Source organism: Polypterus senegalus, chromosome 11 (assembly GCF_016835505.1).
Source record: "Polypterus senegalus isolate Bchr_013 chromosome 11, ASM1683550v1, whole genome shotgun sequence".
Lineage (NCBI taxonomy): Eukaryota > Metazoa > Chordata > Cladistia > Polypteriformes > Polypteridae > Polypterus > Polypterus senegalus.
In genome coordinates, this window is record NC_053164.1 from 99,751,462 (window position 1) to 99,895,640 (window position 144,179).

The window sequence follows — 144,179 nt, forward strand, 5'->3', positions numbered from 1 at the left end:
CTTTTTTTATAATACTGCACATTATTTTCAGATATTGCCTCACCAGTGTGAGTGTTGCATTTTGCAGGGATCACAAACTCCCTGAAAAATAGATTCTTTTATCTTGCAGCCTTGACAAACTGCCCAATCCTTCCTCACACACACATATATCATCAATTACACAAGAAAAATGCAAACAATTCACAAACACTGCCACAAGAAAATGTTTACAGCCATTTTAAGCATAAATCGGAATGACATACTAATAATTTGTTACTGCTTACTACAGACATTACATCCCTTGATTTGCACTCTGCTGTATATTCACAGTTTTCTTTTAAGTTGTTTTAGAAACACAGATTAGTTTAAGATACTACTGAGTTCACTAGGACACTCGGATCCTTCTAGCCCAGTCATACAGTATATAAAATAAGCCCCCATTTTGTCCCAACAGATTTAGTACCCTAACTTTTTTTTTTGTAAATGCTCCTTTCAAACTGTTCAGTTTAGTAAGCATTTTACTCTTAACTAAAGCTTTCATTCAAAGTGGATTAATCACTTTCTGAAAGTCTGGGAAGGGAGTGACGGTAATTCCGAGGCAAGTTATAATGAGGTGGTAGCCACGCCAGCAAATTCAGCGTCTGTGTGATTATAGAGCCTGTTCTATTGGAGGTGCACTGGAGTCCCCATCACTTTAAACACGCACTTAGCCCTCAATATGGCATTCCGTTCCATAATTAGACATGTTATTATAAGTCAATAAAACAACCCACTATCTCCTTCCAGTAAAGGAAGCCTACCCTTACACAGTGAGCTATTAAAAAAACGTAACCATATAATTATGTTGAGCATAGCTCTCCAACAGGTATGGGATACACCATTCAAAGTGAAAGCAGCTGACCATTTTCAGACCACTTACCATAGCAGCTCCACAGTGCAGTGCTTAAAGTTCCCGATTCTATTTATGCTTTGAAAAATATAGTGTTCAGAATTTCAAAGCCCTGTCATAATTCTGTATTAGATTATGTTGTTGTGTCTGGAAATGGAGATTCAAGATGCCTCTTTGCTTTAAAAGTACTAACCTCTCCATACCCCAGGGGACCAAGAATCTGCAGCCTTTTGCCAGGGAAAAATAATCAGTTTGAAGTTTAGCTGTCACAGACACTGAGCTCTTTGAAGAAGGGAGAGCAAGGTGTCTAGATTTAGTAAAGAAGGCGTTAGAGGCACAGGTTGGTGGGGCTTGTCTTCTATGTCCTTTATTGAATGTCTTGTCTTTTTTAAATTGTTTTGACAATGTGCTATGATTAAGAAGAACAGCTCTATGCCTATAAATGGTTAGTCAAAGAAGTCTCAAAATAGACATGTTAATCAGGTTAAGGGCTACACCTTCCATGCAAACACTTTATGTGGCATTCTGCTCATTTTTTAGGAAACTGAAGCATGTGGTAGAAGGAAATTGCTTTTGTATCAGAAATAAACTTCTGTTTGTCTCCAATAAAGATAGTTCCTTTTATCGTGTGAGAACTGTTTTACTTCAGGATAACGTGGCCTTCACTCCCAAGATCACACCTATTGAAAGTCTTCCAGCAGCCAATCAAATGGACATTCAACCAGCTTTATGTCTTTATAGTTCATTGTAAATAATTTAATAATTTCTATGATATATGTAATATCTTCATAGGCATGTTTGGTCTCAAATTAATACAAAATTTATTATGAATATTTTAGTACTTTTTAGAAGGTGTAAAATAAATCATCCTCAGACACACAAAAAAGTGTTGGGCAGCCACCCATATATTATCCCTGGATGCAAAAGGTTTTTTAGTGGTCGCACTGATGTACACAGTTCGAGTTCTCAGTATGAACTGATTTCTAAAGACAAAATGTTGCCTTTATAGACTAGGTCCTGGAAGTGATGTCATCTTGGATGCCGGGGTCGGAAGTGATGATTCAAGGTGGCACCAGGGCTGTTCTTAGGCATGGGCAAGCAGGGCAGTCGCCCGGTGCCCCGAGACAAAAGGGGCCCCGCATTTGAGGGATTTTTTTTTTTAAGATCAACGCAAGCTACGTATCTGTACTACGAAGTTTATTGCTAAGCTTACTGCCCTTTCCCGGAGCAGGGACGAATTGGAAATGAATCCACAAGAAATTAGCTTTCCTGCACCAGAAAGCATGCGCAGAAGAAGAGTGCACAGACAATTTGAATCAAATTTTGACTACAAAGCGCAAGATCAACCAATACATGATCCAAAGGATAAATATCAAATTGAGTTTTTCAATGTATTGCTTGACCAAGCAATATCATCAATGACTGAGCACTTTGACCAAATAAAAGGTCATTATGATTACTTTGGTTTTCTTTATAATTATGAGAGAATAAAATGTTTAAGTGATGCAGATTTGATTAAATCCTGTCAGGATCTCAATACGATATTAACAGAAGAAACAACTGGTTCCAATATTGATGCTCAGGACTCTGAATTGCATATTTTGGCAAATCTGGTGCCTCCTAATGCTTCTGCTCTTGAAACATTGCAGTTTATATGCCAGAACAGCTTGCAAGATTCTGTTCCAAACATTGCAATAGCGCTACGTATCGCATTGACCATACCAGTTACTGTCGCTGCTGTAAAATGCAGCTTTTCTAAGCTAAAGATAATCAAGAATTACCTCAGGACAACCATGTTACAAGAACGATTGAGGGCTTTAGCATTAATGTCCACTGAGCGAGACGTTGTCCAATCGCTTGATTACTTGGCATTAATTAAAGATTTCGAAAGTGTTAAAGCGTGAAAAGTTGATTTCGTTTCTTGAGCTTTATTCTGGAATGTTCTTTAGCCCAAGTTTTAATTTGGTAGAAAAAAATGGAAAACAGTATAAAAAAACACACTTTTTAATTGTGACAAAAAATAAATAAAATGTATAAAAATATGCACCACTGCACTGCACATTTTGCACACGCTGGGCTTAGCTACATACCTCCACGCGGTGCCCAGTGGAAACAGGTCAAACCTGGCTGAACTGTAGCTAATACTACACGCATTAGGGCCCCCACAGTCTAATTATGCCCAGGGCCCCCAACGCCCTAAGGATGGCCCTGGTGGCGCCAGAACTGGAAGTGATGTCTTTGAATAGAAATCAGGCAGGCTTTCTCATATTTGGTCTGCAGAGAAAATAGAGGAAGGTTTAGCGCACCCCGCCACCCTGTGGTACAGCGGATCCACAGCGATCTCAGTAAGGGCCAGTTTTTAAATAAATAATCACCGCACTTGAGGTGGCTTCGTGAGGGGGCGTAGTGGTTGTAGCAAGCCGCGGGGCGATCTGCGGTGAAGGCGTTTCTCAACGAGTGCACAGGTGAGGAACTTCCCAATGGAAATAGGGTGTCCTCTACAGCGCATCTTCAACCTGAGCCTGGAACAGGGGAGAGTCCAGAGGCTTTGGAAAACATCTTGTATCACCCCAGTCCCAAAGGTATCACGTCCTAGTGAGCTGAATGACTTCCAGCCTGTTGCTTTGACATCACATGTGATTAAGACCATGGAGTGGCTGCTGCTTCACCACCTGAGGCCACAGGTCTGCCACGCCCTCGACCCTCTGCAGTTTGCATACTAGGAGAAGGTGGGAGCAGAGGATGCCATCACCTACATGCTACACTGATCCCTCTCCCACTTGGACAGAGACAGTGGTGCTGTAAGAATTATGTTTTTGGACTTCTCTAGTGCCTTCAACACCATCCAACCTCTGCTCCTTAGGGACAAGCTGACAGAAATGGGAGTAGATTCACACCTGGTGGCATGGATCATGGACTATCTTATAGGCAGACGTCAGTATGTGTGTCTTGGGAACTGCAGGTCTGACATTGTGCTCAGCAACACAGGAGTGCTGCAGGGGACTGTACTTTCTCCGGTCCTGTTCAGCCTATATACATCAGACTTCCAATACGACTCGGAGTCCTGCCACATGCAAAAGTTCGCTGATGATACTGCTATTGTGGGCTGCGTCAGGAGTGGGCAGGAGGAGGAGTACAGGAAGCTAATCAAAGACTTTGTTAAATGGTGCGACTCAAACCACTACCACCTGAACACCAGTAAGACCAAGGAACTGGTGGTGGATTTTAGGAGGCCCAGGCCCCTCATGGACCCTGTGACCATCAGAGGAGACTGTATACAGAGGGTACAGACCTATAAATACTTGGGAGTGCAGCTGGATGACAAATTGGACTAGACTGCCAATACTGATGCTCTGTGTAAGAAAGGTCGGAGCCGACTATAATTTCTTAGAAGGTTGGTGTCCTTCAACATCTGCAATAAGATGCTGCAGATGTTCTACCAGACGGTTGTGGTGAGTGCTCTCTTCTATGCAGTGGTGTGTTGGGGAGGCAGCATAAAGATGAAGGACACCTCACGCCTGGACAAACTTGTTAAGAAGGCAGGCTCTATTGTAGGAGTAAAGCTGGACAGTTTAGCATCTGTGGCAGAGCGACGGCGCTAAGCAAGCTCCTGTCAATCATGGACAATTCACTGCATCCACTGAACAGTGTCATTTCCAGGCAGAGGAGTAGCTTCAATGACAGACTTTTGTCACTGTCTTGCTCCACTGACAGACTGAGGAGATCGTTCCTCCCCCACACTATGCGACTCTTCAATTCCACCTGGGGGAGTAAACGCTAACATTACTCAAAGTTACTGTCTGCTTTTACATGCCTTTTTATTACTATTTAATTTAATATTTTTTTTTTGTATCAGTATACTGCTGCTGGATTATGTGAATTTCGCATCGTGAGCCACTCGGAGTACATGCATCGAAGGTTCTCAGCTATGCTTGTGCTATCTCGTGCAATCTTGTGATGTCCACGGCTTTATTTAATGTTATCTCAGACCTGGCACTTAAAAGTTTCTCTCGCACTTTTGCTGAGTTTGTGCCAAACACTATTCTATCCCTGACCATCTCATCTTCATTTGCATAAGCACAGTCCTTCACCAGCAATTTTAACTCTGTTAACAAAGTGATCAAAAGTCTCGTTTATATCCTGCATCTTCTCATTAAACTTGTATCTCGCGAGGCAGCCAACTACGTGGGAGGCGTGGTGATGGGTGATGCAACTCCGCCTCACATGGCGACCGAGCTGCAGGCTGTGGCCGTATAAATGTACGAAAATAGGATTCAGTTATGACACATTTCAGCCTTCTACCTACACGGGAAGTTGGAGAATTAGTGAGGAGTGAGTCAGTCAGTCAGTCAGTGAGTGAGTCAGTGAGGGCTTTGCCTTTTATTAGTATAGATGTACAAAGAAATATTAAATTATGATGCTTATAATACTACACCTCAAAAAATAAAATAGATCAGGTTCAAAGCGCTGGCATATTCAGAAAAAATCATCATCGTCACCTGCATGTAATTCCACATTTCTGTGAAAATATATTAAATGTACCAGGAGTTGATCTGTATTTCATAATTTTTCCCCTTGGGGATTAATACGTTGTATCAAATATCAAAATTATGGTCTAGTTGCTTAGCTATATAAAGAAGTTTAATTATAAATGAAATTAAATATTTGGCTAGTAAATCATAATACTAAAAGAAAACATATTTGGAGTATTAAAGGTTGTTGGCTCATGGATCATGCATTCTAGATTCAAATCTTGTGACTTCTATTATCTGCATTAGGGTTATATCTAGGTATACTGTTTGTCTCCTTCTAAATCTATATGGATGTGCAAACTGGAGATTCTAAATTGGTCCAGTCAAACTGTTGGTATGTGTGTTAAATGGCTATGCTTAACTCACATGTCACACCTCAATTTGATTAATGGTTTATCAATTGCGTACATTTATAATAAAAAACAGTTTTTTAACAATAAACTCTTGCAACAAGTTTCTGGTTTGCTTTGCACTAAAGGCTCATGTCAAAATCACTCTTGTTGCAATCACTACAGGATTTTCTTGGTCTTTGTTTAAAAGTTGTCTATTCCATCCTAAAACTGATCTTGATTCTAATAGTGCTGTGGAAAATTTTGGGATGTTTATTTTTTATCTTTCTTGTGGTTTGGATTCCTTTTCATCTGGCCCTAGGTCTCAATCCTTCACCTCCAAATCAATGTATGCAGATTATATACAGTACAGAGTACTGATTTAAGTGGCATTTAACTTGATACGTTTATTTACTACTCGATTTCTCAGTGAACCTGACATCTATTTTTAATTCACCAAGTTATTCCAATGGAAGTATAGCTTGAAAACAATGTGAAAGAGGGAGAAGAGGAATTATTCAAGAGCGATTTCAATCATGGCTAATATTCAGCTTCTATGAAGTAAATCTGATGAACTTCAAGTATGTACACTTTTAGTCCAGTACAGAGGTGTGTGCACCATAGCACTTGCAGAAACCTGGTTGAGTGAATATGATTCTGTTGGTAAAATGGCTACTGATCAGTTTGTCTCACCAATTTGTACTCACATTATATGACATAAAATATTATATTAAAGCATGAACTTAGATCTTTAGAAACATTCTTGTACTTGCCACATACCAGGTCAGATAGATGAAAATCTCATTAACCATAAACAGATTTTGAGAAGGACCTGTTCATAGTATGTGTGTTTGATCTATTCAGAGAACATCAGAGTAGGACCAGAATAAACTAACTTTTGTATGCAAGTTAAATTGTAAAAATAACCTAGTCAGGGGGCTACAAAGGAGGACTGGGTTGATAGAAGTTTTCATGGACATAAGCCATACCTAAACAGGATTAGCCAAAGAATATGTGGTCTGAACCAGAGGAGTCAACCTAATGCTACAAAGTTTCATTGGTCCAAGAGGTACATCGAGAAAGCGCAAGACCAACAAGAATTTGTGCCGATAGAGGTACTTAGAGTCTCTAACACACCATCCATCCAGAGATCAAAGGCAATGCTGGATAGAGACCGGGAGTTTGCGTCATTCCATTCATTCGGAGGCCATGCTGGATCAGAGATTAATCAATTTATTAAGATGAAAAGCAACCTGGCATTCTAGGCATATTGGATGCCTGGACCAGTAGCAAGACAAACTGCTGCCTATATAGAATATATTGGTATTATTTTCCACACTCAAGTTTCTGTTTTGAGAACATTTAAAAACTTTAAAATAATGAAAAATGTCTGAATAAAAGTGTATACCTTCTCTCCTGCTTGTTTTGGTACTCTGTCTTTGGCCTGGGGTCATAGATATAAAAGACAGGGGACAAGTGTAGCTATAGATTGTAGATGTATTTTTGTGACAGGCTGGTGAATGTAAATATTCAGAGGTAACATTGGGGATCTGTGACACTCTGTTCAGGCTTATGTAATTCAGATTTTAAAAGTGAGTGCAGGGTCACTGTAGGACCCTTCGGCAGTAAAACATGTATGGAAGGAAATTCTGCAGTCAGTAATAAATCACATAGTAATCTTGTCTGCTGTTATATAAATACATGATAGTGTAAATTGGTGATGGTAAGAGAAAGATTGTGCACTAAGTATATAGAATCAATCTGGATTTTGCTGAATCCTGTTTACTCAACAAGGCAGTTTCTGCACATTTTTATTGCAGTTGTGTATGTTCACCTGAGAGAGATGGAAAGGGAAGTAGCTGGCAGCATCTCCAGTGTACTAAAGAAACTTGAAGCTGTCTCTCATGATGGCCCCTATTTTATTTTGAAGAAATCTCTAACAAATTTTTCATCAGGATGTCACTTCACCTACTTGTCACAACAGAGTGCCTGACCAATGTTATCAGCTGCCATGACAGTTAGCAAAATTGCACATCCAAAAACCTCAAACAGCTTCTTACGTTTATGGAACCCTTTGATTATGAAAGCTGGTAAACAGGACACAGGCAGGTGTCATAGTAGTTGGCAAAATTGCACACCCAAAAGCCTCAAATAACTTCTTAAGTTCATGAAACACTTTGATTATGAGTGCTGGTAAACAGAACACAGGTCCATCTGCACACTTACCAGTCTGCATATGGAGAAACGTTGTTGGTGGATCTGCTATATGAGTACCTGTAAGTTCTGTTCTAAACCCATGCTAAATTGCAGTTTATTGATTTTTCATTTGATATTAATACCATTAAGCCCCATATTTTAGTTGAAACACTAATTGATAACTTTTTTTTTTAAAAGAGCATGTAGGAATGGTTATTTATCTTATGAGGGGCGCCTATCTATGAAATCACCTCAGCGCTGCTGTCTGCCTCCTCCAGTGTTTATTCTGCATATGAACAGCTGCCTAAGTCACACAAGTCCCTGCAATGTTTAGTTCTCAATGACAAGGAGTACTGTCTTGGATGTGTTGGTGATTTTGTGAAGTGGTTTAAGTGGCCTAAAAAAATGACTCACTCCCTCGGAAGTTTTAACATTTTATTGTTATACAACACTGAATTACAGTGAATTTAATTTGTCTTTATTGACACATCAACAGAAAAAGATCTCTGCAAATCAATTAAATGAATTAAAAATATAGAGCACAAAATCATTGATCATATAAGTATTCACCTTTAAGTCAGTATTTACTAGCTGCAGCTTTGGCAGCCATAATAGCCTTGAGTCTGTTTACACAGGTCTCCTTCAGCTGTGCACATCTGGAAACTGCATTTTTCTCCATCCTTCTTTGCAAAACTGCTCAAGCTCTGTCAGGTTGCATGAGGATCGTAAGTGTACAGCCTTTGTCAAGTCCAATCACACATTCTTAACTGGATTTAAATCTGAACTCTGTCTCGGCCACTCCAGGACATCAACATTGTTGTTTTTAAGCCATTTCTGTGTAGCTTTGGATTTATGCTTGAGATTTTTGTCTTCCTAAAAAAACAAATCTTCTCCCAAGGTTCAGGTTTTACTCTAGAATTTCTGTGTATTTAACCCTATACCACTGCATGCCTTTCAGGTCCTGCTACATGGAAGCAATTCCACAGCATGATATGACTTTCTCATGGTTATAGAATGTCAGTTGCAGGATTTGAACCCACAACCTCAGAGTTTGAAGTCCAAAACCTTAACCACTACACCACACTTCCAATGTAAAATGGTTTGTGCCTAACAATATTTAAAACTGAACATTGACTCAGAAATTCCACTGAATTGCTTAACATCAATATCCATATTATTTCTCATATAACATGTAAATCTTGAAATACTGGAACCCCTCTAGAAATGTTATCAACTTTAATGAAAAATTGACAAATCATTTTGTGACAAGTCATATCTCCTTTAACCCACATACCACCATGGTGCCTTCTTGGGAGTCATTTGAAATATACAGTAAGTGTTCTTAATCTCTACTAAAATACATTTAAAAGGGAAACAAAAGTAATAATGGAATTTAGAATAAAACCCTTGTAATGATCACCTTAATTGCATAACTGTGAAAGTCATGCACTTTATTTTTCTATTTCTATTCCCAATAAATGAAACTAACTTTAAATTTGACTGTAACACAACACATAATACCACTCATGATATAACTGAACTTTTCCATTTTCAGACCTATATACTGTAGATAATATTTTAATATTAATTATTAGTAGGATGACCTCATTCTAGCATGGAGTCCCTCCAGGTAGCACCTGGCATGGAAAGAAGTATCACTTATGTATTTCTTTACATAACCTAAAACAAGATCTAATGTCCCACATATGGACCCATTTACAGTATATTAGATTAACATGTTATCAGCTATATGTTAATAAGGTATGGGTTAGGTAAGGTCTGGGTTAAGTCTGATGATTGGGTGTTATATTTGTGTACCCAGTCCTTGCAGGTTTACAGGTTTAGGTTTAGAGTAAAGGGAAATTCTTACTTGAATGTGTTACTTACCATGCACCACGCACCTTCAGAACCTTAATTGGCAAGTATAAAACTTTGCCTCAAATCTTTCATCTTCCTAACATCCCTTACATGAGGAAGGGAAGACTACCCAAAAGTTTTCAAAGCCCCATATCTACAGGGTCAATGTTTTAGGGTGTGTTTTTTATCCATCTAAATAGGCGTTTGTATATTCTTACACTGTAAAGCCTTTGAGTAACAAAGGATTGTCAGCACAACTGTGATTATAATGGAGGTGGATGAGATGCTGAGGTGGATTTTTTCCCCATCAGATATTGGCACTACCATACTTCACAGTGGGAATACTGTATTTTTGCTAATGTGCAGTGTACAAACATGTTGTTTAGTCTGAGCAGACTATCGAAATCTCTTCAACCTGACTTTAGTGTCTTCCATGTGGATTCTTAGAAACTCTATCTGAGATGCCATGTGCAGCCCCAGACAGGTGATCTCCATTGAACTAACTACAGTACATGACCTATTGGCTGTACTAAGGATGATTTTGTGGTGTCATATTAAACGAAGTGAATACTTTCATGATCAAATATTTTGTATTTTATATTTGTAAATAATTAAAAGACTACTATGCAGTTCTTTCATATTAAAAAATCTTTTTTTGTTGATCAGTGTCAAAAAAGCTAAATTAAATCCACTGTGATTCAATGATCTATAACAAAAAAATGTGAAACTTCCAAGGAGGTGTACATTTTTTGTAAGCATTGAATCTCTAAAACAAAGGAATTGACTATAGATTTCTAATGATCACCTCTTTGCTTCCTTTATCAAGAGTAAGGGCAGACTATACTTTGCAAACATTTGAGGACAACCATTGACATCAGTCTTTGATCCGAATGCCGAACAGATCAGTAAGGAGAGTGATGTTCTTGCAAAGGAAACAGAATTGTTTTGATGCAGAAAAAGCTATAATGTCAATCTTTTATAATGTCAAGTCTTTTCTTAAATATATTGTTAGATTTGCATTTATACAGTATGTTGGTTTTAGAATCTTTTTATTAACATTCCTCCCTCAACTGTACGTGGTGATCATAATTTACACTATGAGATGCATGTTTCAGTACACTAGTTTAAGGATAAGTTCAAGATTTTTCTTCACAAATATAGTATATGTTCATTTGCCATGTGAAACTGTGTTATAAGGTTAAGCATTTTATATTTTTTTAAATATCTTACCTGCACTGGTGCATTATAATAGAGGTAATATGGCATGAAGCACCACCAGAAAATAAAAGCATAAAAACTTACTGAGTACATCCACTTTTCTAGCCAAGACAGCTGTCAATTATTGACCCGGGTATTGCCATTACGCACTCTTTGTGAATACATACAAGTCATTTTTGAACAAAAAAACAAAACAATATTATGGTATTTGGCCATTTAAAAGCAAGCCAGCTGTATGTACTATCTTACCACTTATCTTCTTCTTTAAAATTTCAACACTACCCGGGAAATGGTTTCCTCTCGAAAGACAAAATCACAGTAAACTGTTCATGCCACATGTTTGGTTTTATTTTGATATACTTCCGCATTTCTGTGAGAAGTCACACATGCAAATAGAAAACTAAACCTTACCGTGAGAAAAATAGTACCAAGAATATGCAATAAAATATGTACTTCCAGATCCCTTTCATTGTCACAAACATGCATGGAAAACATGGAAGACATTTTTGCTTTTATCAAAACTCAAAGAGGCTATCTTTGGTAATTTTGTAGGCTTTCATTTTCCATTGGTGGTTCATGCCCCATTGGCTCCACTGTAAAACACCATTTGACAGCAAGATACTTCTTAAAAATTTATAGAAAACTTAACTTTACAACACAATTTCACATGGCAAGTGCATACGAGGTGTGGCAGAAAAGTAATGAGACTGATTTTTTATTTACCAAAGTTTTTATTTTTTTCAAACATCAATGTTATCCCCTTCAAAGTAGTTCCCTTGGGCAGCTACACACCGATGGAGATGTTGTTCCCACTGTTGGTAGCAGCGCTGGAAGTCTTCAACCGGTATGGTCTTCAGCATGTCCGTTACACTCTTTTGGATGTTTTCTAAAGTCCCGAAATGACGTCCTTTGAGGATATTTTTCAGTTTAGGAAAAAGGCAAAAGTCACATGGACTTAGGTCAGGTGAATAAGGGGGCTGGGGAACCACAGGAATGCCTTTTGAGGTCAAAAATTCTGTTATGGAGAGGGCAGTGTGACATGGGGCGTTGTCATGATGGAGCATCCATTTGTCTGCAATGTCTGGTCTCACACGAATGATCCTTTTTCTGAGCCTTTCAAGGACGTCTTTATAAAAATTCTTCAAGCTTAACACAAAATTTAATGGCACAACGTTGCTCCAAATTCCGCTGTTCCATTTTGCGTGACGCACAACCAAAAACACAACTTCGCTAATAGCAGTCACAAAAATCACATAGTTAACAGAAGGAGTTGAAACTCGCACTGAGCTATGGGAGGGTACTGATACACGTGCTCTATCAAGGGCAACAGCGCAGCGTTGCCAGATCGCTTGCAGTGTTGCCAGTCTCATTACTTTTCTGCCACACCTCGTATATACCTGTTTGTGAAGAAATACATTCGACTTGAAAAATATTTAACTTATCCTTTAAGTAAAGAAGGCCAAAGCCATTTAAAGCTTCATAATTTAGAAAGAGGATTTTTTATTTATTTTAGAAAGATGATTTTTAATTAGTAAGATTAAATTTTATTTATAACATAGGTAACTTGAGAAATAAGAAATCTTGAAATTGTATTCTTACTTGCATGTCCAACATACATGCAATGCATCACCACTCTCCAGTACTAAGAAAAACTTACCTGTATGTTATTTCCCTTTTTTATTATTATAATAAATTTATTTTATTTCACTTACCTCATCTATTTCTTACCCCTGTTTCTATACCACTGGTAGCAAGGGCTTAAATGACCAACCCAAATCTAGTATCTGTATAATATCAGGTCACCCTTTCCAGACCCAACTTTTGTAAATAATACATACCATAAATTGATGATAGAACATCTTATATCTCATTTCCAAAAATCATTCAGATCTAATTCAAAGTAGATTATTAAAAATTTTATTTGCAGTTGATGTAAAATAAATATTACATTTAATTAATAAATCATTATTGAAATGACTGCATCGGTCAAAGTAGCAACTGTTAAACCATATAATATATATATATATATATATATATATATATATATATATATATATATATATATATATATATATATATATATATATATATATATATATATAAATCTGATCAAAATGTTATTTAGAACATTACACCAATTTCCAACTTATCTCTTCTTCCTAAAATATTAGAGAAAAACTGCGACCTCACAGCTTAAATCTTTTTAAAACTATAGTCTTTAAGAGAGCTTTCAGTCTGGCTTTTGTTCTGGTCACATACAAGAAACAGATTTTATTCATGTTGTAAAATATATCCACCAATGCAGAATATGTCACAATTATTTTACTTTTAGTCTGAAGTGCTGCTTACAATACTATTGATCACACAATTCTACTACACAATATTTTTGAATTTAGCTATCTAATGTCAAGAAAACAAGACACCTTGGCCCATTAGCAAATGTCTGGCCTAAAAAACAATTTTGTTCAGAAATGGACTTTAGGCTGAAAAAACAAAGGTTAACATACGATCGTTTGGCAGTTCACTTAGACAGTTTACAAATCGAGCAAGAATGTTGAGCTGAAAGGATAGAGAAAAACCTCTAACGGCTGGTCTGGGCAAAGCATGCAAAACCACAGGGTTAAGTTCCTCTTTTGTGGGCTGTTGTTTAAATGACCTTTTCAACTGAGATGTGTCATGACTGTAGCTATCTGCTGTGAAATTTGTAATTAAATAATAAATATGTATGCATTTCAAAGCAATCATGTAGTAAACGAAACATTTGCACCAAAATCTCTAAAATAATTAAACAAGAGTATGCAATTAAAATAAACAATAATAAAAGGAGGCCTGCAGTGGACTGGCACCCTGTCCAAGTGTTCCTGCCTTGTGCCTTTTGCTAGCAGCACCCCCCACAACCATGGTCTGAGTTAGAAAATGACATGACAATAATGAAAGAAAATGTACATTATATGCTTAATATATACTAAGTTAAGGATCATGAAAATTGAAAGTATGGAAGATGGTTACAGAATTAACTCAGAAAAAATGCCATATAAGGTTAGAGGTAGTTAGAAACCAAAAAAAAAAAAAGTATTTGTTCAAGACTGAATAAGTAAGGTGTTTCATTTTGAAGACAAAAGAGAAGGAGGAAATCTCTGTGTCCATGCCACTTTGTAAGAACTTTCCTTTTTACTACTTATGCAATAATTTTGTTATTTCTATACAACAGATAGGAATTACATTAGGTAGTTTAAACAAATAACATTAATATTATTTTCTTGTACTATAGTTTGGTTTTGTGCTTAAATAAATATTACCCTTTTAATATTAATTTGGTCAATATTCTTAAGTTTTATGGTGTCAGAGGATTAGGTTGAAATGGAGGTAAACTTTAGAGATTTTATTGAGGGGTAAAACAGGGGCTTCCTATTAAAGGTAAACAAACCTATTATGGCCCCATCACCAGGTGGTAGGTCCAGGATCTGAAGTATAAGGCGAATTATCAGGGAAGGAACTTTCATGCAATCAGGAACTTTTGCTTGTCATATTAAGTTCTGTTGTGCCTCTTTTGGTTTTGATCTGTCATATTGTTTATTAGTTTAATGCATCTGATTGTAATTAACCAGTAACAATATAATGGTCCAGGGAATGGTCAAACTATTCTAAATACAATAACTGCTTTAGTGTTGTTACTCTCACTGCACCTTCTTCTTCTTCTTTCAGCTGCTCCAATTAGGGGTTGCCACAGTGGATCCTCTTTTTCCATATTACTCTCACTGCCCCATTCAGAGTATTTATATCACTGAATCTGATCTACAGAAGCTGGGAAAGAGAATTATCAGTATACAGCATCAAGCACACGCTGCCTCAGCCATGCTGTCTGTTAAACTGCTTTCACACGGCAAACATTTCAAAGCCTTTCCTGTACAAACCTCGGACTTCAGAAAGAGTTTCATCCCATGAACTATAAACACACTCAATCGAGTGCTCCTTGTAGGACGCTTTGTACTTATAAGTAGAATTACCTCAATGTAAACTTGCACTACAGTTATAATATTGCACAACCTGAGCCACTTTATAAAGCGCGTATTTACATATGATGACGATATCATTTTTAGGATGAAATGCAGCAAAATATGTTTATTAAATTATACAGATAAAACTCTAACTTCATTTAAATAATCTATATTGTTAATAATTAAACATGTGAGGACACGGTGTTGCTGAGTTCACGGATTGTTCCTGTCTCGCGCTGTGTTCTTGCTGGGGCTGGTGTGACACTGGAAGGATAGATGGATAGAATAATTAAATGCGTACTATGAAGATATTTCAATGTTTCTTAAAAGTTTTGAAGAATCAGCGTTCTAAGCTTACAGATGGCTTAAAGTCTATTACCGAGCTGATTGTGTGGCAATTCGGTATTTGGAGAAAGAAAAGTAAGGACAGGAATTGGAGGTTAGTACGTTTGAAAGAGACAGTACTGCTGCAATAAAGTATTTCATCGAAAGTCGCGTATGGGACAGCAAGCATCTTGCGTGAGACATGAACAATCACTGCGCCACCGTGTTCCCACGTTTAATAACATGATTTAACTCCTATCATCATGAAAATTATATCACGTATACATCTTAGTATTTTAATTATTCAGAGAGCTGTAATATCACGAATGTAATGGATTCTGTGTCCTGTCGGAGGAAGAGAAAGCCGGTTTAAGAAGTATGTAGTGTTTCACACAGATAGAGCACATAGAATATAAAATACATAGCAAAGCATTTAACGTGCTACTTTAGTTACGATGGGATTTGAGAAACTAATAAATTAAACAATTTTATGATGAAGTTTATGATGATCTACTGTACTTTAATGACAATAAACTACGTGATTAAAGTGGAAATTTTGAGATTAAAGTTTACATTTTGTGCTTTTTTTCCCACTGTGTGCCTTTTTTTTTTCTCTGTACCCTAATAAGCTTTCATATGACACTCAGACAGTGGGCTACGACTCACCTTTTCACAGTGACTTTGATATGTGACAACTTTTTTATTTCGGGCACAGTGTGACTTTGTGAACGTGAGCTTTTGAGTTTCTCCGACACTCTGTCACTCGATCAACTTCCTTTTGTTGTTTATACCGCTGTTTAAACCAAAAAATAGAATGTTCTTCCTTGCCTCCACTTGGTATTCCACTTGGTATTCGCTAAAATTCTTATATTTTCCCCCTTGCTTTTCCCATTGTCTTTTCACAGAACGCTGAGCTTAACGGCTATTTATATTGATTTGCATATTCAAAGAGGCGTAATTCTGGGAGGAGTGTTACTTTTCACGCTCACCGGGATTTATGGAGTGGTAGAACGTGGAAGTTTGCGAATGCACAGATTCCTGCATCTGGAATTTTTTGTGTGTAAGCACATTTCGGCTTTTGTGTTTACGTCATGTTATAGTGCGAATTCTACGCACGGTGTTATGCATGAGGCCCCAGGTGATTTTGTGACTTCTCTCATCACACTAAATATCATAGTTTGGTTGTGGCACAGATTTATTCACGTGAATGTGAGAGATAGGCTACTGGCAGAGGAGAGGGGGAAGCAGGATCTCAGGAGTAGGGAGCCGGGCGGGGCCATCCTCACTCATGTGCTAGGCTCCGTTCGAGTCGCTCTAGCTCTCACCACGTGTTGGAGCATACCTTGCCTCCACTTAGCTAGCGATACCTGTTTGTTCAGCAGACATTATCATCTAGAGACTGTTAAAGAGTAACGTTTGATGTTTTTGAAAGTGAAATCACAGCTGAATGTGTTTTAGAGTGCAACTGCTCATTGGCAGAGATGTCACGGCCAAGTGCTCTTCTCCCCACATGATCAGAGCTGAACACGATCAGATACAGTGGCAACATTTGACGTTCGAGCATACCTACCATCCACTTGGCCAGAGACACCTTGCCAACTTTTTACATTTTTGGCAAAGAGATCACAGCTAAATTCTGGCCCATGATAGCAAAAAAAAAAAATTGTATATCAAGAGGTCCTCGGATATGAAATCTATCAATATAAATTTTTCTCAATACAAATTATTACATTTTTAAAAACTTTTTATTGATTTTTAAAGTTTGTCCTGATTCACTACTACGCGGGTATAGCCACGGGGGACAGCTAGTTATATAATAAGGAAATTTGCTCCTTCTCTGTTTATAGGAAGTACACTTCTGTGCATAACACTGGAAATGTTATAGAATACCACTTGTACACTTATTTGAAGGCCTATATGTTTATGCAACCTAGAAAAAGCTGGCTTACTTAAGTACGGAGTACAGAGTTGCAGAATTAAACACTTTCACCATCCACTCACCTTGTTAGCACTGTTAAATTAGATCTTGAATATTCTGGAAAATGAAGATAACACAATAATAAGAATAAAAGAAATATCGTGGCATCATGAGATCAGGTTGAGCACCAATTTCAAAAATATTTATTTTATATACCATGTCAGGATTATCTGAATTTAGACCACAGGACATTAGGAAAAGTCCTTCAAACATATCCAATTGCCAACTCATTGATTCTGGAAACTGGCACAAATTAGCCTGCCTTCATAGGGCATACTTCTTTCCAAAAAAAGACAGTGAACATTTGATCAATATGGTCAATAAAAAGTATATATTTTGAGTGCTATTCTCTTCATTATTAGGACTTGGCTGATATTTTATATCAAGTTAATCCTGGACTACCATAAAATTCTCATAAATATTTTGGAATATTTTGGTGGAAATGCTAATTACTGTATATCTTTTTGGTAGACACCTAGCACATTTTATAATCCAAAGCAAACAACATCAAATATCCATCTCTAGGTGATATTTTATCTTGTGTAAATAACATATATTCATTAACTTCCCAAAGCTTCCTTCTTCAGTAGAGGCTTGCCAGGAACCAAAGCCCTGTGAACTGACTACAGCTTAGTCATTCACTTAACAGTGAAACCAGTGAAACCTTGTAAAATCCACAATGAGGGCACCCAGAGAAATAAATTGCCCAGAGTTCAAATGTTGCAAGGAAACGTGTCACTGCACCTGCTGTGTGAGCACAATTTAACCATAGTACACAAAATTTGTTTAGCAGTTTTGGGAGCTGGGTATTTTATATAATGTGCAATTGTATAATGTTTCAAATTATGAATATACCTTTGTCCAGCACTAATATTCAATGTGGACTTCTGAGATTCAAAGATGGGCATGTTACATTGAGTGCCAGCTATAAATTGGCCCAGTATGAGAGAGCAAATGTGTCCCTGCATTGGCTTTGCACCAGATGCTGCCAAGACAGGCTCTGGTGTACCATAACTGTATAATTGATAAGCAAGTTCAGAAAAACTAAGGAATGTTGTCATGGTAATGCAAGTGGTAGCAAAATGTTATTTTTTTCTGAACGGGGGGGAAAGATATTCATTTAACTGTTTTGTGCTACTGGTTTGAAAAATACCATTATCTAGAGAAAAGAGAAAAAGAGTTTAGCAACTGAAAAGATAATAAACTATCTTAGCCTCTGCTATTTTTATGACTGCTTACATATCTGATTTAGTTTGCTTATGCTTCACAGTTTCATACTCTTCCCTATGGATGTTTCAAGTATTGATTTTCATAAATTGTTGACATTGTCCATTTTTATCATTAGTTTTTACTTTTTGTTTAAGAAATAACAGTGACATCTGCAAAAAAGGGATGAAGAACACCAGATATTATCCACCAAGTCAGCTAACAGCTTCTTCATGCAAATTTTCAAAGCATGTTTAGTCAAGTATGTAATACATTATTGAAAATATCAAGTTTGACATTTCTCTAACAATTATACTCAATGGTGGGCTGGTCTAGACTAAATACTCTTAACCTTTGTTACCTTGTAAGTGTTACAGCATGTTCGGAAAAAATGATTACTAGACTAAAACCAAGTGAATGCTAAATTTTCAAAGAGTAATGCCTTATAATATATGTCATTGCTTCAATCTTCTAGGTCCTCGTCACTTGGTTAAAATTTATTTTCAAAGTTCATTAGTTGTTTAGATACTTACTTTACAAGTATTCTCCCATTAATGACAATTTGCATTTAACTGTTTCTATTTATCAACAGATGGTGTCACTTCCACTTCCTCAAATTCCCCTTCCTGCCATTTCAATATAAAAGTTCCACCTTAACTGTATTGAGTCGTCAAATGTATTTTTTACAAAAAGACCATAATCATCATATTTTTTGATTCAACACCCCAACGTTATACAGGGTAGGCCTCCCCAAGTCTTTATATTTGTTTTGTCATTTTTTTTTCTTGACAGATTGGCATAGTTGGCAGGCTTTCACTCAAAATGTCTGAAGAGCAAAACCTTAATATAGTGTTGGCGAAGATAATGACCAAACTACAGACAGTAAAGTTCCAACTGGGGGAAATGAGGACCCAACTGGCCGAAGCAGTAGATTGGAGGCTGCTCTCCCACCACCTCCAATGTTAGTACCCCCCTCTGAGGGGGATGATTTCGAAACCTACTTTTTAATTTTTGAGCGTACTGCCACTAGGAATCTTTGAGCATGGCTGGACTGGGCCAATATACTCAGTATCTATACTAATAAAAGGCAAAGCCCTCACTGGCTCACTCACTCACTGACTGACTCACTTACTAATCACTAATTCTCCAACTTCCCGTGTAGGTAGAAGGCTGAAATTTGGCAGGCTCATTCCTTACAGCTTACTTACAAAAGTTGGGCAGGTTTCATTTCGAAAGTCTACGCGTAATGGTCATAACTGGAACCTATTTTGTCATCCATATACTATAATAGACTTCTGCTCGATGCCCGTGGGAAGCGGAGTTACGCCTCCCACGTAATTTAGTGCCTGCCCATATAAGGCCGTCTGTCAGCGGCAATCCAATAGAAACACTGCCGCTAAATATTCACGGGTGAAGGACTGTGCTTATGCAGAGGAAGATGAGATGGTCAGGGTGGTGTTTGGCACAAACTCAGCGAAACTGTGAGAGAAACGTTTAAGTGCCGGGTCTTAGCTAACATTAAATACACCCGTGGACATGGCACGAGATGGCACCAGCACAGCTGGGAACCTTCGATGCATGTACATCGAGCGGCTCACGTGAACTGACGCAGTGCACAGGCAAAAAGCAACAGTTCCAAAGAGTGCTGAACAAAAACCGAATTACACAATTGAGAAGGCAGCAAAAAAATATGAAGCGTGTGATACATACAAGCATATATTCATAAGTGCAGCTACTGCGGAAACAAAGCACTTGGTGGAAAAAGTCAATGTCCCGCTAAAGGAAGACAGTGTAAAAAAAAACCCGTGCATGCAGTGCGTCACGTCTCAGATAAAGAGGAAGACAAGCTGTTTATTGATGCAGTAAGAAACAAATCGATGAATGAAACCTGTTATCTTTACAATGATTGACAAACACGGAATGTAAGTTGAACACAACACATCCTACAAATACGAACCTGATTGAAAGAAATAATGATAATCAAACCCTTGATGACAGCAACACTGATAACACTCACAAAACAATTACTGTATATTGACAATCATGTTACGTTATTTTTAAAATGTTCCCTTTTCTTTTTCATAACTTCTCTAACACAATACTTCTCCGCTGCGAAGCGTGGGTATATATATATATATGTATATATATATACCCCGATCTACATACTCTCAAATAGACAAACCACACGCCGTGGCACAATGGTAGAGGCTTTGCCTCTAGCGCCGACGTCTGAGGTTCGATTCCCAAAAGGGGGTGCACTGAGTATGTACGCGCGCTTCCTGATTTATTTTACCCTCGCATCCCCTTGGTTTGAGAAGTATGAAAAAATATGTGGTTAACGCAGAAAGACAGATCACCAATTGAAGCTTTATGAATAATGGATATTAATGATTGTTTTGGTAAAGCCATACTCGGTGTATTCATTAGATGAACGGTAAAAAAGTAAGAGCGAGGGGAGGGTGACTTATTGAGGCACGCAGGTGAAACCACAATAGCACGCGGGCTCGATGCGTCGGTGAGCGTTAACTCGATCTGAATTGCGCAATCACATTTGTATAATGAGGACGCGGGACTCGGAGTCGTAACCTTAGAAAGACGTTTATTCAACAAGAAGCAGGAAGTTCCCAACTCTCCAACAACCTGGGCATACCGCAAAGCATCATGGGAATAGTAGTCCTATTACTACACCTCCTTCCTTTAGCTTTAGTCATCTTTTCTTTTTTTTCTTTCTTTCACAACAACACATAACGAACACTTTTTTTTTTCTTTCTTTCACACAGCAAAACATATGCAACCACTTAGATTTAGAACACTTGTACGATGTTATTTTCGCTGATAGTTCACAATTCCATTCTGTCAGGCACTTTCATCATTCGACCAGACCTAGTAATAGTTCCTGTGGGTCGAAGATGGCTTCTATTTCGCCTCAAAGTACCCCTGTTTCTACCACATATGATCTGGGAGTACTGGCAGACCTGACAACTGCACCACTAGTTCCTTCTGTAGTGATCCAAACCTTCTGTCCAGGTGTGAGTTGTGACAGAGGTCTGGACCTGTGTCTCCTGTTGTAATATTTTGCCTGCTGACGCCGTCCCTCTTCATCCTTCTTTCGAAAAGCAAGCAGGTCCGGCCACTGAGGATCCATTTTAGCTGTTGGTTGGGGTAGGGACGTACGCAGGTTTCTCCCCATTAGCAGTTGGGCTGGCGGGAACACATGTTCCAGTGGAGTGGCTCTGTATGCCAGTAGTGCTCTGCTATGATCAGGATCCTTCTTCCACAAGTCCTTTATAGTCCGGACTGCACGTTCAGCCTCCCCGTTGGCTTGGGGATAACGTGGGCTGCTGGTGACATGTGTGAACTGATACTCCTCTGCAAACATTTTGAATAGCTCTGAGGAAAACTGTGGCCCGTTATCAAAAACAACAGTCTCTGCAGTTCCATGTCTTGCAAAGATCTCCTTGATAGCTTTAACGGTGACTTCAGCCGAAGTGCACTTAAGCTCAACTCCCTTAATATATCTTGAGAAAAAGTCTATTAAGAGAAGGTATTGTCTCTTGGACCATTCAAAAAGATCCATACCGACCTTTTGCCATGGGCGGTCTGGTACCTGAGTTGGTATCAGTGGTTCGTGAGACTGTACCCTGTGTTTTTGACATATCTCGCAGCTATCCACCATTTGACCAATCTCTGTGGAGATAGATGCCTGGCCACCACACAGACTCTCGAGCTCTGGCTCTGCACTTGGAAATCCCCTGATGGCCTTCATGCAGATGCTCTAGAATGTTTGCTCTGAGGATATGTGGTATTACCAATCTCTGTCCTTTCATCAGAGATCGTTTGCAAAATGAAAGTCCATTCTATGCTGCCAAAAGGGCTTAATGTCTGGATCTAGCTGGTATTTCTCTGGCCATCCAGTGGAACAGTGCTCAATCACTTTTCTACACACATAATCTTCTTTTTGTGCCTTCTTTACAGTCTCCAGCTTCCTGTCTGAAGCTGGGAGACCGATCACCAGACTGTCAACAAAAACTTCCACCTCTTTTTCAAACTGCAGCTCACCTGCAGAGGGCGGACCAGGAATCGGTGCTCTAGACAGGGCATCAGCTGTGACGAGGTTCTTTCCTAGCACATGAATGATATTAAAGGTAAAGCGTAGCAGTCTTAAACGAAACCTCAAGACCCTCGGAAGAAGATCGTCCAAGCCCCTAGTGCTGAGCAGAGGGACCAGAGGTTTATGGTCTGTCATTAAAGTGAAATGTAGACCCATTAAGTATGATGACAGTCTTCACATGCCCATGTGACAGCTAACGCTTCCTTTTCAATTTGGGCATAGCGCCTCTCAGTGTCTGTTAGTCCTCTTGAAATGTATGTAATGGGTCGCCATGAACCATCTTGCTGTGGCACAAACTTTGCAAGGTAGTTGGCCATGCCCATGAGACGTCGCACATCTGCCAGACATGTGGGTTGCAGCAGCTGTTGTATCGCCTTGACTTTGTTTGGGTCGGGCTCAATGACGTTTGCGGAAACCTTGTGACCCACAAACATGGTTTCAGTCTTGGCAAACTCACATTTTTCATTTAAAGTGAGTCCTTCTTTTTGAAACTTTTGGAGCACACAGTGAAGTCTTTGGTCATGTTCTTGTTTGTCCCTGCCATAGACAAGCACATCATCGGCATGGCAGATGACTCCCTCGAAGCCCTCGAGCATTCCTCTGAAAATGCTCTGGCGCCGATGATATTCCAAATGGGAGGCGGTTGAAATGATATCTCCCAAAAGTGAAAGTTGTGAGGGGCCTTGACTGTGGAGTAAGAGGGATTTGCCAAAATCCAGATCGAGCGTCCAGTTTTGTAAACGCCCTAGGATCTTTCAACATCTCTAGTGTTTGGTCTACTGTTGGAAGGATATGACGTTCTCTTTTTACTACTGCGTTTAAAGGTGTGAGATCTACACATATCCTAGGTGGCTTCCCCCCTAGTTTGGGGATGACTACTATGCCTGAACACCATGCTGTTGGCTCAGTAACCTTAGAAATAACTCCCATTCCTTCCATTCTGTGTAGCTCTGCACGCACTGCATCTCTGAGGGGTAGGGGGACCCTTCTGGGGGCAGACAGAGCCACCGGTGTAGCTCCCTGTTCTAGCTGAATGTGGTAAGACTCTTGTAGCTTGCCTAAACCCTGAAAAACATCTGGATAAGCAGCTCTGAAATCTACATCAGACTTCATAACTGTGTGTACTCTGTACACCAAACCCAAAGCTTCACGTGCTGGTCTGCTTAATAGTGGCCCTGAAACCAGGTAAATATCCTTTGATGTACTGCGGCCTTTTGCTATTATTTGTGCTTTATAGCAGCCCTTCACGTTAAGTGAGTATCCACCAGGCCCCCTCTTTTGGGGTTTCTGCAGTGCTCCATCTCGTTCTGGTATGTACCACTTCTCAGGAATGGACGTAACGTCTGCCCCAGTGTCTAACTTAAACTCAACATTTTCCCCATTCATTAGGACTTTTTCTACCCATGGTTTGGATCTCTCAGTCCCTACTTCTCCCAAAAACACAAAATCTTCGCTGTTATCTTGACATTCTACAACCTCACGTAAGCCTGCAGCTTCACTATTGCGACAAACTACGGCAAAATGTCCCTTTCTATGACACTTACGACATTCAATGTCTCTAGCGGGACAGTCTTTCCATGAGTGTGTATTTTTACGTCCACAGCGGCCACACTCTTTAACACTCAGTTTGTCTGGTCCTTGCCTTTTCTTTGTCTGTTGCCACGTTTTTGGCTTTGCTTTCTTCATGTTTGTCCGTATGGCGTCCATGTTGGAAGTTTTTTTCCTCTTGTACACTGCTGAGCAATATTGTTTGTTGTTTCCTCACAGTTTCGCTCTGTCTGACCTTAAGAATGGCTTTAGAAAGTGTTAAATCTGAGTCCAGTTGTAGCTGTTCTGACAACTTTTTGTCTTTAATGCCAACCACAATTCTATCTCTTATAAGTTCCTCCTTAAGCACTCCAAAACCACAGTTCTCTGACAACTTATGTACAGATGTGATGAAGGACTCTGCACTCTCCCCTTCTTGTTGCCGTCTTGAGTTAAACTGTGCTCTTTCAAAAATAACATTGTGTTTTCCTACATAATGCTGTTCAAATGCTGATTTAACAGAGTCATATTTCTTTTTATCTGCATCAGACAGAGGTAAAACCGTGAAAACATCATCTGCTGCGTCTCCCATGGCATATAAGAGTGAATTCACCTGACATTCCCCCGTTTTTTCATTGAGAGCTGTTGCAATTCTGAACCTTTCGAATCGTCTGATCCACATCGGCCAGTCTGTGGGACAGGAAAAGTCGAACGGCTCTGGGGAAGCTATTTGCACAGTTGTCGCCATCCTGGTTGGTAGATCCCTGTTCCTCTCACGTTCAGGATCCAAACCTTCAGATGCATCCTCCTGCTGCACGTCTCGCTCCGCCTGCATGTACCTCGCAGAGACTCGCACTCATACCAGCTGACTCTTCCTGACACAGCTGTGCACACAGCCTCTCATATGTTCTGCGACGGTAACCAAACTTTTAAAACAGACTGGAGACTTACAGTTCGTAGCTTCTGACACCATGTATAATGAGGACGCGGGACTCGGAGTCATAACCTTAGAAAGACGTTTATTCAACAAGAAGCAGGAAGTTCCCAACTCTCCAACAACCTGGGCATACCGCAAAGCATCATGGGAATAGTAGTCCTATTACTACAACATTCGAAAAAATATATCTTTTCAAGTTCTATTTAGTCAACACAAATATCTTTGGTTGGAATGTAAGGTGAATTTACTCTTTACATTTGTATGGTGAAGAAAAATGTATGCAATGATGCCTACATTTAACTTACATTCCTACCAAAGATATTTCTGTCGACTAAATAAAAATTCCTTCTATTTAAAATTTAAATAGAACTTGAACACATACGATAATTCATAATATCCACGCAGACTTGCACGTAAGAGCGGGAATCATCCGTTTTAACAAACAGCGTATTGCACTGATACTAAATAGCCTGCCCATTTAATTATTTAGGAACGGATAAATAAATTAAGATTTTGTACAAATATGGATTCTTGCACCCCCAGCAACAGTTGCTCGCACTCGAAAGAGTGTATGTATATGTATATATATATATATATATATATATATATATATATATATATATATATATATATATATATATATATATATATATATATATATATATATATATATATATATATATAAATATATATATGTATATATATATACATATATATATTGTAAAAGATGCAACAACAAGCAGCATAAAGGTTTGGGGTTTCCGGCCCCGAATATTGTAGAAAAATCCACAATTCAGTCAAAAAAACCAAGTCAAAAATATAAACACAAACAGGTTCATATGCACGACGCCGAAGATGGCGTCGGTGGCCATTTTATGTAGGAGGAGCCGGAAGTGGAGGAATGCTGGGAAGGAACCGTGAGAGAAGATGGGATTGATGACGTCAGGAACAATGGCGGAGGAAGGGCGAATGAGGCGTATGGTGGCGGAGCGTCTTTTTTTCTGTAAGAAAGCAAAGGAGAAAGGTTAGTACCCGCCACTCCCTGCCGTAACGTCTCTTAAGCGTGTTAAGGTCCTATTCGCGCGTGCGTGACAATATATATATATATATGTATGTGTGTGTGTGTGTATATGTATATATGTAGATATATATGTATATGTATATATGTGGATGTATGTGTATGTATGTATGGATATGTACATATATATGTTTATATTGTGTGTGTATATGATATGTGTGTGGATATGTATATATATATATGACAGCAACACTCATCACTCACAACAGTGACAAAACAATTACATTGACAATCATGTTACGTTATTTTCAAAATGTTTCCTTTTCTATTTCATTACTTCTTTAACACACTACTTCTCCGCTGCAAAGCGCGGGTATTTTGCTAGTAATATAATATAATCAGCTCAGGCTTGATATTATAACAGAAACACCACCCTCAGGGAATTCCTCCCAAGAGATCAGGTTATGGTTCTCATACCTATCTCACATTCCAAATTGTTGGCTCAATGACAAGGCCCGTAGGAAAGAAAAGGACTCATCGATTACTTGGTGAAACAACCCAAACGTCGAACAAGTGAACAGGTATCATATTAATTTCTTAAAACCATGGAAGGAAAGGGAGGCAGACCTTCCCTCTGGTCAACCCCATTCCCTTTTAATTCAAAAATCTGTACTTAATCTCGGGCCCAATCAAACTCCTTAGCAAAGACAGGAGCTGGAAACAGGAGGTAGTGAGCTACCAACCTGGACGAACTTTGTTGATTGAGCATGGCATTGTTATGGATCTGGGGGGATCATCCGGAAACGCCCCTATTACCTTCCCTAGGCAAACAGAATAGAAGCAGAGTTGGAAATCATGTTGGAACTGGGTGTGCTTGAAGAAAACCACAGCCTATGGTCCAGCCCTATTACCCAGCCCTAAACCTGCCGGGAGTTGGAGGTTTTGTATTGACTTCCGATGTCTCAATCAGATCTCTAACTTTGAAGTGTATCTAATGCCCTGCATAGCTGAAATCCTTGAGTGGCTAGGGAACGCACAATTCTTAAGTACTTTAGACATGACCAAAGGGTACTGACAAATTCCCTTAATGGACTCCACTAAACAGAAAACTGCTTTTAGCACCCCTAATGGACACTGGCAGTATAGGGTTCTCTCAATTTGGACTGCATGGGGCTCTCGCAACCTTTTAATGTCTGGTGGATAGAATGCTAAAACCCCACAGTACATATATTGCCACCTATCTGGATGGCATGGTTATCTGTTCCAGCACAAGGGAAGAACACTTATAGCAGGTCAAAGTTGTTCTGCTAACACTAGCAAAAGCAGGCTTGTGTATCAATGCAAAGAAATGTTTCTTTGAATTGAACAAAGCCAAATATTTAGGCTACCTAGTGGGTGGGGGGACAGTAATACCACTGTATTCAAAAGTTGATGCCATCTTAAAATGGCCCCCGATAAACAAGCAATGGGTCCAAGCTTTTCTAGGATTAGCCAGTTAGTACCACCAGTTCATACTTCACTTGACTGACTTGACATAGAAAAGGTCTCTGTATGAGGTGGTATGCTATGAGGTGGTATGGGGTGAAAAAACTGAAGCGGCATTTTGTGATTTGAATCAGGCTCTTACGTCAGCACCTTTATTAAAAATTCCTGACTTCTCTGGTCCCTTTATTCTTAAGATCAACGCTTCGGACACAGGAGTTGGAGCTGTGCTGAGCCAAAGTGTTGATGGTGCTGACCAACCCGTGAAGTACCTAAGCCGGAAACTGCTAGACCTGGAAACCAGGTATGTGGCAATGGAGAGGCCCTGGTGATTAAATGGGCCGTGATTCAACTGAGGTACTACCTGTTGGGTTGTGAGTTTACCTTGGTTATGGATCATGCTGCAATACAATGGATGGCTGTCCACAAGGAATCTAACCCACAGGTCACCAAGTGGTTTTTAGGGCTTCAGTCCTATCGTTTTAAGGTAATTTATCACCAAGGTACTCTTCAAGCCAATGCCGATGCCCTTACAACCTCTTGGTTTTAGCAGCCCATCTGGCTGAGGGCAGGGTCATGTCACAAACTTGCACTTGGGAGGCAGCGAAATGGTCCAAATGGGAATGAAAGTACAGTACAAGAGATTGTCGGTTGAAACAAGTACTAACGCCTTTTTCCCTCTTTCTACAGAACAACGGAATAATAACTTTTCCACTTCTGTCCAAACCAGAAGACATCACTTCCAGCTCCACTAAGATGACATCACTTTCCTGCCCCAATTAATGATGTCACTTCCGGCAGCCTTCAAATTCCCCTTCCTGCCGTTTCAATAAAAAAGCTCCACCCTAACTGCATTGAGTTGTGGAATGTAATTTTTATAAAAAGACCATAATCATCATATTTTTTGATTGAACCCTCCAATATAATATGGGGAAGGCCTCCCAAAATCTTATATTTGTTTTGTCTATTTCTTTTCTTGACAACGTATAGATTTATTGCTATTTCAAGTTAATGATTTTCTTTCCATATGACATTCTAAAGGCTATCGTTATCCATTTTTTAGTTTCTATTGTCTGTATCATCTAATTTGAGAAGAAAATCTACAAAAATGAGTCAAAAGATTAACCATATGACCATAACATTTATATTTTCTTCTCTGTTTTGCCTAATGTCCTCTCTTTCTTCATTTACTGTTATTTTAAAATAAATTGACTTTTTAAATTAAAATGCATTTGTTGTGTTGAGTGTATGCTGCATCCTCTTATCATTCAGATTCAGTGTTTATTTAAAAGACTATCCTGACTGAAAAGAGTCACAACTTCATTTAGTTCAGAAACTTATTTACATCCACTCAGCTTGTAGCAGCTCACATCTAACCTCATAACAGTTTGATAGTTCATTATCAAATCATGTCCAAAATGATGACCACTGCCTCTTTGAGGCAGGTAATTTTCCTGAGTACATTAATTGCCAATTTTAAAAATTTTAAACAGGAATTGTGGCATGTTTAAAAAATGTCATGATTTAGATTTTGTCTTTATTATTTTCTTTACTTTTAAGGGTCTTTGAATTGTATTCTTGTTTTTAAATTTGTAATGGATCAGTTATTATAAAAATAGTATTTTGTTTAAAAGAGAATGGGTTTTCAAAACTGAAAGAGGCGTTATTTAAAGTAAGAACCCTATGCAAAGGGATTATCTTCAAACAGAGTTTTGAATTATTGAGAGAGGCTGTATTTAAACAGAAAGGACTACACTATTTAGAGAGGAACACTATATTTAGGAGATAGTGTAAAACAAATCATGTCATAAAATATTCTTCCATCTTCCAAAAATACTATCCTATTTAAACATTACAATATAAATGTGACTCTCCATACTAAATGAACAGGTTTTTTACTCAACAGGCTGTCTTTATGAGCAGTTTACTCTTCAAGAGGGTAGAGGAATATACCCCTGTTTGTTCCAGTGTCTACTGGGGCAATGCAGAATACCATCTCCACAGGAGATTGAAAGTTTTGGATATTTGGAGAGGGTATTCTGTAAAATCTGATAGTTACATTTTCAGAATACACATTTTATTTTTCATTTGTGCAGCTTAACAATTGAAGTATATCTCAAAAATTGGCATTATTTTATTTATTTAGTTGTTTTTGCTTTTTAAAAGTTTGATCAAACTTCTGTCCTGGGTATGGCGTTAAACTGTATCCGGCTCTGCAATTTGCCTTCCAACTTGAGCAGGGAAATCATGGGGGTTGATGGCAGGATTGGTACTCCAGCCTCCATGAAAAAAACTTAATGCAGCCCTGAGACAACAGGAAGGACTCCATGGGAGCCCATAGGGTGGCTGCTTGCATTATGAAGCAGATGGGGCAAAGCACTAGGGAGCCTCATCCCTGGAAGATTCAAAACCATTGGAGAGTCAGTGGGGTCAGGTCTGTTGTGGGTCAGAACTGGTGTGGTGCCAAGGCGTTGCCCACTGCACGGCAGCACTTGGGTCCCAATTTGAGGTGGCCCATCTGGGTAGGTGCATGGAAATACTTATCTCTCTGGCATGATGATCATTTCCTCTGCTGTCAGAGGAGCTTCTTAAGTCCACATTTCAGTGGTGGCAATCTCTGAGGTGCACTGACCTGGGATCTGATAATCTCTATATGTGGGTACACCTTTAATTGCTCTGGTCGCTCTGAAGAGTGTCATACTCAGGGAGTAACTATTGCTGTGTGGCTCCTTCCAATGGTATCCAATGTCACTCCTTTCATCAACCTTATTATTAGACTCAGATTAAGGCACTTTCTTGGTGCCTTGTCTGTTGTCTCAGTGTATACTCTGACCACTTCTCTCAGTGGTTGATGCGTGTCCATGAGGTCACACTCCTCTGAACTTGTGTGACTTCAATACAGCCACTGGCACTGATAGGGCTGGCTATTAAGATTGTGTCGGTCCCCCTGGCTCTGGCGACCATGATGAAAGTGGCTCTATGTTCCTTGACTTTGCAAAACGTCAGGGGCTGCAGATCACTGGATCCTGGTTCCAGTGCCCTGAACAATACTGGCGATGTAGTGAAGGAGATTGATCACATCCTTGTAGGCAGATGCTGGAGGCTCTTACAGAACTGCAGGGTCAACAGAAGTGCCCAGTTCGTGAATTCTGACCACAGACTTATTGTTGCTACTCTGAATATATCCAGCTTAGGCCCAGTAGTAGGCTAACACCTACTAGGAGAATGAGATTGGACCTGGCCAGACTCCAAGATCAGACTATTTTTAACAAGATTGCACACAGTTTGGGTGAGGAACTAACAGACTTCGTTGTGACTGCTGCGACCTTCTATGACAAAATCCTGATGGTTGCTGAGGGCTGTGTTGGTGTTACCACTGTTCCCAGAAGGAGGTATTTCATCTCGCAGGGCACCCTGGATATCATCGAGAGGAGTCACAATGCACAGCTTGATGGCAACTCCGGTCTGTACCAGGTACTGAGAAGGATGGCTGTGAGGGTGCTCAGGATAGATAATGAGGCGTTTGTTAGAGGAATCTATGAGCAAGTGACACACAATCTATGGTCTAGTGACCCACATCCTGTTTACAGAGCAATCAAAGCATTACCCACATCTGAATCTGTTCCTGAGAGTTGCAGTCAAGGTGGCTGTTGGAATGGTCTTTATGGATGACACTGCAGTTGTGTCCCACAGGGCTGGCTACTTTAAGCAACTGTTAAAAGCTGATCCTCTGGTAGGACAATGGATATCTCTGGTCGATGGTTCTGAAGGTTGATCCTCCAATTAGCTGTGAACCACCCAATCTCACTGGGATTGCACAGGCTGTGAACCAGCTGAAGATAGGAAAGGCTGCAGAAATCTGTAGTATCCAATGTGAACTTCTCCAGGCTAGTGGTAAGGCTGGCCTCCTGGCATTGCAAGCAATCTTTACTTCCATTTGGGAGACAGGTGTGGTTCCAACTTAATAGAAAACAGAACTTGTTGTCTCTATCTAGAAAGGAAATGATGATAGCCTGGATTGCGGCAACTACAGGGGGATAACACTTCTCTCTATGCCAGGGTCATCCTCAATAGGATGTCTTCACTTGCTCACCTACCAGGAACCGAAGCAGTCTGGTTTTACACCTAAAAAGTCTACCATCAACCGCATCCTGGCACAGAGGGTTCTAATGGAGCACAAACATGAATCTCAGCAGAGTTTCTTTGCAGCCTTTGTCAATTTCGTAAAGCATTTGACTCTGTTGATCGAACCGCTCTGTGGGACATCCTGGGACTTCACGGAATCCCCTTAAAGTTGCTGGATATCATGGCTGGCCTGTATACTGGGGCTGTGAGTGCTGTGCAGAGTGCAGATAGAACCTCTGTGTTTTTCTCAGTTGATCCTGGGGTTCATCAGGGGTGTGTTCTTGCTCTAACTCTGTTCAATGTTTGCATGGACTGGGACTTGGGCAGGGTTGTGGGGTCCACCGGCTATAGGGCATCTGTTGGTGAAGAGAGATTCACTGATCTTGACCTTGCCAGCGATGCTGTGATGTTCATGGAGTCAATGGAGGCTCTGATCGGGGCTTGAAAGTCTGAGCGAGGAGTCTGAGTGTCAGAGCTTGCATGTGTCTTGGATAAAAACCAAGATCCAGACCTTTAATTACCTGTTGGGCACAGCCATAAGTAGTATGTCTGTCTGCGGAGAGAGTGTTGACCATGTCAAGGTTTACTTACCTTGGCAGCAACATTCATGTCTCTGGTAACTCCTACGAAGTCAGTAGACGCATTGTGAGAGCATGAAAGGTTATGAGGTCTCTGGAAAGGGGTGTGTGGCACTCTCAATATCTTTGTGTCGAATGAGTGGTTGCTTACGTGTCAGTTACGGCACTATTGCCAAGTGGCACGATTCCTCGAGGGTGATTCGGCTCACAGGATCCTCACTGTTGAGGACCCAAGCGGCTGGACCAGGCCAAGAGGATGCCCACGTAACACCTTACTGCGGCAGGTAGACGGTCATTTCTGGAGGGTGGAACTGGGGGATTACCAAGCAGGATCCTGATCTATTTTGTTGTGTGGTGGGTGTGGCAATGTGCTATACCAGTGTATGCTGCCGAACCTGACCTGACCTGATCAAACTTGGATTATGAACAGTTGTTCAGCTCACTTGCTGTTTCTATCAAAATTGCTTTTAGCATTTCAGCAGCATTGTAACCTATTATGACAGTACTCACTGAAGTGACGGAATGATTTTAAATTCCCACAGACATATTCATATTCTCCAACCCACCTAATTTAATTCAAGGTTGAATGTGATCAGAGCCTAACCAGATATTTTTCAAAGGTCACCACAAACCAAGACTCAGGACTGCTATGTACACATATACGGTGCCCTCCATAATGTTTGGGACAAAAACACATTTTTCTTTGATTTACCCCTCTGCTCCAAGTTTAAATTTACTGGCACACTTATCTTCATTTATCATGTAACTTCTAATGGATGTTGTACAAGGAATTCTGAGACATATGGATACATCTTATCTTCTCAAGCTCCAGTAAATATCTCCAAACCCAATGGACGGCACTTTATCCGACAACAAGAAAATGCATCTCAATCATACTGCTAAGGCAACACAGTAGTTTTTCAAACCTAAGAAATGGAAAATTGATAATTGTTAAATGGCTAAGTCAGTCATCTGATTTCAATCCAAATGAGCATGCCTTCCATATGCTGAAGAGAAAACTTAAAAGGACAAACCCCTGAAACAAGCAGGAGCTTGTGGTGATATCTATAAATCTCAGACTTCAAGCAGTAATTGCATGCAAGGGATATGCAGCAAAGTACTAAATATGACTGCTTCAATATACCTACCATTACTATGTCCCAAACATTATGGTGCTTGAAATTAGGGGGAACCTTATATAAAAAAAGTTGTGATTTCTACATGTCCTAACTGAAATTTATACAAATACCCTTAAATTAAAGTCTGCAATGTGCCACTTTAATCACGTTTATGTATTGTCTGATTTGTAATTTTAAACTATGGAGCAGAGGGGTATATCAAAGGAGAATGTGTATTTGTCCCAAACATTAAAGAGAGCACTGTAAATACATTATGTACATTACATCAGTTTTTGCATTTCATGGTTATGAGCCTGGTGCATATTCTGGTAGGAGTAGGGTCCCAGTCCATCGCTAGGCTCATTCATGAACACACCCATCAGGCCAATTAAGAATGGCCCATCATCCTAACAAACATGGCCCTAAGGAATGTAAGAGGAAAACCCAAACAAACACAGGAAAAGCATACACACTCTACACAGACAACAACCAGGTGCTAAATTTACAGCCAGGATGCTGAATCCACGATGAAACAGAGCTAACCACAGTACCATGGAGTTGCCCACTTCAATGCTGTCGTATTTTTAAGAATGTTGCATTTTATTTTGAGCCAATGAAAGGCTTTAATACAATGCCTTGAAAAAAATAGCTTAATTGTCAATTTCCTCTATCATTGTAAATATTGGACGCTGACCATATTCTGCCCTTCAACTAAAATCAATATTATATAAAGGGCATCTGAGTGGAAAACATAACTTTTTTTAACTTGTATCATTTATTTAAAGAACAAACAGACAGGAAGAGCGAAAATATTTTTTAACTACAATTTGCATCATTTCTTGTTTTTTGCATTAGACATCTAATTATAGTTAGCATTTACTGCACACTTACTAAAACCATCAATTCATTTCTAATACCTCCTTCTCTTTAACAAGGGATAAAGACATCCAGTTTTTATTCTGGCAGCAATACAGACAAGGCAGGGACCATAAATGGCCAGATATAGATAAACAATTGATGTATGTTTACGAAATAATACAAGAGAATTCAGTGGTATTCCTAATATCCAAACATTTGTGAAAAGTATTGGAATTAATGCATTGTTTGTTCACTAAAGGAGACCAAACAAAAACTTTTATGACAACCATTGAAAAATGCAAAGCAATCCTCCCTGTCATTAAGATTATAGCAAGAACACACATACACAAAGAGAGCAAACATTACACCAATTCAAGCCATTCTTAGCGACAGCTTACGTTGTGAGGTTTTGGGGTTTTCTCTTTATATATACTTTAATGTTATTTGATTCAAAGCCACTGTTGGCAGGCTGATGTGTTTAAACTTGTTTGACCTCTTTCTTCTACAGTATCACTATCCAGATTTAGACCACAGTATGGACGGGTGCCACAGAGTAAACTAGTGCGTAACACAGTTGATATTTGTTTCTGGACGCTATAGATATGATGAATGGCGTGACAGAAGTGACATGTTTCTTGAATTTTGACAACTTGGGGAGCTGGTAATTTTTATATATGACTTTCACATATTTCACCTATGACCTTAGTTTCAAAATCACTGTTTATTAAAAGAAGAACATCCTTAACAATTGCTTCATTAATCTCAAAATTAGTAATGCAAACAAAATACCTCAAAGACATACTTTGTACAGTTTGCCCTTATTCAATATAATTTATACAGTATATTTCAAAATATAAATAGGCAGTGGCACATTTTCACACATTTTACTAAATAATTTCTGTTGATAAGGTGGGCAGTCATGGTCCTGTAACACAGAAATAGGTACAAGCTTTTGTGCTGACCACCTTCTTAATTAAATATCAAATCTTTAGTTTTATGGAACATAACATAATTAGGTATTATTTTCCTGGTAAATATTATCTACCATTCTGCTGTTTCAGAAATTCAAGCTTAGATTTTACTTCTCAGGGAAAATCAAAACAGTTACCTGGGAGGATTAGAACAGCCGTTCTCCCTAAAAATTTTTCTTCTAAATATTTTAGTTAAAACTTAAAGATTTATACACACACAGGTAAAAATGGCTGCAGACAAGCTTACAAGATGTTGTGTCCCTTATAATATGCAACATATGATTAAGTAATGTCTATCTATCAAAAAGAATCAATAAGGAGCTTAACATTGTTAATGGAAAATGATTGGAACAAGTCAAGTGGCTTTTTTGTCATACCATCCATACACAGTATTGCAGCATACAGTGGCAAGAAATAATGTTGGCCAGGACTGCTGTGCATCATCTACATTAACACAGCACAAGTGTAAGACAGGTAAAGAACTATACTATAAACAAATAGACAAATAAATACTTAGGTAATTAAATATGATAAGTGAATAAATAGCAATAATTTGAAATAGTTAATAATAAAATAATAAATACTAACAACAACTAATAATAAAAAGCAACAATAGTGTAACAATGTAAAAAAAGTGTAACAATCCATATGCATACAGATAAACTACTAGGAGCAGATCTGAAGGCAGGGATGCAGCAAAGAGTTCAGAGTCAGGACAGCCAAGTGGTAGAACAAAAAGCCTTTAGCCACTGTAGTTTTCCAGGAAAAACATTGCCTAGCCTTTGTGACGAACAGCCAGGGTCCTTTCCTGGCCAGGACACCTCCTTAAGGGTAGGACTGACAGAGCTGACATGCACAGGAAACTACCTCCTCCAGAGTGCTAGATGGCAGCTCCTCAGGGTTGTCACGTTGCCTTGGATTCCCACAGGGCTATAGGGAGTTGGAGTTCTGCACAGCCCTGTTGGGTTCCGTGGGTGCCACCAGAGGCTGCTGCAGGAGCGTCAGATCACTAGTACATTGGGCTTCCACCACAGCTGGAAGTACTTCCGGATACTGCTAATGGGCCACCTGAAGTGCTCCCAGGTGCAGCATAAAAGGGACCACCTCACTTCATTTAGACAGCCACGAGGAGGAGTAGTAGTAGTAGTGGACACCACATCTTATATACAGCATGCCATAACTCCAATTAAATAGGGTAACCCCTACTCAGCTGAAGTATTTCATATGGTTATGCATAGTTTAGTTCCTAAATTACACTACATTTTTCCTTTTTGATAATATATAGTATATTCTACTTTAGGTCCTTACTGTAGATCTAAAGATTATAAGAAAATTGTAGATAGATGCTGTTTACAACATTATTCATAAAAATGTAATATTTCTATTCATAATGTATTTTGGAAGACCCTGAAAGTCCCAGAAATGGAGTCTAAGTATATCGTTTCCATTTACATTTTCACCATTTGGGCTCTAAAAAAATGTAATTATCTGCATTTAAAATATTAATCAAGACAGTTAACCATAAAGTCAGTCTGACCATTTATTGGAACAAATGTAAAATTTCCCGACAACCCTGTTCATAAGTAATGATTTTAGAAGATAAAATACAATATCACAACGGCCTCCTCAAAAAGGAAAATGATAGTACTATGATGTAAAAAAATACTTCAAACAGCAAGTAAAACTTTAAAAGTGCATACATAACTCAACATATCTTGGGGAATGCTCAGGGCTACTGGAGTAATTAAACACGCCTTTTAATTTATGTATGTATGGCAAACATACTGGATGTTCAAAAGTGTTTGATATTTTTGCTATACACGCTTTCTTTTGCTGGCCTGTGCTATACAATAAGCTCTTAAATATAAAACAGAGTATAAAAAGTAAACTTTCTTCAGATTTGCACACATGGCAGTAGCTGATAAATAAACTAGTGTAACTAAGAAATACAAGTTGGCTGCTTTGAAACACAAACATGCAAGCATGCATTTAAAAGTTTACACCTGAACAATATATGGTTCATGGAACAATTCTGTTATTACTATAAGGTTGGGTTGGTATACAACAAGGAAATTGAACTTTGGCTCTTTATTCAACAACTATTCAATAAGAAGTAAGTCCACCACATCAACTTGGCAAAATGAGTCACTAATATTTGTATTTTTCTCAATTTTGTTTTTTTTTTGTCTGGGAGTGCTACAACTATATTCAGTTTTCTAGTTTTCTAAGATGTCTAAGTTACTTACAACCCTAAACAAGTCCTAGGGAAATCAGAGAAATCTTACTACTGGATATTTATTAGTATTTACTGTAGATTTTTTTCCCAGAATGGAAATGCTTCCTTTAGAATGGTGCAAATTTGCAAGTTTCTTTGCTTGAGATTTATTTATATAATTCATTTACATTTCATTAATGAGATGAAATAGCCAAATATGCCAATTTGGGAAGCACTGAAATAGTGACTGGAATCTTTTGTAAAACAAAATACAGTACAAGTTACAGGATTATTATATTATTAATTATATCCCAAACAGGAATATTTGGGCAAATAAAGATTAGAAGAGACTAACTCACGTCACAAACATAGGAGCAGTACACTCCACTGTGTTTCATCTTAATCTTATTTTGTTGTTGAGGACTACAACTGGAACGCATTTTTCAGGGGAAGGATAAAAATCCAATAGCAGCTTTAATCTTTCAGAAAATATTCCTTTGTATAATGGTAAAAATTTATGTCAATGAGTGAATTTTTAGAAACAAAGTACAAATATAAAGATTTAATTTTAAACACTCACAATGCTAAGCTTAAAAGGCCCGTTGAGAAAGACAAATAACACCACATAATAAACACATTATTTTACTAACTATATTACCATTTTACATAATATGAAATAGGAAACATTACAGTTTTTTATATTTACAGTCTGTCTAGTATGGCAATGTAAGAAAATACATTACATTTCATCACAATTCTTACAGTTACATCATATGTTTAGACAAATACAAAACAGAAATTAACTGCATTACTGGCCATTTTCAGGACATGATAATTTTGATCTCAGGTACATGGCATATGTGCACTTGCCCTCATAGCATGCTACAGTCAAGATATCCGACTTAAATATTAAAATTAAGGAAAACTTCAGGAGTAGGCATCTTATCCTATACACCAATTTATTGTTATAGTCCTGAGGAAAACTGTCACTTAAGAAGAGTCAAGCCCAATGTTAATTAACACAACTGTTAATAACTAGATCACTCACCGTGGACTGTTGATCATACTATAAATACTGGGATACATTTTAGACATTCATCTGTCAATTTTTGTCAGTCAGAAGCATTTGTAGTTTCAACTGTTAACAACTGATGTCGTAAAGATGAAAAACAATTTACTCCACCACTAATATCAGGTAACAATAGTATATTTCAAAGCAAACAAAGTTAATTTTGAAATTCTGTCCTTGATTCACCCATTTCTCTCAAAATCTCTTCATTTACATAAAATGTACACTTTTCCTCAGATATGGCCTTGTAATTTCAAACACAACACACCCATACAATAAATAGTAAAATTGGATATTTTACGATCAATCTTAATAGTTGCCAGCACCATTTACCTGATTAATATACACTATAAATCTGCTTAGACATTAAACAAGTCATTTGATTTTTGCTGTTTCTAAAAAGGTTCAACATTTTTTCCCATTTTAACATTCAGCATCCAGTTCCTCTGCTCTCATTATCTATGAAGCTGAATGGCAGTGGATTTCATTTCTGAGTATTTCTCACCCATTTTAAATTAATGAAATGATAAAATCTCATGGGCAATAGCTTCAAGTGATATTATTGATGAATTTCTAACTATGTCTTTTTACTCCTCTGCCTGCATGCTCCTGCAGACACTGTGGCTACTTCTTCCTGTATCTGTAGTTATCTCTGACCATTCATTCCCATCTTCTAGATATCCATCATTACATTAAATGCCTAGACACTATTGCTTGACTGAGGCAAAATATTGGATACATCGAAGCTTAAGTACTTCGCAGCTGTGTCAATAAAGTATTGAGCTAACCACGTAAAACCTTTGCCAGCTACAAAGTTGTAAGAATGAATGTCTTTACACTCAAATATTCCACACATTTTGCTATTAGTTTGTGTCCATTTTAACTAAAAACTTTGCCACATTTGTCACAGGTCAGATGATTCAGCTTTTTTCCATCTGTACTTTAAACCAATCATTTTAATTGCACAATGTTGGCTAGTTTTAATTGCACTTTTTACTTTTTACAGCTCCAGCTCTTGCTTGTTTTCTCTATACATTTTGGATATCTTTTTCTCAGAAATAACATCTACAACTAAAATTGGACATTAGACTACATAAACAAGACAGCATTTTTACAACACAATGGTTTTGTTAGTATTCAAACAAAAAAATTTTAATGGAGTTTTGTTGGAAATTAAGGTCAATTTGTCATGCCATATTTGTCCCACAATCTCAATTCTGAATAATAATTTTCCGCAACAGGGAAAAGGTCCCATACCCACAATTTTACTTGGCCCCATGGGATCAGAGTTCCAATGTACACTTCTGTCATAAACCACACTCACAGCTGTAGTGTCTAGTCTTCCAGATTAAAAAAACATCCCCCCTGCCCAGATTGCTTTAAAATGTTCAAATCTTTCCTTATGTCTATGGTTTATTTAAGTATAGTATACCGTATTTGACTAGAAAGACATCGGCAAGTTACAACTTACCTCAGACACTTTCATATTAGTCACTGAAGCTATAACTGAATGTTTTTAGGTGATAATTTATTGTATACAACATGCAGAATTTTTAGAAGCCACTCTATCAACCCATCCATCTATCCATCCATTCTTTTAAAATTCACTTAATTTGAATTTTCATGACATGGTGAGGGGAGCCCATACTAGCACCACTGGGTGCAAGACAGTAAACTGATCCACACAAACTCACATTCAGGCACACTAGGCCAATTCAGAGATGCCACTCAACCTAAATAAGAATGTCTTTGGGAGGTGAATGGAAAATTGAGAAACTCCAGTTAAATCCCATTTGACTTGTGGAAAATTGTGAAAACTCCACATAAACTATACAAATTCCTTTGAAAATCATGCTACGAATGCATATCATAACATTAAAAAAAAATCATAATTAGAGTCCAGGCAGGCCAAGAGACTCAAACTAGCATGCTGTGAATTATGTTTTTTGCCAGTTTATTAATTAATTTGATTTAATTAAAATCAAACTTCTAACTGAGTAGTTCAAAAGTGATCTAAATAAAACATCTTTATAACATACGTGTTGGGAGATATTTAAAGCTAGTGTTTGTAATTAGATCATTTGTACTATATTTTTTAGTTTATACTTAATACAATATAATATTAACAATTGTTATTATGTAAGTAATTCACAAATTGTCATTAATTCCATCCATCCATCTTTGAACCTTATTAATCCAATATGATTCTGGATTAGAGAGGCATAATCCATATTTAAGGATTCTAAACAGATCAAATATTAAATATTATCTTATATCCAGAATTAAATTAAACTATAATACTAATTTCTTTAGCTGTATGAGTTAAAATTCCTTTTTTTCATTTCACTTTGGTGATAAAGTTTATAAAGTGATATACACTATTTTCTTAAATAAGCTGTTTGATTCAAAATGAAGAAGCCCACACTATTACATCATTTCTGTTCACAATGGTGGGCATACTGAACTCTTTTGATAACTACTACTATACAACAGGTTATAAGGAAAAGAATACTGTTAAAATCATCATATTCTATGTGAACTGTATATATTAATGCAGCATTTCTGAAACTGTGAATGGCAAACATAAATTAGAATTATATATTTTTAAACAAAGATCAATAAATAATTTAATTATAACTAATAATAATTCTCTTCATTTTTGATTTAAGGTTAACTTCAGCCAAAGATTAAAATATGGCAGCGAAAATATGGCTGGATATATTATATACAAGAAGAAGTACTGTACTCTACATGTGCTTGAACAAGTACAACTGAACAACCAATCAAATCTTAGCATCTCCAAAGACAGGTAGGACCAAATGCATTCTGGAAATGTTGCATGTAACTGAAAAAGACATCATCATACACACAAATTGAACTTGCATTTGATAGTGTTCACGAATATGTTCAATGCTTTAGAGAAGATGCGGTCACACTGCCGATTTAAATTGGAGAGCAGAGTTATTGGATAGCCAATGACTGAAAAAGGGGTCGCACTGCTATATTTTTATATACAAAATGTCTACATATATGAACGTATACACACACTTACACACACATTACATCAAGTTATCAAGCCAGTGGACACAAGGCCAAGTCTCAACTATACTTTTTAAACTGTAAAGATATAAAAAAGAAATAAAACAAACAATATTCATACAAAAATTAATAAAAAAAAATTAAAATTAATATAACTTATAAGAAGTAATTTAAACTACCAGTTCAGAGGTCTTAAATCCCCAAACCCATAAGTAAAAAATGAAAAGCAATGTCATAAAATACAAATGACCCACAACCCTCAAAAATAAAAGAATACAAGTGTTGACTTACAAAATGAGATTTTGCTATGAGAGAGAGAGATATGAAGTCCAGTTCATCCCACTAAAATAGTAATGGAAATTAAAACTGCATAGATGTAATAACCTTATTTCATCTTCTGTGTTAATCTGTGCTGTACAGGTGTACTATCGACATTTACAGGATTTAACTACCATATTGGACAGCTGTTCCACTTTAGCTGTCCTCCCAACAAAGTAAATTATGCTCAATGGTTCCAGATCCTGAGGGACACAGCAAGGGGCAGCTGAAGCTTCTGGATTCAGTTTATTGTATAATGGCAGCACCTGCAAAATCACAGATAATGGAAACAGTCCACCAACTTTCTCAAATGACAGAATGATAAACAGCATAGTAACCTGAAGTGCTTTCCTATAATGTTCCAGATAAAATTATATTAAATGCTTTTCAGTTTATGTATGGAAAAGCACTGAGCCAGTCAGACACCACATTAGAGGTCTACTGTATAATATACAATTAAAGGGTGAATGTAGATCAAAAAGCACATATTTATCTACCTGATTCACCTTTGAGCAATGAAGAGGCTGACCTTAATTTTCACCCTGTTCTACTGTAGTCATTTTACATATTGTAGGTAAATAGCCTTTAAAAATTAAAGGCTAAGTCCAGGTATCTTTTCACATTTTGACAATGGCTGTTTCACCTTCATTTTCAAATGCTAGAAAAGATATTTTTTTAATTAATAATAAATTACTTCATTTAAGACACAACTTAATATGGCAAATTAATATATACCATGAATTTAAATAATTCATTTTGACTTGGAAAAATATATGCTAAACTAAATACAAACTACATAGTCAGCAGTGTCAGGCCTACTTCCAATTTTTATTAAATTAGCTAAACTTGCGTTCTCAAATTTAAAACATAAAACAATTCTAATACATGTCTTACTGTTTTATACATACAGTACGTGACCTTTTAATGCTTTATACCATGGGTAGGCAATGTCGGTCCTGGATGGCCGCAGTGGCTGCAGGTTTCTGTTCCAACCCAGTTGCTTTATTAGAAAGCAATGTTTGCCAGTCTCAGACTTTATTTAATTTAATGGCAAGTTAGTCTTTAATGTAATGTTCTTATATAGCAGATTTTTTTGCTTTCCAACGAAAACATCCAAATGATTTGAAGCCTAAACCAGATCATTTTCAGTCTGTTACATTTTTCTCTTAAGTGTTTTATTAAACTAAATGATGAATCCACACAGGTGTAAATGGAAACAAGTTAGATGGAGAAGTTCTGGCTTCTTTGCATTTGCATCTTATTGCTAATTAGGAGCCATTAAAAACACTGAATGCTGCTGTTTAAGACTGAAATAAGCAATTAAGGGAGGGGAACCTTAACAAGTGAGACCACTAAAATGAAGTATAAAAATGTCATTTGAGCAATAAGTGCTTCATTAGTAATAATTGACTTCTCATTAAGAAACCAGGTTGGAACATAAATCTGCAGCTACTGCGATTGCCTACCCCTGCTGTATACTGTACAATGACAACAGTAGAAATCTCAGGCTATTGTGAATGAATACTGGCTATTGCTATTTTCAGTATATATGGACTAGATCCTCAAAAATACATTTAAAAGGGAGAATCGAGCGAGATTTAGATTAATTCAGAGCAGTGCATGGTCATTTATATGTCTTCTGAGTTAAATGAATTTGCAGCTAAGGACGAATTAATTATTAGATAATTTTTCAACAATGTACTCCAAAATATTCTTCAAGTGAGCACTCATATCTGTGATTCACTGTAAAATAGTATTTGACAACATTTGTTTTCTTGACATTTCATTTGAAATTTGTAGGTCTGATGAAATTTATAAACATGAGGTTTTGTAATAATTACCATGCTGTACTGTGTATCTGCACTCCACAGATATGGGCATGTTCCAGCACAAAAGTTAGCTCTGTATCCTTTTGGCTCATGTATCCATTTCCAGTTCAAGTCTCTTCGAAAGTCAATGTACAAAGAGCGCAAACAACAACCCTGTTCAATGTTTCTAAAAAAATGGAGGAAAGGAAAAAACAGTGAACGCTAATTTGTGGAAAATGAAAATCAGGATTTTGCATAAACATTTGGGCATCTGCTTTGCTTACTTAACTCTGCAATATTAAAATAAAACAAGAAATTTCTTGGGAAAGCAAATCCAGTAGATGTCTTTTAGCTAAACAACAAAAAACACTTTTAACACAGTAGATGAAATTATACTAAACTATATTCATGCCTGAATGAACAAAGATGTTGTCTGTAAAAAGACAAATGAAGCACGGAAAAGACTGCCTAGATCAGTGGTTCTCAGACTCAGTCATGGAAACGCCTGAAGACGCCTGGCTGAAGGTTTTTGTTCCAAAGTTCTCTTTTTAATTGGACTCCTAGAATAATTAAGCAAGCTGTTAGGTTCCAATTTCAAAATTTTGAGGTAACTGCAGAAATTACAGAACTAAGTTAGGTAAAGTTTTACTAGACATCACCAAACAATTATCTATGTTAACTAGAGATAATTTATTCTTTTTTTTGACTTGATTTTTCAATGATTTTCATCATCATCATGATTTTCATTCTGTTTTTCCAGGTGTTCTGGTTGTTTAATCTATTGTTTGGTAATTGGCACGTTATCAGGTCTGACGCTGAAGAAGATGTAGCCTTTCAGCATTCAGTGTTGTTGTCCTGCTCTTTATTATTTGTCATTATCAAGAGACATTTAAAGGAACAAATTCAACAGAAAATGAATATTAAGCAAAATGGGAAAGTTAAGCATTTCATGCTATAATAAAAATACAAATATTTATAAACTCTAAATAATTTGTAAATGGAGGAAAAATTCACTGCTTTGCTTTTCTGACTTCAGGATAAGCCAAGACAAAAAAGTAGATTGGCTAATTAAATAGTGACCAGTTGCACATAAAAGTATACAGTGATTGTGAAACTGCCTGTAACAAGCATGGAGTATGAGAACCACTGGCTTAGACCTTTCATTAATGTGAAAATCTTGCTATCATTTAAGAAATGAGAGGATTAAACTGCAGGAAAAATGAGCTACTAACCAACAAATGAGCTGGATGAACCATAATAGTCTTCAGTTATTTGTTGGCTGTTTAATATGTTTATGCTATTACAATAGCCATGACTTCTGCAAAAGATCATGCCAGCTGAAGCCCCTATCATGTAGCCAATAAGGCAAAAATAAGCCAGCTCTCACCTCCTCCTCATTTCTGGCAAAAAAGTTGGCAGCACACTGTCTAAAGCTTTCCATAAACCAGACTCACTCCACTAGAATTCAAACACAAAATCTGAAGAAACACTAAAGTTTTACATATTGAAATTATATGTAATATTCAAATATCAGTAATCATACATTTTTGTGAGTTTCCACCGGGTGCTCTGGTTTCCTCCCATAGTCCAAAGACATGTAGGTTAGGTGCACTGGCGATCCTAAATTGTCCCTAGTGTGTGCTTGGTGTGTGGGTGGCCTGCCCGGGGTTTGTTCCTGCCTTGTGCAGACCCCCATGACCTTGTGTTAGGATATAGCAGGTTGATAAATGACTGACTGACTTTCTAATAAAACAGAAAAGCTATCATAATAAATGCCAGTGTTTCTAAGAAGATGGGAATATAAAAAATTTTTTAAAATGTGATTAAAGTGTTTTTATTAGCATGTATAGACAGTTAAATAATGTGGTTTCCTCTTCTGTATTAAAGTGACACATCACATACAATTCTTAAAGGAGGCAAATATTATGGAGATGCATTTTATTTTGACAGTGGAAAAAATGTCATCTTTTTCAGCATTTGGCAAGTATTAAATAGAAAACCTGAAAAACTGCAAGAAAGAAGATGATCTCAGTGATGTCAGACTACAGCTGCCAGCAGCCTGAGCATCTGTGCTGCTTAAATTGCTAAAGAAGCCAATACTTTTGAAATATGATTTCACTTTCAGTAGGCTTTGCTATAGAATTCATAATTTGAAAAGCATGGGCAGCCAGCTTTTACTCTCAGAAAATGTATGCTATAAAGTTGTGAGAACATGTTTGAGATGCATTTGTAATATTCGAATTTCTGGATGAAAGACTCCCTTCATCCATCCATCCATCCATCCCTCCATTTTCTGATGCTATCCAGGTCAAGGTCATATGAGTAGCACTCTAAGCAAAGATGACCAGACATCCCTTTTCCCCCTGCCTCTTGGGGAATACCAAGGCGTTCCCAGACCAGCCAATAGAGGGAACCTCCCAGTGTGTTTTGGATCTGGTGCAAAGTCTCCTCCCAGTTCGACATGCGCAAAGCACAACCCAGGGAGAAATGCAGGAGGTGTCCAATCAGGTTCCTGAATCGCCTAAACTGGCTTCTTTCAATGCAGAGTAGCAGTGCTATACTTTGTCTGGAATGTCTGTACTTCTCACCCTGTCTTTAAGGGCACCTCACAATACACATGTAGTCTGGTTGATCATACTCCCATGAACTCTCAAGAATTCTTCTGAGGGCAAAAAGCTGTGCCCGGGATGGACTCTACATTGTTGGACCCTTCTTCCAAGAACATTGGTATATGCCTTCCCAGGGGACTGAGGAGTGCAATGAATCAGTGAATGACTCCTAAAATAAGACTGAATCCGCCTTAATATTATAACAGTAAAAGCAGACACATCTTTCCTAAAATTTTAAAATATTTTTCTTATATTTGACCTTGACTATTTGCATAATATGTTTAATACACACAAAAATATATAATTATGTGTGTGCTGTTTGCTTAATCAGGCTGTCTTTATGTATTAACGTGATGTTGATAAAGATCAGATTGTAATATAGGAGCCATTTTTATGGGAATTCAGGACTTTCAAAATAGAGCAACTCATCCACAAGCAACAAACATATTTATTAAGAAATACAGTAATTACAGTCAAGAAGTCATTACTTGGAACATGCTGGTGTATCTCCTGCAGTACGCTTTTTTCTGCTTTTCTTTTGAGAAGATTCCATCCTGTATGATGGCAGCAAAGTAAATATCAGATGTGGTGTCTTATTGCTGTAATCCAATTTGCTTCCCTTTCCTGGCTTCTTGAACTGCTTTATCAAGTCATCATCTATACCTTGAAAATGAAAAAGAAGACACAATATGTAATTTTTTTAAAATAATAAACTACTATAATTGTTCTTTTGATTTCAAAGTGGATTTTTTAAACATCAACTGGGTTTTTAGCCTTTACTATGGTTCTTTTTTTAATTTTATTGAATTTATTAAAATCAAATAACACTCCATACAAGCAAGTCAAGTTTTAAAAAACTAGGTTAGAAACAAATCAACCCCCACCCCTGAGAGCCTTTACTAGGGTTCTATCAAGGCAGACCCATATTAATGCTTTAACATTATATATTTCATTTGTCACAGATACTTCAAGATCTCAGCCTTAAACACGTGCTTGGCTACATACTGTATTAGAACAGAAGACAACATTCTAAGGGTCACCATCTTGCATAATAGGTGCCTCACAGCAAAACAGCTTCAAGCACAGCTTAACAGTGGTCAAAAAAAGCAAGTCTCAGTTTGTACTGTGAAGAGGAGCCTTTGTGCTGTAGGTTTGACTGGGCATGTGGCAGTAAGAAAGCAATTACTTAACAGACAAAATAGGGTCTTCCAATACCAGCTGTGGAGTACTGCAAACTGATGAATCAAAATTTGAAATCTTTGGTTTATCAGGCAGTGTGTTTGTATGCCATCGAGTTGGTAAAAGAATGGTTCCTTGGTGTTTTACTGTTAAACAAGGAGGAAGTTTGATGGTCTGGGGTTCTTTTTCTGGAGGCAGAGTTAGTGACTACAGAGTGACTAATATTCTGATTCAAAAGTGTTACCACCGTTTGGCTGTTATATCAGAAAAAGGTGGCTACTTTCAGATTAATCAAAAATTTGAATACAATTTTATACAATTAATAATTCCTTGACTTATTTTGTATTTGTTATTGTTTATTTGTTCTATTTCTTGATTTAATGAAACATTAAGATATTAAACTGCATTAATTTCCATTAAAACAGAAAAACCTGACATGTTCTAAAACTTTTGACCAGTAGTGTATTTTTTATGATAAACGATTTTCCTATATGGGGAACAAAACTGTACATTTTTCTAACATGATTTCGATAAAACCTGATTATAAATTGTCCTCTGTATCTAAATTAATTAATTAATATCCACACAATCTCCAAGATTTTGAGGGGCCCTGGTTAATCCCAGCACTATAAAACTCAAGGAAAAGGCCAACCCTGGAAAGGATACTGTTCCACACAGGGTCCACTTATGCATACACCTACATTCATATTAACAAAACACCATTTGGAATTGCCAATCAGGATGTTTGAGAAAAACAGAAGACCGCAAAAGAAAATCCACACAGACATGGGGATAAATTGCAACTCTACATAGAGTATGACTAGGCACGTGACTGAAACTCAAAATGCTGGATGATTATCTGTGAAGCGGCAGTATTAACCACTGAGCCACCATGACACTCTCAACAATGCATGCCTAATCAATTATTTCTACCTTTGAAAGCTATAGGCATTTGGGAAAACAAAAAAAAGTATTCAGTATGATATACAGCCTTTTTATAACAACAATGGTTTACAGTGGAAGAAAAGAAGCAAAGATGTTTTGTGACTGCCAAATCAGTGCACTGAAAAGGAGAAATAATTTCATCCATAAGCCTTGACTGAAGCTTCAAAATTGAAAAAAAAGACAACACCTTCTTTTGCGCATAAATTACTATACTTTATATATGTTTCAGACAAAGAAATCAAAAATGAAAGAACTGAAATCTCAAATGGACTGGGAGCGCGCAAAAGCAGAAATGTTCAAGGGCAATCAGGTCCAGAGTGATGAAATTCAAAGGTCATTATGTTATTGATCTTGAATCAACTTAAAATGCATGCTGTGCTGTGCAACAGAGAATTGGATTGGATGTTAAAATCTAGTATAAAGTGCAAGTTGTTAGTCTGACATGGGGCCAGCCATAAAGTCACACAATGCAAGTATAATCAGTCGCACAATGACAAAAGTATTTTGTCCTTAAGAATGGTCCAATAAGGTGAATACTCACAAAATAATGTACAACAACAGTTATTCTAAGCAATTTAATGAATGCCAATACTCAGGTAATAAAAGTTAGATATACACTTATTCACATTGGTCATTAATTTTAATACTTTGTTCTCTTGCATCTCTTTGGCCTTTACCAAGGTAAGTAAATTAAACAGCCTTCCTTTTAGTAACAAGTATCTTTTTCTCATTCTGTATTTAATAAATAATTCAGAGAAAGAATGGCATATGGTCAGGTGATCAATAGATTGATGGGAATCAATGATGAGTATGCAGCATCCTTTTTCTATACTTTCAACACCATCCATAAATAAAGACTTTTCTAAGGTGAAATGATGGTAGAAGTACTCGATAAAGTAGCCATTCAGTCTGGAGAACAACCAAATTAGATTTGTTTCTTTTTTACAAAGCTGAATCAAAACCTTAAACATTGCTTACTGCCAAGAATGAAAATGTGGCAAAACATTTAACATCCTATTTACAGCAAACTGAAACCAAAAATTAGACCTCTTCAGAATTTAGTTTTGTATTTCATGTTTAAAGATGAACTAAAAACCACAAGACCAGTAAAATACATTTCAAGCATCTTTAGTCAAAAAAAAACACACACACACAGGCTTTTTACATAGTTGAGTTTGAAATCTCTTTCTTAAAGTAGAATAAATGGGTAAGTAAAAAAATAGTCCACAGCTGAGTCAGCCACTGTCCATTTGCAAAGCAAAGCCCCTAAGGAGCACCTGACCCCGCCAGAGGACATGTAGTAGCAGTGGCCATGTATTTTTCCCTAGATATCATAGTTTTACAACACCCAAAAGATTGTTGTTAATTTAATTAAAACTTCCTGCATATAATTCAAGAATATGACTTCAACCATGCAAGCTAGTAATGTAAAACAGGGAGCACAGTGCCCAACCTATTACTCTTTATTTCAATTTAAAATGTTCTTCACCATTATACGAGTTTGTCCTAGTAGTATCTGGAGCAAAGCAGAAACCAGACTAAAGCCAGCTTACTGTAGTTTCACCAACATGCTTAAAAGAGTAAACCAAAAAGGTAATTTAGAATAAAGGAACACAATAAAAAGATGCAATGAAGTGTACTTGTACTTTTTTGGGTGCAATTCATGACATAATGCAAGACTTGTTTAACAGCAAATTAAGTTTTTTTTTTTTTGCATTTCAGCAATAGTACTTAAGTATATTCTTTATGAGCAATTAAAGACCATCTATGCTTGCTAAAGATGTCCTAAAAATCTGCTTCTTTAACTTTCTACTCACTGGATAGAGTTTCCTATAACTATTCATCAATATAGCATAGCTACAGTAAATGAAAATCAATTGAACAGGTGTAACCATGTATGTACTAAAAAAAGTCACAGTTCAGGAAAACCATTAGCACAGTACTCGTATCATGATCTATTTTTGTTATACCATCGCACTTTTGAAAGCTACAGTAGATGAGAGCTAGCTAGTTCTTCAGTTTTATCATACTGTGTTCTGTTCTTTACTAAATGAAAAAGTATGCAAACTACACAATATCTTGAGTGAGTCACATGGGGATGATATTAAGGGATTCACTCACTCCATCTCTGACTATATTAACTTTTGTGTCAACACTGTGGTATACTCAAAACAGGATATTGCTTTCCAAAGAACAAATTCTAGATTGCTAAGGAGCACCGCACATACCAATTGGTCAAGATTCTTGTGTCAATAAAGCCAATTCAGGGTTAAATATGGCCATTTCGCCAATGTTTAGTATCCACCGGTAAATAATTCTAAAAGAAAACACCTTATGTGAAAAATATAGTGGCAAAATTGGTCAAAAATGCCATTTAGGTGGCATTTCTGTATTTTTAGTTTATATTTTTGTTTTTAGTTTTTGTTTATCGGCATCACGTTTGCTTTTCTACATGCTCCTAGCTCACAATAATCTTGTCAGTCTTTGTCCTTATCAGTAGTATCCTCTGCCACCTCTTTAGTCTGTTCCTAAGACTCCAGAAAGTGCTGCTGGATTGTTGTGCATCCTGCATGGTTCCCGTTTCAAAGAAGACAGGCACCTCTTCACCCAATAAATACAGAACAGTGATACATCTCACAATATGAAGACCTTTGATAGGCTGGTCCTGCAGTATATTAGTCCATTTGTGACATACCACCTGGACCTGCTTCAGTTTGCCAATCAAACAAAGAATAGAGTGGAGGATACAATTATCTACAATGTCTGCCCCAAAAGGTGCATTCTCACCTGGGCAAAGCTAGTAGCATTTTGAGAATTATGCTTTTCAATTTCTCTAGTGCAGATGTGAGCAACACTGGAGCACCACAAGGACCAGTCCTACCTCTTTTTCAGTTTACTCTGTTCACCTTAGATGGCAAATACAACACCAGGTCACGTCACTTGCAGAAATTCGCAAATGATTCTGCACTTATGGGGTATATTGATAATAGATATAAGACAGAGTATAGGAGTGCAGTGGAGAATTGTGTCTCTTGGTGCAGAAAGATTTGTCTTTAACTTAACATGCATCAGCTATCAACTTTCAAAATGAACATAAGCGGACATGGCTTTTAATAAATATCTCAGGAAATGAAATTAGAAAAAAGTACTTTAACAATTTAAAAATACCCACCCATTAGTCATTATTTTTTCAATAGACCTATGCAGATATTTAAAGCAACTGAAAACCCCACCAAGACAGCATTGTACCTATTTTAAAATCCTACTTATTAATGATTAAAACTTTTGTTTCATATTAAAAAAAGTAGGTTTTTTGGGAACTTCTCCCTAAAAAGCTGGATTTTACATTTCAGAACCAATATATTTTATTGTGTACAAACCTGGAATATATTTTCTTTTGTACCCCTATCTGTCAGTTTAGAGAGAAAAAAATATATGCCCACATACAAACATACGCAAATAATGTATATTTAAATATATACAGAGGTTAAAACATGAATGGCAGCATGGCATGGCATGGCACGATACAAATACATTTGATTGATGTCTCCCTGATTATGGGCTGTTTCCTTTATGTGAAATATAAAATAATGGTAATTCACCCATACGCTAACAACTTGATGCCTGAACTGTAAAACTGTATGCTGTGATGCTTCAAAGCTATAGTATAAGCAGCGCTTACGAATCAAGCATACAAGTAACATTGAGCCCTTTAACAAATGTGCCATTTTCAATAGAGTCAAAATTATAACTCAAGGTCTTCATATTTCCAATCACTATCTCATCAAACATATGTTTTCTTTTATTGAACAAGACATTTTCCTAGTGCAAACTTCAAGTCTTATTGCACATCAACCAAACAGTCCGCATGCACTTTCACAGCAGATTGTGTGTAAAGATGCATAGAGATTAGCTGTTACATACACAATTTATTTCTTGCCTTTTATGCACAGCTGTGAAATGTAATATCACATTATTGGAAAGGTCTGAAACTCAACTATTCAATGGTAATGAGTCTTTCACTGTATGCGGCTCAACATAGGGGGGATCTTTGATAAAAACTCATCCAGCTGTGACGCGCTGCTTGCCATGGCATATACATGTGAAAATCACGTATTTTACTAATGAAACAGAGCAGACAACATGCAAATCTATGATTTATTTTCAAAGAAAACCCGGGGTATACAAATTCCATTATTGTTTTTGATTGATATGTGGGGTTATTGAACATATACAAACAACTATGAATTATGGCCATTGTGCATTAAGTGGTTACATTTCTATATTAATAAGAACCTTGAAGTGATTTGTATTTGGCAGTATTTTGCATGATCCACACAGCAGACAAGATAGACTCCTCAAATTAAGAATTCATTTTGTGGTTAAATCATAATTTAAAATGTTATAAAAAAGTCATGCTCATTGACACTGCATGCTTCAGAGAAATCTGGCATTATCAGAGGTTGCACTTCCTCAGAGCAAGCAAAAATTGTGATGCTGATCTACAAAAGAGGGTTGGCAAGATAAAGTATGAAATGTTAAAAGTCACCACTACAAAGAAACCTGGAATTTGAATAAAGTGACATTTTATTCAACATTTCTGCCGATTTTTTACACTATTTAAGGATGTTTAATCTAATCACTATAGTAATACACTGATAAATTGTGTCTGGCAGTTATAGCTGAAGAAGAGCTTTCATTTGTCTCTAATGGCAGACCATGTGTGAATATTGATGTTATCTAATCACATTTAAAATCAGTACCTGCAAATCGGGCTTCAAGTTCCTCACTTTTGTTGGGAATGATATTGTTACTGGAAGGGATGAATGTACAGCAGGGACAGTGAACGCTGATCTTAAATCCCAAGTTCCTGTCTGGAAAAGAAGCAAACAACCATGTCAAACATACTCAAATACTGTTACTGGAATACCAAGAAGAACATGTTTTAAAAGTATTCAACTAACATAATACACGGAGATGCCATTTTTAATCAAATTTAATTCCTAATATTTCCCAATTAGAATCCCTTCATTTTTTCCCTTAAAAGGCACCAGAAATAAATGTGATTTTTAGATTATTCTGTAAAACTAGAATAAAATAGCCTGAGTGGACTATTTGCTGTTCAATAAAAGTCAAAAGACAAGTAACTGCATCAGACGATTTGGGTTGTTTGGCTTGTTGGTTTAAGTAAAATCATCATACTTTAGTCTAATCTTAATTCACAGCCAGCAAAATTTAATATATTAAATCAAAAACATTCAATTGCATACAAATTTGTCTTATATAAATATCCGATTCAGGCATCAATTTTGTAAAATCATTTAGTATTTCCATCACAGGGGCTCACCTATAACAGGCCAATTTAGAGTTACCAAGCAATCAAGCCTATACATCTTTTGGATGTGTGAGAGAAAGGAAATACCTTAAGAAAAAAAACACACATTAATTAAGGAGACATCACAAACAAGGTTCAAACCCTTGACCAGTCTTTTAGTAGTTTTCTACAATGGACAAGATGGTGATTATTTTAACAAATGATGGTAATGTTAAGTCTTGTTTGAAAGTGAATAAAGGATGCTGGTTCTTAAATATAGATTGTGAATGGTTTCTTAATATCCCAGTTCATATCAATGTCCCTTCTTATCTGACCATGATGCAAAAACAGTGTATTTCAGTATAAAATTTGACATAGAGAGTGATCAGGCATACTAGAAAATACTAAACTTATTGGCTGGTGATATGATTCAAAAATAGGCAAGATGGCTCACAGTAAAGAAAATAATTACAGAGGAAAGGAAGTTTGGTTTATACGCAAATAGTGAAATATACTTGGATGACTGCTATTTCCACAACTCTCAAAAGATCTACAAATAAATGAGTAAGGTATGTAAGGCAAAAAAGAGAATAACAGAAATAAATAAATGTAGATCTATAAGATTTGGCAAGACAAAAAAGAGAATAACAAAAATAAGTATGTCTGTTGTTAAGCTTGAATATGACGGAGTAAATGATGGAAAAATCAGGTGAGGTGATATTTGAATGTAAAACAAAATGGCTTAATCTGTCCTCATTTTCTATACAGTCTATTTTAGACCAGTGGCAAAGACAGTAATTGCAAAATGGGGGTACTGGAAATAACTGGGTGGACATGCCATAAGCCATTTTTAAATTTTAAAACCTTTTGTGGATCAAAGGCGAGTTCCTGGTTGGAGGTTTGGGGTCTCTCTTGAAGCTTTGCACAGCTGAATTCATTCACAGTCAATGTAAGATTCAAAGTAGGGGCCCTCTTTAAGTTTACTATGGATCGATTCATTCATGATTGATGTAAGGTTCAAGGTTAATCCTCTTGGAAGTGAGCGGCTCAAATGATTGATGATTAAGATAAATCAAATAGAAGAATATTATGGGCAGATTTATGAACGGGGGCTTAAGTCTCCCCAGACCCATCATAGCTATGTTCTTGCTTTACCCCAAGATTTCATGCACATAATGCCATAAATGCATACCTCCCTTAAAATCGAAAGAATTCTTATTGAGTGTTTGTAACCAAAGACATCTTTTTCAGTAATACTGCTTTTAATTTTATGTAGTAATTCTGCTGTGCTCTTTTTTTCTAGATTTTGGTGCTTAAGGAAATAAAGGAATTCATTGTGGCTAAAATGTTAACCAATGACAGTGATTGGCATATATTGAACATTTGTAAGATTAAGAAAAAAAAACATGAGAGTTCCCTTAAAATCTGGATCATTTTCGGTCTATTATGCATGCATCTCTTGCATTAAAAAATATGGCAATAATCAGATACAAATTATAAAAAAATCTTAATCTTAAAAATTTGTCACTCATTTTCATTTTCATTTCATATGTCTTGTCTTGATAGCTTTGATATACAACAATCCGTCATTTCCCACTCATTCCAGAGCACGCTCTCTTGATCTTGTATATTGCTCTGGCAATGCACCAACTGATTGTAATGTACCTGATTTCTTCATGTCTGAATATAAGTTTGGTTGCCATTATTCAAATTTAAGCAAAAATGCTCTATGTGTTATTGTAACATAAAAAATATAAATATCTCTGCTTTGACTACAGTAATTGATAACCTTACCCTCAATGAAGATTTCCTCACTCTAGATGAATTTGTTTCTTACTACAATGACAGACTCCAAAGCTTTTTCGACATATTTGCTCCTCTAAAAACCCAGACTGTTTTCTTTACACACTCTGCTCCTTGGTTTACTCCTGAGCTTTGGCAGCTTAAAGAGAATGGCCATTGCTTACAATGTCTCTATAAAAAAAACTAGACTCACTCTGCACATAGAAATGTATCGTGAGGACATTTGTGTGTACAAAGGTGCAGAGTCTGTGGCCAAATCTGTTTATCACTCTAAACAAATCATGTCTGATGTAACAAAAGAGCTTTGTTTTCCACTGTTAACAGAATTCTGTTACCTCCTGATATAATCCCTTCTCAAACGACCCGCAATGCTACATGCAATGCATTCTTGGCCTTTTTTAAAACTAAAATTGATAATATCCATCAAGCATCTTCAATATGTACGGCATACAATTTTTATGTAAATATTTCAGCTGAGTCTGCCTGTGTGTCTCTCTCTCTCGTGTGCCTGTGTGTGTGTCTCTCTCTCTCGTGTGTGTGTGTGTGTGTCTCTCTCATGTGGACTGTAGCACAGACTAAAGCGACTGAGGCTGTGTTTGGTGAGTTGTTGTGTGCGGGCACATGAGCAGGTAGTGCACATGCCTCGAGAGCGACGGTGGACGCAGGAGGAGGGTTACAGTTGGCAGGTGGGGCTCTGTCGTGCGTATCCCATGGCGCAGGAGGAGGGTTAGAGTTGCCGGGTAGGGCTCTGTCAAGCATATCCCATGGTCTTAGAGTTGGCGGCGTGGCTCTCTGTCTAGCTTACGCTTGCTGTCTTGCGTGCCCTTAGTGAATTATATATATAGATTTTACAAAATCTGATTACAAATAAAACAGCATTTCCTTAAGCATACTATCTTTAAAGATGTCTAACTCTTCTCTTCATGGATTCCCTTTTTTAGGTTAGGCTTGGCATGAAAATTGCACGTCTGTTTTTCTCATCTTAGCAGTGTTTTAAGGGTTACAACTTTCTGCCATTTTCCTAGAATAATTTAGGGTGTGATCTGGCAAAATACTGCCTTGAGTGACCACACATTCTTCACAATTACTATAATACATGAGAAATGACTGTAGCTATCAATTTTACACTTTCTTTATTTTTTAGGTTGAACACATTTGTGAAGGCAGGGATTTCTTTTATAAGACTACACAATTTTGAATTGGATGATCCTTTTTAAGCCAAAAGCTAGTTATTAAAAGTTATAATCACGCATATTAATATTGCATATTGTATTGAGATATGACTACCTTTAAATTAATTATGACTACTAACATTATACCATATAAATGGAACATATATTTCCTTATCTGTTACATTAGTAGAGTTTGCTTTAAAAATGGATATACACAACTGTTACAAACATTAGCAGAAATTCACACAGGAAACAGAACTGTCTTTAAGAACAGAAAACAGTTTAATATCCATCCATCCATCCATTATCCAACCTGCTATATTCTAACTACTGTCTGCTGGAGCCAATCCCAGCCAACACAGGGCGCAAGGCAGGAAATAAACCCCAGGCAGGGCGCCAGCCCACCGCAGCTGTTTAATATTAGCAGAGCATTTCCTTTCCCTGACTGATTTACACCACCACTCATTAACATAAGAACAAACTTTACCATTGTGTTATTTACCTATAGTTCTATGATCATATAACACAAAATTATATTTCTTTCTCTGTCCACATCTAGAGTAAAATAACATGGAGCAATGTTAAGGAAGATCAATGTCTTTGGCTCAAATTTGACTTTGTTTTGTGTTTGAAATCAATAAAATCTCAAGATGAAACTTTGTTGGGGTGGACTTAACCATTAAGCAAGGGTAGGTAAGTGTCCCAAAGTAGCTAAGGGTCCCATGATAAAATGCATTTATGAACGTTTTTGTTTACTTTTTTTAATTCCAAACATATTAAACATTTGGCTATAGCTGTTATTTTTAACAGCCTTCTGTCAACATGGGGCTCCCCTCTTCAGTCCAGACTATAATAGACTATTCCTTGTTACTTCTACACTACTGCGCAGTTGGAAGGGAAGCCTGAAAGAGTAAACTTACAACATGGCTAAGAAAAGAAGTTTTAATGTGGCAGGGTCAACTATGTACCAGTATGTACTACAAAAAACAAGTTAACGACTTAAAAATTAAACAAAGAGAGACCGCATGGAGAAAAAAAAGAAAACAAGGAACAAAGCAAAAAAAAAAATAAAAAATTTGCAGAGCTTTGAAAGGTAATTTCTCTGTTCTTAAAATAACATGCTGCTTGATACTAGATATTTTTTAAATGGCCTTTTTAAAATGTTGCAACAAATGCAATAGCCAAAGAGAAAATAAACCAATGTTGAGTTGCTACTGTATCAAACTCACTATCACTGCGTCATCCACTTCTGATGGTAATAATGAAAGCACCTCCACATACAACCGGGGGTGAGCAAAGTGTGACCTGTAGTACAGATGCAAACAGCCCGAGAGTTGCTTGTAAAAGTATCTTAATACTCTATACCTCATGAGGTGCTCTTAACAAAATAATGCTGCATTTTGCTGATGTAAGTATAGTAAGTTAGCAAGTGGTATTGTCCTAAGAAACTAAGCTTTTACCATATAAACAGGGATAGTCTGTAGAATGACACATGTTGATATTTTTAGCTTGTTGCTTGCCAATGTCTTGCATGCTCATTTTTATAAAGAATATGAGTTTGCACGTGGTGATTTTATTAACAATGAATTTCATTGGTAGCAGTACCCTGAAAGTGGAATTTCAGGTGTCACTTTGGCTCTGTGCATAAATCAGCACAAACAGTGCTGTATCCAAACATGAAGGAAGCAGGTTAAAAGCAAATCTACAGAAATGGATTACTCCCATACTTGTCAGACATCCAGCTCAGATTGCTATCTATTGTTGTGAATTTGAATTTTAATTTCAGGACAAATTTTTCAATTTTTTTAGCTCCTTTTGCTGAAGCTGCAAGTCATTGAACTCCTTGGCACATCCAAAATAATCTTACTCAAGTTTCTTTTAATGAGTTCTACAGACTGCACTTTGCTTAGGATTTTTATTTCCATAGCTTTTCTAACATTTTGGCATGGCATCATTATGAGGGGCATCAATTTCAATTGTGTGCAGGTCTTTTAACAAATGAAATTACTAATAGTATGTATATAAGCATACTAACAGATACCCATCTTTTCAAAAAATTGTTGCAACATCCAGCATTTCATTTGATAGTAAGCATTTGTGCAGAAGTAAGAAGCTTCATGTTCAGGACCAGAACAATGGCATAAAATTACTGTCTAATGTTTGAGCATTGCCCTTAATATCTTTTAATAAAAACCTTTATAATTCAATACAACTGTTTTTAAAGTTAATGTTCTAGATTAACACATATGCTTGTTAGTCCGGATTCATACATACACCTGGATTTTATACAGCCTATTGCATGAGTCATTATTAGCAATATGTCTTGCTCCCAGAAAAGTTTCCCCATCCCTCCTTTACACTAATAAGTATGGAAAAGTATGATCAATGGGATTTATGAGGGCCATTCCTATTTGTGCTTTAGGACCCAAAATCATTAAATCCACCTCTGAACTTTGTGAATTTATCTAGATTGCCCACTGTTAGCAAACAGAAAAAAACAGACACCCTATTATTTGAACAGCATCTAAATTTGTTTTCCTTCCTATTTCTTCCAGGTCAGTTTTAACCCAACATTGATTTAATTAGATTTTTCAGTGCATTTTGAGTACTATGAATGTTCAATACCAATAAAACATCATAAATATCCTCTCTCCAAAAGTCGTGATCATCCTTATTACAGGCTAACATAGTCAAACAATATACAATGTCCAGTAATATAAAAGATTTGTGTCTTCAGTACAACCTCCATACAGTGAAAACAAAACAAGAACAATTTAAGAGAAGAATCACTCTGCCTGACACAGTAATAATTATTTTCTCTTTAAGCAGTAGAATCTTAAAAAAAATATTGCAAGCAAGTTTTACTGCATCCCATGCTTGACAAAACCTGAATAATTCATTATCAAAATAAAAAAATGTTATTAATTTATCAGCTTTCTAACATATGCAAAATATGCAATAATTCTAAATCATATCTATTTAAGAGTCCGGACAACAATTTAGTAAAAGTTTTTCATTGAACGAGTAAAGAGTTAAAGAAAAATAAACTTAAAATACAGTACACATTTAAAATTATTTGGTTTCTCTGTAATTTCCACAATATAATCACAGCATTGATGCAAACATTTCAAGTTTTAAATGACATTCACTTTGAATCACTAGAGAACAACCCATTATTTTAGTATGGTAACAGAGGAGCAAACTTGCCTGAACAGGTTAGTTTGACTAGATCCCCTCTCTCTACAATGTATTTATTATAACAGATTTAGATTAAACATTCACTTTAACAATGGCAGAGACAAACTAATATCTTTTCAGATTCTGATACAGAAGACTTTATTGCTGGTGTGTGCAACATACCAGTACTGGTTGTAGTACAGTGCCAACAAGGAATGACAACATTATTACAAGACCACTTCTTTGCAATAGAAGGCCTCAAAATTGTTGGAAATGAGTCCCACTACAGTTGTGTAATCTGCAAACTAAGATCTTGACAGATCTATCTGCAGAGATACTGTATAGTCATTTGTGTACAGTATAAAAAAGAAGTGGAGAGAGTAGGCAAATCTGTCTGCAGAGATATAGTCATTTGTTTACAGTTTAAAAAAAGAAATGGAGAGAGTATGCAACCTTGTTGAGATCCTTTATTAACAGACGTTGGGTAAGACAGGTGATGGCACCACCTCTGTTAGACAGGATTCACTGGCCAATGCTAGGAGGAACAGTAGGGCGAGTTTGTTTGCTGAGGAGCAGCCTTGGAAAAATGATGTTGAAGGCCAAACTGAAATCCACAAACAAGATCTTGACAGACATGTTGGGAGAGTCTAGCTATTGAAGAATGTAGTGATGGGACAGATTAACTGCATCATCAACTGAGCGATTTGCCCTATAAGCAGATTGCAAAAGGTTGAGGAGAGGAATCTGAGACAGGCCAGCATCAGATATTCAAAGGGTTTCATAACCATTGAAGTCAGAGCAACTGGTCTGTAATCATTTAGTCCAGTTATTTTGTCTTTTTTGGGAACTGCAATGATTTTAGCCACTTTAAAATAATCTTGAACTCTGCATAATTGAGAGAGCTGATGAAAATCCAAGCGTAGACCAGAGCAATCAGATTTGCACAATGCCTTAGTATTAAAGGTGAGATGCCATCCAGCCCAGCTGATTTCCTGATACTACATTTTCTGAAATGTCTGCATGCATCACCATGGTCTGCAGAGAACCCCTGGAGATTTAGAAAAGAGAACAGGGCTGCTGTTGGGCAGGAAACAAAATGGTGAATTACAGCAATAAACAAGATCAAGTAAGATGTGAATAAGTGCTTTTTCTTCAGCGTCAACTATGTGAGTGGTGGGAAGTGGTGGTCACTGATTGTCAAATCTGCAATAAAACATTTTCAGCTTTTTGGACATATCAATACCTGATTTGAACAGCACAGCAAATGAACATAATTTCCGTTATCATTTTACGATAGTCTTTTATGACATTTTTACAACATCGACAAATATAAAATGCTTTTGTTGTTTATTGAAAGAGTGAATCTAGAAATAAACAAATATTTTTGCTGTTTAAAAAGTAAATATATGATTAAAGACACAACCTGAACAATCAACATGCAGACTAACAGATAGGATGATGTACAAACCAAATTTACTGTATTTTTCGCTCCATAAGACGCACTTTTTTTTCCCCCAAAAGAAGAGTGGAAGTGTCTGGGCGTCTTATGAAGCGAATATTGCATTACAGACCCATGATGTGTATTACCTGACAAAAGTCGACATCCAGGGGTAGAGGGGAACAATCAGCTGTTAATTGTGACAAAACTCACTGTTACATTACAGGCATTCACGCTCTGCTTGGAGGAATGTTAGACTCATTGACTCTGCATCTAATCTTTGAGTATGAGTGAGTTACAAAATGTAAACAAATGTAAACAAAGGCAAGATGGCATCGACATCTCGCGAGGGAGCAAAGCGAGTGCAGAAAACAAAATATTCAACAGATTTGTGTATTATCGCTGAATCGGACACTGATTTTTCCAAATCAGATTTTGTTGAGAGTGATCAGGAGATCAAGCAAGAGAGTGAGGAACTGGCATCAGCTGATCGGACACCAGCGGATGCTGCCCCAGCTGAGCGTATTCACGCAGCCGATGCACCTACGGCAAGGTTCGTATGGGAAGAATACCCAGACATGGATCTGTGGGAGCCAAACTGGCTACCGGACTTCACAAGACAGCATGGCTTGATGTTGGACTCGACAGATTACCAGCTGCTGGACTACTTCAGGCTGTTCTTTCCTGAGGCTGCCTTTCAGCTACTGTCAGAGTAGACAAACAAGTACACAGAGCAATTTTTTGAATTGCAGGCTGCGCTTACACCGCATTCTCATTATTTTAAAGTGGAAACCCACAACAAAGGACGAGATGAAGGGCTTTGTGGCATTACAAATATAGATGAGACCAGACTGGCGATGCAACTTCAGGGAGCATTTTTCCAAACGTACTTTGTCCCCTGGTGGCTTTGGATAGGTTATGCCATGCCATGATAGATAGATAGATAGATAGATAGATAGATAGATAGATAGATAGATAGATAGATAGATAGATAGATAGATAGATAGATAGATAGATAGATAGATAGATAGATAGATAGATACTTTATTAATTCCAAGGGTAAATTCACATACTCCAGCAGCAGCATACTGATAAAAAAACAATATTAAATTAAAGAGTGATAAAAATGCAGGTAAAACAGACAATAACTTTGTATAATGTGAACGTTTAACCCCCCTGGGTGGAATTGAAGAGTCGCATAGTGTGGGGGAGGAACGATGTCCTCAGTTTGTCAGTGGAGCAGGGCAGTGACAGCAGTCTGTCGCTGAAGCTGCTCCTCTGTCTGAAGATGATACTGTTCAGTGGATGCAGTGGATTCTCCATGATTGACAGGAGCCTGCTCAGCGCCCGTCACTCTGCCACGGATGTCAAACTGTCCAGCTCCATGCCTACAATAGAGCTTGCATTCCTCACCAAGTTGGTCCAGGCATGAGGCGTCCTTCTTCTTTATGTTGCCTCCCAAATAGATATGATGATGCGTGATGATAGATACATGCTCCTGCAAAGTGATTGTGAGCAACTGAGCTTCATAAATTCTGACACTAGCGATGAGGAGTTCTTGGGGTTTCCAGAAAACTAGAAAAGTGCTTGAACCTTAAAGTCTCTCCTCATTTGTTAATGACAGTGAAGATGGTTCTTAATGCCGCTGTTGACTTTATATGGTTGAAATATTATTCTGCTATATTTTATTACATATATCAGTACACAATTTGGTTCAGAATATTTTTTTTCTTGTTTTCCTCCTCTAAATCTTAGTGTATCTAATGGTCAGGTGCGCGTCTTAAGGAGTGCAAAATACGGTAGTTCTTTACTGCCACAAAACAAACATTACCTCATGTACAAGAAACTTACAGTATATGAACAGAATTACCATTAAATTATTAAAATAATTCATTTTACACTAACTTAAAAAATGATCTCACTCAAATTTTCATACAAGTGTTATCCAAATCAGGTTTCTGGTCTAAATCAGGTACTGACAGTTCAAAGCAAGGGAGGGGAAGGCTTGGAGCTTCTTTGTTTGTAGTTGGTTAATTCTTACAATGAGGACCAAACAACCATTAGTGTTGGAGAAGTCTTTAACCAGTCATTTCTTATAAACTGCATTAGCATCTTTGATTGCTGAGCTGAATTGTTGCTTTTGTATTCCTGTATTCCTCTCTGTTTACAGATCTGTAGGCACGGTCTTTTGCAGCTCTGAAAACTCTCTATCTCTTTAGTAAACCATGCTTTGTATTACTGCACCTCACTATGATGTTTTTAGGGAAACACACTTTCTCACAGAAGGAGATGTAGGATGTAACAGTGTCAGCATATTCATCTTTTCTGCTATACCAACCTTTCATGGCTTCCTTAGTCTGTGGAGCCTAAGATGTCCTGCAGCACGTCAACAGCCTCAGAAACCCATTACTGGCTGGCCATCTTAATCGGTTTCCACTGCTCAACTTTCCCCTGGGAGAAGGCATGACCATATCATGATCAGAGTTTCCAGTGGGTGCTTGAGGAAAATGGCAGAATGCTCTGTTAATGCATGTGTGCAAAAAGCCTAGAGTTATGTTCTCACGTGTGGGGCAGCTGAATATGTGGAGGTACTTATGCAGGTCATGGTTTAAATTTCTATGATTAAAGTCCCCCATAATGAGAATAACAGTACTTAGGAATTTCTTTTCCAGATCATGAATGTGATCACTCAACCTTTCCAGTGCACACTGAGCATTTGCACTAGAACGAATATAAGTTTCAATCACAATAACTGAGCTAAATTCTCTTTGCTGATAAAAAAAGTTTGCAGTGAATGAAAGAGCCTCAAAGTTAGCAGTCGAAATACAGCAAATATAAGAAACTTTGACACACCACCTGTTGTTTAAAAACATGCACATGCCACAGCCACATGATTTTCCACAATTAGGGTTGCCAGATGTCCATTATATACAGGACATGTCGCATATTTGATAATTTTGTCCCCTGTCCCATACTGACCTTTCAGGGACACCCAAATGTCCCGTATTTAGTTCATTTTCAAATTTCGTAATAAAAACATATTTTTACTACCTTCTTACGGTACTTAGTTGTAACTTTAGAATAGTTGTAACTTTAGAAGTAATTATACTTTCTTTTCTCAGATTCTCTTGATGAAAATAACCGAAATGTAACAAGGAAACTAATGTTTGCTGCCTGTTTGCAACTTGTTCAGTTGCTATGGTTGGCTGAGGACAGCAACACTGTTACCGTTTTGCTCTCCAGCTGCACTACTGTGCAGTTCTGTATCAGCATTGCAACATACAGTGTCAACAAAGTGTGTTTTTACTACTTGCCACGGCCCACTTTTTTTCTAACTGCATGTATTAAATAATAATAATAATAATTCTCTGCTGTCTGTATTAAATAAATATTTATATACACTATATTTTCAAATGATTTTACTTTTACAGAATTTTTTTTAGCTTGTATTAAATCATTTTCAAATTGTTTTACTTTTTTTTCCTCATAACCCATTAAAATTCTTACTTTATATTTTTAATTTATGTCTCTACTTTTATATAATATATTGGTCAGGGTGTGTAGGGGGCATGTATAAATTTATATATATATATAGTAATATAGAGAGAGATTTTAAGAGTGTCCCATATTTCTAATATTCTAATCTGTTAACCCTACCCACAATGTGCATTGTCCCAATCCACATGGAATAGTTGGTATCCAGTCATGTGAACAGATTTTCACAAAGTAGAAAGCCAAGCATAATCCTTATTGGTTCTGATCAGCAGCAATAGTTTGTCCATCTTGTTAGTAAGAGAGTGGACATTAGAGAGGCATATCACAGACAGCACTGAATGGAAGTCTTTCTGTCTCCAGCAGACCAGAGTGCCTACACGCCAGTACTGGGTTTTCTGCCGGGTTACACTCTTATCATGGTCAATGAAAACTTTTCTGGTAAATTGTCACTACTGCACAAAACATGTAACATAAATCCAAAGGACCCTGATGTACCCTGGGTAAAAGTGATTCTGAAATTGACATAAAAAATATATTCATGCACAAAGAGACAAAATGTTATAGAACAATTTTACTGAGAATGCCACTTAAAAAGCTAGAGGGTTATTAAAGTGTAGTCATAGTTGAAGCAAGGGTCTGATACACAGGAATTCAGAGACTGCTAACAAAACCAAAACTATAATGACAAACCAAACAAGAATCCAATTCCTGAAGTATTTCCTGAATTAAATTCTATTTTGTTTGAGTTTGAATTATTAGCAAGTCTTTCTTAAATTACTTAAAATGTGCCTAGCAATCAAGAAGCATCATAGAGACAAAATGCATTAAATAGTGATGCTCACAAAAGAAAAATAATGAAATATTGTTAAAAAAAAAAAAATCAAATTAAAACTACTTTTTAAAAAAAGCCCCCATTTGAATATGCCCATCAGACATTAAATGAAAAAAAAAACAATGGAATTGCTAAAGCAGTTGGGTAGCATGAATATCGAAGAACCAATAAGCTATCTTTAGGACCATAGCCCTCCAATGTACTCAGTAAAAGACATGAGAACAAAGTCATTGAGAGTCCAAAATCCTTTGAATCTTTTATTATAGCTTATCGTATATCATGATATTTGGAGGAGGACCAGCTGATTGAGAAGCAGGGTTAGAATATACCAGTTTCAAGCAACAGACATAAAAAGATTAATTTTAATCAAAAAATGTCATTGATAAAAATATTTGCCAGCTTTTAGAGAATGTAAGATACACAATGTCTCAGCTACACAGCTTTCATCAAGTTTGTGGCTGTAATGGAAAAAGTAGTGAATATATATATTTTAAGAGGTTGCCAGCATTCTTGTCCGGCACCTCCCAAATGGAAGGACAGGGTGAGGTAGCTTATGAAGGGCACTGCCTCCCCCGAACCATTAGTTGCCAGCCCCCTGAGTTGCCATAGCTCCATGGATTTCTGGAGGGCATGCTGGGAGTTGGAGTTTGCTACAGTCCTGTTGGGTTTCATCAGGACTGCCAGGAGATACCACAGGGCTTCCTCCTTACCCTGAAGTATTTACGGGTCACAAGGATGTGACACCAGAAGTACTCATAGGATACAAAACATAAGGAGCAGCCTCACCTCATTTGGGGGCCAGAGTCGGGAGGAAGAGGGATGAACATTGCTCACAACATGTGGAGAAGGAAGCTTCAAGAGTCTAGGAAGAAGAGAGAGGGTTTTGTGTAATCTTATGGCTGTTGGTAACAGTCCTTGGAGACTATTTTGGCTCTGGGTTCCTTCTCTGAATAAAGGGCTTTTGTTGAATAGAACCAGTGTCTTTGCCTGTCTGTGTCAGGCTGGGACGGCAGGGGGAAGGAAAAAAAAAAGCTAACAAAGATTCAAAAATGAAAAATTATAGTAGAAATGAAAAGTAGAAAGCTTCAAGAAGAGAAGATAAAGTGAGAGTAAAAAGTTATTTAAGGAGAAATATGTGACCCAAAACTGAGAGTAACCTTAGCTTCTTCTGTTTACTTTGAAACATGTCTTTGAAACCCTGTGAAAAAATGCAGACATAGATATCTGTGTGGCTATGACCAAGGGCTGTGAAATATACTACAATAGGTTTAATAGGGTTGTTAATCTTAACTGCTTGAAAGTGCTCTCTGAAACAATCTGCCACAGATCTCCCAGTTTCGCCTATTGTATGTAAATTGCTGGAAGCTTCCATTAACTAATAGAATAAATAAGGTTTTCGACCTGGCATTAGGAACTAAAAACAATGATTTCCTTCTAATAGTAATCATTCACTCACAAATTGTTCTTGGAAAAAGATAAGGAAGCCTCATTCTCTGTCTTGGTTTCCAAAAAGGAGTTGAGTTTATTGTCCTTAAATCAAAATTTACAAAGACTGTGGAATCAGAAAGCTTGATTTAACAAGGATGAATTCATGATTTTGCTTAGGTCCCTATAATTAGTAATGAAAGTGGTTAGATGGAAAAAAGCTATAAGTCTATTTTATGGCAATACTATTTACAAAACAGCTGCCTGAAAAGAAATTAACTCTAGTATTGGCAAAATGCAATCCAGTTCATGGCTAGAAATCTTAACATGTTCCTAATTCTGTCTGGAAAAGAGACTATAAATTTTTTGTGTCTCTAAACAACAGTGACTTTACAATTACTCTGTAATATCTAAATTAATACAACACATTGGCCTTCACCCGTATGCTACAAGACTCTTACAGAATTAGTTAGCTTCAGCTTACTCCAATCTCATGTACTTGTCTTAATGTCTTTGTGTTTTTAGCCTTGCCTTCTTTAAACATCTTACAAAAATGAACATTTTAATTTTGCTCCTTTTCTAAAATAATGCTGAAATTAATTATTTTTACTACTTTCCTTAATGTTTCTGTGAAATTTCATATTAGCTTTTCTAGCTTTGTCTCTGCCCTACACACCACGATCTTTAGCTGGATTATGCTCAATTGCTTGTCCTTCTTGACTTTATTAAACAAAGACTGGTTGTCAGCAGTAGTGACATCAAGGCAAGCAAGGTGCTCTATAATGTATGTGGTTAAGTCTTTGGAGAAGCACCAAGATGCTAAATACCCTTTAAATCTGTGCTTGTTGCCTTATCTTTATTAAGATAATTTATTTAAGAATATTTATTTTTTTCACATCCAATGTGGTCTTCACTGTTAAAGTATATGCCAAACCATTCTTTATTCTATAGCATGTTGCAACATGTGGTGTTACTAACACCTGAAGGACTTTCTGGTCATGGCTTAGTATAGTATTTGATATGTGTATTACTTGTGGTGAAAGGGCAAATGCCAAGTTACATTCCATGCAAGAAGTATGCTCTGCAATTATGTAAAAAAGGGAAAGTAAATATTAAAAAAAATGTGTATATACACACTCCCCACACACACACACACGAAAAGCTTTGAATTTTCTCCAGCAACACACACTCTGTAGCACAACACTCAAACATCTTTAAACTACAGATGCTCAAAATATGATCCTTCCTGGTTGTTTTCCCATTTTATAAACCAGGCCATGTTTACCTAACCAATCATATCTAACACTGGCATGGCACAACCAATCGGTAACAATACTTTGACATTCCACCTCATGTAACCTCTCTTCCAGTTGAATGTCTGTGTTTCCCAGCGTATCTATTCACACGTTGAGCGTAAGTGCTTACAATAACACTATGAAGTAAATTCCTAAACTTCTCCAGAACCTAAACTCTCTTTCTGTGTCTTTTTTATTATTGGCTTAGTGATATTTTTTTGTCAGTAACCTTCACCGACAAATGCGCACTTAATCAGATTTTCTTTCTCTGCAGGCATGAAGTAGGTTCAAGTGATTTGACAGATCTTCCTCAAGTTTCATGACTTCATGTCACTTCCTGCTAATGAGATTGAACGCCATTAAAAGATCAATGAAGGCAAGGTATAGTGGTTTCCGCTGTTCCCTGTAAATTTCCTGCAGTTACCTAACTAAGAAGGGCATGTTGATGCGTAGCTGTTCTGCTATGAACCCACACTGAGGTTTGGTGTTTACTCTCTCTGCAAGGAGCTACCGCCTCCTTTAGAGCAACTCTAACAAAATGTTTCCCCACAATGCTGAGGAGGCAGATATTGCAATTAGTTTCCTTAATTTCTCCTGTCACCCTTGTTCTTGTAGATATTGACAATGCTCACTTCCATTCATGTATAGTGATACATGGTCTTCTCTCCAGCACTGGAAATTAATTCTTTACAGCTCAGGAATCAGGGTACCTTTGGCTCACTTAAGCATCTCTGGTGGAATGCTATCTTTTACACGTGCCCTCCCAAAGTAAAGTGTCTCTAGTGCTTTGCCAAGTTCCTCCAAAGTGGGCTTAGTATCAAGTTTGATCATGGTAGGTAAGAGCTCAATGACATTCAGAGCTTTCTTGGCAATGACAGTCTCTCAGGCATACAGTTCCAATTAATGTTCTTCTGTCTGCTTTGTTCAGTCCTTGATGTCCTCTCCAGTTGTTGACTTCCATGGGGAAATTTTGTTCTGTGATGGCTTGCTTGATCTCATCGTACATCCCTCTGATGTTGCCAGCTTCGGCAGCCTGCTGGATTTTGGAAGACAGCTGGAGCCTGTAGTCAATGGCAGACCACCTGGCAGCTTGCTCTGCACAGCCCACAGCATCTCCAAGTACGTTTTGGTGGGAAAAACTTGTGTGCTGCCAATGCTTTTCTCTTCTACTCAATTACGGGTAGAAGACTCCTTGGAGTGGGCCTCAAACCAATCAGCAGACTTGACTGTCTTTTTCCATACAGTGGACATCGCAGGGTTACAGATAGTGTCCTTTAAGTGTTCTCTTTCTGATGTCGATGTTAGGTGGACTAGGCAAAGCTTCCTCTAGCACTTGCACAAACTTGGTTACATTTGCATGGTCTCAAGTCGTTCCGATGCTGATGTGTGGCCTTCTGTCCTTACTGGAATGGTGAAGCTGTATTGGGTGGAGTTTTACCTCTCTACACACGAGGAAGTAGCTGAGTGCCATCTTGACATTATACTGTATAAGATGCTGTATTTTGTCAAAATAAAATCAACTTTGCCCCAGTGCTTTGACCGGAGTAGTCTTTATGACACTTTGTGCTGAGATTTAAGCCTTGTTCACACGGGCGTTAAAATCGAGCGTTTTTTTTTGTGTTCGTAGCGTCCGGTGAGCGCGGATCAAGTGGCGAGTGTTTTCTACACGTAGGAGTCAATGAGAGTGTTCACACGGGCTTTGGTGACGTGCGTTTGTCCGGCAGCGCGTTTATACAGCATCAAAAAAACGTTGCATGCAGCTTTTTCTTGGCGTTCAAAACCCAACGAGCGCAAGGAAACCGCTTCTAGTTCGTTTTCTGCTCGTTTATTTTACGCTTCGGAGGACCGGATATATCCCATATATCGCATTTCTTCATAAAGTACAAAAAAACTTCCTTTAACCCGACGTTGTGCAGTTAGAGGATGAACCCAGTAGCGGCGGCGATTTTTTCTCTCCCTACGTCACCGTATTACGAGTATTTTTAAAACAAGAAGATTAATATCTAACATAGCAAAATGGTCCATATTGAAAGGAGGCACCTCAAATAAAACGACAAGGGCTTTCATATCCAGTTCCCGACACTGCCTCCACAGGTTAACACACAAACTACAATTTGGGCTGCAGGCTGGCATTAGACAGAGACAACGAGCGCGGTGTAGAAGTCAATCGATCGCCACCACAAAATGCAACATAAACGTCTAGGACGTTCAGAGCAAGTTCGTTTATCCAAAAACTTAACGCCCGTGTGAACAAGGCCTAAGTGTTAAAGAAACTGTTGGTGATACAGAGGTCATGCTGACAGCAGAATTCAAGGGGGTGTTGACCATGTTCTTTCATTTTGTTTCCAGAAAGGCCAGCTGTAATTGTCACTGCCAACTCTGGCACTGAAGTCTCCAAAGAAGAATAGTAGTCCTTAAGAGGGGACTTCACTGATGGCTTTGCTAAGTTTGTCATAGAACATGCCCTTTCCTTCCTGGGTAGAGGTTAAAGTAGGCATGTAGGTTTGAAATGGAACTTTGAGCAGGGTTTCAGTTCCATCAGTTGATGGAATGATGCAGCTAACTAAGCTGTTTTTTAAGGCAAAGCTAATGCCATGCTCCCTAGTCAGTGTGCAAAATCCAGATCCACAAAGACCATGAACTGGACACAGCATCAAGTTTAAGGAAGAATAATTTTAAATAATCATGATACAATTCACAAAATCATTTTTTCAAGTTTTATATATTAAAAAAACACATTTCAGAAAGTAAATGTATATGAAACTGAAGGATCAACAGTTTGACCCTAATGCACTTATTCAGTACAAAACCAAAAAATGCAGCACATTTGAAAATTTCTTTCCAAAAAGGAATTATTGTAGGGCAGATATGCTGTAATTGCAATACCTTAAATTCACATTTACAGTATACCATAGCATCTTTCAATTAACTTTGAAAACAATATTTGAAAGTGCTTTGTTATGTTTTTCATGCAAGCGATAAAATCTGACATTTTAGCCAAGCCAAATAAGCCACAGCATATGGGCATTAAATCGAATGGCATAGAATATGATGTTGTCCTGGAGACATCTCGTCACAATTTTGCAGTATAACACCATGACTTTAATTCAAGAACATTTTAATCTTAGTTTAGTAAAAATGTCAAATACACTGATCATTAACATTTAACTCATTTTGTCTATTTTATTGTCAGAGCCTGTAATAAGCATAAGTTTAATATGCCACTGTACTCTGTGCAAATATATCTTATAAATCTGCCTTTTTCTACTCACATGCACAGTTGAGACAGAGCCAGATTTTGCAAGCATTACAATATAAGACAAGACAGATAGACACAACTGTGAAACGGGCAGTCAGACTGAGGACTGTTGTATACTATTTTTGTCTGTCAAAGTGAGCATAAAACTGTATCATCTTTTACCTTGTTTGTAATTGCAAGATTGACCTAAGTAGGGGCCTGCACATGAAGAAAGAGTATAAAGCCTTGGAACATTGCCTGACACACCTTTGAAGCCGACAAACAGATGGGAGATAACATCACCCCACCCTGAAAATCCTTCCACTGCAACAGCGAAAATGGCACTGTACAAATCAGGCACCCACTCCCAAATTGGGTTCTTGCCATTAGCTTCCTTTGTCTGTTATGCAGCGTAAGCCATCATTAAACCAAGCTAAGTTATTTCTCTTGAGTGATCTATTACCGCTGTATCACTAAGGGAGGGGTATCACCTTTTTATATTATATCTATATAGTTTCGGGTTACGTAACATGCTGCAATTACAAAAGAACTCATTCCCAGGGTGATAACGCCCCCAGCTGGATTCAGGGCCATTTAATTAAAAGTCAAAAATATATAATCTCTGACAAATCTCTTTCTGGTTAGCCTAAACATAGATAAAATATCAGTTGAAAAGTAAGGTTTTCAACCATGGAAAATTACTGGAGCCTTACCTCGGTGAGAAAGCCAGTCACTGACTGTTTCAGTGACATCAAATGATAACCATTCTCCCTTGGTACGGGGACGAACATTTCTGCTGTCAATGTATCTCTGGGAGGGTGATGTAGGGTCTCTAGCTTTAAGCAACTAAAAAAAGAAAATATAGAAAATCATCTTAACATTTCAACTCTTATTTTTCATTAAATATGTCAAAGAATATGAGGTATGACTTGCAATTTCTTTAAAGGAAAATCATTTCTAACAAAAATATATTTATTACTTCAGTGTTAATATGTTAATATTTTAAATTTTTCAAATAGAAAAGAAAAACATTTAGTAAATGCATAAACATATCACTACATGGTTAAAAAGTCTGAACATACAATAAACTTAAAACCCTGAAATATGAAGGCATTAAGGTTTTGATTAGAGAATTTACTACTGTCAGATATATATATATACTTTTTGGTATTAGCAGGCACGTTTTAGTTAACACAAACTCCCAAAATACCTTTGATTCTGAATATAAAGAATACTAATCTTAAAGATAAATTCTGTAACTGTAAAATATAATTGGAAAAATGCGATACTAGACTGTAAATAGGTTGATGAACAGGTAAAAAAGTACCAATTAGATTAAAAAACAAAAATAAAGTAATTAAAAATTTTGCCACCAAAAGTGTTGGTGTCAGGAAGGCCATCTGACTGTAAAACAAAACCTGTAATGATAGAATTAGTCCAGTCATCTTCAGAAAATGCTAGATTTACTATATAGACAATATGCAATGGCCTTGTCTGACCCTTGTGGAAAGTGAGCCAGAGCTATTGGGCCAAGGGTGGGTCTGGTTAAAGAAGTAAGCCAAACATTTATTGAAGATCTAATAAAGAATTGTAAGGTCATCAATGGGGAAACTGTGAGAGAGTAGCATAAAGTGGTTGTGATGGATTGGGAGATCAGAGGCAGCAAGAGAATACAACCAGAGCAAACAGTACTAAGGATAAATTGTCAGAGATAGAAAGAGGAAGGGCTTAGGAACAGGTTTACGGAGAAAGTTTTAAATAAAGTGTAGTCATTTGAGAGTGCAGAGAAATGGTGAGAGAAGAATACTGCAGTTGTATTGAGAGTAGGTGAAAAGGTGTTAGGTAGGATGACAGGAATTAGACCACCTGGGACAAAGAGACATGGTGGTGGAACAGAGAGGTGCAGGATATGATAAAGGATAAGACGAAGATGAAGAAACCAGTCAGGAAGGGAGGGAAACAGAAAAATATTCTGGCAGACAAACAAGGAGGCAAAGAAGGCAGTATCAAGAAGCAAGGGACAGGAACTGGAGACATAATACAGAGAGAGAATGATTTTTAAAATACCAAAGACTATGAACAAGGCTGTGAAGAAGTTTAGTCAGATAAAGCTGATGAAAAATGAGCAAGGTGTGGTCTTCAGTGAGTACAACAAATCAAAAATAGTTAAAAGGGGTACTTTGAAAAAACGCTAAATGAAGAAAAGTATACAAAAACTAATTCTCAGAAATGAGCAAAATACAATCATCATCACTACCACTAGTTTAGAGACCATTTCCATATATACTCCACTCTCAGAAGTCATGTTATCTGACACCATCTCCAATCAAATCTTCTTTCGCCTCCCTCTTGACCTCATCCCATCCCTTACTGCACCTTCACCCAGTTATCCTATGCCTTTCAGTCCACATGCTGATATCATCTTTCGCCTCAGCACATCTATGCCTCCACATTATGTCTTTCTCTTAACATGGCAATCATCTTCCTCTTACTATTTTACACACCACTCATTCATCTGATTATTTTCATTTCTGTTCTTTCCAGCTTTTCTTTATATTTCGCTTTCATCAGTCATGTCTCACTTCCATTCAGCATACTGGTTCTCACACAGCTTTCATAAACATTGCTGTTTAATGGTAGTGAGACTCCTTTAGTCAGACTGGGGGACAGCTCTTGGATTTTTTTCAATGCACTTCTCATCCAAACTATCACTTCTGTTCCCACAGCTACATCTGTACCAGAGCTGGCCAACTGCCAAACACTGTGCGCCAAAAAAGAATGCCATACCAGAACTAAGAGCCACATCATGTTATGTATGTGAGTAAGTGCACACCTACAAACACAATGACTTCCAGTAATTTGTAGTGAATCAATACTTTCTCACAGTTAAGAGATTTTTTTCTTCTTACCCTGCAAATTGCTGTGTTTGACTCAGTAGGACTTCTGGCATGCCTTGCTTACAATCCTTTTAAAATCTAACTTGCATTCAGTTGTACCTACTCAAAGAAACTTTTTGACATGTGTGTCAACAAGAACAGATTTGATTTCACAAGGTTTCAGAGCAGAAAAAAATTGATTCACAAACAAAAGTTGAGCCAAATATTGATAACAGCTTCATTACTATGAGTTTGCCATTGAGCTGTTTCCATTGATAAACAAATCGAAAATCCTACAGTGCCTTTCATCATAATAGATTTCAGTCTGCTATCTTTAAAAAGTTCCATTACCTCTATTTGGGGTACACCTTTATTTGTCACTAGAGAACTTCATGCAGTAAAACAGTCATAATCTGTTTTATTTCAGCTGATCATGAAATCTATCCTTGAAATTCCCAAGTAGAGTTTCGAGCATTATAACATACCATGATGTCCTCCCTCTGCATCGAGATGAGTCAGATGAGGTGGCTTTGGCATCTGATTAGGATGCCTCCTGGACGCCTCCCTGGTGAGGTGTTCCGGGCACGTCTAACCGGGAGGAGGCCCTGGGGAAGACCCAGGACACGCTGGAGGGACTACGTCTCCCGGCTGGCCTGGGAACATCTTGGGATTCTCCCGGAAGAGCTAGAAGAAGTGGCCTGGGAGAGGGAAGTCTGGGCCTCTCTGCTTAAGCTGCTGCCCCCGCAACCCGACCCCAGATAAGCGGAAGAGGATGGATGGATGGATGTCCTCCATCTCAGGGCCTTGGCTGCTTTTCCATTTGCATTTAATGCAGAGAGAAACAGTGGTAATCTTGAACAGCTTGAATTTGTTGACAGACACAAATACTCTTTGCACCAACTGAGGCAACATCTTTTGCCTCCCTTGTGAATCCAGGTCCAGTCAGTCTACATGATGCAACACGTCCACTAAAATCATCAAATCTAAAATCCACTGAGGGCCATTTAGATGAGGAAAGTAGTGAAATGATTTACTGCATCTAAAAGTGAAAAAAAAACAAGAACCTCACAGCGCAGTAGAGTGGCAGATTACTAAAAAGGTCTTCATACTTTTTAATAAGCTCAGAAATGAGAACTGTCATGTGTGCAAATACAACTGTCAGTCTCTAATATAGGTATTATGACATGGACAAAAACATCTCAACCTCCAGTCCTAGAGGGCCACAGTGACTGCAGGTTTTCATTCTAACCCTTTTCCTAATTAGTGACCTGTTTTTGCTGCTAATTGACTTTTTTAAATTCATTTTTATTGACTTGCTCTTGAAGACTCAGACCCAATAATTGTCTCTTTTCTTTGCTTTTTTTTCTAATTATCAGTCAAACTATAATGAGATCCAAAATGAGCCAAAACATAATTAGCAAACTTTGACCATTATACAATATCTGAAAATAAAAAGGATGGAGGTTTCAGGAATGTTGAAACCAGTGCTCTTAGAAAAGTAAAGAAACAAAATCAACAATTTTGAAAACATCTGCTATTGCACAATGAGAGCAGCAACAAGCCATGGAATTAAAGAACAGGTTTAATTAATAACAAGAGTTGTCACCTAATTAAACAACTGGTTGGAGTGAAATTGACTGGAGTCTGAGACCTTGACTGAGTTGGTCTTTTGTTGGCTCACTCATTTCACATTTCATTTCTGTTAAAGGAGAAAAATGAAGCAATTCAGAAGAACAATGAAGAAATTCCAGGGAACAAATCTTAAAAAACAAGTCAATTAAAATAAATTCAAAAAAGTTAATTAGCAGCAAAAACAGGTCAATAATTAAGAAAAGGGTTAGAATGAAAACCTGCAGCCACTGCGGCCCTCCAGGACTGGAGTTTGAGATCCCTGGTCTAAAATCAGTTGTTTAGACAGCAGTCAATAGATAAGGCAGAAGTTCAAAATAGGACAGACAAATGATACATGTTGCTTGTGAGCTTCAGGATGGCCTCTGCAGGTCTGTATTACCTAAGCATCATGACTTACTTTCTCTGAAACAACTCCATTGCTAATTTAAGTTTTGACTTATTACATTAGTATTTTCCATCCCTCTCACAAACATTCTACAAACACAGACACTCTACAGACTATTTTTTACACCACAATATATTTTATCAATACATCTTTATGCATTCTCTTCCAACAAGCTGTACATTGAATTGAGATTCTTCCAACAACTAGCTGCACTTTTTTATTCCAACCGTATTTCTTAACTTAAAGCCAATTAGTATTGCTGAATCAATTACAACTCAACCAGCATATTTGTGATTAACTTTAGTTAGCTTACTTGTTTAGATTTGCAATTTGAAATGGATTCTTTTAGTCTTAAACAGCAGCATTCACTCTTTTTAATTGTTTCTTGTTTACTTATCCAGCTACCAATTAAGAAAAAGTCCAAAAGTCTGGATTGTGTTTTCTCTTCTATGGCATGTACTTCAATGTTTCAATTTAATTCCCAAGGTAAAGTCATGGATACGATAAAACATTGTGCATGTGGTGGTGATCTGTGAGTGGATTGAAGTTTTCTGACATGCAAAAACATAAATGAGCTGTTAAAGAAAGTTTTGAAAAAAATGAATGATGATTTTAGCGATGATAGACCAAGTTTCACCTTAAAATGTTCACATGATTTCAAACCGGACATTTCTCCATCATCAGTGAACCAATAGAAGGATGCCCCAGAACATTCAAGACAGAAGATTTGGTTGCAAAACTGAAAGGTGCTGAGAAGCCACAAATCATTGTGAAAAGGCTGGTTGAAATGTTCAATAATACAAAAAAGCACACTTTTTTCACCTGATTATGAAATCTATCCTTAAAAATCCCAGAGTTTCAAGCATTGTAACATTCTTCTGGATGAACTTCAAGGTCTACGTAAAGTAGTGCCTAAAAGAAGTTTTTGTTTCAAACAATCTCTACAGAATTGGCCTCCAACACCCACAGAAAATGCCAAAGTGGTTTGGATTCCACAGCAACAAAGCACCAACACACTGAGCCACCAAGACTGTCCTCTTTATCGATGCCTCTGCAATCAGCCTCACTGAAGCTTAACCTTATTCCCAAGACCTAGCCCTTGTAACTTTTGTTTTTTCCCCAGAGTTAAGGCACGCATGAGGAAGAAAAACATCCAAAACCGAGAAGTCATCGGTTCTATCCAAAATGCTCCGGAAAAGTGGAAAAAGATGATTTTGAGGACGGTTTCAAAAGGTGTGTCCACTGGTTGAAGAAGTGCATCAAAATTAATGGCAATTTTGTTGAGAAATGTTAAAGAAACAAACTTTCAAGTGAAACAAAAATCAAGCCTATTTACACTTTTGGATCTCCCCTCTACAGGAGCCAGCACTTTACCATCTATCTCAGTGATTTTCAATATGTCCTTGAGAACCACTATAACTGCAGGTTTTCATCTCAATCAACTTCTGCTTTTAATTGAATTCCTATGCTAAAGACACAAGCTATTATTTCTCAGTTAGGAGGTTTTGGTGTCAACCTTCGATTTAAAAATTACAAAATTGGGTTTGCAAATTTTTTATTAAGATGTAGCTAACATTTATGTGTGCTATTTGGAGATAATTTAGTGTTTTTTTTTATCTTCACTTGAGATATTCATCATCATCACCATGAATTTTATTTTGCTTTTCAAGATGTTCTAGTTATTTAGCCCATTATTTACTAAACAGCAAACTAGCTGTATGTAATATAAGCCTTTCAGTGGCATTTGCCTGGTGTTTTCTCATTAACTCATTATTATATTACAATTAAAGAAGTAAACCCTAAAAAGGCAAATTAACAGGAAAATGACAAAAAAAAATTTAACCATTGTGGAAGATTGCCGGCTTCTTACTCCGGCCCTCACCCCCAGGCCGCCAGGCGGAGCTCTCCTGACAGCATGATCGTGCCCCGAGTTCCAGCAGGGCCTCATGGACTATATAGTGTTTATACACAGCCCTGCTGGATACCTTGGGGGCCACCAGGAGTCGCTGTAATGGGGCTGGTGGGCTCTTATGTGCCCTATAACCCGGGAGTACGTCACGGTCACGTGACAGGAAGGAACGACATGCTCCCGGGTTGAAGAAAAGGACTGTTTACCCTGACCCGGAAGGAATAAGGAACTGTGGACTGATTGGGCAGGAACACCTCCGGGTCAGGGTGTATAAAAGGACTATGGGAAAGCCCTGAGACTGAGCTGAGCTGGGTGTAAGGGTGACAACGCGTCTGGGAGCTGGAGGATGGTTTATTGTGATTAGTGTTTGTATTTATGAGTATAGTGGTGGAGAGTGTGCTTTGTGCACTGTGGCAATTTAATAAAGTCAACATTTGGACTTTTATCTGGTGTCTGGAGTCGTGGACAGGGGTTCAAGGGAGCGAGAGCTCCCCTATCTGTCACACCATTTAATATTAAAAGCACATATTTCAAAATTTCCCATAAATGTAAATCTTTCTCTGCTTTGCTTTACCTATTGCAGAATAAGAGACAAAAAAAAGACTAGCTAATTAAACAATAAGAGCCATTAGAGATAAAATGATTGTCACAGATTGTGACACAGATTGGAACAAAAACCCGCAGCCAGAGTGAGCCCCTAATCTAACTTGGAAATGATTATGAAATATCCGGTTTAATAAAATATTTGAAATGTAATGGAAGACAAAGTGAAGGACTGACAACTGCTAATCTGCTTTGGATCACAAATCATTTGGATGATATTCTTGTACAAGAGAAACCTATAATATAAAAATGATATGACATTACAGAATGGAATCACTAGCAAGCCTATATAACATATATAATTTTATATATGTTATATAATTTTATATAACAAGTTCTATTTTTAACAAGGACTGGCTTCTTATTAAATTACTGAGTTGGAAGAAAAACCTGAAGCTACAGCAGTATTCCATGAATGTACTTCAGTAACAGCTTTTACTTCAGCATTGTTCCATGTTTCTCTTCTCCTGTTTGTTTCTTGTAATTACCCACATTTCTTCCTCTTGTTCAACATTTTTTAAACCCAGTCCCATTATCAATCACTTCTAGGGATGTGTATAAAAACATTTAAACATTCAGCCAATTTGAAGTTGAAAACTGTTTAGGAAATAAAAACCTATGCACTGGCTGTTAAACCTTTTATCACACAGACAAGGAGACAACAATGAGGTTATAGTCAAGTAGTGAGCAAACAAAGTAGAGGAAAACCATACTTTAATAAGACTTGAGATACTGCAGTGTGTAGCATTGGAACACTAAGAAAAGAAAAACCAAGAAAAAAAGTGACAGACTTTTTATAAAGTCAGGAAATATGTTAAGAACAATAAGAATCATATATCAACACAAGTAATAGATGTCAATATCAGTTAGCCCTTGCTGCTTTAAAGGATCAGCTTTGTGTTTTTCAAGTCAAAGTTACTTCATCATAATCATGGTACAACTGCATGTTACATTTTCCATCATGTGACGCGCGCATGCACAAGAAAAAATATACAGGTACTCAGAAAAAGAAAAGCACAGTGTGTGCAAAAGATCCCCAGCATAAGGAAACAGAATGAAGCCCCACCAACCAATTATTGATTTTTTTTATTGCATGATGAATTGCCCTTTCTGAGGATATGTTAATAAAAGAGCTGAGGAGAATATTTTTGATTACACAAACTCACAGATACTCACTGATATGAAATCAATACATAAATTAAAATTCCATGCAGACCCTGGCACTGTGAGGCAGGAATATCAGCCATGCACTACCACTCTGCCTATGCTAAAATATCTGCACTAAACTTAGCTATTTTAACCTAATTCAAAGTAAATGTATGCCTATAACATCTACTCAGTTCTTGTCACTTGGTTTAATGCTACACCCATGCTCAATCTTTCTGTTGCAGCACATGCTTGCATGTTGAAACTGGGTGCCAGCTGGTAATATCTGGTTAAATAAAGTTCATTCCATCTACCATTCAACTTCCACAATTACTTTATTCCTTTTTCACACTTTGCAATGACACTGAAGGCCTAAAAAAAACTTAATCAGCCACACGTGACATCTAACTTGTTTGCAGCAATCGATAGAGACAGTGCACAAAAAGAGTATGAATAAGAAAAACACAAATTCATCCTAATAACAGAAGAACCCCTCTTCACAAAATTTAGGCATCAAACAGCTACATAACCATACAACATAAAACATGGAATATCTACCAGAACCTCTCTGTCATGCCAGTAGACATCCTTGAGGCACACGGTAGTCCACATGACCTTCTAGTACACAACAGAAACATTCTCATGATTTTGAGCCTCTGACATTAAGTTTATAATTCTATGTATATATTTGCATTTTTTTATACAAAATGTTTCAATACCCATGTGTGCATCATCAGTGTCTACCTGCTGTTATATTTTCTTCAGCAAGAACTAATTCAAATTTTAGTACTTTCACAAAAATACCTTTTGTGAAATAAATGTGGTGATTGTGAGGCAGAATTATGCTAACAAGCGATTCCTTACCACAGGTGGTCTGTTCTGTCTTTGACTTTAGCAAATTGGTCTTCAGCCTGAAAGTTCAAGAACCACTGACTTATAGCAGAAATATTTTCTTTTTACTGGATCAATAAATTGATTATTTTAATATTTTACCAATTTATTCGATATAAACAAATGCAACATAATTTATATACAGTACAGTCAGTTTACAGTTTTGCCTGCTATTGATAAGACTAAACTGTGGTAAAATATTATTTTATAAATTATGAAAAATAGCCCTGTTGTTTATAAAATGCAACTGGATTCTCATCAATGGGGGCAAAAATGTCCTCTAAAAAGGAAAAAAAATATAATACTACTTAGCGTGGAGAGAGACCCATACTTTTCATATAATTCAACCAATCTTTTACAGCATTCCTTATCTGCTCCACCTCCACTTTAGCCATTTGTCATTTGTTTAGAGGTAATTTACAAAATTAAACTGTAAGCTGGTTAATGGGCAGGTGACAAAAAGAATAAAGACAAAAGAATAATGTTTGACATTGAGTGAGGTCATTGGTGGGGTCATAAAAGGGATCTGTACTGCTACTTTGAAATTAATGTATGATTCAGATATGGCAAGTAAGGTTCTGACTTTTACAAATGAAACCAGATTTGAGATAGCAACCAAAAAAAAAAACTGAACAAATTTATAATTACAAATGTAAGTAGAGTTAACAAAGCTTACACTTTCTAAATCGCTAGCATTAATCTATTAGAGTACACTGTCTAATCAGAAATGAACCATTTTCTGTTCAATACCAACTTGGATTTTCTCTCTTATTTAGAATTAACCTAAAACTACAATACAGCAACAACAATCATTATGTCAAACAGATCTATTAGGATAAAATCATATAGTGCCTTGTTTCTTTAGGTCATGCTTCCTTTTCTTTTCCTTGACCTATTAAAGTGCCATAATAAAGTGTCTCTTATAGTACCTGATACAATTCCACCCTCTGCTCCAGAACTTTGGCCTTTGGATGGGGAACACGAAAAATTCTAAGTTCAGCTTTCACTAAGTTGCTGGAATTCCTCTCCATTGATGTAACATCAAAACCAATGACACGGAAATAAGGATTGTACAGATTTGTAGATATAACATCTGTAAAAAAACAAAAAAAAAGCCGATAGTCATCTAAGATAGTTATGATGAATGAACAGCTTTGCAGAAGCAACAGAATTTGGATTCATCTACTAGCCTTTTGTTGTTTACACAGATTCTGCATTTTGTTATTTACATAGATTTGCACAATGCATGTACCAACTAAGTAGTGCTTCATTATAAATAACGTTTTTAATGTACTGGGACTCTGGACAAGAGAACGAGACAAAGAGTGTGCAAATAGGCTGATTTTTATAAATACACTTATGGCTTAATTTTTTCATATTTTTCTATACGTGTATAATTCAACAGCATAGCATTAGTATATAAAATAGGCAGATAGATTGATTTATATCTGAAACAAAGAAGAATTATTGTCTTACATCAGCCAACATATAATAGCAGCAGTCAGATGTACACAAAACTACACACAATACACACAAGTTTAATTAGTAAAATACATATTATAAATAAATACATATCCAAAATACATTTAAGAATAGCATATTAAATTTCATAAATATACTGTAAATTGACTGAATAATCTACTCTCATTGATAAACTTTTTTACTTATGCTTATGCACCACAATGGTCAACACTGTTTAAATTTTGGGAAGGCTTCGACTCTTAATAAAAATTATGAAGGAGTGTCAGAAATAAGTATTTTTTCAGATAAAATGCTGCAATGAAAAAAGACTAAAATACGACAAACACCCATTTATGGGGTTCCACAATACTGAAAGATAACTGGCAGCAAATATTTAAAATTCTCCATGTGAAACAATGTTTAACATTTTTTGTGGAATTAACTCTAATACGGCTTCCAGCTGTGCCTGTGTCCTTGTAAGATGACTTGTTTAAAGTAACATCTGGTGTTTTCTTTATTTTTTCATAATTTCAAATACTTTCATCATGTCTCCTCTTAGTCTGTTTGTTTTATTTCACTATTTCCTTATAACTCATACCTCTCAGTTGTGAAACAAATCTGGTAACTCTTGTCTCAATTTTATCTAACATTTTCTTAAACTTCTTGTAATATGTAGCCCAAAGCTGCATGTGACATTCCAAATATGATATCATGTTAAGTTAATTATTAAGCATTATACCACTCTGAATTCATAAAAAGCACCCTACATCCAACGTGTGTTTTCTGTTTTTATATCAGTTCTTTATGATCCGTATAATGTACCTTGAATAGGCTATATGCGCACTCTTTTCCAGATTCCACATCAGCCAGCTGCTGTACTTCTGAATGAATATCAGAATGACCTAACTATGGCATTTTTCACCCGATCACTTCAAGACATTCCTAGACTTACTGTAAACAAAGTGAGTTGCATTGTTCAAAGATTGTGCCAAACATCAAGAGCTAAAAATGAAGAAAGGTTTCAAACTACTGTATGTTTCAAGATATATCCACAATTACAAAGTAGATCCAGATGTATGAAAAACATGTGTCTACTATGAACTTACATGGGTCAAACATAATTACATTAGGATTCTTTAAAAAACAGAATTTCAATAATTAGTCATTAAACTTTATTCAGGGACAGGTGATTATGTATGTAAGCTCAATACTGCAATGAAGCTGGACAAGGTATATTATATGAGTCACCAAAATAATGAGCTGGCATTACATGATCAATAGCAGGAGCACCATAAAAAAATGGCAATTCTGCACAGTCGCATGCAACTAGTGCGGCAAAAGGCAAGCAGTTCTTTAAAGGACAGCGAGCCACCTCAAAAGGCCATATAAAGAACAGAGAATCCACCCATTGTAGTACTCGGCACCAATGCTACAATACATAACAACATGCTGGATGAGTCTGCTGGAAATTTTACATTGAAAAAAGTGAATGTCTCTGTCTGAGCCAGCAAAACAGTGAATGCCAAACCGCTGCTTCATTGTAAAGGTCTCAACATGTTTCCTCAGCTGGAGGATCTCCTCTCTGTGAGACATGTTTTCATCAACTCTACGTCGACAAGTGCTGCATCCGGAGCCAAAGTGTAAATGTGGTTCTCAAGGATTTTATCATCCTCCTGCTCACCTGGTGTGTATTCCTCCGTCGGTTACTTTCTCCTCTCCCAAACACCCAGTCTTGAAAATGGAACAGAGAAAGTTTTTCCGTTCAAACAACTGAGGAACCACTCCCTTCTTTAACAGTCGCCTCTGTGTCTCAGACCCTGGCTCGCAAGAATCCTCTGTTTTAAAATGCTGGCTATAAACTTAGGTATGGGGACGAACCGTACAGCTCTCTCTCCGGATGGAGATGATCCATTTAGATTGAGTTTCCACGTCGGAGGGAAAGGTATAGAAAATAAGTACCTTGTCGTACCTACTGGAAGCTCAACATAAAACTACAGAACAATGTTCAGCTGTGGATCTATCAATACTCTGAAACTTTAAACTTCTCAGACATTCTCGCCACTAAACAAAAATCTCAACTGCAGTATGGACAATGGAAGTGACTGAGCTGGCTGAGATTCCATCGAAGTACATCAGCACTATCCATCCATCCATCCATTTTCCAACCTGCTGAATCTGAACACAGGGTCACGGGGGTCTGCTGGAGCCAATCCCAGCCAACACAGGGCACAAGGCAGGAAACAATCACGGGCAGGGTGCCAACCCACTGCAGACATCAGCACTACCATGTACATATTGCATATTCCTGTTTTGTGTAGCACACACTCAGCTACAATCAAACATTTTTGCTGCTTCCTCCTAAAATTTCAGTTTATACACATATATAAACTCTCTTATATAAACCCAGACTGTCTGCTTCTTAGGTAAGTAAAGGATAGCTCCTTTTCTTTATTTATAATTTCTAATTATACTTTGTAAAAAATGTAGTTAAAAGAAACTGTAAATTTCAACGTATAATCTCATTTTTTACATAATGCTATAATTTTACCTAGCCTTGAATTTCTAAAAACTTTTCTGGCCAATGAAACATTTTCAGCCAATTTTAATTTTGTAATAAATCTCCAAATGAAAAATTATTTAATAAGACATTACCACTCCCCACACCTATTGTGTAATGATGGAGTCTAGACTTTTTAGTTGAAAAAAATACTACCAGGAGGTGAATAACAAACATAGAGATACTAAGGACATTCTCATAGGACAGGCAGGGGTACAACATGTGGAAAAGCCACCAAAGAACTGTTTGATAAAACTCAATATGCAAAAGAACAAAGCAGAAAACAAAATGATAGCTGAGGATTTTAAAACCTATCAAAAATAAAATATTTGATTTGGAAAAAGGTCTCTTTGGAATTTTTTGTTCAAAACTGGGACTCAAATTTCTGCATGTTTCCATGAGGAACTGACTGATGAGTGTCTAACACTGAGAAGTTGGACCTACTTTCTTTAGAGTATTGTAAGGTCATATACAATATAACGAAGAGAAAATTTTCAAGATGAACTCTCAGGCAGATATCTCAAGTAGCAAGCCACACATTTTGCCCAACTTTAAAACTGAGAGCACTTTTCTTTTTTGGTTAGCCAAAAACTTTAGCAAAGCTTTCTTTCTACAACAAGTTTTCTTGGTGAATCTGCCAGCTATTGCCTAAATTAATGAATTAGTGATGGTACTGATGTATTAATAGATGTAAAAGAGAAAAGATTAGACCTAAAGGTATTCAAGCAGTGACACCCAAGCTGAAGTCACTATTAATGCATTCCTGGAAAATTCTAACAAGGGTATTAGTTTATGCCAATTTGACTGTGCATCATTACACCTTAAATGTCTTTTGTGGTGCTGATTCACTCTTTCTGTTAAACCAATTACTAAGGTTGAGCTGGATACCTAATTTTAAGCAAAAGCATTTCCATTATGAATTTAGGAAATCCATGTAACCTATAAAATTCCTTTATGAAAATATGTGCTCCCTAATAGGCTGTGGACAGTATTATTGGTAGTATAAAATTAGCTGCTAAAAAAAAAAACTAATATGATAAAGTCCATCAAGAGTCCTTCCCATGGTCTTGGGGAGGAGGTATAGGGTGAAGCAGATCAAGAAGACAACCAGGCAAAGTTTTTACTCTGTACATACGTCACACACACACTGTTAGGCCTGTGCCAAAAGACAGTTAAGTGCCTCACAATAGTGACACATCCCTTATTTGTGTAAATCTGTCTCATATGCTTTGTGTCTTTTAAATAGCAAAATCTGAACAATGAATAATAGCTCTCTGCATTGGTAAAATGTAAGCAAGATGCAATAATTAAAATATTAATTTAAAAAATGAGCAGGTAAGAGATGCATTGTGACAAACACTACATCCATAATAGGGCATTCATAGGTTGACAGTAAACCAGCTACACCAAGGAGCTTTTAGTTACAGGGCCCCTAAACTGTGGAATTGTATTCCTGCTTCTATAAGAGATGCCCCTTCAGTCTCAGCCTTTCAATCCCAGCTGAAGACTCACTACTTCAGTTTAGCATATCCTGACTAGAGCTGCTGATTAACTGTACAGACTGCATCTCTGTTGTTAGTTATTAGCACTAAAGCATAAGTAACATGATAGTTAGAATCGAATACTAACCCTCACCTATTCTGTTCTCGGTACCCAAATGTTCCAATTGGTGCCACGGCCCACCTGCCAAGTTGTTTGCCTGCCTATGGTAAAGTCATTCCTGATGGAGGATCACAGGAATCATGGGAAAGAGGGGTCCTTTCATCGGAGCAACGTTTCAGCCGTGGAATGGCCAAATGGGGAGGCAGCTTGATGGATGAGGTCTCCAGAACTCTAAAAATATCCAAATCTTATTATGTGATATCATCTACTGTTAAATTCTGCTCCGTACTTCTAAAATTTTTATTATTATGCTGTATTAAGGATTTGTTCTGTTCTGTCTATTGTATTGACCCCCTTCTTTTGACACCCACTGCACGCCCAACCTACCTGTAAAGGGGTCTCTCTTTGAACTGCCTTTCCCATGGTTTCTTTCATTTTCCCTGCAAGGTTTTTTGGGAGTTTTTCCTTGTCTTCTCAGAGAGTCAAGGCTGGGGGGCTGTCAAGAGGCAGGGCCTGTTAAAGCCCATTGCGGCACTTCCTGTGTAATTTTGGGCTATACAAAAATAAACTGTACTGTATTGTATTGTGTAAAGCAGAATTGATACAAATACAGTAGCAAGCTACAGAAAGCATTTAACAATGCAGTATGTGTAAGTGTAGACACTGCTGTGGTGAATCTGGAGCAAATGTTCACTAATAGATTGTAACAACTTTGCTAAGTTTTGGCAAGGTATTACATACTAGTCCTCAACAATAAATATGTCAGTTATTCTACAAATAAAAACTGCTTGCCTAATTTAGCAGGTTCAGCAACAATACATTGCCATGCTTTATTCCATTTGTCAGGTTTCTAATAGCAAAGGGTGTGTTTGTTTTAAAACAACTATTTCAGCTACATCATTCAAAAATAAATACTGTATATAAAAGTTGGAAACATCCAGCTGATCCCTCCATTGCAGAATGATGGAAAAAGTTTAACTTTTGACAGAAGATTCCGTAGGTGGATGCAATGTGCAGTATTCACCACTGACTGAGGGAGAACTTTCTGTGGCCGGCTCAGTAAAAAAGCATTGAGTTACCAGTTGGCCTCCAAATCATGAGAGTACCGCATAAACAACCCATGGGCATCATTAATGCTACATGAATAGACCAATCAGGACCAAAAGGTTCTGCCTAAGCCTCTGGAAGATTTCTAGCGCTTCGAAAACTGACTTCATTCAATAACATTATTCTGATAAATGACTGGACAGTTTCTGGCCTCACTTACAGTTACAGTATTTTTTTGCACAAAAAAAGACACTTCTTTGTTAGTAACCTTAGCTAAGAATAATGAGTATTATGTCAAACTAAACAAAAATAATGAAGTTTCCCACTGTACTTTGGAAATGAAGAATATCCTAAACTTCAACTGCACTGAGCATAGAACATTGAATTTGTAAAATAATTCTAGCAAGAGACTGGATACAACAGAGAACCTCCTTCTTTGGTAGAAAGGAAACAAAAAATAGATTTTTCAAAAAATTCAAAATAATATAAAAAGTTAGAAAATGAATGCATGGCATAAGAGTTAGATGTGTTCAGAGACTTAGTTAATTATTTGAAAGTTGGAGCATATTACATATTTTAGTTAATTCACCAAAGAGTCAGTTTTCATCCATTTCCATCAATCCATCCATACATCCATTTTCTTTAACCATATTTCCAGAGCAAGCACACAAGGAAGACGCAGGCTATCCCAGCAAGCAACAGAAGCATGGCAGAAGCAGTGGACAGGACATCAGCCCATCACAGGGGATCGATTTAGTATCCCCAATCCACCAAACCTCTTAAGTCTGAAAACTGAAGTAGGAAACTGGAGCACCAGGAGAAAACCCATGTGCACACAGGAAGAACATGCAAACTTCACACATGGAGCACCTAGATGTTGGATTTTGAGGATCTCTGACTAATTGTAGCTCAAATCAATTAAACCTAACATTTCTGAAAGATTTACTCGAAAAGTTAAATCTCTTAAGTCTAAAGGTTGGCTGCATGTTACTGGAGACTCTAAATCAATAGGATATGACTGGTCATTTGTGACTACATAATTGTGTCTTATCATGGACTGCCTCCTGTTCAGGTCTGGCATCTGCCTTACATCCAGTGCTCCAGGCTCCCATCCATGGAAACTAGATTCGGCAGTTTTGATTAATATTAGCACATTTACCTTCAACATTCATTACAAAATCTGCAGTTTTTCTCTATTATCTATTATAAATATTTTTCACATAACACTTTTAACTAGAAGGATAATTAATTATATTTTGGCATCCTGTGATGCCGGAAATTTTACAGCTACAGTATCTTCTAACTCTAAGCAATACATTTAATTCAATCAAATCACCTATAGAGCAATTACTGCAATTAATCCCCATTGAAAATGTGTGTATTTTCACTAGGATCTGAGTAGATTAAAGGTGATTTTAGGTCAAGGTATTGATTGAGATATGTAAAGGATTTAGAATATGCTCCACAATGGCAATGCATCAGAGATTGAGGTGTTCCAACCAGAACTGCTGAAAAAAAGGATGTTATTTATTTTGCCTCACACACGGCATCAGTGTTGCATGAAAAGCTGGGATGGTGGCTTATGACTGGCGGACTAGACTTGTGGTCCCCATTAAAAAAAAAAATGATATGGAATGATTTAAACAATACTTGCAGGAAATCATTCAACAGAAGATTTTACAATGTAATGACAGATTATAATGTACAATAATATTCAGCAAACTACATTAACTTATTATTTATTACTAGCTGTTCCTCGTGGCTTTGCCCACGTATAAGTGAAACAGGACAGCAAGGAGAGCCCTGCCTAGCTCCCTACTCTTGACGTCACGCTTCCCTCTCCCCTTGGCCCACAGCCTCTGACTCAGATTAGCATGAATATATCGCTCATGCAAGCAAACTATGATTCTTAGAGTGATGAGAGAAGTAAAAAAATCAAATGGAATGTTCAAGCAAATTCTAGAAAAAAACCCAATCTAAATCCATTAAGTAGTTCTCTCGTTCGCTAGCTAAGCGGATGTAAGATACGCCCCGAGTGCCCCACCCACCTAGCAAGTGAGTGAGGAGGGCCCCACCCACCTCCCCTCAGTCCGCTGCGTCTCTCTTGGATTGGCACAAATAAATCACTACTGCAAGCAAACTATGATACTTAGCATGATGGGAGAGGTCGCAAAATCAACCAGAACAGAAAAAAACCTGATCTAAATCCGTTAAGTAGTTCTCTTGTGAATGCGGACAGACGTTGGATTTTATACATAGAGAGATGTACGCAAATAAATATAGAGAAATAAACAAGAAATTTAATCAAATTAACAATTTCAATAATATTTTATTTAAAACTAAATATACTGGGCCAAATGAAATAAACAAGCATCACAGATAGACAGATTGGTACAGGGGTGGCTTAATGCCTCTCTATTTGTTGACCTTTACAGATGCATGTATGTGTTTCTGTGTGTTCATGTCTTTAACTTCATCATCTAGCATGTACTCTGATAGGGAAAACAAGCTGTTAGTTATCTTCACATACACATTTCTTTGAGTGTGTGAGTTTGCACACTTACATGTGGCTCTGTGTGTGCGTAAAAGTATAGTTAAATAAATTACATATCTCAAAAACTACTTGTAAAAAACATTTGCAAATCAATTGACCTGATCTTATGATTAAATTGAGCAGACAGTAAAAATCTCAGTTAAATTAAACAATTTATATGGCAAATATAGTTGGACATTGGTCAATCCATTTTTGAAGGATATGGAGAAAAGTACTGGATTAAACTGAACCAAAAACAAGAGGCCAAAATCTTGTAGCAAGATAAACACTGTGCAACTTGCTTAAAAAATAGATGCATTTTTTGGAAGTTATTGTTTTACATACAGTAGATTTCCAGTGACACATACACATACATACACCATGGTAAAATTAACTTTTCAAGACAATTTGAAATTCATAGAATCAAAATCCGAATTTAACTCAATAAGTGAATTTTTAACCTCATTACCAGACTCCCGTTTACATGGAATTCACTTCACTTTCCTTCCCTTTCACTCTGCTTATTATGGAGAGGGTACATGCTGAGCTGGAAAGATCATCACAATAAGCAGAGTGAAAGGGAAGTGAAATCCATTAGATTAGGAAGGTAAAGTTTACTTGGAGGATTTCTGTGAATGTATGCTTTTCAATGCTGCACTGCTTTATCTTATGAATCATGCTTCCTTAATTTTATTCTATATCCAAATGTTTCTAAGAATATTTTTTAAGAAATTATTGCATGTCTGTATTTTAAGTAATCACACAAAGTCTAAGTGATCAGTTTTTCATAAAAGTTTTCACAGCTTGTACAAAGGATATTAAAACAACATTTATTTATATAGCACATTTTCAGACAACAATGTAGCACAGGACATAATGCAATACACAAGGTTTTAGTCTAAAATCTTTCAGTTGTTTCATTTAACATCACAAAAACTCCGCTGTTATGTTTTTTTACATTGCTTTGTTGGAGGATGGCCAACCATGAGATCCTAGCCAGACAAAAATATCTCAAGGAACAGAAAGCTTGCCTATTAGATGAAACTTATTTGGTACCTGGATTTGAATCTTCTACTTCAACTCAACACAATGCTGTTTGCACCTTGGGACAAGTGAGGTTTACCCCTGCACCTGCTCAAGATGATAACGACAACAGAATCTTTGTATTTTGGCAACTCAAGCAGAAACCCAAGCCCAGATCACCTCTGCTTTCTCAAGCAGTCACAACTTATAACCGTTTCAACCCTTTCCACTTCCCCAACATGCCTGTAAATAGTGGTGATACAGTTGTTATTGGAGGCTCAAATACAGTAGAATAGGTTCACCTGAACTTCTTAGAATATTTACTAAACTAAAACCCTCCACTTGTGCCCTTGACCCAGTCCTTCTAAGCTTTGTTTCTGATGTGCTAAATGATAGTGTAATTGACATAGTAAACTATTTATTAGATACTGTGGTCCCAGATTCACAGATTTTCTAAATACTACTGAATAAACCCATGCACAAGAAAAATAATCTTGACTTTTCTGTTTTTCTCAACTTTACCCCCATTTTTAACCACATTTCTAACTACAATTCTAGAAAAAACATACAGGACAGTGACAGCAGTCTGTCGCTGAAGCTGCTCCTCTGTCTGGAGATGATACTGTTCAGTGGATGCAGTGGATTCTCCATGATTGACAGGAGCCTGCTCAGCGCCGGTCACTCTGCCACAGATGTCAAACTGTCCAGCTCTTTGCCTATAATAGAGCCTGCCTTCCTCACCAGTTTGTCCTGGTGTGAGGTGCCCTTCTTCTTTATGCTGCCTCCCCAGCACACTACAGCATAGAAGAGGGAACTCGCCACAACCATCAAATAGAACATCTGCAGCATCTTATTGCAGATGTTGAAGGTCGCCAGCCTTCTAAGGAAGTATAGTCAGCTTTGTCCTTTCTTACACAGAGCATCAGTATTGGCAGTCCAGTCCAATTTATCATCCAGCTGCACCCCCAGGTATTTATAGGTCTGTACTCTCTGCACACAGTCACCTCTGATGATCACGGGGTCCAGGAGAGGCCTGGGCCTCCTAAAATCCACCATCAGCTCCTTGATTTTGCTGGTGTTCAGTTGTAGGTGGTTTGTGTCGCACCATTTAACAAAGTCCTTGATTAGTTTCCTATACTCCTCTTCATGCCCACTCCTGATGTAGCCTACGATAGCAGTGTCATCAGCGAACTTCTGCACGTGGCAGGACTACGATTTATATTGGAAGTCTGATATATACATATATATATAGGCTGAACAGGACCGGAAAAAGTACAGTCCCCTGCTGCGCTCCTGTGTTGCTGACTACAATGTCAGACCTGCAGTTCCTGAGACGCACATTCTGAGGTCTGTCTGTAAGACAATGCTCTATATGATATGCATAGACATATAATATTTTTAATTACTTTCCAATCATTATTAATTTCTGCTTTCTCTTCTGGTTTTCAGTGCTGTGCAACTGACTATGATGCTCAAACGAAAGCGGATAGCCCAACTATCGACGAGATTCACCACATCACATCTTCAAGGATGAAGCATAAAAGCCAATAAGAAACTACTTAAGAACATTTATGTTAGATATAATGCCCAGTGAGGACTAGGTATTCTATCAAACAGAAGCCCTGCAGATTGCCTCCCCAGTCATTTCACCATAATATCAGACTCATCATTAGAAACTTGAAAACAAATCCTTAAATAAGGACTCAGCTTTATCTCTGACTTGTATATTTGTGTAATGTGCATATTGATTTGTTTTTATTTACTAATGTTGGTATTTCATTTATTCATTATATCTCTTATTTATTTTAATTTGTTTTTCTTATGTTTAAACATTTTTCTTTGACATTTTGTAAAGCACTCTGAGCTGCATTCTTTGTATGAAAATGTGCTGTAGAAATAAATGCTGCTGCTGTTATTGTTGTTATTAAGGACAGTTTAAAACAAAATGAGTTAAAAAAAAACAGGATAATCCTTTATTGCTCAATAAAACAAACACCACAGTGTCATGTACTTCAGAATTTATTCTAAATGCAAAGCCTAATTATCTCATCCACAGGTATGAACCAGTATCTTTTTGACTTCATGAAATTATACAGCTGTAACCATTACAAAAAAATGCAATGCAAGAATTAAGCCACTTGTAATAATTGCTTAAATAATTATTTGGTCTGATTTTTTTACTTCTGCGGTGGGTTGGCACCCTGCCCAGGATTGGTTCCTGCCTTGTGCCCTGTGTTGGCTGGGTTTGGCTCCAGCAGACCCCCGTGACCCTGTATTCAGATTCAGCGGGTTAGAGAATGGATGGATGGATTTTTTTACTTTCTTTTTAACAAAGATTACAAAAATGAGCAAATATAGATATTTTCATGAAAATGTGGCTCCAACTTTACAGAGTTCTCCAGGGCCAGACTGGGGTTCCCAAACTTTCTGGTCCAGTCTCCCAAACTATAATTCACAAGAGGGTTACAAACAAAATAGGAGAAGACTATTATAATCATTTTATATATTTCTAGTGCTCAATATACCACTCTAAAGATCATGTCAGACTATAATATTATTATAGTTTTATTAGACTCTGAAGGAATACATTTACAAATACTTTATCAGTAATAAAACTGATCAGTACAATAAACATTGTCCTGTGCCATATCTCTCTACTATAAAAAAAAAATCTTGGGACAAATACTTTTTTTCCTACAACGAGACAAGATCTTTTGCAGAGAGACAGAAACACTTTCAAGTCCCGCGAGACGGTCAAGTCATGTCATACTTACAACCTTTGGAAGCAAGTCCCGTGAGACGGTGACTTTTGCAAGTCATGCCCTACTTACAACAATTTTCAAACAAGACCACAGTCATCTAATGTCTCAGTTACTGAAATGCTTTTGGCAGACACACTTCCTTGTGCTTTCAGCTCTTAAAAATTTTATACGATCTAGATGATGAGTCAAAAGGAGAACCAGAAGTGTTGGAGAGAAAAGAATACAAAAAAGAAAGCAAAAAAGAACAAAAATAATCTATGTACAAATTCTTAAAATAAGGAAAGTAATAATCAGCCTGTCCTGCAAGACTAGACTTTGTTCCAAGAAATTTAACCACGCCCAGGACTAGAAAAAGACAAAGTAGAACAATGTAAAGAATTCAAAAATGTTGGAGCGATACACATACAGAGCAAATTAGAGATAATGGAGGTAGGAAAATTCGAAAGTCTCTAAAAAATGATAGTAAAGATTGCATCAGCACAAACAGATGGAAAATATTACTCTGTGAAATAACAGAACTGCGAAAAGAGATCAAATAGTGTTTGTGGATGTCTGGGGGAGAAGAAAGAAAAGGACAGCTGCTGTACAGGCTTTTAAACGTTCGAAGCACCACACGAAATGCAGATCACACGGCACAGCAGCAGCAGCCAGCAGCTAATCGAGCAAAGAGGAGGTAAAAAAAAACTGTATTTGTTTCCCATTGGATGAGGGGTTTCAGAGGAGCAACTGCATCTCCTTGGGGTGCGTTCAGCCCCTCTTTTCACAACGGCGCATAGCGCTGGCAGGGAAGGGGTTGGTGAATGAAGTGAGCAGGGGGCAAAGCCCCCTAGTCTTTAATACAGCAAGGTATGATATTTAAATAAAGGCAAAATTGTTTGAACATATTAGTTTTATCAGTGAATAATTACACAGCAGCCCCTAAAAGACATTCTTTAACAACTTCAGGCATGGGCAAATTGTTGGTTATGTTGTAGGTATCTCTCATAGCACTTTCCTGTGTACAGTTTCACATACTGTAAGTAGTAGCCCTTCAAAACCACACTTCTTGATAATGTGAGAAGTAATTTCAGAGGTATAGAAGAAAGCATGTGTTCAAAGAATAAAATGTGGGACAAAAATAATCTGACCGTCTAAAAACTGTACTATTTTTTCAGTCTACTAAGTAAAGCTGAATCATTGTTTTTAAGTGGTGTATCACAACACAAAATGTGAAGTGGATGCAGTCAGCGGCACAGGCTCCTCTTACATCAGAAACTATGCTTATATTTGCATAAAACTGTGTGAGACAGTAAAAAAGAGTGTTGGCAATGTTGAAAACACTCATGGGCGGCACAGTGGCGCAGTGGTAGCGCTGCTGCCTCGCAGTTAGGGGACCCGGGTTCGCTTCCCGGGTCCTCCCTGTGTGGAGTTTGCATGTTCTCCCGTGTCTGCGTGGGTTTCCTCCGGGTGCTCCGGTTTCCTCCCACAATCCAAGGACATGCAGGTTAGGTGGATTGGCGATTCTAAATTGGCCCTAGTGTGTGCTTGGTGTGTGGGTGTGTTTGTGTGTGTCCTGCGGTGGGTTGGCACCCTGCCCAGGATTGGTTCCTGCCTTGTGCCCTGTTTTGGCTGGGATTGGCTCCAGCAGACCCCCGTGACCCTGTATTCAGATTCAGCGGGTTAGAAGATGGATGGATGGATGGAAAACACTCATACTATAGATGATTTTAAATTAATTAAAATCATAAAAAGGAAAACCAGACCTATTATACAGTAATCCCTCGCTATATCGCGCTTCGACTTCACTCCATTGCGGATTTTAAATGTAAGCATATCTAAATATATATCACGGATTTTTCACTGGTTCGCGGATTTCTGCGGACAATGGGTCTTTTAATTTAAAGTACATGCTTCCTCAGTTTGTTTGTCCAGTTGATTTCATACAAGGGACGCTATTGGCGAATGGCTTAGAAGCTACCCAATCAGAGCATGTATTACATATTAACTAAAACTCCTCAATGATATACGATGTGCTTCCCCGAGCGGATTGTTTGCTTTTCTCGGTCTTTCTCTGACATTCTCTGTGCCTGACGGAGGGGGTGTGAGCAGAGGGGCTGTTTGCCTACAAGATATGGACGCTACTCTAAGAAATATCGTGGTGGCCCAAAAGCATGTATTGATTTTATGATTGTTTGCTTTAATCTCGCTCTCTCTCTCTGACGTTCTCTGCTCCTGACGGAGGGGGTGTGAGCAGAGGGGCTGTTTGCACACAGGCTGTTTGTTTAGAAGATACGGAGGCTACTCTAAAAAATGCTGAAAGATTACCTTCACATTGCTCCCTTCTTTGCGGCTGCTTTATCGCGGTGCTCATACCTAAAAGCCCAACAGCACGTATTGATTTTTTGATTGTTTGTTTTTCTGTCACGCTCTCTCTATCTCTCGGACATTCTCTGCTCCTGACGGTGCTCGTTTGAAGAGAAGATATGTTTGCATTCTTTTAATTGTGAGAAAGAACTGTCATCTCTGTCTTGTCATGGAGCACAGTTTAAACGTTTGGCTAAAGGGTGTTATTTCATGTCTAGAGGGCTCTAATAATGTTAACAGGGTGGGAGAGTTTATAAGGGCTTAAAATATGTAAAAATAACCATACAAACATATGATTTCTACTTCGCGGATTTTCACCTATCGCGGGGATTACTGTATTGTAGTTACTTCCCTATAGTCATTAATAAAAAAGAAAATCACTTGCAGTTAGCTTGCCAAGACATAAATTTAAAAGTCTTAGAAAACAACAGAAATAAGACAGGCAGACTATGCTATAAGAATTAAGGCCTAAGGCTTCATTGATATTGCATTGAAATGGACAAAGTAAAATAAAATTACAACAAAATGAAGGTGGCAAATTAACTAAAATTTGAACAACCAAACAGGTGTGAATTTTATTCATTAAAATTTCTGGTAAATGTTTCATTGAATTTACATAGCACTTTACTTAGTTGATAAATAGAAGCCTGTAATACAACTGACATCATGTAAGACTTGTGAAATATAAGTTAACTAGCCAACCCGCGGCGTACCATACACCGCATTATCAGGCCGTTTTTTTAATAATTTTTAAGCACAGGGAGAAAATTTAACATTTGCAAAATCGGTAATGTAATAAATCAGCAAGAAAAGCAACATTGTAACAATGCACGGAACGAACCAACACACAATCGTCCGTGCAGCGTAGCGAGGTGGGAGGGGGGTGTATACAAAGTGCAGGAGCATCTAAGAAGATGCATGTTTGTCGCGGATGCGAATTGCTGTATGTAGCGTGTACAACACTTTGCTATGCTGCGCGTGGTCATGCGTCGTAACCGAAAACTCGTTTTTTAAAGACTGCTCACTTCATTGTGTTTTAACCTCAGTTGTAAAGGAATGTTTTAATGATCCCATGGGATACCCCTCGCAAACGGTTTTACACGCTGCATATGGCGATTCACCTCCGCGAGAAACATGCCTCTATTAACAGTCAGCGTGTGGGAGGGGGGTGTGTACAAAGGGTAGGGACGAAAACAGTGGGAGCGTATGATTTTCAGCCCGAATGGGGTTCAACGGCTTACCCACGCCTAGACACACGCTCAATCTCATGCATAATTATTTATTGAATGGTAAACACTTCTGGAAAGACACGGTTGTCTAAAACGGGTTGGTGTGAGAATACAACAGTAAGTGAATGAAAAGATGGAACTCTGGAGAGAGCAAAATACAACACAATAGTGAACCCGCGGCATAACAAACGTCGCATAATTATTTATTGATGGTTGAACACTTCTGGAAAGACACAGGGACACCCCTCGCAAACTGTTCTACACGCCGCATACAGCAAATCACATCCGCGACATGATTTTTCCTAGATGGTCCTGTCGCGTCCACCCTCGCACTCGAAGCATACACACTGCCTGCTCATGTGCCCGGTCGCAAGCCGCGTCCAGCCTCGTTCTTGAAGCATACACACCGCCTGGTCATGTGTCCGCTCACAAGAGAAACTCACGGAGAGCCGCCCACCAGCTGCCTGTGTGTGTGCCTCTGTCTGTCTCTGGCGCGGCTTTCTCTTGCGCTGCCTCTGTGTGAACCGGTGAGGCACAGAGAAGGTCAGCTGCTGACAGAGCGTCTCGACTGTTGCAGGGCCTGCAATGGTGAAGCAGGTGAGATGGTAATGAAACAGAGGCACAGGGCTTATTGGTTTTTAAAGACTGATTCCTTCATTGTGCTTTAAGCTCAGTTTTAAAGGATTGTTTTAAGGATCCCATGGGATACCCCTCGCAAACCACTTCACACGCTGCATATGGCGATTCACCTCCACGAGAAACATGCCTCTATAAACAGTCAACGTAGCTCGGAGGTACATGACATTAACCTGACCTGCACTGCATGTGGCCTCTACGACAGACGGACATAAATGACGCCATTTTTTCTGTGTCGTCGCGTCCGAGTTGGTGGGCATGGCCCTGCGAGTTGTCGTCGTATCCAATGGTCTTGGAGTTGGTGGGCGTGGCTCCTTCCTGTGTGCGCCATAGGTGTCTCACTTGTCAGCGGCTTAGTGAATCCACGCCCCTTCCGGCGTGCTTTTCATGGTTGTCTTGCCTTAGTGAATTATATATATAGATACTTTGCCAAGGGGGACATAATTTTTATGGTAAGGGACAGGACTGAAACTGGTTCTGTGTGGAAACACAGGATGAAACCTTTAGAAAGCAGGAGGGAATGGAATGGAAAGTAAAGAATAAAAAAAGTATTGGGCAGCCCTCTACTTTTTTTGGTTCCATAGCTTAGCTTTTAAATAATATACTGAGCTTCTCACAGGCCTATGGAACAGGACATCTGGTTACTGTACTTTTAGTTCCTTAGCTTTACTCCATTGCTACTCACCTGACGGCTCTAACACACATTATATCACTTACTGCTACCCTCTTTGACGGACATCATTCCTTCTTTCTTAAATAATATGCTGCCTCTGAAAAAAGGTAAATTTACTGTGTCAATTTCCCTTAAACTAGTAGTTTCAGTTTTACATTAGCTCCATCTAATACGCTCAATTTTCTGAATTTAAGACATTTGTCAGCCTGATCACATAAATAATTTGCATAGAACCAGGCCACGAATATTGACCCCCCAGTGAACTTTTCCATTTTGAGAAGGAAAAGGCATTTGGTCATACCAAGAAAAAAAATGGCATAGTGATGCAGTTGTTAGTGCTTTTCTGCCTCACAGATTTAGCCTTCTCACTTCCAGTCTTATATCCTAGTTGTTGTCTCTGAGTGGTTGGTGTAGTACTCTTGTGTCTTTGTATTGTAGGTTTTCCTCCACAGACTCCAGTTTTTCTCGCATATCACTAAAAATACAGAGGTAACTGGCAACTAAAAATTGACCCCAGAGTGAGTGTGGCTGTGAGTATGTCCTGCAATGAAATTGATTAGACAAGTTTTAGCATGTACTGTATGTATGCCACTAATTATTGTTGTTTTATTTCTGTTTTTATTTTGTTTTGTCTTTGTTAATTTATTTTTATGTAGCACTTTGAGATTTACTACAAATGTAAAGTGCCTTATAAATAAAATGAATTATTATTATTATTATTATTATTATTATGCATGTATGTATATGTAAATGACAAAAATTACGACATGCATTATTTTTAAAAGATGCTTTGGATACCAAAAAAAATCCCAATGGGTCATCTTTAGCTTGCAGGCCAAAGTTTGTCCAGCACTGTAAACTACAATTTATTTACTTCTGCTTAAAACAGGCTTATGACAACAACACCAGTACAATTTACAAAGGGACACAGTCTTTGCCCCTGCCTAGAAAACTAGTAGCCTTACTACTGCTAATTTAATTATACCCACCTTTATTGGTGAAACACTTTAAGGGGAAAAAAACAAAAAAAAAAAAAGAATCAGTGCTTCATTTAGGCAAATTTAAATGAGCCACCATTCAAAATATGCATTTAAATTGTTAATTTATGGAGAATATTTTTGTATTTAATATGAATCATGGCAAACTAGACTTACCAGATAAGAGAGTACTATGAAACAGTTAAAGAATAAAACTGTTGCATTAAGGAGTTACACAGCACTGATGTACAAGCTCCACTTCCCTATAGCAGGGGTTCTTTTCAAAATTGTTTTCACATTAGTAAATAATTTTAGTGTTGTAGTTCAGGTGAAATGGATCTGTCAAAAGTCATACACATGGTTTGCTAAATGATTATAAGGAAAAAAATATATATGAGGTTCATTGTAGAATAGCAGTGTTAGACGTGAATGATACTTCATATGCACAACAGTTGGAATCTGAAAAACTACCATATGATTAAAGTATATTGCAAAGAACAAAAATGAAGATGTCATTTGATCTGCTTGGCATTGCTCTTATAAACTCAAGAATGTTGTATTGACAGCATGTACAGTACTGTATGTTGTAACAGATCCATCTTCAGAATTCAAGCCTACAGTCTTACAATGGGAGTGGAAAAATTACGTGGTTGCTGTCAAAGTCCAACCTGCCTCCCTATCTGAACAGATATTTTATGAGAAAAACTAATTATGTTTGTACATGTTATTCCCTCCAGAGGACCACAAGGTATCAGCTAGAATTTCTACATGTCTCACCATTACTGCAACCTGAAGGAACACCATCTACAGCTAAAACAGGCAAAGAAGAGCATACTTGTTATTCCAGCTCATCTGTCTATTCAGCACCCCATCTCTGTTAATCTTGGCTCATTATTGCTAACACCCACCAAGTATGTATACAACTTGGGGGGTGTTAATCAATGAGTGGCTGTCTTTCAGGGGCCATATCTGATAGAGTAGCACAACTCCTGGTCCTGGCTATAATCTTGTCACATATGTACTACTGCTGTTTTCTGCTGAGAGGAGTACCGGCACATATTACCAAGCTGCTACAGATGATTCTAAATGCAGTGGCACTTCTGGTGTTCAAGCAGATGAGGTTTCCTGTAGCAGCATGTATTAAGTACACATTCTTGATGCTTGCCTACAGAACAGTCAATGGGTCAGCACCTTACTTAGGTTTATTACAAAGAGAATTCCCAAAAAGTTATTTTTGTTGCTGATAAATGGCAGCACCTGCCCTGCATTCCAAAATGGCGGGGAGATGGTTATCTGCCGAACAGCGTGTGCAATGTGTTTGCCTTTTCATAATTGCATAATTATATCTGGACCACCCTGTACATCTATCTATCTCTATATACACATAAGAAGATTCCTGTGAGGTCCTGGGCTCCTTCTACACCCCCTCAGGTCTGCTGATGAATGGTGTTGGTGATGCCACCTCCATCAAATCTCACTCCAATTGGTTTTCATGTGTAGCTCCTAGCTGCTGGAATGAGCTACCCACCTCCATTCCAATTTCTATGTCCTTCAGTGTGTTTAACAAGCATTTGAAGACCCTTTTGTTTTAACTGATATTTGATGCTAGGTTACAAAACCTATTCATTGTATCTAGCTCCTACTTCATTACTGATGATCAATCTTATCAAATCAGATCAAAATCTTTATTTTTCATTATAGCAATGCCACATTGTACAACGACCCTTGTCCTGTAACACTTGTTCCCAAACAGTCCCCCACACTGATGTTTACTCGTTTATGTTGAACTATTTTATAGGTCGCTTTGGATAAAAGCATCTGATAAGCAAATAAATGTAAAATGCAAATGCATTTTTCTAGTTATAGCTTGTGGATACATTGGTACCAAAGTATCAGTTATTTAACTCATCCCTGTTATAAATCCATTATAGTACGTAGGAAAAAAGTTGTCAGGTGTGAGTATGTATGCCAAACTTAAAATTGTTTTGTGTTGTATAATCCGATGCACTTCATATTGTATCAGCGGTAATCATCTGAGAACATCATGAGGTTTCTTTTAACTTACTGAATCCAAAGAAACATTTACTAATTAAAAATGATCACAATAAGTTAATTAAAAGCCGTTCAAATATTTCCAGACTTCATGTATGACCTGCTGCTGCTCTAAAAAAAAAGTTTAAATAATATACGCGCTTCAAAACCTCTGTCGTTGTCTACGTACGCTTAACTCGGCAAACACTTAGTGCATAATATTGGTCTGGGAATACTCACTGTCGAACCTGGGAGTCATGTCAATTTTCTGGACCTCCTTGGCGTAGTAATCCTCCTCGCTGCTTTCGCGGTCGCACTCCGAGTCCTCCTTGAGCATCTCTCGCGTGCTGTTATAGAGCAGCATAACCTCCCGGGGCACTTCCTCGTCAATGTCAACCGAGGATTCAGGCGGTTCGGCAATCTTTAGCTTGCTTAAAATTTGTCCCCGCACTGCCTCTATCCTCTTCATCTTAAAGTCCTCCAAGTCGAAGAATTGGCAAGTGGAAATGGCCATGGCCGTGCTGGCCACACTCAGGACTAGAAGTAACTGGACTGATGCCGCCATGGAAGACTGATGCGCGTGCCGGGGCGTGGCCTGGAGCAGGTGAGAGCGCGCCGCCGTCCGGGATGGGCAGGTGAGACAGCGAAGCTCAAGCGTGTCACCGCAAGTTCCGATCAGCGCCACTCCAAACAATGAGTGATGATGGGCTGCGAAGAAAATAAGGGAACATTGCGCTGTCAATTAAAAAAAATACTATGATTCCATTCTATTGAATACAGTATATCGTGGCATGCAGCCTTTTGCTCATATTTCGATTTTAACTGTCATTCTTTTAACTTTTAACTGAAACTCACATATTTCGAAAGTGATGTGGATTTAAAACTCTAACACGCTTTAGTATTTAATTTAACAAGTTACGTATGTAAGTTGCTCCTTCACAAAATAAACGGTGTTTAATAGCCATATTGCTTGAGGGTAGCAGCAGAAATAATCCAATCTATGAAAGTCGCCAATGGTAATCAGGCATAAAAATAATAAAGAAAACTTACAAGGAGGCTGTTGATCAGTTTGTCCCCAGTTTTCACTCTATTTTCAGACCCGCTTGCTCCGGCAGCGCCCTCCACGTGAATGCGTCTCTTTGATGTGACATCAGTTTTGGCTGAGTCGCTGCAGCTGCGATCCGTTTTCTTTTAGCTGAATCGGTCCCTTCTGCGCATTTTCGCTTGGAGGCTTTACTTGCACTGGCCGGTTCATTCATCCAACTGTTTTCCAGCGCTGGATTCCGCTGACGAGTTTGTGGGGCGTGATCGAAGCGAGGCTTTGGTACAGGAGGAGGTGTTGGAAAGGGGTAAACCCTACGCGTGTATTTTTGCAAAAAGTCCAAGTTACAACAAGTCACTTGCATCTGATGTTTACAGCCTTTCTTCTGCCAGCTCAGCCAGCTCCCTTTCCACGTTCCTCTGACACGTTTTTCGCCAGCTCTCTGCTTATTTAATGGCAACTCTTCAGTGATCTGCACTTTTGTCAGTAGTAAATTGGAAGAGGGCAAGTTCTTCAATGATTTTTAAGGCATATACACAACAAACAAGTATTAAAAATTGAGATCCAAAACCTTTGTCAATGCCCCAACAACAAAGAAGATAGATAGATAGATAGATAGATAGATAGATAGATAGATAGATAGATAGATAGATACTAGTTAGGAATGGATCCTGTTTTGGCTTTGAAACTCCTGGGACTGGCCGCAGATGCCAATATATTTAGTTTAGTAAATAGATATTGAATGCACCCCAATATTAACGTAATTCAATATATCAGCGACGTAGCCGAGAGGTTCAACTGCTAGCGGTCCAAAAATAAAACATAAGTGCATAGTTTTCGTTAAAAAATGCAAAATACACAAATTAAAATCGCGACGCATACATGCCGAGAATATGAGTAGCCGGAGTGCTAATTTACCCATGATGGTTCCTTTGGAGCAACCGGTCGTTTTTTTTTTCAAAATGGGGCAAAAAAGCGAGGAAAAAAGAAACGTTTGTCTCCGAAGAGATCAGCTATTGGAAAATCAAGAACACATGTTCGGGATTTCAACTGAACTTTTCGTGTGCAATACATTATTACTATAGTTAGAATGTTATCTCATTGGGCAGCTCTGTTGGGTAGCTAGGAATCGAAGAAAGCATTCTCAAACCCATGTTAGTCCACTCCTGATGTGACTTTGTCAATTGATAAAATTTGATTGCGAGTCCCTCGCGATTCAGAAATAACACTGAGATTCCAGAGTCAGATGTATTAAATGAGATTGCCAGGGACTTATGGAACGCAATTTGTGACAAAAAGGTAATTATGAAATAAATAATCGCATAAAAAATGAACAGTGATATACAGTATAGACAGTAAATGAGTCATTCCGCTTTGAAAAACTGCAACGATTTATATAAAAGATTCACTGACTGATTGCTAGGCGACAAAACCATCTTAAAAGAGACCGATTCAACTAAATAATAAGCTATTTTAAAAATGAAAATAATAAAAAAGGTAACTTTAAAATGAAAAAATAAATTATTGAAACTGAATAAAACATGATTATTAGTATTATCAATTTTTACAGTATCAAATATTGTGTTCTGCTTTACAATTATTTTGCAAGATGTGTTAATTTATAAAGCTCATTTAGAAAAAACAACTGGCTACATTTTGCTTTGAAGTTAACTATAATTTGAGGCAGTTTTAAGTATTAGAATGAACGACAAAGCTATTCTCTGAATAATAAATGTCATTGTTTCAATTAGTCTATTGTGTATCTGTTTATTTGAACCTTTCACAAGAAACTCATAGACCGAGGAAATATATGACATATACTGAAAGTGAACAAAATGATACGCTATTTAAAAAAAAATAAGCTGTCTTTGCCCACGTAAAAATTACATGGAGGAACAAAAGTTAGTGCTGCTGCCACACAGCCCTGTTAGATTGAGCTCAAATTCATGCCAGGTCACTGTCGGTGTGGATTTTGCACATTCTATGTACACTTGTAGGTTTTTGTCCAGTTTCCTCCCATGTACCAAAAGCATGAAAGTCAGGCTAACTTGTTACTCTAAATTGACCATCAATGTGTGTGTGTGGTGTGTTCCCTGTGATGATTAGATACCAAATCCGGGGTTGGTTCCTGTCTTGCAACCAAAGTTTTCTTCTTGTGGCAGAGAAATGGATAAGACAGTTCAGGAATATTAGAGTTATGAACCTACAACTGATACCACACAGGAAAACTGCCAGTGTCAAATTAACAATTAAAGTTACTGCATTTATTCCCTATAAGTGTTATTTTAGCAATATATGTGTGAATTTAATGCTGGTGAGTTTTTTCTGTGCATGTAGCACAGTGGTGAACACTGTTGCCCCACAGTTTTTAGAGACATAAACTTGAGTCCCAGGTCCAGTTGCTGCCTTTCTGTATTCTGAAGGTCCTTTCCATGTGTATGTGTGGTATTCCTTTTTTACTCCTTTATTTCGACTCTAAATTGGTCAGTGTGAGTAACTGTGGGAGTGTGTGTGTGAGTTTGCCCTGTCCAGAATGGGATCCCTCCTATACTAGTGCTTCCAGAATTAGTATCAGCTTTTTGATATTAAACATAATTAGCAGGATAAAATAGAAATTAGTGGATAGATAAATATGTTTGATTAAATATATAGAAATTCTTGTGTATTATGAACAGTCTTGGGGCTAACATATTAAAAATAATGTTCATAACATAGTCATATTGCATTTTAAAGTAATCTAACACAATACTTATTTTATCAAAGTAAGAATACCTGAGCTACTTAAAAAAAAAAAAAACAGATATTCATTTTTATTCTTTATTTTGGAAGCTTATTCCTGTCACTCCAAAAAATACTGCAGAGTTATTTTGCAAAAATAATGCCTTTCTTCACAAAGACATTGCCTGCTTTTGTGGATAACATCATGCAAGTGTGCACTCCAGCCCTTTGGTGACAGCAGTGGAAGAAGTTAGGCATGTGTGTAGCTTACAATCACATGAAAAGTACTGAACAAAACCTACAGGTATACATTTAATCCAGTATTCACTGAGGGGTAAATTTAATAGGCCCAGTCTAGGCTTTAATCTAGGGAACCAATGATTACTGCAGCAAGAGGCAAGTGTGGTGGGCAGTACACTGGTAATTTGCAGTGTTTGGTCACACAGTTATTCAAAAAACCCTAATAGCAGAAACCTGTTAATAAAGTGTCAGTTTCATTTTTTTTCAGATATTTGCTATAGATATGTTGAAACAGCGCCAAACAGCGATCTGGTGGGGCTGCAGCTCAGTGTTTATATATTCAAATTTTCTGGGGCTTACGCTGGGGATGGAAAAAGGGACTGGGTGTTATTAACTTCACAGCACATGAAGGACTAAATGCAGTTATAAAATGAGAAAATTATCAAATTGGTCTATGTTTGTGGTCATTCTCTTGAAGATTCATATAAGGGCTAAGGATATAATAGGAAATGTTGGCCAGTGAAATGTTCAGTTTTTCATATAAAAGAAGAAAAAGCAATGCACTGTTTGAAATTCAATACATTTTATAATAAATAACTATATAACATATTTAATTACTTTTGTAAGTAATGTAAATAAGTTAATTTTAAAAGTAACATTCCCCAGCGCTGATTGTAAAGCATATATTCACCATTAAAGACTATATCCAAATAAGCACTTGGGACATCTAGATCCATCCTCCATTGGTTATACTGTACACGATTCTACTAGCACTACCAAAAATGTATACTGAAATTATAAGATTTCACTTAGAAATGTCCTCCAATTCCCCCCCGCTCTTAATTTCTCTGACTTTTCACCCTCACTTTCTCCTATTTCTTTAATCTTTTATTAAACTGTTCTGTCTTTTGCTTTGTTTTTGTGTTGTTTTCTTAGTACTTGCTCCAGTTGTATCTGCATTGCTCCATTTTAGTCTTTCTCTTATACTCTTTTATGATGCTTCTGGCATTTTTCTGTCTCAAATTCACAATATTGTAAGTATTATCCATCCATCCATTCATTATCCAACCCGCTATATCCTAACTACAGGGTCACGGGGGTCTGCTGGAGCCAATCCCATCCAACACAGGACACAAGGCAGGAAACAAACCCCGAGTAGGGTGCCAGCTCACTGCAGTTGTAAGTATTATTGGGATAAAAATTTGATTTAATTTGACCATGAATTAGATTAAGATTGATTTTATGTTTTGTTATGTTATGTTAAACATAATGATTACTGTATATAATAAATACTGCAGTGAACTGGCAATTCCCAAACTAGATTAAGTTATTTTAATAATGGGTGGATGAATGATTATAAATACTGTAAACACACATTAAATGAAAATGAACAAATAAGTGAATGAGTCTCTTTCAGTAATAATGTAATGCCAAAGTGTTTTTTCACTGTGTTTAATGAAAACCATCTGAACTATTCCTGTCTGTGGCAGGCCCACACATACCAGGGCTACTAGTACAGCTGTCTGATTTTCTTTTTCTCTTTCTCTATCGCTTTCTCTTTCTCTTTCTCTTTCAATAAACTCCAGAATTTGTATCCGAAAAAGCAAAATCAAAGCGTAGTACTTAACAATGGTAAGCATTTGTTGCTAATACTAAACAATGCATTCTGTGATCTTTATTTGGATTAAGAGATTTTGAAAATGGTTGGAAGGAATAAAATATAGTAATATTCAGGACTGGTTCTTGCCAGATGTTATTCTTATTCTCCATGACCCAGAAATAGAAAACAGGTTTTATAAATGAATGAATGAAAAGAAATAAAAACAAGATTAATCAGTCTCTCCTCATTATCATAATAATAATTATAATAAATGCAAGCAAAATTCAGAATTACTGATTTGTTTTGCCAAGGCATTTTTATAGTACTTTAGTGTGTTCTGTTTAGATCATTTTTTACAAAGCTGTCCTGTCTTTGCTATTTCTGCTAGTTGAACACATTTTCTGACAGTAGTATAAAGCCATTCTTGTTTTGCTCAGATTTGTCTTTCCCCATGAGATTATTTTAGGAATGTTTTCCCACTGATAATTTTTCTTTTCCAAGAAAATCGTTATTTAAATTTCAGCTTAGGACAGGCATCAAGAAATACGATTACAGTAGATGTGTAGCCATTATTTTAAGGGAATCCACAGCTAATAATGTGCATATCGATGTAATAAGCTATGGCATACAGTTATAGTGAGCATATTTGATTCTCCACCTCACCATCCCTAATTATTAATTCACTGCCCAGATAATCCTGACTATAGTAGAGCTCAAGTGAAGATCTGTCACAAGCTTCAGTAAAGATGTGGCGAGCACTGATTGTGACATGCTCATGAGTTAGCAGTATTTTATTTTTTTTATTAATGTGATTCATGTTGTTCTTTCCCTATTTTGTTCATTTTTTAAATTTACACGAAGTATCAAATGTTTTAATGTACTGTATATATTCCATTCCCTAATCACTGTAGTTTCAAGCCAATTTTTGCTGGACACGTGCCTGACACAGGCTTTCTGTTTTTGGAGAGGTAGTAATTTATTAAGACAGTTGTAATTATCGTATCATCAGAGCAGAAAGTGGGCATTCTTTGGAAATTCCTCTTCCTGCTTAAAATGCTGGAACTTTTTACAGTTATGAGATAACCTTTGTGAATCTAGAACAGGAACAGCACTCCCATACACATTTAAGTATGTAAGACAGTATTAGGGTGTTATACCATGTTAGCCATTATGAATATAGTTAAAGTCACGCAAAATGGCACCTTTTATTGGCTAACTAAAAAGATGCAAGCTTTCAAGGCAACTCAGGCCCCTTCTTCAATAAAAGGTGTCATTTTGTTGGACTTCTCACTAGTATGTAATGCAGAAAGTACACCAATTAGAACTACTGTAGAGTAAGTAACCCACTTAAATAACATCTGCATTAGCTCATTGCTTGCCATATCCAGCTTTACATGCAGTCGGTGGCCTACTATCATTTCACATTTATTATAGCTCTTTAGGTACCATGAAGATATATAATTTTTGGACATTCTGTTTAGAGTTTGTGCACTGTGTTCCCTCTATTTTCATGTTAGTTTTCTTCCATAGTGTAGACACCAGCATGCATGCTGGATGCATATTTGTGCATCTACAGCTTGTAGTTGTAGTGTGTAATGTGCTGTGTACTTTTGTCATAGAGCCCCAAGTCCCAAAGATAACAAGTGGGTTATTAAATTAAAATTTATGTATCCTTTGGCAATGCTTATTCATCATATCTTGCTAGCACAAGGACATCCTACAGCTGCATTCTCCCTAAAGAAAGTGAATAATGTGATGGCTGTAAAGGAGAAAATGAATTAGCTGACTAAAGTGAGCTGGCAGCTTTTAACAGTGAACACATCTGGCAACTTTTTCTTTTTCTATTCTTGAAATAATTGTATAAACTGCATTGTGGCCTACCATATTTATCAAATGATATAAAGAGAATAATATTTTATGGTTTGCTTATTGATTACATGAAACATATTTCCTTCCTTGCAGACAATTTTTCTTTATTGTGATTTCTGGATATGCGTCACTTGCTTCTCGTATGTAACTCCCACTGACGCAGAATCTTTGCTACATATGTTTTTTTAGGACCAGCATACTTTTTTAACCTTACAGTGTGTTATAGAAAGCTTCTGTATGCCTCTCCAGGATCAGTTTTCCTAACCCCTTATTTTGTAAAGGCAGCAGCCCTAAGCAGTAACAGATCAGCCAGTCATGGGTAAACTCAGGAACAACACATTTGTGGTCAGCAGTAGTCTACTGTACATTGAACTTATATCTAAACATTATAATTTGTTTGCAAAGTTCCCATCTGTTTCTTTCTTTCTTTTTTTGTTTTCTTTGACATGCCAGAGCCAAAAAATGATCTTTCCAGGGTGCTAGGAATCAAGGAGCAGTGCTGTCACCTACTGGACAGATATTTACAACGTACTTTATGAACACAAGTATCCAGATTTACTTTTTATTTTTTCATTGCTTTATTTTGACCTCAGAAAACAACAGGACAACATAATATCTCTGATAATTAATATCAGATGTATTTAAACATACTCTTAGTAACATACTGTACTGTCAGTTCTGCTGAGATTAAGAATAATTAAATGTGTACTAAGTCTTACTTGGAGTCTGAAAATGTAATTTTGAAAATACAGTATCTGTTTGCAGTAAGTTGTTGCAATGTAAAATCCATTGTATGCTTGATTGTACAATTTATTATTAACAGAATATAAGTCATTTACTGAAAAGCTGCTTTTGAAAAATCTATCCCAGTAGTGCTACAAACATAAGACATTAGAACATAACAGAAATAACCCATTGAAGGATAAACTCATTCAACAACAACATATACTCCTATAGCACTTTCTTATAAACAGGTTGTAGTTGTAAGTGCTTTACAAAATATCAAAGAAATAATTAAAATAAAAGAAAGACAAACTTAATTAAGGAAAGAATAATACCAACAAAAAATAAATAAATACAGGCTTACATAAAAGAGATATGTAATTAGTAGAAAAGTAGCATCCTTATATAAAATATTGCATTGTAAGTTTCTACAGATGAGTATGATGATAAAGTCAGATGGCTGGGAGGACAAAAAAAAAGCAAACTGGAAAAAAAAAAATATGAAAGGGTTCCAAGGCCAAACGGAGTGGTGGCTCTGATGCTAGGGATCTGCACTGGCAATCAGAAGGTTGCCGATTCGAATCCCGTAAATGTCAAAAGGGACTCTGCTCTGTTGGGTTCTTGAGCAAGGCCCTTAACCTACAATTGATCCATCCTGGGTATGATGTTAATCTGCATCCATCCAACCTGCAGGGAAAAACTTGGGGGTTGGTGGCAGAATTGGCACTCCAGCCACCACAAAAAAACATCTCCATCTGAACTAGTGTGGTGCTGAGGTGTCACCTGTTGCATTGCTGCACTCGGGTCCTATTCTGGGATCCTGAGTTGGTTTGTCGTGTTGTGGGTGCGGCAATGCACTGTATCAGGTTGTGCTCCTAACCTCTCTCTTTCAAAGGCCAAAAGACCAGCCATCTCCCACTGGGCATTCTACCTCACACAAACATTATTAAGTTATTCTTTATTGATTTTTAATTTTTCTCCCAGAGGATCTGATGCAGTGGGTCTCGTCGATAACCACCCTCACTCATTAACTCTACAGTATTTAGCTGTGAAATCTGGAACAAAAGTGCAGTACCAAAAGAAAATTTACTTGGACAAAAGGAAAGCATGCAACCTCCAAATACACATTAACTGAAGTGGGAATCGAACCCAGAAGGTGTGAGACAGCAATGTTAGCCACTGCACCACTCATTATTAATTTCATTCTCATTTCACTGTTTATTGCTGAAAGCTGAAATGGCATGGTACGTTTTAATCAGTAATTAACTTCAGAACAGTTGTACATTTTTTAATGATCCTTGTTTTTTCTGGTCTTTATATTGGTCTCGTTAGTGGTCATCCACCTGAAAACAGGAAATAGTATCATGCCTTGTCTGTCAGATGCATTGACATCTTCTGATAGTGCAAAAAGTGATTTTCCTCTCACCTGCTCTATGCATCTCTTTTTTTTATTCTAGAGTTGCTTCTAGACTTATCTCTGGTGTGCCTCCTACAGTAAATGGTAGTCATGCAGGCTAAGACTACACTTTTAGGAAAGCCAGGTCTCCAGGACATCTTTTCAATACACTCTAGCTGTGGACCTCCAGAGCTCCAGAGGAGGTTGTCAGTTTATATTATACATCAGTGATAACATATGGTTACACCATGGTTATGATTAGGATTAGGGGAGGGTAACCTTACTGAAGTCAAGTAAACCAAGTGAGAAAAACCTGCAATCCAATGGGCTGTCCGGTGGAGCTACTGAGTCGCACAGCTATGGAGGTCTGCAGCTGGACCCATCTACAACTTCTGGGCAGATCCCTATTATCTTGAGCAGCAGAATGCCACCTGTCTCCTGTGGAATATTTCTGCTGCCATCTACTGGCTGGAGAGTTTTCACTGGTCTCTAACCAGCTCTCTATGGTCCTGTTTAGTTTCTTACAGGGTTAGACATGTGTGATATTTTTTGCAGTATCTGTGATCTATCAGAAGAACTTTACATCTCCAGCATGGGTCTGACTCTTTTTTTTGTTATCTGTCAGGTTTACCCATTTTCTGTGCTATATAAGTGTCTTCCCTGCCGTTGGAGATCTAATATCTTGCAATCAGAGATAGGAACCCAGTGACATGAGATCAGTCGATGGCTTTTACAACAAAATTCTCTGAAATTTGTAAAAAGTCTAGTAACAACAGTTTTTTGATCCAGCTGAAGGCTGCTATTACTTTTTATGGAAATATTTGCCTTAAGGGGTACCATAAGAAAAAGTATTGTAAGATTTTTTTCTACATTTAAATAAACTGTGTGGCATTGGACTTTAAAGATCAAAGGCAAAATTGAGATCAAAAAGAATAAACAGGGAGGGTCATCCAAGTTCAATACTAGCGATAGTAATACAATACCAATAAAAGACAAAATAAGGCAATGAATAAAATACATAGAATGCAGCTTATATGTATAAAATAACATGCATTTTTTACTATGAGTAACAGGTGTGTATTCTTATGACCTGTGGATAAAAACTGTCCCTGAATCTACTGGTATGAATGCTAATGGTCCTATACCATTTGCCAGAAAGGAGCAGATACAAAGGTGACTGTACAGAAAGGCTAAGGAGTTTAATAATACTGTTTGCCTTTCATAGATTTTGTGTGATATACTGTACACTCACTGAAGAAATTACTAACAACACCTGTACATCTGTTTATCCATACAATTATCTAATCAGCCAAATTATGTGACAGCAGTGCAATGCATAAAATGATGCAGATACAAGTCAGGAGCTTCAGGTAATGTTCACATCAAACACTAGAATGGGGAGTAAATGTGATCTTAGTGGTTTTGACCGTAGCATGGTAGTCTGGGCCAGACAGGCTTGTTTGAATATTTCTTAAACTGCTTATCTCATGGGATTTTTACACACAGCACGCTCTACAGTTTGCTCAGAATGGAACAAAAAACTAAAACATCCAATGAGTAGCAGTTCTGCGTATGGAAATGCCTTGTTGATGAACAATGTTACAGGAGACTGACAGAAAGGCAACAGTAACTCAGATAACCACTATGTACAACTGTAGTGAGCAGAAAAGCATTAGAATACCCAATATGTCAAACCATCAAACGGAGGGGCTGCAACAGCAGAAGACCATATCGGGTCTTCTCCTGTCAGCCAAGAACAAAAAACTGAGAGTGTGGTGGGCACAGGCTCACCACAACTGGAACAATTGAAGACTTGAAAAACATTGCTTGGTGTGATAAATCTTGATTTCTGATGAGGCACACAGATGGTCCGATTAGAATGTGGCGCCAACAACATGAATCCATGCATCCAACCTGCTTTGTGTCAACAGACCAATCTGGTGATGGTAGTGTAATGGTGTTAGAAATGTTTTCTTGATACATTTTGTGCTTGTTATTACCAATCAATCATCGTTTGAATGCCACAGTTTATTAGAATATTGTTGCTGACCATATGCCTATTTTCACGGCCACAATTTACCCATCTTCTAATGGCTAGTACCAGCATGATAATGAACCATGTCACAAAGCAAAAGTCTTTACAAACAGGTTTCGTGAACATGACAATGAATCCAGTGTTCTTCAGTGGCCTTCCCAGTCACTGCATCTGAATCCAATAAAACACATTTAGTATGTGATGGAACAGGAGATTTGCAGCATAAATGTGTAGGTGACAAATCTGCAGAAATTGTGTGATACAGTCATGTCAACATGAACCAGAATCTCAAAGGAATGTTTCCAACTTCTTCTGTAATCCACGCCACCACAAAGAGTTGAGGCTGTTGTGAGAGCAATAGGATGCACTGCCCAGTATTTGTATAGTGTTCCTAATAATTTGTAAAAGTGAGTGTGTATGTTATGAGCAGAACATTACAGCTGTGTTCCAGTAATATTCCATTGTGTGCTGCCTTTACCATTCTCTGTTATGCTTTGCAACCCTGAGATGAGTAGGTCCCATGCCAGGATTCTATACATTCAGTATCCATGGACTCTCCTGTGCACATAAGCAACTTCAGAAAACAAAAGAACAATGTTGTACCTCTGATGTGAGATGTATTTTGTTACACTCTGTATTGTCAGTTTAGTTAAAATTAAGAATAAGTGAATGTATGTCTTACTTGAACTCCAATAATGTAATTGGAAAATCATATGAAGTGTTTGTTTGTAGTAAATTATTGCAATGTGAGATCCATTATTTGCTTGATTGAAGCGAACACAGAGGATGACTTTTTGCAGATGTCTAAAGAAGTAAAGTCATTTGTGAGTCTCCATGACTATATCCACGCTGCTTTGTGCTCACTTCAGGTCATTACTGACAGTCACTCTGAGATGGTTAAAGCCATTGACCCTCTCAATAACATCCCCTGCTACATAGATGGGAGTATAATGTGCCTGTGGCTCCTTTATGACCTAACCCCTATTTTTGCTGCCATTAAGAGAAACTGTTATCCTGGCACTACTGTGCCAGAAGACAAATCTTCTCTGTGTAAGCTAGCTATTCATTGTTGTTGATTAGGCCTATTAGCTATGAATAGCTTGTAATTTGATAATGGAGTTGCAGCTATGTTTGATTACACAGTCATACAGTAGGTAAACAAGGAGTACAGCAAGGGGTCAGCACACTACCCTGTGGGGCAACTGTTTTAAGGATCAGGTTGAAGGATGTGATGCTACTAATCCTCACATTTTGGGCTCTGCCAGTTAGGAAATCCAACATTCAGTTGCAATAAATGCCAATGAACTTGGTGATCAGCTTCTGAGGGTACAACAGTGCTAAATTCTTAGTCATGAACAGTACACTAACACAGCAGTTTTTATTATTCAGATGTGCTAGGATGATTTGAAGTGGAGTCCTCAATGGGATGACTGTGACAATATTTGATTATCCAAGTGTTTAATATTCCATTAGATGTATCCCTTTACCAGGGATTTAATCACAGAGATTTCTAAATACATGAGGGATCACATTCACAATCATTTCTAAGTATACTGTCAGTGCTGGATATGGTGAATGGCAAAATAAGGGAGCATTGTGTGGTGATGTCGAAATCAACCCCAAGGCATAAAGAGAAACGTACTGTATCATTATAAACATTTGATGATTTGAGATAGAAACAAAATACATTCAGCGTATATAGAAAAGAGTGAAGCTGGCAGTGGAGCCCCAGTAATTGCAAGCTTAAGAGCAGCTGGAACAAGATAGTGGTACAATACTTGTGGAAAGTATGAGAAGAAGAAGTTGTGAAGTAGTTTAGTTCAGATGCAGTTGAGAAAGGGAGAGAAAGAGTTGAATACTTTCTTAAAAAGCAATGTCCAAGCACTAAATAATAACACATGTCAATGGATCTTTACATACAAATTCTCATACCCAAGCAAGATTCCAAGCTTACAGTTGGGATTTTCAATAAGATATTTTTGAAAAACTATTTAACAATTTGTCATATTCTCCCTGTGTCTGTGTGGGTGTTACTCCAGATGCTCTGGTTTTCCTCCCACATCTTAAAAGAAGTGTAGGTTAGGTTTACTTGTGACTCAAAATTGTCCCCAGTATGGGTGCTAGTATTGGTGTGTGTGTGTGAAAGTCCACCTTTCGATGGACTGGCCCCCCATCTAGAACTAGTTCTTGTCTTGCACCAATTATAGTAGTGACATTCTCCAAGCCCCTCTGATTCTAAGTTGGATTAGGCAGCTCTTCTGTACACAGCTCAGTAGCTAAGTATTCTCCATTTCTCAGCCTTAGTTGTCAGGTTTTCTCCTGCAGGTTCTTAGAAACACTTTGATAATTAGTACTTTTGACATATTAGTTTAATGGGAATTAATGAGGGATATCAGGTGGTATCATCAAGCACTTTTGATGATATACTTGTTTGATTTATTGTATTATGGTATTTTTCCCTGCGCATGGATACAGTAGCTTCCAAAGAAATGTATAAAATGCTTCCCAGGAAAAATCTGTATTCATAATTTGTGTGTATGAGTTAATGGATAATAATTAAGAAATTGTGGTATTAATCCAAGAAAGTATAGAAAGGTGTATAAAACTAAATAATGTATCTTTCATAGCTCTTCTTGGCTTCCTGATTTAGTTTTTAAATAGAAACAGTATGGTGCAAATATAATGATGTGAAGTTGAACTCAATCCAATCATTCAGGAATGCCAGACTGTGGGAAATTATGTCATCCTTTAACTTATGGGAAAAACCCTAAATTAAAAAAAGTTTGCCAGACAAGTATTTACTTTCATTAACCACTAGATGTCCATGTTTATCCATAGACACCACCTTTGACAACTACTGCATGTTGCCCTGCAGCTCTTGCAATCCAAAAACTTCTATTTACTATTTTTTTTTAATAAGGAAGGTGTTATTTACAGTTTAATTTCATCCTCAACCTTGTTAATTTGACTCCTATCCTAATTAAAGTTTTCTCTAAAAATCCCAAAATTACCAATATGGTTATTTTCTGTAATAATTTAACAAATATGACTAAGCTTTTTATTCTTGTTGCTTTTTTCTGCATTTTTAGGCATCTTGGTATATTTAACAAATTGTTTTACTTTATATATAACACAGCTTGAAATGTAACTACCCCTGTTCAGTCTATTTGTATAATGTGGTGATCATCATAAGTCCATATGCTTCTATGTCTGCTCAGTATGTAACAAATCAGTAGTCTTTGCTCTGAGAAACATGAGCTCAGATAGCCTAATTAGTCAAGGATTTCTGTTCTATGAGAGGCTAGACAGAGACGATAACCACTGGCCACTGTGACTCTTCTGGAAAGATGCCTGACACTTCACTGGGGAAGATGCATGTGTCTCTTATTGCCCAGCAGTGTTGGTCACATTTTCTCCCATTCAAGTCTAGTGTAATATTAGAAATAATAAATTCTGTGAATCATTACTTGTACAAAAAGTAGACTTTCCAAGTACAGTCATTCAAAGACGAGCTGAAATCTGACAGCTGAGCTGTTATTTATCTTCTTCCACTCACTCCCTTTAAGTGTCTTTCAGATCTTTGACTGCTAGAAACATTTCATGGGTGTCAAAAATGAATCAGTGTCTTCCTTGAGATTATTTCCTTTTAGAGCAGCTTTTGTCAGCATTTCCCTTTGGAAATTTCTTGTGACATTTGCTTAAAAGATTTTCTGTGTCACTGGTAGATTTCTTTGTCTTCATTGAATGTCCTACCTTGGAAATTGATAGTACCTTTCTTTTTCTGCATTAACAAAAGTCCTCTTTCCTCCTGACTTGTTTTGCTTTTAATTTGTGCAGCTGTATTGATCATTTTTATATTGTTCAAGTGATCCATCTCATCTTTGTATTTCTTTTCTTTTTAAAGGTGATAAATGCATTGAAATGCAAGAAGAGTTGACAGGTTGGCACTGAGCTTGCAGCAGTAAAATTGACTTCTGTTTACACTTGTTATGTTCTTGTAATAACTAATCCTTTTTTAACTTTTGTATTCATTATTTGATTAAGAATTAATTAATTGCTATTGTAATCCTTTTGTTTGTGTTTTTTTTTTAACTGAAATATGTCAATGACATCATCAACCTTTTCTGCCTTTGTTAGAGACAAACTCATTATTGCCAGGCATGCGGGCAGATGCATTGACAGGTTATGTCACGGTTATCTTGATTGGCAATTCTAAATTGGCCCCATGTCAGTATGGGTGTCAGATTGGGTCCTGTGATGATGACCTGATTTCTGGCTTGAGCCAAATGCTGCCAAGATTGATGCCAACTATAATACTGAACCAATGGCTGTGTAACTTTAAATATCCATATATTAGTTTTGAAAATATTTCACTAAGGTTTAATGTTAGGATTGACAACAGAGGAAGATTCTTGTGTTTTGATTTTTATTTTCTACACTCAGTGGATCCTTGTGGATTAGTACCAGTTGCAAGTATCATGAGGGCTATTTGACATTTAATCTTTAAATTCTGATGATTGGGAGTGGCACAGTGACGCAGTGGTAGCGTCCTGGGTGTTCCATGTGTGGAGTTTGCATGTTCTCCCTGTGTCTTTGTGGGTTTCCTCTGGGTGCTCCAGTTAACTCCCACTGTCAAAATACATGCAGGTTAGATACACTGGCAATGCTATATTGGCCTTAGTGTGTGTTTGGTGTGTGTGTGTGTGTATTCATCCTTGTTCCTGCCGTGCACCCTATGCTAGCTGGGATAGTCTCTGCACCCTCGTGACCCTGGTCTTGATTAAGCAAGTTAAAAAATGACATGACATTTTAATGATAGACTGGCTTACTTACTTGACCAAGGAAATGAGAAGCTGTTAATGCCCAGTCCAACATTACTTCAGGGGCATGCTAATATTTCTGAAGTAGCATCCAGCCATTATGTTTATTATGTAACATAACAAAACATTTCTTGCAGGTTTGCATGCTCTTTACAGTTTACAACAGAGCTCCGCCACCTGTCCCAAATGCATTCATTTTGTCATCAACCACCTGTGTGTTGTATTTAAGCTTACATACTGCCAGTGCTCTGTAACATTCTTTTCATTCTGGTACCCTTGGAAACCCTCTGCAACTATAAGCTCTCCGAACCCTTGGGTGCCTGCCCTTACCCACACAGGCACTCAGAAAGCTTTTCTTGTCACCATTGTGGGCCTCACCTTATACAGTATATTGTCAGCTAATCAGGCCCAACACTACCTGGTGTCATAGCCATAAACTTACTGCTCCTGGGAATGTCCTGCCAGCTTTCGATCTGTCATATGATATATAGTCTGTCCCAAAAAAGGATAAGAAATACTGCCAAAAAATGGAGACTATTACATCAACCAGGCTAAAACGTTGTTATATTTTAAATGCATCCATCCATTATCAAACCTGCATATCTGTTTCATGGTTTTGGGGGTCTGTCCATGCAGCACTATACACAAGGGAGGAATAAAATGTTGATGGGGCACCAGATCATTGTGGAGCACACTTATGTATACACCCACCCACTCACATGGGGGTAATTTAGAGTAGCCAATTAACTTAATGGGATTAAAACTGGCCTATCTGTACAAAAATGTAAACTTACATGAGAAAAATACATAAATTACACACAGAATATGTCTGGGATAAGATTTTAATCATTACAGCTTTACTTACCATATATACTCGTGCAGGTAAGTCGGGGCTTGATTTTTACCATATAATTTTCGGTATTTTATAATGTCGGTCATATAAGTCGAATGCGGAAAACACACGCAATTGGTCCAAGAGATTGTGATATGCTAACGCCCACCTGAGAGATTAACCACAGAGCACACAGCCTTTTTTTTCTATGTATTGTGCCTACGTGACCACACGGTAATACCCAAACTATTCCAAAGCGACATTTGCACTGTTTTGTGTTTTTGTATCTCACACCCTCATACACTGTTATCATAAGAGCATCCATTATCTATGATGGAGCATTCGACCAGAAGAAAATATGAAGCTGGTTTTAAATTAAAAGTTGTTGAAGTGGCGAAAGAAATTGGTAACTGCGCTTATAACACAAAATTCGATGTGTCTGAGAAACTGGTGCGAGATTGGAGGAGGAAAGAAGATGTAAAAAAAAACCAAATGTAAGTGTTGCATTTTTGAACAGGCATATAAGTCGGGGTCTGATTTTATGATCGATTTTTCAGATTTCAAAACCCAACTTATACGTGAGTATATATGGTAATTTATTTTTGTATTGAAGTCTTCACTGAGTGTTTGCCCAGAGCACTATAACAAGTTCACAGGTAATATACAGTTACCCACTTTACAAATTGCTAATTATATAATTCAGATACATAAAAATGCAGATTAGTTACCAATATCAAATTGAATGACATGAAGGATCCCTAAAAATATAATTCCAATAATATTATCATTGAGAAATGGACAGTTGACAGAGGAGTAGAGGAAAACAAAAACTCCAGTCTACATCATCCTTAAGAATAAATAAACCTCTGGGACATCCATGATCAATTATAACAGACAAAGACATAAGCCAAAATCAGACATTCACTCTTTCTTGAGTTGTCATTTATAAAAATGTTGCATGGATTTGAGCAAGAAAATCTGCATATGCAAAAAAAAATCTAATTTATAAAACCTGGCATATGCACATTTGTACATAATTTACCTTTATAAATTATAATCATTTTGTAAATGTGTATACAAAAAGAGGGCATTTGAACCCTGCCTGGTTGCCACCATGTATGGCCTTTGCTTATCAACCTTATATATACATACGCAGTCATGATTCTGCAGATCTTTATTGGCTGGTAGAGCAGCCTTCCACAGGATATACTGAGACACTGCCACCTGCGTCTATGGTGGCCAAAGCACAGCATTGAATTGTGGGGTAGGAAAAGGTGTAAGGTGCCAGTGTGTGAGTGGGTATCCACAATCACCTGGCACATGTAATGAGATAATTGCTGTTACAATAGTATAGGCCATATAATAAACTGCTGGTTCAGCCAGTTACCTTACAAACAAGCCAGCCATCCCATATGGCAGCATTTTGAGCAAATCGTCTATCAATGCCACTTTGCCTTAAAAATAAATGAATTGTGGACTTACCTAGGCGACTGAGCCACAACCTTTGTTAGTCTCATCACAGATGACTTGCGTGTTAATGGAAAGTTGTTGCTCGCGGTTAACTAAAGCAGTATCATTCTTGCTAGATATCCTTATTGCAATGAGTATTCTCAGTTGCCCCGGTTATGTTAAGAAATAAATTGGCTCTTGGGAGCCTAAATGGGCTCATAAACCAGCAAAAAAAAAGATGCTCTCTAAAAGCTCATTCCTTTTTCATAGTTTTCAAGCAGTACCAAACAAGCCATATTGTGTCAAACCATTAGATTATGAATACACTATAGAGCAGTGGTTCCCAAACTCGGTCCTGGGGACCCCCTGTGGCTGCAGGTTTTTGTTCTAACCAGATTCACAATCAGTGATAATAATCGATAACAACTGTTCTCATTTAATTAGCTGGTCTTTTTTACTCTTCTCTTATTCTGCATTCAGAATGGTTTTTACAATTATAAGACATTTAGAAATATTTCTATTTTTTTATAAAGCTGTAAATGCTTAACTCTCTGTTGTTGTTTTCCTATTATTTTCCCCTTTTCCTGTGTAGTTTGCCCCCTTCATTTAACCCTAATAGTGACAATTAACAACCAGCATAGCAGACACCCGGGATGATGAAAGCAGCAATGACTTCAGTGTCAGACTCACTAATTAGTAAATAATCAATTAAATAACCAGAACACGTGGAAAAGTAGAATTGAAATTAGGTTGAAAATACTGTTAATGACTTAAAAAAAAACTACACATTCCCCATATAACTGCTTATTACATTTTAATAAAAATCTATCAGACTTAGTTTGTAATTTTTACTTTTACTCTACAACACAGAAACTGGGAAATAATGACTCTCTTAATCAGGCTAAGAGTCCAATGAAAAATGGAAGTTGGTTGGAACAAAAGCCTGCAGCCAAAGTGGGTCCCCAGGATCGAGTTTGGGAATCACTGCTATAGAGCATGATATTTATAGCTTTCTGTACATAGGGAGTGAGTTACAGTTATGTTTTGGATTCTATTCCTGAGAAGTCACAACAGGTAGGCTATATAAAATAACAGAAATAACAAAAAAGGTCTTCAGTGCAAATACACATCATTGTTCCCTTTAAAACACAGTCTCCACGTCATATTCATCACTTTTGAGTTTTAGTATGTTTGTCATGTCAATGCACATTATGATATTGGGTCTGTGATGTAACAATTCATATCGCCAAGCCGATATTGTAATGTGTTTGAGTTGTCATTTAGCTGGTTTGGCTTCATTTTCCAGTTTCTCTGAAATGGTGTGTATGGATAGGTCAGAGTTGCCATAGCTATACCCAAGCTCTTCTGTTAAATTTTCTTTTGTAAATCCTAGCATCTGTGCAGAAAGCTGTGGCTGCACATCTCAAGCCTCTTTTTGTATGTATACAAGTTTTAAAAATCTGACCCCTGGGCATTCTGTAGTATGCACTGCCAACTGCTGTTAAGCTGTTGTCCTGTGAGGTACCTATCACCTTCTGATCCTGTTATGGCTGTTGGTCTGTCAGACCTGTTTCTGTCAGATTTTTATTCCACTTTCCAAGTTGTTGCAGATGGTATAGGAAACTGTACACACTGACACTTTGGCTTTCTTTGCAATTTCTTTATAAAAGACCAACACATTTAATGGTCTGTCTGTCTTCCCTTGTTTATTGATTATTTTCAAACCATTATGATAGCAATATGCTACTTTCTGCAGTTTGGTATTGTCCAAGAAATGCTTCAGAGGGTGTAGCAATACAATTTGTTGCAACACTACTATCCCAACAGAGGGTGTATAAGTAATCAACAAAAGTTGGGACACCTGTGAGAATAGCGTGTATCACCTTACAAGGCTTAATTCATTTCCATTGCTGTAGAAAAGCTGTAAGTTGTTAATTTATTACTTAATCAAGAGAAATCCTCCTTGCAAGTAGGAAGCTTAGTAATGGATAGTTGCTAACCATATGTTGTTTATTCTAGTGCATGAACCTGTTTTATCCAATTACAGGATGTACACTCTTAAAAATAAAAGTGTCAAATTGGTTCTACAAGTATATGTCATAGGGGAAACATGTTTGGTTCCCAAAAGACCCAACTCCATGAAGGTTCCAGGAAGGACCTTTATTTATTTAGATCTGTAACAGGCACCACACAGTAAATAACCAGAAACAGCTGGTAACAGATTTGTGAAATGTCAATAAGTCATGATAATAAAATGGACTCTTTCTGTATATAATAACACAGACTAAGTCCAGGTTTTCTTAATCTGTTAGTGTCCCGCTAGGTAGCCTACCAAATAATAAAGATTTCAGATTTTTTCCTGCACATTAGGAATTTTTTCAAAATACAAAGATCTAACTTCATATGCAAAGAACCCTTTCCAGAATGAAGGTACAATTGTTTTATGAGGAACAATACAACCCAGTAAAGAACCTTAAAATGCTATTAAAGAACCATTATCTTAAGAGTGTAGGATGGACCCAAAGCTATCTTAATAGTATGGAATGCCTTGGGTTGGGCACCACATACACACAATCACACACTGAGTTGACATGGAGTTGGGGGGCACCACACACACACAATCACACACTGAGTTGACATGGAGTTGGGGGGCACCACACACACACAATCACAAACTGAGTTGACATGAAGTTGAGGGAAAACTCTATGAACACCATTGTAAAATATGCAAGGTTCTTGTAGATGGTGGTGGTTGGGAATTGAACCCAGTGTCCTGAGGCTGTGAGTCAACAGAGCTATTCACTGTGCCACTATGATATTCCTAGCTCGTAACCAAACCTATGGTAATTACAATCTTATTCCCTGTTTGTTCAACCGGCTGTAGCCGTATTAACGAGGCCCTCTGTCAAATGATTAATGTCTTTTTAAACTCTTTACTGGTCAGCAGGATGCCTTTGATCCTAAGGCATTCCCTTTTTGTTTTACTGGTTCCTGCAATCACATCATTTTTATATATCAGATGCAACTCAAATAGTAGAGTAGCTATCCTAAGATTGTCCAAGCCAATAAGCAATGCCTGCCTTTTTTAAATTTACTGTATTTAAGCAGTGTTACTGAGTTTTTTTTTTAAATGTTTTAATGCATACTTTAAACAAAGGCCAGTTCATTTTGCTCATTAAATTGGGATGCCAAATAAACGCATTCTCGTTTGAGGCAAGAAGACATCAATTGGCAGGCAATGGCGACACAGAATTAAGACAGAGGTGTAGAGAACACAGGAAATAAAACCAATTTACTATTTTCTTAAGTGCAACTCTCAGGATGTTGTTGCCTGAATTCATTAAGTCTAGTCACGGGTTTAATTACAAGCCTGTCAGGCACTAGATAAATGAGATCGGCCATGTGAAACTTTAGAGGAATGACAGGGGGCTGCACACTAAATGTTTTCTTTCTTTAAATTTGTTGGAGGATGTGGTGTACTTGGGGGAGGGGTGGTGGTGATTGGTTTTAGTTCTCACTATTTTTATTTTTTTGTTCAGCTCTGAACTTTAATTAGGCAACTGTCTGAAAACTACACTTCATTTGGCAGCCTGTCAGCACAGACGAAACAAAAGACAAACATATCTGTCAGTCATAGAATGGCCTATTTTATAAAATGAATCCCTTTTGTCTTTTCGTTTAACATACCCTTCTTCATTAAGATGTTTAAGAGTCAATAGAGGCAAACTGTTTATTGTAAGAAGAGAAATAATCCACATAAAAAAATTTATGCCAACTGAGGTTCATAATAGTTACCTGTGTGTGTGTGTGTGTGTCAATACATTTTGATTGAATGACTATGAAATGACTACTTCAGTTCCCCATTGAACAAGCATGAAATCATGGACACAACAAAGGCTGTCAAAATAATGAAAAACAAGGGCTGGCAAGGGATTTATGTATGCAAAGTTGTCACAAGAATGATACGAGGTACGGTAAGGGATCCCTTGCAAATGGAAATTCTAATTCATATTAATGTGAAGTGAGGGCCACCAGGAGACACTAACAGGGCCGCTGCTGGCCAAATGGGTGCCCTAAGCAGAAATTTACTTTTGTGCCCCCTCCCCCAAATATTACAGAAGTAAAAATAAAATAATAAAAAAACACCTACTATAGGGGCCAAAATAGAACTTTGTTCAAATAAAAGTTAATACATGAGAGCGCGCGCGTCATCACGTGTGCTTAGCCTACTCTGCGTTTACCGTAAAATGCAATATATACGTTTATATTTTTGTTTATTTGTATATGTATATTATTAATATTAATTTATTTTTATAATATATAAAAATGATTTTTTGAGCAGCTGGGATGGTGCCCCCCTGGGAGTTGGTGCCCTACGCAGACTGTGTACTCTGCGTATAGGGAGGGCGGTACTGGACACTAAAGTCTGCAACCTCAGCCAGTAAATAATGACCCTGTTGAATAGCCCACTTGGAGAAAAAATGTGTTGTTATCTTTACGTGTTCTTGTTATGTTTGTAATTATCTTTACTCTATCTGAGATTTGTATGTTTCATGAAATAACGAAAAATAAGTTGTGATTCAGGAAATGCCAGAAAACACCAAGATACAAGAAGTATAAATATACCTGCTTTGATTGATATTCAGTTTGATCTAATATATTGTTATAAGTGCAGAAAATATTGGTTTATTTCATTGAGCATGAAAAAGATACCTTAGTGTGCTATGCGCATAGTGTAACATACTGAGCCCCTGCTGCTTTTGGACTTTTAAATGATCTCACAGGCATGTCTCTGAGGTTTTACAGAAGAATTCTTCAAGACAGATGGCTCTCTGCACTACTGTATTACCGTCACATCATCTTGGGCAGTTGGTGCATGAACTTGATGTCCGTGCTGACCAGCTGCCAACTCTACCACACAGAGTTATAAATGACAGATTCCTGGCATATATTTTTCTCATATGGAGCTCATGAAAATATGCTTGGCCTCCAACAAAAGTGTGCAGTGAGCTAGAGCAATAATCTAGGGTGGTGAGACTATATAGGTTATGGTAAATACATTTAAATTATTTCCCCTTACATATGTGTGGAGGTTTTTAAAGTTGTAATATATAACAAACTCGAAAGGTTCAGATAATGTATTGCTGTTATCTGGTTAGGGGCGCTCTCAAATTGAGAAACCCAGAGCCATGGGTAATGAAAAAGGATGATTTACTTAACAAGTTTTAATGTATGCTGTACAGGTATTACACATGGATTGACAAAAATAACACAATCCAATAAATGAATAGAAAGTTAGAGCCTCTCTGGGGTTAACTAAATTAACAAGGGCCTTGTCTTACTCCATTTCACTGATGCCTTTATCCAAGGTGACTTACAACATTTGAGATATAATTAGTTACATTTCTTTTGCATTTCTATTTGGAGCACAGGCAGGTGAAGTGACTTACTCATGGCCGTACAGTGTCAATAGAGGGATTTGAACTTATGATCCTCAGTGTTTGAAGTCCAAAACCTTAACCACTACATAACCTAAATGCAACTTTATTTGTTGATTGGTCTACTTTCATGCTCAACAACTCCTCTTTACCTCTTCCTTCCTTCCAGACAAGCCCATTTCAACGCTCCACATCCAAATCTGCACTCTTTTGCTCAAGTGGCCCTTTTAAGTCTGATCACATAAACACTTCGGTTCCCTCAGAGTCAATTCCAGGGTGGGCCTAGGCCAGTAAAAAATCTGGGGTTGTCCTACGAAGACTGCCCCTTACGGGCCACAGTCATTCCTGCAATTTCCCATTTCCGCTTAATATAAAGGACCTATAAATCGAGCATGGTCTTGACTACCATAAGTAGTAGAGGACTAGATATAAGACTGTGCCTCATTCTACTGCTACCTATAAGCTTGGGGAACTTGGACGACATTTAGGTTTGTCCTCCAATATCCACTAACAAATTATCCCTGAATCATTATAACTGGGAACCCTTTCATCATTTATCAGGTTAACATCACTGTCAGCATTAATTAAAATTGTTGTCCCATCAAGGATGCTACCTGAAACATAACATTGTCTCCGGCCATAGCAACTTCTACAGTATATACAGTTCTGATCATGTATTCACCTCTAAAATACAGCAAGGATATATACATCCATCCATCTATCTATTTACTAAGGCAGTGAAATCTAATTATAAGGATATAAGGACCTTATGGCTAATCCTAAAAACATCAGGTACAAGACAAGAACTAACCCTGAATGAGATGCCTGAACATTGTAGGACACATTCACACAAAAGAACAACATTTACGTTATTTAAATTTCCATACAATAATGTAGCTCAAACTGCTTTACAAGATAACAAAGAAAAATTGCATGAAAATAAAAAGATTAGACAATAATATTGAAGAATATGACACAAAAAAAAGGTATGGTCTTATGGCCAGGAGACAAAAAAAAAACAAAACAAAACAAAAACTTCAGTTAGGTTAGAGAAAAATCGAAGTCTCCGGGGGTTCCAAGGCCAAAATGACAGTAACAGCAGTCTGTCGCTGAAGCTGCACCTCTGTCTGGAGATGATACATTCATTCCATCAATTCAGGGGGCTGCATGGTGCCTTGATCTGTCTGTGGTGCCTTAGATCACTATCACAGAAGAACCAGAAAAGACAGCAGAAAATAGTAGAGATTAGTACAGACACAGAACCCTGAAGAATATGACAATTCTATACCCATACAGTCTATTAGGAATACAACTAAAATGTAGCTATGAAAAAGCCACAATGAAATAATGGGTTTTAAGCCGTTTTTTTAATGTTCCACAGTATTAGCCTGGCAAATTTCTGTTGGTAAAGTATTCTAAATTTTAGTTGCATAACAGCAAAAGGCTGCATCACCATTTCTTTTAACTTTGGCTCTTGGAATTATTAGAAGACCTCTATTCGAAGATCTAAGGTTATGTCTTGAAGAGCAGGCATTCCGAAATATAAGGCGGATCAAGATTGTTTAAGGCTTTTTAAACCATTATTAGTATTTTAATGTCAATTTTGAATGACACAGGTAACCAAAGTAATAAACCTAAAACTGGTGAGATGTGATCAATTTTTCTTTTTCTAATTAAGATTCTGCCTGCTGCATTCTGCACTAATTGATGTATTTCTTAGGTAGTGTGGCCTTTAACAGTGGATCCAGGGGAACACCCATGGGCTTCACCCTACGTTCCCCGAAACACTTGTTGGCAGCCCTCCTGGGTTGCATCGGGGCCACAATGGTGGAACACTGGAGTTCATCCCTGTTGGGCTCCATGGCCACCTCCCGGAGCTGCATGGCTTAACGAGCCCATGTGGGCTGGACTGCAGCCACACCCGGAAGTGCAGCCTGAAGTAGGTCAATGAGCACCTGGAGCACTTCTGAAGCTGCTATAAAAGGAGCCTGCAGCTCCTACTCGAGGAGCCAGTGTCGGGAGAAGGGAGACAAAGCGTGACAAAGAGGAGTGGTGGGAGAAAAGAAAGAGTGTTGCGTTTTTGTTTGTCGGACTGTGTTGTGCCTGTGTATTTGTTTTATCAATGTGCCTCCTGTGTCTGTCTGTGTCGGGTCAGGCGCCAATATACCGCCTTTCTGTTAACAGTAGTCATGTTAGGAGTGAATTACAATAATATAGTCAGCTAAAAACAAAAGTGTGAATTAATTTTTCAGCATCTTGTACAGCTATAAGAGGTGTAACTTTTGCTATATTCCTTAAGTAAAAAAAAATCAGTTTTAGTAATCTGGTTAATATGTGAATTAAAGTTTAGGTCAGAGTCAATAATTACCCCTACATTCTTTACCTCTGCCTTGTCTTCTAAACCTAAGGGATCAAGTTTATTTCTAATACCCTCGCTATATCCATCTTTGCTAATCACTAAGATTTCTGTTTTCTCCTTGTTTGAGAAAGTTACTACTCATCCAATTGGAAATGCTGCTAAGACACTGGATCAGAAAGCCAAGAGTGTCAGGGTCATCAGGCACTATAGCTAAATAAAGTTGTGTGTCATCTGCATAGCTGTTGTAACTCACCTTGTGCTTTGAGATAATCTGGCCTAATGCAAGCATGCAGATTCAAAAGAGCTGGGTCCCTAATAGATTGTTGTGGTACACCATATACAATACAATATCATGGGTCTCTGAAATGCAGTCACCACAACTAACAAAAAAATGTTCTACTTGTTAAGTAAGACTGAAACTAATTTAAGACCCTACCAGAGAGGTCCACCTGCTGCCTAAGGTGATTTATAAGAAAACTATGGTTTATGGTGTCAAATGCTGCACTCAGGTCTAAGAGAACAAGAACAGATAAATGGCCTCTGTGCTCTCTCTATCCATCCATCCATCCATTATCCAACCTGCTACATCCTAACTACAGGGTCATGGGGGTCTGCTGGAGCCAGTCCCAGCCAACACAGAGAGCAAGGCAGGAAACAAACCCTGAGCAGGGCGCCAGCCCACCGCAAGGCACACACACACACCCACACACCAAGCACACACTAGGGACAATTTAGGATCGCCAATCCACCTAACCTGCATGTCTTTGGACCGTCGGAGGAAACCGGAGCAAATGGAGGAAACCCACACGGACACAGGGAGAACATGCAAAGTCGACGCAGGGAGAACCCAGGAAGCGAACCTGGGTCTCCTAACTGCGAGGCACCGTGCCGCCCGTGCTGTCTCTAACACTCAGCCATTTTTAATTTGCCAATCAACCCATCTTTCATGTCTTTACGTATAGAAATTAGATAAAACAAAAACACGAATTGCCTGATGAGCTAATAAAATCAAACTTTATTTAAATTCTTGCCTTAATTAAACAATTTCTGTTATCTTTCCCCAATTAGTGTGCCAATCTATATGTATATTCTACAAATAGTAATAGATTAATGTTTCCTAATTCTACTTAATTAAGTGCAGTGCAAAGCATTTGTGGATGGATATCTCCCCTTTGGATACTGTACTGTTTTATTTTCATCATACTGCATGTCTATACAAGCAACATCAGTCCTATTCTGCACTAACTTCTAAAATTCCCATACAGTTGTGCTTGAAAGTTTGTGAATCCTTTAGAATTTTCTATATTTCTGCATAAATATGACCTAAAACAGATTTTCACTCAAGTACTAAAAGTACATAAAGAGAAACCAGATAACCAAATGAGACAAAAATATTATACTTGGTCATTTATTTATTAAGGAAAATGATCGAATATTGCATATTTGTGAGTGGCAAAAGTATGTGAACCTTTGCTTTCAGTATCTGGTGTGACCCCCATTTGCAGCAATAACTGCAACTAAACGTTTCAGGTAACTTTTGATCATTCCTGCACACCGGCTTGAAGGAATTTTAGTCCATTCCTCAGTACAGAACAGCTTCAACTCTGGGATGTTGGTGGGTTTCCTCACATTAACTGCTCGCTTCAGGTCCTTCCACATCATTTCAATTGGATTAAGGTCAGGACTTTGACTTGGCCATTCCAAAACATTAACTTTATTCTTCTTTAACCATTCTTTGGCAGAACGACTTGTGTGCTTAGGGTCGTTGTCTTGCTGCATGACCCACCTTCTCTTGAGATTCAGTTCATGGACAGATGTCCTGACATTTTCCTTTAGAATTCTCTGATATTCAGAATTCATTGTTCCATCAATGAAGGCAAGCCATCCTGGCCCAGATGCAGCAAAACAGGCCCAAACCATGATACTGCCACCACCATGTTTCACAGATGGGATAAGGTTCTTATGCTGGAATACAGTGTTTTCCTTTCTCCAAACATAATGCTTTTTATTTCAACCAAAAAGTTCTATTTTGGTCTCATCCATCCACAAAACATTCTTCCAACAGCCTTCTGGTTTGTCCACATGATCTTTAGCAAACTGTAGACGAGCAGCAATGTTTTTTTTGGAGAGCAGTGGCTTTCTTCTTGCAACCCTGCCATGCACACCATTGTTGTTCAGTGTTCTCCTGATGGTGGACTCATGAACATGAACCTTAGCCAATGTGAGAGATGCCTTCAGTTGCTTAGAAGTTACCCTGGGGTCCTTTGTGATCTCGCCGACTATTACACGTCTTGCTCCTGGAGTAATCTTTGTTGGTCGACCACTCCGGGGAAGGGTAACAATGGTCTTGAATATCCTCCATTTGTACACAATCTGTCTGACTGTTGATTGGTGAAGTCCAAACTCTTTAGAGATGGTTTTGTAAACTTTTCCAGCCTGATGAGAATCAGCAACTCTTTTTCTGAGGTCCTCAGAAATCTCCTTTGTTCGTGCCATGATACACTTCCACAAACATGTGTTGTGAAGAGCAGACTTTGATAGAGCCCTGTTCTTTAAATAACACAGGGTGCCCACTCACACCTGATTGTCAACCCATTGATTGAAAACAACCGACTCTAATTTCACCTTCAAACTAACTGTTAATCCTAGAGGTTCACATACTCTTGCCACTCACAAATTTGTAATATTCGACCATTTTCCTCGATAAATAAATGACCAAGTATAATATTTTTGTCTCATTTGTTTAACTGGTTTCTCTTTATATACTTTTAGGACTTGAGTGAAAATCTGATGATGTTTTAGGACATATTTATGCAGAAATATAAAAAATTCTAAAGGGTTTACAAACTTTCAAGCACAACTGTATATGTTATTCCATGTTTGGGGTTTTAATGGAATTAAAAATGTTGATCAAAGAAACACTGCTCACTGTGAGGACCAAAGATTGGTATAGTAGCTTATACTGTACATTATGGCTATCACATGCAGTCCAATGTGTTGTAAAGGGATGCCTACCAGGCCACAAATTACTATAGTCAAGAACACTGTGAAGATATCAACGAGTAGAGTAGAATACCAAATGAGACCTCCAAGAAAGAGAGGGAGGGGATCATAGTGATAAACTGAGAAATGCTTTTACAGTATATGCCAGTGTGGAAAGCAGGTGCATCTAGCGGCAGTAGACACTGACAGTTGTGTCAAGCCCTACAGAACAACATCCCGGACACCGATACAAGGAAGACAAATCCAGATCTGGACAGGATGTGTGATTTTTTTTCTCCAGTATGCAGAAGGAAATAGAAATCATATACCTGCTCTTCTTCTTGGAGAAATTGATAGAGGGATAGGAAGGGACCATAAATGTAAAAGAGGCTGCAAGCCTTCCTGTCTAACAGGTAGCAGCACAAGTACATTAGCTGGAAAAGCTGGAGCCAGGGAAAAGATTAAAGGGCAAAGTAAAGGAGTATTTGCAGTGGGTTGGCTCTTTTCCAGCTAACCGTTAGGTGGCAGCACACTCTGACTGATTTGAATGAGAGAGAACAAGTTGCTCTTCCCAAGGAGAGGGAAGTCGAGCAGATGCCTAAAAAGACCTTACTCTTTAAGTGCTACGGAAGACTGAGGGGTGCTGGCATATCAGAAGTCACTACATGGAGCTCAGGCTTGGTGTGCCCCAGCTAAAAGAGAACCATGTCTAACCTTGAAAAATAATTTCACGTCTTAGCCTGAAGTGACCCAAACAGAAGAGTTTAAGGCAACCTCTTGTTTTTTGCTATTTTTCCTGCTTCCTTTAGTTTACTTTTTGTTACACCTGAGACTGAAGTAGGTAACAAAATTGTATGGAGGCAACCAGTAGAAGAAACTCCATTAAACTTACCAAGATTCAGTCACCTGAGGCTCATTCTGTCTTTCGTCATGTTGGAAACTAAATTGTAGTCCTTAAAGCAAGCCCTGAACAAGACGCAAAGGACACACTAATTCAATGTTTTTGTTATAATCCACAAACTCATGTGACCTAGAAGTGTAATAGCGCCAATCTTTTATCCTGTTGGGCTGGTGACATCACTCTCTGCGCACCTCTGGCTGGTTCTCCATAGCACTATTCTACTAAAAATGGTATTGACTAAGATAGAAAATATTTCTAACCTTCTCAAAATGATTTCCAACCTAAAAGTATGCCATAAATGGATCTGATGGTCCAAGAAATCTATATTTACATGTAGAGATTCAGAAATAAAAGGCTAAAAAACATAAGGAAAAATAAAAACAACACCCATTTATTTATGCAGGTTCGGCACTGCTGATCTTCATAAATGGATGTTTAAATCAGTTTGGCTAAGTCTAATAATGATGATTTTGCCCTTTGTAATAAGTCTTTCCCAGGTGGTTCCGAGTTTAAGTAATGATAGGTTTATTACTTAGAATATGGATAATGCACAAAGTAACGTGGAACAGTGTTTAATTGTATTGCTAAAGCGTTCCTTTCTGTTTGCAGGAACCCACTGATTTTCTTAAACAGTTTGTTTGCTGTGGTGTTTTGTCCTTGGAGAATTTAAGTAGTTCATCTTGCCATGATATTTTGTTCATTCTTCTCTTTCATTTCTCCATTCTAGTTTGGGTAACAATCATACATTTAAATCATTTGTCTTTGGAATTTCCTTTTCTAGTTTAATTTTTGAAAGTTTTGAGAATCTTTTCAAGATTTTTTGGATTATTTATTTTGGGTTTATTTTGTTCTGTCTGTGTCCATTCTCTTTTAGTTAACTATTTAAGGATGTTTAACTAGTATGAGAGACGTTTTCTAACTCTATTCATTAAGAATTTCAAAAAAATTACATCACTTTTCTACATAGTCACCTTCATTTGCAATACAATTTTCCCAGTGACATACCAACTTTTTAATGCCCAATTACAACTGCTCCCACCTTCACCATTTCCAATGAAAATATAATAGTGCGGAAACTTTTTGAACATCCCTCGTATTATTGTAGGTTGAGAAATTAATCTTTTTATATAGTCATTAAGGTAATTATTTTTGTATTTTATTATTTGTGTTATCATCTACTTACTTCTTTAATTTATTAATTAAATAAAGAATAAACAGAGAAATTATGGTGCTTATTGCTATAAAGATAGGCAGAAATTTCCAGGTTTAGGTTGGGGTTTGGCAAAAAGAATCTGTTTTGAGTGTTGCTGGTATCTCACAGACAGAGTCAAGAGGAGAGTTGGGGCAAAGGCTCAGTGAGAGCTGGAATAGTGAGGAGGAGGAGGAGGTTAGGAGCACGCGTTGATACAGCACATTGCCATACCCACCACATGACAAACCAACTCAGGATCCCAAATTAGGACCCAAGTGCAGCCATGACACCTCAGTAGTGTGAGGTTTTTGTATGGTGGCTGGAGTGCCAATTCTGCCACCAACCCCCAGGTTTTTCCCTGCAGGTTAATATTAATTAACATCATACCAAGGATGGAGCAATTGCAGGTTAAGGGCCTTGCTCAAGGGCCGAATGAAGTAGAGTCACTTTTGGAGTTTAAGTGATTCGAACTGGCAACCTTCTGATTGCAAGTGCAAATCCCTAGCCTCAGAGCCACCACTACAGAATAGTAAATGGATGCTAAAAAGCTCTCCATAGTCAGTCTCTTTCTCTAGAAAAACCCGCTGACATCATGCAGTGACTGGATGGTAATATTGTGTTCGTTGCATATGCTGGTGAGGATACAGTAAACAAAAATCATGGATAAATGTTTAAAGATAATCATTATACATAGATTTTACTGAATTTTGTTATTACTAAGATAATTATTTATCTCAGGGACATATATTTAATTTATATGTTGTGAACGATAGGGGGTTCTCTCGCTCCCTTGAACCCCTGTCCACGACTCCAGACACCAGGTAAAAGTCCTCAAATTGACTTTATTTTGTCTCCACAGTGCACAAAGCACACTCTCCACCACAAGTCCTTATTCCTTCCGGGTCAGGGTAAATAGTCCTTTTCTTCAACCCGGAAGTCCGTCGCTCTTCCTGTGACGAACCTCCGGGTCACAGGGCACGAAGAAGCCCTCGGTCCTCCCTGCAGCTCCCTCCTGTGGCCCCCACGGCATCCAGCAGGGCTTTGCATAAAAACTCCAATGTCCATGATGCCCTGCTGGTCTTCTGGGGACCTCCACGCTGCAAGGAGGGCTCCACCTGGCGGCTTGGGGGTATTGGCCGGGATAAATGGCCGGCCATCCTTCACAGTATCCCCCCCCCAGCGAGTGGCCTGCCCCGAGAGGGAAGTCTTCCTCCAAGAGGACGTCCTGGTTGAGCCTTGATTAAAACGAACATCTTGGTCCCTGGAGAACCTAGGGGGAATATTATTCCAAATCGACATCTTGTCCCCCTCTCTCCAAGGACAGTTCCGCCAAATATGGCCCAACCTTCGCACCGTAACACTGCCTCTGTCCTCCTGGTATTCTTCCCTACGGGACTGAAAACAATAAGGAAATGTTAGGTCCGCCCCTTTTTCTGGGAGAGAAACCCCTGCCGGCTCTACCGGTGTTTTTTCTCTTTCTGCTTCTTTTCCTTTCTTGTCAGGAGACCCCCGGTTTATTTTCGGGATCTCCTGCGTGATCTGGGGCTTGTCCACAGTCTGAGTCTCTCTACTAAATGAAGAGAGCCCCTTTACTGTCTGCACCCCTCTTGATTTACAAATTACCGGTGGCAGCGTCTTAAGGGCCGTCTCGCTCCGGGAATCAGCACTGTCTAGCTGCCCCGGATCGATTAGCCCTTCCGCTGACCACTCGGTTATCGTACCGGCCTCTCTTGTAGGGTACGCCGTGTATTGGCACCCGCTACTTATTAAAAGCGGGCCCGGATCACACGCGTCCCTCTATTATGTACGATACGGGTCTCGCTTACCTGTATCGCCGCATCATTTATTACGGGAGGCTCCCCACCAAATCGCCGCGCGTAGGCCCTCACCTTCTCCAATGGCTCTCTGGCTGCCGCTCCCAAATCCCCGACGATCTTTTCAATGGTCGTCAGGACCTGTAAGACACTCGCTACGGGCTCGATTAGTTTTTCGAGCTCCCGTAAGTTTATATAATTATTTATTTCCACCGGCAGAACACTCACTTCCTTGTTCATGTTACCTGCCGCCAAGGAGCCAATGAGCACGCCTGCTTCAGGCACGTGCTCTGACGGGTTTCGCGGAGGCTTCTGGGACTTGGAGTTCTCAGAGGGTCGAGTTGCCTTCTTCGGCAAACTGCGGTCTGTCTTTAATATTTTTGCGACATCCCGATCAGCTACTTCCCGACCCTCCTTACCTTCTTGTGGGTTGAGCGATGCCTCGCTCGCCTCCCCCTTCCCCTTCGGAGAGACCAAGTCCGTTCCTTCGGGCTCGAAGGTGCAAACAGCAGGACGTGGAGCTCCTCCTTCCCAGAATGCACCGGGTTTGCTACCATGTCCCTCGTCGGCTGCCATCATGCGGAAGTCAATTTCTAGGCCCTCTGGCTTCGACAGGAGAAGGCCGTCGTCTTCGGGGCAGTCTCCTTTTCCCCTCGGAGCCTCCAGGTGGTCATCTCCAAGGTACATGCACGGGACAAGGTGAGAAACAATAAAAGGATTTTTAATGTCGTTCCCGGCACGTACCTTAGAGGGATCGTTGCTTCCTGGAGGTTTCTCCGGACTTGTAAGGCCTCTCCTTAACTCCTCCCGAGCATCGGCCATTGCACCTACGGCACTCCCGCTGGCGTTGTCGCTTTGCTTGCCCTTCTTCTTTCCCATTTTGGACTCGTTTTTTTCGGGTTTTGGCGATGTTGTGGTGAGTCCTGATTCCGTAGTCTTCTCGGGGTTCGTTATCCACAAAAATATTTTATTCAGGTCCTCAGCAAATGACGCTAGAGTATCCTGCCGACTACGCCACTGTGAACGATAGGGGGCTCTCTCGCTCCCTTGAACCCCTGTCCACGACTCCAGACACCAGGTAAAAGTCCTCAAATTGACTTTATTTTGTTGCCACAGTGCACAAAGCACACTCTCCACCACAAGTCCTTATTCCTTCCGGGTCAGGGTAAATAGTCCTTTTCTTCAACCCGGAAGTCCGTCGCTGTTCCTGTGACGAACCTCCGGGTCACAGGGCACGAAGAAGCCCTCGGTCCTCCCTGCAGCTCCCTCCAGTGGCCCCCACGGCATCCAGCAGGGCTTTGCATAAAAACTCCAATGTCCATGATGCCCTGCTGGTCTTCTGGGGACCTCCACGCTGCAAGGAGGGCTCCACCTGGCGGCTTGGGGGTATTGGCCGGGATAAATGGCCGGCCATCCTTCACAATGTCTATGGTTTATATGGCTGCAAAATAAGGTTATGATTATGTTTTCACCATCACCATACCTGTTAGGTTGTAAGACAATCAAAGAACTACCTTTTTGAAAATTAATTAATACTGTCACTCAAAGGTATTTTTTCACTCATGTGACACAGATTTGATCTTTCTAGAGAAATTTAAAATGCAAAAAAAGAAAGCATGCTAATACAACCAAATTGCATTGCATGTTTTCTGAAATGTTGTACCTCAAGCACATATTTTTGTCTTGCAGACAGGTATTTCCATAAGTAATTGAAGATTCCCTTCAAGATTCTGAAATTGTCATGCATCAAAACCCTCCACATGTTTTTCCACCCATCTTACCTCCTCTCTGGTATCTACAGGTTTCTACATCCAGATCTGGCAGTGATGACTCGACTCAAAGAATCTTTGAGCACTTGGCAATGTAAGCTGACGAAATTACAAACATTTTGCACTGTAAACAATTTGAAGTCAGCATGTCAGCAGTCATCATGTAGCTTGTATTCATGTTTACTAGGCCACTCCTGACTAATGGCTTAATTTCACATTTTTAGGATAGATATTGATATACCAATATTGGTATATCAGATCTGATTTGCTTACAAAATTAATTTCAACAGTCAAACAAAAAAGATTGATATGAACTGAAAATCAGAATTGAGTCACTTTGGGTTGGAATGTATTCTTAGTATCCTGCAGCAACATATACAGTACACTCAAACACTGCTGATATGGATGTTTCACTTTTACCATCAGATAGTGTTATCTAGACTTTCTGTGTATTTAGATGTTGTGATAAGAACATCCATCCATCCATTATCCAACCCGCTATATCCTAACTACAGGGTCATGGGGTCTTCTGGAGCCAATCCCAGCCAACACAGGGCGCAAGGCAGGAAACAAACCCCGGGCAGGGCGCCAGCCCACCGCAGTGTGATAAGAACAGAAAACCTAAATTATTTGAGTTGATGGAAAAACAGGTGTATCAAGGCTTGATCACAGAAACTGACGAATGCGATGAATGATTTTTCTTTTAGAAAAATCTGGTTATTTGCATTATTTTATGCATTGCCCACGAATAGTATTATTACTACTCACACAAAACTCAAAAACAGGCTTTACTTTCAAAAGTAGCCCTTAAAGCTACAACCAAATAAAAAGTGGGCTTAAATGTTCAATGCCCAAAATATCAATTCAATGTTCCTTAATATAATAATTAAAGAGGCTGTTGATAAAATATTAGAAAATAAAAAAATAAAAAAAATGTCAGAAAAGTTTGCCCATAAGAGACAAGCCAAAAGGGCAATAAAAGAGAAACCCTAAACCTATACCATCAATTAATGGACAAACACATGGTCTTTTGGTTGATTTCTAAACCTTATTATGTCTGCGTCTTTGAATGGACAAAAAGTTCTGGAGAGTTAAGACATGATGAGGAGCTGTCAGGAGTTACTACACATTTAAGGCAAGAACACCTTCACAATGCTAAAATCAGTTATCAGAAACACGAGGGGTCTTCAGAGAATGTAGAAATCAAACTTTAGATCAAGAGCAGTTTCAAGTCTAAACAAAGTTTCATTGTAGAGCTTGCCTTGAAGGGGCCTTAGCTGCCTAAAAGGCTTGCATTTGTAATCTATTCAGTTAGCCGATAAAACATGTCATTTCACCCTACTTTCTCCTGCTTAAATATGGTCTATAAAACAAACATAAAGCAGTACCCACTTATTCTAATCAGCCTAGTTTTGTTCTTATTGTACATTTGGTTAAAACACAAAAAATGACTAGTTTTAAATTAATAGCATTTTGGGGGAAGATATTTGTTTATCTGTCTTATAGGTTTATAGGGTTATTATTGTCACATGTACATATAGTTCAGTGAAATTCTTACTGGCATGTGCCATTCAACATGCAGCATGTCACCACTCTGACGCACCATGATTAGTACAACAACCTTTCCTCAAAACATCTTGACTTCATTATCTGAAATAAAAACCTTGCTTTGACACTTCTGTCTTCTGTACCTGGAAAATCTCAAAATATATTTACATTTACTAGATATAAGCAAATTTATTTGCACATGAATATAAACAAGATTGCAGAATAGTTATTGAATTTATATATATGCACTAAAGGGTAAGAAAATCAGCATTACTAAAAAAAATTTACACAGAAAAAAAAGCTTTTAGTTAGACAATGCATAAAGAATAAGGCCAAATTAATCCATTATATAATCAAATATTATGCATCCCAGTTTGTTGTTCCAAATAATACCTGTTCAGATATGAGTATATAGTGAGAAACTCACTGTGATTTCAAATCCCTGCACTGATATCACACTGAATGATTTTTTTTAATTTGAAGAATCCTAATGCACTCTCAATGGCAAAATGACGCCTTACATTACCTAAACATGGAAAAGTAACATTTTCAGAATTTGGCAATATTTTGTTAATGTCATTTTAAAATAAGTCTTCCAAGCACCCGTCTTTGTTCACTTTTATATCTTCTATAAAACCTTGCTTAGTTTCCATACTAAAATTTTGGTTACGTTTGATAGGCAAAAACGGTGTATGTACAAAAAACAAAAAACCTTACGTACATCACATGCCACAGCAAGTTCCTATATAAATCTGAAATGAACCTAAATCTGTGCACTCGTGCATGCGTCTGTAGCCATTCCTCATCGCTTCCTGTCAGTAGCTTTAATGCCTTGAATATTTATGATCTAATCACCATATCAGTTTGCTTATGCTTGTAAGCAACCTCTTTACTACAACTCATGGAAAAACACAGGAAAAAACTGCAGAAAGTGAAACTTACAGGAATGTGAACATGAAGTATTGCTAGGTGGAGAATCGCAAAAACATTATTTTTGCTAATTTCTCAGCTGAAGTCACAAATAAACGAAGAAAAAATAAGAAATAAGAGTGGGAGCAGCTGAGTGAAAAGAGCAATAGCAATGTGCTATTATTACAGTACACAGCATTAATTGATGTAGATTGTATGTGCAGAAATCTAAGATACCAGTAATGATAACGTGTAGTGAATACACTTCACCTATAGTTTTCATACTCTTTCTCTATATGTTTTGCTGCTTAATGAGCAGCATTTCCTTTCTGCACCCTAGTGATCTGCTTCTTCTCTTTCTTTCGTCAGCATCTTTTTGCGTTAAAACTGAATAAGTCCATTTTTATGTTGCAATTACTTAGTATGTTTTTCTTCAATTTTCACTTAAGCTGGCACTTAAGTGTTCAATCGGCCTGAAGAATGATTTTAGATATGAAAAGGTAGAGGAAGTGACGGCGATGGTGGTAGGGATGAGAACGGCGCCAGTACACATGCGCTGCTGCCCGCTGTTAAGAGTTGATTCTACAATACAATAAAAATAAAAAGAGTAATAAAAATCGTCACCCCGAAAGCGTTCAGTAGGGGTTAACTAGTATATGTGTACCAAATTTCAGGTCAATAGGTCAAACATTTTGAGAGCTACAGACAGACAAACGGACAGCCACAGTAGCGTATTATATAACAAGATAAAGAACAATCTTATTGAATCATTTTGGCAAGTAAATGTCAATGTTACAATACCAGTCTCTTTATGTTCAACGCAGAACAACCAAACGTGTTTGAACTGCCATTGCATTGGTGTCCTGAGGTCATCCATTTTTGTGCGCTATGCTGTGCAGTACCGCACAAGCCATCACAATGCAGCAAACCTTTGAGGGGCAACGTGCTGTCCAGTAAGTCCAAACACTACCATCTTCCATTCACTGAACCCATGGTTTGTTCTATTACCAATCATGGCCAGGGTTGTCTTTCATTATGTCTCCACTAGTGTGGTTTACCTCCTATCATCTGAAAGAAAGATTATACAAGTTGTCTATAATGTTCGGAACTTAACTGTAATCCAATCAGTTTGCTTAACAAGAAGCCAACCATCACACACAGCATGACCCTAAAGTCTGCTGCCCAAATAACTATTTGATAAAATAAAGAAATCATGAGTTGAACAGGGTCATTATAGTAACATTAGTCAGACACATTTGAGCATCAATTATTAGTATGTTAATGGAATAAAACTGCCTCCTGTTTACAAAAGCAAATTCATTCATGTGATGGTGCCTTCATCACAAAAGGTGTGCAGCCAGTTTCACTGATTATATTTGAAAAATCAGCAATTGCTACAAATTGCCTTTTAATCTCGACTTACTTACCCTTATGATAAGGAATCTGAGTGCGTCCTGATAACACCTTAAGTATACCATCCTATACAAATGGCATGACACAACTCAGGGATGTGACTGTGAGGTTAGCCAGTTGATGCTGAAAAGTGTCACTTGCAAAATACCCTATGGTTTTAAAAGTTATAAAAGAACAGGGATTGTGTCATTTCTACATGATGGTCTCTATAATGCAGGCTCCAATTCAGCGCACAACTCTAAGAGGACAGCTCTAGGAAGTATAAATTAGTTTATAAGCCAGTTATCATCATCAGCCCAAAAAAAATTACAATTCCTGAAAACTCGCTCTTTGCATAGCCAGCCATTGGCAATATCCTTCAAATGAGCTAATGCTGCCATTGCCAGATATATAACACAGTAGACAACCTTTTAAATATACAAAATATATAGGCTACACACTAAAAGCAATTAGCATTACATGTTATTACCAACACTGAAGACAGCTGTAGTGAGACACCAAGTCAGTTAAAAGTGATATAATTAGTTCTAGAATGTCAGAATGAGACTGACACATCACTGAAATGTGCAATGAAATTAAAATTTCTCTTCATTTCTATGTTCTGCTGCCTTGAGTCATAACATACCAACAGCAAAAAAAGCTTAAAAGATGGTAAAAAGCAAGCCATAACTTTAAGCCAGTTTCCGCATGAGTCCCTGGGGTTTCAATTTATATCACAAACTTAACTCTTTGACTCATTGTTTGGTGTGCTTCATGATTTGTGTTACTGATTGCTTTGCTTTACCCTTGTTATTGTAATGCATTCTTTAAAAACAAAATAAAAAATAAACTAAAACACAAAAAAAATGTAATGCTAGGACATCCTGTGGCAACTACTGGTCTACACTCTGGTGTCCTTGGTAAAAATGCTGCTTTTTACTGTACATTGGTGGTTTTGTCTCGAAGGGACAGGAATCCAAACAAATGTTTCATTTCGATACCCTATGCACCAGCCCAAAAGGAAGCACAATGAGTTTTCGGTGTATTCAGTTCCCCAGTTCACCTGACCAGGTACCTCCTGGTAATTGATTTCTGGGGTATCAGCCATACCTAACAGAAAAACCATTCCATAGTTGTATTCTTTCCCTCACACTCACTTGTTTCTGGTTTCATTCCTATTAATGAAGTGAGCTCTACTTAAATATAACCCAGATAGGCACTTCAGGGTAATTACAGGTTATAATAATAGGTTCAATATTAAGCTTCTGGCAACTTTTTGCCACCTAAGTAGTCAAAGTATATCATAGGCAGTTCTGTTGAGTTTATTGATGTGTTTCTAATGAAACAATGTAGTATTTACTACATTGAATTAATTTCTGGATTTTTCTTCCATATAAAAAGTGAGTCTGAAACCACTTGATTTCTGGGTTTAGTTTCTGGCTCAGTGAAATCTATGTAGAGTTTACAAGGTGTTATTATGTTTGGGTTTCTACCTCCCTGCATTGCAAAAAAAAGATGAATTAATAGGAATACTTTGAACAAATAACAATGAGGTACCCCCTGTTTGGGGATATTGAATTGATTTTTGGAACATAGAGATGCAATGAGTGCCTGCTCCTGGTATCATAGATCCTAAAATTCAATGTGTTGTGGACAGAGAGAATATGAGAATTTGTTGCCTGGTGGCAGTAGTAACTATTGTCCCTAGTATATAACTTTTCTTTAGCCATGTAGGTAGAGATTTGAAAGTATTAGTTTGCTTTGTATTTGTTCAGTGATGTTGGATATGATTGCAATTTTGGCATCTTTCTTGCTTGTCAAATGTGAGCTTCCTGCTGTCTTGGATGGCTAGTCCAGTGCCCCAAGTATTATTTAGAGTTTGTAGTTTGTCACATATTCCCACAGATAGCATGTAAGCATATAACACATCTAGAAAGCATATTGTACTTTACAGAACAACAGAACAAGACCCCACTTGAGCATCCAACTTCCATCCTTTTTTTAAACCTGCTTATCCAGACCAGTGTGAAGGGAAAGTGGAAGCCTATCCCAGTAACCACTGAGCATAAGACAGTAAACAAATTATGGACAGGGTGCCAACCAATCATAGAGTAAACACACACACACAGATCAGGGCCAATTTAGCATCACCAGTCCACCTTTGACTTTGGGTAGAAACTGTAGCACCTGAAGGGTCTCCACACAAACATGGAGGGAACATACAAACTATATGCAGAGAGCACCCAGGACTTAATTCCGAGTCTCCTTATTGAAAAGAAGCAGTGTTACCAACTGTACCGCTCCACATTTAACAATGAAAAAGATGGAGGGGTTACAGGAAAACTTTAAGCCTCCTATTCCAATTAGAAAGAAAAATTTGTAAATCAGGACAGGCCCAGCCCATACAGCTCTTAAATGAATTAAATAGTTTGAGAATGTTAAGTTATTGTGTTTGCTTGAAGTATGTGTAGCAACATATATCTGTACTTCATTTCACTCGGGTTCTTGCTGTGTAGGACCCAGGGATGTTCCTGTCATGTTCAAATGTGTCAGTCCATTTGTTGACACTAAAGCATGAGTTTTTGAATTTTATCACCTTAGTGCCTGAAAGTTTTATGGTGGAACAAACACGCAGGAAATGTAAGTTTCCTAGATCAAAAATATATATTAGAAAACATAGAGCAATCCCTCGGTATATCGTGCTTCGACTTTCGTGGCTTCACTCTATCGCAGATTTTATATGTAAGCATATCTAAATATATAACGCGGATTTTTCGCTGCTTCTGGGGTTTCTGCGGACAATGGGTCTTTTTACTTCTGGAACATGCTTCCTCAGTTGGTTTGCCCAGTTGATTTCATACAAGGGACGCTATTGGCGGATGGCTGAGAAGCTACCCAATCAGAGCACGCAGTTAAGTTCCTGTGTGTTGATTGGCTCAGCGACGGAGTGCCAAATTCAATTTTGCTGCATTAACCAGGAAGTCTTGTCTCGCTCATTCAGCATCAACGTGTTTTGCTGTGTAAAGATTTAACTTTTGTGCTCTTTTGTGTTTATCTTTGTGCATAGTCAAGCCCTCTGTTATAGCTCCAAAACGATCTGCTCCTGCTACTGCTTCAGGGGCCATGCCCAAGCGCCAATGGAAGATGCTAACGATTGCTGAAAAGGTAAAAGTTTTGGATATGTTGAAGGAAGGGAACAGCTACACCGCTGCAGGACACCATTACAGCATCAA

At 37.8% G+C, this 144,179-nt stretch overlaps 1 protein-coding gene across 1 annotated transcript; it reads right to left on the bottom strand.

Moving 5' to 3' along the window:
- Window positions 1-36,894: 36,894 nt before the first annotated feature.
- On the bottom strand, window positions 36,895-103,344 carry tgfb5 (transforming growth factor, beta 5). The gene is made up of 8 exons (XM_039769361.1): window positions 102,969-103,344; window positions 102,159-102,626; window positions 81,974-82,137; window positions 72,316-72,448; window positions 53,177-53,287; window positions 46,778-46,952; window positions 43,714-43,867; window positions 36,895-42,138 (listed from the first exon to the last, which is right to left on the bottom strand). The coding sequence occupies exons 2-8, from the start codon at window positions 102,481-102,483 to the stop codon at window positions 41,980-41,982; spliced, it is 1,221 nt and encodes a 406-aa protein (XP_039625295.1). The 5' UTR covers window positions 102,484-102,626; window positions 102,969-103,344; the 3' UTR covers window positions 36,895-41,979.
- Between the last annotated feature and the right edge of the window lie 40,835 nt (window positions 103,345-144,179).

What these genes read in the sequence shown, in the direction of transcription:
- tgfb5 (XM_039769361.1), bottom strand. Translation starts at nt 102,483, where the DNA reads ATGGCGGCATCAGTCCAGTTACTTCTAGTCCTGAGTGTGGCCAGCACG. An exon ending in GATACACCAGCATGTTCCAA is followed by an intron (nt 43,868 to 46,777) that starts GTAATGACTTCT and finishes CCATTTTTTTAG; the next exon opens with AAACATTGAACAGGGTTGTT. An exon ending in CAGATACACAGTACAGCATG is followed by an intron (nt 42,139 to 43,713) that starts GTAATTATTACA and finishes GTGATTTTGCAG; the next exon opens with GTGCTGCCATTATACAATAA.